At 39.1% G+C, this 144,179-nt stretch overlaps 5 protein-coding genes and 1 pseudogene across 5 annotated transcripts; 4 read left to right on the top strand and 2 right to left on the bottom strand.

Moving 5' to 3' along the window:
- The first annotated feature begins 10,676 nt into the window (after positions 1-10,676).
- Positions 10,677-11,045, top strand: LOC145112824 (uncharacterized). The gene has a single exon (XM_079048952.1). The coding sequence runs from the start codon at positions 10,677-10,679 to the stop codon at positions 11,043-11,045; it is 369 nt and encodes a 122-aa protein (XP_078905078.1).
- Positions 11,046-49,519: 38,474 nt separating this feature from the next.
- LOC145112822 (putative xyloglucan endotransglucosylase/hydrolase protein 23 pseudogene) lies at positions 49,520-94,844 on the bottom strand (annotated as a pseudogene).
- Positions 94,845-103,864: 9,020 nt separating this feature from the next.
- On the top strand, positions 103,865-104,188 carry LOC145112821 (receptor-like protein EIX2). The gene has a single exon (XM_079048951.1). The coding sequence runs from the start codon at positions 103,865-103,867 to the stop codon at positions 104,186-104,188; it is 324 nt and encodes a 107-aa protein (XP_078905077.1).
- Positions 104,189-106,611: 2,423 nt separating this feature from the next.
- LOC145112820 (uncharacterized) lies at positions 106,612-108,006 on the bottom strand. The gene has a single exon (XM_079048950.1). It carries the CDS (start codon positions 108,004-108,006, stop codon positions 106,612-106,614), a length of 1,395 nt encoding a protein of 464 aa, XP_078905076.1.
- A 787-nt stretch (positions 108,007-108,793) lies between these two features.
- On the top strand, positions 108,794-109,276 carry LOC145112819 (calmodulin-binding receptor kinase CaMRLK-like). Its single transcript, XM_079048949.1, has one exon. It carries the CDS (start codon positions 108,794-108,796, stop codon positions 109,274-109,276), a length of 483 nt encoding a protein of 160 aa, XP_078905075.1.
- A 5,038-nt stretch (positions 109,277-114,314) lies between these two features.
- Positions 114,315-116,091, top strand: LOC145112818 (receptor-like protein EIX2). The gene is made up of 2 exons (XM_079048948.1): positions 114,315-115,084; positions 115,152-116,091. The coding sequence occupies exons 1-2, from the start codon at positions 114,315-114,317 to the stop codon at positions 116,089-116,091; spliced, it is 1,710 nt and encodes a 569-aa protein (XP_078905074.1).
- Positions 116,092-144,179: the final 28,088 nt, after the last annotated feature.

The raw sequence follows: 144,179 nt of genomic DNA, 5'->3' as shown, positions 1-144,179 counted from the left end.
ATCCGTGTTTGGCCAAGTTGACTCATCTGAGTTACATGGATTTGAGTGGGATACATTTTGGTGGTAGTCCAATTCCTGAGTTCATAGGATCTCTAACACAACTCAGGAACCTAATGTTGGGGTTGGAAAACTCTTCTATTAAACACTAAAATATAATTACAATAGGAGGAGCAACTCTCACACTCAACTATTACAAAAAACCAACCCTCTCACTAACACTCTCACTCTAAGTGTTATACTATTTGTTTCTCTGTATTTTGGGATGCATACAACTGAAGAATGAAGTCTCTATTTATAGTCTTGGCAGCCACCATTGTGGTTGCATTCATTAATTGTGTTCATCATAGGGTGGGAAGAAAAACTTGTCCCGTAGGTTTCATTTTGTCAACAATGATGGCTACTGTAGCTTTGGAGGCTTTGGAGGCTGGAACACAACAAATCTCCCCCTCCAGTCTCCGTCCAACAATCCTCATCCCAACTATGTCAGCACATAGTCTGTGTTTCTCTTGTGTCACCACCTTTGTCAACATGTCTGCAGGATTGTTGTTGGTGTTGATCTTTAACAACTTCAATTCTCGTCCCTCAATTGCTTCTCTAAGCCAGTGATAACGTATATCAATATGTTTTGTGCGGGAATGGTACATCGAGTTCTTACTCAGGTCCATAGCACTCTGACTATCGCAATAAATGATGTACTCTTCTTGTGGAAAGCCTAATTCTTGAAGAAACCGTTTCATCCATATAAGCTCCTTCCCAGCTTCAACGGCAGCAATATACTCGGCTTCTGTTGTTGACAGTGCGACACACTTCTGTAACTTGGATTGCCACGAGATAGCTCCCCCTGCCAAAGTAAAAATGTAACTTGATGTAGATTCCTACTATCAAGATCTCCTGCCATATCGGCATCTGTATAACCTTCCACGATTGGCTTTGCTCCCCCGTAGCATAAACATAGCTTCGAACTACCCTTTAGGTATCAATGTATCCATTTGACTGCTTCCCAATGTTGTTTTCCCGAATTAGCTAGATATCTACTCACAACACCGACAACATGAGCAATATCTGGTCTTGTACACACCATTGCATAAATAAGACTTCCTATGGCTGAGGAATAGGGGACTGCCTTCATCTCTTCTTTTTCTTTCTCAGAAGATGGACAATTTTTCTTACTCAACTTGAAGTGGTTAGCCAAGGGCGTACCAACAGGCTTGGCATTTTCCATGTTGAACCTTTTGATCACACGTTCAACATACTCTTCCTGTGATAAGAACAATTTTCTTGATTTTCTATCACGGATAATTTTCATGCCCAATATCTGTTGTGCTTGGCCTAAGTCTTTCATATCAAAGAACTTAGACAAATCCTTCTTCAAGTTGTTGATCATCGTTGCATCTTGGCCCACTATCAACATATCATCCACGTAGAGCAAAAGGATGACAAATTTACCATCTGGAAACTTCTTCAGATAGACACAATGGTCTGCAACAGTTCTCTTGTACTAATGATTCATCATAAATGAATCAAATTTCTTGTACCACTGCCTTGGGGCTTGCTTAAGACCATAAAGGCTCTTCTTTAATTTACAGACGAGATGCTCTTTCTTTGGGACTTTAAAGCCATCAGGCTGCTCCATGTATATTTCTTCATCCAAATCACCATGGAGAAAGGCTGTTTTCACATCCATCTGCTCAAGTTCAAGATCTAGACTGGCAACTAATCCGAGTACAACTCGAATAGACATCATCTTCACAACCGGCGAAAAAATTTCATCAAAGTCGATTCCTTCTTTTTGTTGGAAACCTTTGACAACGAGTCTCGCCTTATACTTCATAGTATTTCCCTTGCCGTCTTTCTTCAACTTGAAAACCCACTTGTTTTTCAAGGCTTTCTTTCCTTTGGGAAGTTTTACCAACTCATATGTTTGATTCTTCTGCAAAGAATTCATTTCTTCTTCCATGGCCTTCTGCCAATTTGCTTTGTGAATATGAGACTGAGCTTCTTGTAAGCTCTCTGGCTCCCCCTCACTAGTAAGAAGGATGTAGTTTGAAGTCGGATATCTTCTTGATGGAGCATGGACTCGTTCGGATCGTCGAAATTGAGTTCCTTCATTTGCAACTTCTGGCAGTGGATCTGAATTATCCAGGGGTGGAAGCTCCCCCTGATCAACACCTTCTTGATCTGCATCATCGACTTCTTCATCCACTTCTTCAGCGGAAACATCTTCTTTATTTTCAGATATTATATCTGAAACTTTGGAGCGTTGTTGCTTGTTAACCGGTGCCTTGAAATCATAATACTGGTTTTCATAGAAAACCACATCTCTACTTCGAATAACCTTCTTTAGTTCTGGGTCCCATAGCCTGTAACCGAACTCTTCATCTCCATATCCAATAAAGATGCATGGAGTGGATTTGAGGTCCAACTTCTTCCGCAATTCACTTGATACATGTGCAAACGCCTTGCACCCAAATACTCTCAAGTGAGAATATGATGTCTTTACCCGTCCATATCTTCTTCGGAACTTCAAAATTCAATGGAGCGGAAGGTGACCTATTTATTAGATAGCAAGATGTCAATAAAGCTTCACCCCAGAATGGCTTTGGGAGTTTAGTCATGCTGAGCATGCATCGAACTTTCTCAACAATGGTGCGATTCATCCGTTCTACTACACCATTGTGTTATGGGGTTCGTGGGACAGTCTTTTCATGTCTGATACCATGTTCCGTGCAGTATGTAGAGAACTCACGAGAATAGTACTCGCCTCCATTATCTGATCTGAGACATTTCAACAGCTTGCCTGTTTGTCTTTCCACCATTGCATGAAAAGCTTTGAAGCGGTCCAATACTTGGTCTTCCGTCCTCAGACAGTATGCCCATACCTTTCGTGACACATCGTCAATGAATGTCATAAAATACCGGCTTCCACCAAGAGATTCTACTTCAATGGGCCACATACGTCGGAGTGGACAAGGCTCAGCAACTCAGAGCGATTCTTTCTTGTGGAGCTAAAGGAAACTCTATGTTGTTTCCCAAATAGGCAGTATTCACAGGGATCCAGGGCAACGTCTTTTGCCATTGAAATTGACTCCTTCTTTGCAAGAGTCGTCAATCCCTTTTCGCTCATGTGGCCTAGTCTTCTATGCCACAAGTTTGGTGACTCTTCTTTAACAACATTGAGACTTGGTTGAAGCAGCTTTGCATGGCTTTTATAAAGAGTACCATCAAGTTGTCCCCTTGCAACAACCATAACACCTTTCAACAACTTCCAGGTGCCATTTTTGAATTGATTATCATATCCTTGGACGTCAAGAGCTCCAACTGAGATAAGATTCATTCTCAGCTCTGGGACATGCCGAACATCTTTCAACACCAATGTACATCCAACATTGGTCTTTAAATGCACATTACCAATACTAGCAATGCTTGAGAAACTGGTGTTTCCCATCTTTACGGTACCATGATCTCCGGGTTTATAAGTAGTGAATAAATCCCGGTTTGGAGTCGAATGATATGATGCAGCGCTATCAATCACCCACTCATCATCATGAGTTCCAACATGTAGACATGCTTCCTCCTCGTATGTAACAAGGGCAACGTCTTGTGTTATGGTGACCATGGTTTCACCATTCTCCCTGCTTGGATTCTGGCTTGTCTCGGGCTGCTCTCGTAAGAACCTTCGGCAATCACTCCTTTTGTGGCCGTAATAATTACAATGATTGCAATAGCCTTCGAACCATGTATTTGAAGATTTACCTCGCTCTCGCGATTTCCCTCGATCTCGTGATTTCCCATGATCTTGGGATCTTCCTCTACTTTGACCATGTCTACCTCTACCTCTACCTCGACCTCGGCCTCCAGTTCTGCCCCCGCCTCTTTCTTTGTTTTCTGACACAAGGGCAAAAGACTGGTCTGTACCAGCTTCTTTCCTTCTTGCTTCCTCGTTCATTAGGGCGTCTGTGACCATCTCCATTGTCACTTTACCACCGGGGGCAGAATTGCTAAGAGTCACAACAAGCGTCTCCCAATTATCTGGTAGAGAAATCAAGAGCAATATGGCTTGTTCCTCGTCTTTGAGAACCCAATCAGCAGCACCGAGTTGGTTTATGAGATCCTGAAACTGACTCGTATGCTCGGTTATGGATATACCACTTCGTAACTTGTGGTTTACAAGGCGCCTCATCAACAAGGTCTTATTGCGTGCCGTCTTTTCCTGATACATATTTTCGAGCTTCTCCCAAAGTTTGTACGCGTCTGTCTCTTGAGATACATGATGAAAAACACTGTGGTCGATCCACTGTCGAATTTGTGCCACCGTTTTCCTGTTTATTCTCGTCCAAACTTCGTCTGTCTTCGTGTCGGGTTTGACGCCTTGCTTTTCTATAGACTCTGCTAAATCTTTCAGATTAAGCAAATCTTCCATCCTTGGCTTCCACATGTTGTAATTTGTGGGCATAAGTCGAACCATCGTAATCGTACTTGTAGATTCCATCGAAAATACTTGCAAATTTATTTTACAAATATTTCGAGGAAAAATTAGATAAAACCGAGCTCTCGGTTGGATTCGGAAGCGTCAAAAATGGTGGGGTAGAATTTTTCGGGCTCAAAATATACTTTCTTGAAAAGTTATGTGCTAATTTGTAACTTTTCAGAACTATAGGGGCTAAACTGTAATTTTCGGAACTTACAGGGGCCAATCTGAAACGTTTCTGCGAACCAGGGAACTTTCTGAAACTTTTCAGAACTTCAGGGACCAAAAAAGTTATTTTCCGAACAACAGGGACCGAACTGCTGTTTTACAGAAAAAGAGGGATCTTTCTGCAATTTTCTGGAACTTTAGGGTCTAAAATGCAACTTTTCTGAACTATGGTCAAACGCTGACGTCATCGATGACATCACTCGTCTTCTCCGGCGACTGGTTTTTCGACGATATTTCCGGCAACTTTGACTAATCTTTGACCGGCGTTTTGGAGGTCTTCCCGTGGTCAAAAAATCACGAAAAATATATTTCGAATTCCTTGAAACGAGACCTTTCTAATGGTGTACCCAGAAATCGATTTTGAGACAAAAAAATTTTGACAAAAAAACAGAGAAATTCGTGAAAAAATCCCTGGACACCAAACCAATCTCTGATACCAGTTGTTGGGGTTGGAAAACTCTTCTATTAAACACTAAAATAGAATTACAATAGGAGGAGCAACTCTCACACTCAACTATTACAAAAAACCAACCCTCTTAGTAACACTCTCACTCTAAGTGTTATACTATTTGTTTCTCTGTATTTGGGATGCATACAACTGAAGAATGAAGTCTCTATTTATAGTCTTGGCAGCCACCATTGTGGTTGCCTTCATTAATTGTGTTCATCATAGGGTGGGAAGAAAAACATGTCCCGTAGGTTTCATTTTGTCAACAATGATGACTATTGTAGCTTTGGAGGCTTTGGAGGCTGGAACACAACACCTAATACTTCATTCTGCAGGATTTTCAGGTGTGGTGCCTCATTTTATTGGAAATCTGTTGAATTTGCGTGTTCTTGATCTTGGTGACATGAAACTGCTAGTTGTGGATGATTTCACATGGTTTTCAAATCTTTTATCACTCACGTATCTTGATCTGAGCAGAGTGAGCATTGTTAAAGCTCCAAATTTTGACAAACTATTGCTGTATATGATTCCTTCTTTACTAGAGTTACGCTTGTCTGGTTGTGATCTTTCTAATTCTCATTTCCATGGCACACATCTTGATTCGAATCTTACCCTTTCCACCATTCAAAAACTTGATCTTAGTTCCAATTCATTCCAAGGTGAATTCCCTCTGTTTTTACAAAACTTGACGTCTTTACGAGTTCTTGATCTTTCATCCAATGCCCTCAATTCTTCAATTCCGGTCTTCAAAAAGATTGTCGATCACAAGCTTCGGCGAAATAATTTTAAGGGTATTGAAGATACAAGGGTCTGGAGACTCTGTCAGTTAAAGCGGTTGGAGCTTTCAGAGAATTCTATGGAAGGGGGATTCACGGTGCCAGCAACCAATGGATCCGAATGTGCCCAATTTTCTCTGGAGACAGTGAATCTAAATGACAACAAGTTTGGTGGTGAAATTCCGAAATCACTAGGAAGGCTTACGGCCTTGAGAGAGTTGAATCTTGGATGGAACCAATTAACAGGAACCATCCCGGAAGCACTAGGAAATTTAACAAGTTTACAGGATTTATATCTTGCTTCGAACAAGTTAACAGGTTTGGTTCCTACGTCTATCGGAAACCTGCTGTTGTTACAAAATCTTGATTTATCTTGCAACCTGTTGAAGGGGACGATACCATTATCACTAGGACAACTATCGAATCTAGAATTCATGCATCTCTCTAACAATTGGTTGTCTGCACTTCCATTATCGCTTGGAAACCTCTCAAAACTTCAGCTTCTAGATTTACGCAATAACTTTTTGCGAGGGCCTTTTCCTAGCATTGGAAAACTTTCCGAACTTAGAGTTCTTGGCATATCCGAAAATTCTTTATCTGGTGTAGTCACTGAAGCTCATTTCTCAAATACATCGATGTTAAAACTCCTCGATGTAACCTCAAACTATAGATTGAGCTTCAAGATTTCACCTGATTGGAAGCCTCCTTTTCGGATAGAATCACTTAAGCTTGGATCTTGTAAAATTGAATCAGAATTTCCACGTTGGATTCGAGCACAAACAAGTCTTGACACCCTAATCCTTTCCAATACAAGCATTTCAGGACCACTTCCAGATTGGCTTAGTGACCTCCCTGTCATGACTGTTCTGGATATCTCCCATAACTTTCTCAAAGGTCCATTGACAAACCTTCCATCTAACCAAACAATACCAGTTTGCTCTATAGAGACGTGTTCGTTGTTTCTTCAGAACAACCTCTTTTACGGATCGATTCCAGATTCATTGTGTAATGTTACAAATTTATATTATCTCGATCTTTCTATAAATATGCTATCAGGGACTTTTCCAGATTACCTTGGAAATCTCAGACAGCTGCAAGTTGTGATATTAAGTTCCAACAGGTTCTCGGGTGTCATTCCAAGCTCTCTTGGCAATCTCGGTACTTCGCTACAATGGTTAGCTTTAAATAACAACAGTTTCCATGGTGAACTTCCGAAAACTCTGGCAAATTGCACAAGTTTGGCTTTGCTGGATTTGGGTGAAAACAGATTCTTTGGAAGTATACAAAAATGGATTGGTGAAAATATCAAGGATCTGGAAGTCCTTAGATTACATAAAAACAGCTTCACAGGTCCAATTCCTGTACAGCTGTGTGAATGCTCTGCACTCCAAATCATGGATCTTCGGGAAAACAAATTAACAGGAACCATCCCTCGCTGTTTCCATAACTTAAGTGGAATGATCACCGAAGACGACAACAGGATTATGAATGGAGCCGGATTTGAGCAGAGTTTGATCCAGGTAATGAAAGGAGTTGTGCTCGAGTATACAACGACATTGGAATACGTTGTCAATATTGACCTTTCAAGCAATAAACTGGTGGGGGAAATACCCAAGGAGTTGGTACTTCTTTTGGGATTGCTTGGTCTTAACCTGTCTAACAATCACCTCACAGGTCGTATTCCAGATAGAATTGGTGATATGAATTCGTTAGAGTCGCTTGACCTTTCTATCAACCATCTTTCAGGGATGATCCCACAAAGTCTGTCGGCATTGACGTTTCTTAGCCATCTGAATTTGTCACACAATAACTTATCCGGAAGAATCCCAACAGGAAGCCAGCTCCAGACACTCACTGATCCATCCATATATGCCGGCAATAGTGAGCTTTGTGGTAATCCGTTGCAGATAAGGTGCAGCCATGATGATGTCCAAGAAATTGGAAGGAGTTCTGAGGAAGATGATGATGATGGCGAAGAGAAGATATGGATTTATGGTGCAACATGCGGTTTCACAACCGGGTTTATGGGAATTGTGGGAGTTCTGATGCTTAAGATCAGATGGAGACTCGCTTTGTTCAATTTTTTGGGATATTACATTGGCAAGAAACTGTGAAACTTAAAAGCAAATTACAATGCTTGATGAAACTTTCAGATTCCGTTTCATGTCTTAAACAACAGTTTGAACAAAAAATAAAGTGGAGTAGATCAAGCAACTCAGATCGTCTAAAAGTTCATGGACTGATGGGACCTTATGAAGCACGTAAGTGTTTTTTGTTTTTATTTTGTGGAAATGTTAAATGCTTTAAATGTGGTGTCAAGTTTGCCAAAGTTTTTTTCTTTTTATTCTGTGAAAATGTTAAATGCTTTTTATGTGGTGTCAAGTTTGCGTAAGTTTTTTTGTTTTGTTTGGTGAAAATGTTAAAAGCATATTATGTGGTCTCAAGTTTGCCTAATAAAAAGGTTATGTTTGAGTTAGTTCCGATAAAAAAGAGATTTGGAGAATTTTCTTGACTTTTTTTACTTTTCCCATAGATTTCCTACCGACATCTTTGTGACAACCTTCCAACGAACATCATTTAGTGATAGATTTTCAAACAATTTTTTGACAAATTTTGTCATTAATCAGGCGGTATATAATGCAGATTTAAAAGAAGACATTTAAAATCCAATTTTTTTTTCTAAAAACATGCAGAAAAATCTAATGCAAAAGTTGACATGTCATCACAATTGTGCATCTGAGTTTCCAGAACATTACCCAACAAACTTACAACTAAAACCCAAGTCCGTCCACATAGCTCTCTGCATAAGCCACTATTCATCATTTAGAACTATTATACACTATGAAAAATATGTTGTGTAATGCTTCTGAGTGAAATTAAGAAAAGTAGACCATGTAAAATCTAGGAGTTTTGTTGTTTACCACTGCTTTGTGTAAGCAACTCTTGTATTAAAGAGGTGGTCAATCTCAATCCATCCAAACTTGTATTCACTGAGGTTTCTCTTGTACACTACCATTTGTAGACCTTGTGGGGGTATCTTTCGATGTGTCAACGCTCCACCTTAGAGAATTGAATCAACATCTGCATTAAGATATAAGATTAAACCACTGCAACAGGACTTGAATGTCCCAAAAACAAGCAGGCATGCCGAAGAAGCCAGTTACTAAATTGACACAAAAAAAAAAAAAAAACAAAAACAAAAAAAAAAAATCAGTGGCTTAACTAATAAAATGGTGAAAGTAGGTTGTGTTTTTCTATGTTTAATACGTTCCCAGGTAAACCCAAGAACTTAGCCTGTTATTCGAGCCACAGGAAACTCCTAAAACGCCACAGGGCTTCTTTTTTATTAGATAATCCAAACAAAATCTATGCAGCACCATTTATAGTGTCCTGCTAAACAATAATCCTAAAATAAGTCAAACAGCTAGCAATGCAATCCTATAAAAGATAAAGACAGAATTTAAAACATAATTATCCTATTCTAAATTATTCCTGTTGCGCCTTTGATAGACTTGACCAAACCTACCAGATTGGGTCGTAACAATGTTCTTACCAGGAAAGACTTCAATGGCCGGGCAATGTCGAATTCTGAATTAGGAAAGTTGTTTGCCAGTTTAAATGCTAGAAATATATAGCAGCTTACTTTTATTTTTGATGTATTACAACATTCTACATGATAAAGAAGTTAGTTAATCTGTCAAAATTAGAGTTTTGGTTGGTTTAGGATGCTTTGAGTATTTGATTCCTTTTATATGCCGAAAGATATGTATTAGAAGTAAAATAGGATTCTATGTGCTTTATTTTAAAATACCATGTGTCAAGCAATTTAACACATAACGGAATCATGAAATATGTTTAATACTGAATATTGTTCATCTCCCTCGTCTTCAATTTCTTTATGGTATGAGAGCCTTCGTTGCTCAACAGCAAAACAGCCCACTCCTATCTATCTTTCCTTCTCAAACTTTCTACTCTTCAATAGTTTCTCCTTTTTTTTTTCAAATTCCTAACAGCCTTTAGACAGCATCAATTTTCTTTTCCTCTTCAAGAATCAAGAAGCAAATTACAGTCATAATCAAGTTCAGCATCAAGAAGAAATTACAACCAAAGGCTTCTTCTCATCACCCAAAATAAAGAAGCAAATTCAGCAGTCAATCATCGATCATCAAAATACGTACAAAATTTATTTACTTTTTTTTTACTTGTTAATTTATAGTCTTTATTTTTCACTGTGTTTTGTATAGGGGCCTTTATGTAACTATATTGTATATATATATCCTTGCAATACAATACCCTAAGACGTGGGCTTTTACCACAGTTGACATGGTATCAAGCTAGGGTTTCTAAACCCCTTCATTCTCACGTACGGCACCTCTCCAAGTCCAGAAGTTTTTCTGCTACGAGCTGTTTTATTATTGCCGGCTTCTTCATCTTAACTGCTCTTTTTTTTTTTTTTTTTTTTTTTTTTTTTTTTTTTATGGTCCTGGTACTTCACGTCTGCCTTGGTTTCTGTAAGACTGAAACCTCTGCACAGCTCCTGCCCACTTACGCTTTCATCTGTTGCATGCCCTACATACCATCGTGAATGCCCATTATGCCTACCATACCAGCTTCTTCATCAACCACTGTTACGTCCAAATTGAACCTGGTTTGTTCCCTTACCAATGTTTATAACTAATTCAGTTTTAAACTGAATGTTGATGGTTCACGATACAAGCTGTGGAGGGATATATTCTCTAACATGTGCCATGGAACAATGAGTTATGGTCATTTATCGGGAAAGTCAAAACCCACCGGTAATGATGATGAGGAATGGTTCTCAGTTGATGCACGCATAAAGTCCTGGTTCTACAGCACCTGTGATCCCAGTCTTCTCCAGATTATTTCCAGTGATGATTGTTCTGCCAAAGATCTTTGGGATAGGCTTCAAGAATTTTTTCGCAACAATAAGATGTCCCAAATGTTACAGCTTCAAGATCAGTTTCGTAATACAAAGAAAGGCTCCAACTCCATCACTGCATTCTGCCATACCCTCAAGAACCTTGCAGATGATCTTAAAGATGTTGACTCGCCCATCACCGATATTGAACTTGTGATGCAAATCCTTCGCCAACAACATCGTTGATGTCATCACCATCGTACCACAACATCGTTGATGTCATCACAAACACCAAGCCGTTCCCATCGCTTTTGGAAGCCAAAAACATGTTACTCTTACATGAGTCTCGTGAAGCTTCATCTGACTCACTTCTTGACTCCAATGTGACTTCAAACTCGGCACTTTTCTCGTACATGCTACTCTTACATGAGTCTCGTGAAGCTTCATCTGACTCACTTCTTGACTCCAATGTGACTTCAAACTCGGCACTTTTCTCGTCCTCCAACAATTCCAACAATTCTGGAAAATCTAAAAACCGTTGGTCAAAAAATCGGAACACACAACGGAACTCCAATAAACCTGGATCTCATAGTGGGCAACCTGATTTGCAGCAGAATTTTGCTAGTGTTTTGGGACAGGCTCCGATTCCTGCTCACAGTCCTGGACCAGCAGTCTCCATGCAACAGTTTCAACAGTTGCATCCTTTGCAGCCTCCGCTTCATGCGCATCAGAATTTTCCGTTGCAACAGCCCTTTCTGTCCCCACCCGCAACATGTCCCAACTCCGGCCCCACCGCCCTATGGCTTGCAGATCACGCCCCAGCAGTCCCTCGGTCAGCTCCCTTTTCCGACGATAGCAGGCTTCAGACTTAATACTGTTCGGCAGCCGCATGCCTCGCACCTGCCATCCTCGGTGTATACACAGCTGGCTCTAGCGTCGAGTTCCTCCTTTGGTGGTCATGCTCAATCCACGCCATCACAGTTCACAGATTTAGCCTCCGTATTTCAGTCTATGTCGGTTCAATCGCCATCTGACACCAACTACTACATGGATTCCGGGGTTAGCCCGCACATGTCATTCAATTCAGGTAACATGCTCTCCCTTACTCCGTGCAACTCTAAATCTATTATGGTTGGTAATGGTGTTGTCCTGCCCGTCACTCTGATGGGATGTCAAGTCCACCAAGCAAATTACACCCTTTGTTTGCAAATAAAACGTAATATAATGGTAAAAAGAGGTATCGATCCTCGGGGAAATGGTTGTATTCAATCACCAATGCAATCTAAAAGAACTATTGTAAATAAACTAACTAACTACAATTAAACTAAAAAGGGGGGGTGTTATGATTGCTTGAAAACTAAAAGACTTGAATAACTAAAAACTTGCAATTAAGCAAGATAGTGAGATGCTCAAATGTTGGGAACAATTGGTCAACCAAGGCAATTCAACACAATGAACATTTGTGTGTTTATCATTAGGATTCAACATGAAGCTTATCATTCATCCCAAATTGGTTATAGCAATCATGAAACATGATATGCCAAGATTCCTCTTAGATAGTATGGAGGTTGGGGAAGCCCACAACACACCTTCTTAATCAAGATCAAGGGTTTAATTGAAGCAATTGGACCCAAGAAGTTAATTAGCCTTAAGAAAGAAGGAATCCCCAATTCCTAGAGGATGTCAATGCTTACACATCCATAAAGGAGCTATGATTCATAGACTAGAGATGATTTTTACCATCATAAAGTCCTTGTTCTAAGTTAATTCAATGATTCAATGCAAAACCAAAGAAATAAACTAACAATAGCTCATTCAAGTGCCAAGCTCATGATCAAAGCATTAAACAAGCATAAGAAATATGATCTAGAACCATAAACATAAGATAATTGATAATCTAGCATGAATCCTTCAAAAACCCACAAATATTCAAAGGTTTTAACCAAAGTTAACCAATATAAAGAGTTTAGCCACTCATGGCAATAGAACAACAATCACAAAAGTCTAATTGCATAAAGAAACTACCAAAAATCTTGGAAAGATGAAGAGAAATGAGTCTTGAGCTTCAAAAATCGCCTCCTACAAGTCTCCAATGGTGTAAAATCGAAGTTATGGCTGCTAGGTCTGATCCCCCAAGGTAATGGCAAGCCAAATGACCAAAATGCCCAAAACTGGGCAGTTGCGCGGGTACCCGCGCGACGAAAATTCCACCCGCACAAATGTTGCTGTAATGCTATTGGTCCTTCATTCCACCACTCCACCCTTCCACTACCAAAGATTCCTTTGGTCCCCTCCATATCCATGTGATTCAAATCAACCAATCATCTTTTAGCTTCAAATGTGGATGCTCCAAGCCCAAAATAAAAGTCCAAGATCCATCTTCACAAGCCCATTTCATCCAAGCCTTTATCTTTTTAAGCCCAAATCTTCTTTGGTGGATCCGTCAAGCCCAATAGCGCCTCGAGAGCCCACAAGTCCGTCTTCACTCTAATCCACAATCGCGATAAGCTCCAAAACCCTGCAAAATTCCTCATGCAACATAAACAACACCCGGTACGATCCATACTAAAGAAAAATAAATAAAATACAATGCAATAATGATAAAAAGATCTAAATATCTAAAATAAACTAATAAAAATAAGGAAATAAAATAAGCTATCAAATCACCCCAAGCTTAAACCTAACTTGTCCTCAAGTTAGAGCAAGACTAATATGAGATCGGGATGAGCTAAACTAAAAAGGAAAAAGAAAGGTACCATAGAACTTGGTCAACATCAGTCAACATGGTCAGAATTAGTCCTTCATGGACCCTACGCATCTTCAGAATGTTCCCCGCTTTAGAGCCATAAACCACATTCTCAACCACTTGATGGGCGAATAGATCACGGCTGGATGTAGTCGCGGTGTGCAAGACAAAGGAAACAGAGATGCACCCAGTGGGGGCACTTTAAATCACCAATGCAGATCATAATGCACGAAGGAAAGGCGCCTCTTCACGCACTATGATTCCTACATTTGTCAGGCTAAAGTGTATAATAATGAAATAGGGCTTTGCAGCGCGGCCTCCGGGCAAACATCCGGTTTCAGAAGTTTCTCCCTTGTACTGTCCTTTACAGTTTACCGTCTCATCGTCAAGGCCTTTTCTCACCAAAAATCAAAAATAAAATAAAATAAAATAATAAAAATTCTACTTAACCTAAACTTAAACCTAACAACTTCAATCTTGGACTTCGGTTATTTGGTCTTCAGCCTCTTTGTTGTTTGATATTCAGCTTTTTATTTATTTATTTAATTTTTTTTTTGCATGAATCTTGAACTTGGATTCTTTTTCTTCTTTTTGTGTTGCTCCTTTTTTTTTCTTCATTTCTAAGGAATTTCACCATATAACATAGGATGGAGGCTAACATGAACACCTAATGATCATTGACAATGTGCCAATGTCAACTAAAAAGGGTGGGAAATGACTCAAAAATGGGTGTTACCGAAAAAACTTGGTCCCAAAAGATGTGAATTGGGGGACCCACTTCAAAGTTCATCAAGCACCTCAATGCAAGGTGTGATAAACAAAATCTATTTAACTATCTACTCTAGACCCCTAGAAAAATGATAACCTATCCTAAAAAGGCGGTGAGAATCTAACTAAGTAAGGCTCGAACGAGACTCGGGAGTACTAAGGGGTACTCCCCCCAAAACCAAGATGCGAGTCCTCAATATCTTCAATGTCTTCAAAATACCTTGACGGGCTAATCTTTGCTCGCACACATTGGCTTGACCAACCACATCCCTCCGCACCTAGACCCAATCAAGCTACCTGCATCTGAACCCCACACAAGTGGTCTTAAAATGGTCCGTGAGGCTCAAAACGTGTCCCACTTATCAAATACAAGGAATTCCATATCAAGACCCGGGACCAATCTATGATTCAATACTCATGACTCGGCGCTCTGGTACCTGTAGGGATGAGAAGACAAGAGAGAACAAAAATACATGAACTTAAACTAGGATACATCTAAAAAGCATGAAAATTAGAAAAGAAAGAAACAAAATATGCAATATTTTTGAATTTTTATGCAATTTTTATGAATGACCTAAATGAGTTACTCTAAATGTAACTATATACAACCTAAATGCAATAAAAATAAAATATAAGAATACCTCACCCCAAGCTTAAAATTAAGCATTGTCCTCAATGCTTAGGATGAGAGTAAGGAAGGATCATACCGGGATCAAGGTGGAGGAGGCCCACGAGGGGGGTAACCGTCGTCGGGCCGAAAGTGATACCACAGATCCTCCATGTAGTTGTTGGCGCGGGCTTGCTGCTCCTCGATGCGGCGAATGGCTGCTGTGTTCCGGTTGCCCTGGAGGCGCAGTGAGGCAAGTTGACAGTAGATATCAAGAGGGAATTCGTGCTCGGGATCAGGCTCATTGTGTTGCTGATAGGAGTGGTACTCTTGTTGCGGCTGAAAGTGTGATCCCGAGGGCTGAGCATAAGGTGGTGGCAATTGTCGGATCGGGAGGTCATGATGGTCTTCAGCCTCAAATGGACTACCATCATTGGAATTGTCGACTTGCATTTCATCAACATCATCGTGTAACTCCTCAGGCAAGAACCAAGATTCAGGCTCGCTGGTGGAAAAGGCTGAGATGCTAGGATTAGGCAAGATGTAAACTGGCTCCTTGATATGATTGAGCCAAGAAAAATGGTTATGACGGGTAGGATGAGGCATCAGTAATTCCATCCGGGTGAGGGCTATGCAATCAAGGAGGTAGAGAGGTGGATCATCCACTGGCACATACTCAGACTCGGGAAAGTCACGGCCCACACCCAAACCAATTAGGGTAATGAAACCTCCAATACAAATATCGCCAGTGGTCTTCATGCGAATGCTGTCACATTTATCCAGAAAAAAGGTGGTGAAACCGGGTAAAGACCAACGCCGACGGCTCATGCAATAGAGGAAATAGAGCTTGACTGTGTTTATTTGTCCCGGCTCGTGACGGGCAAAGATGGAAGTTGAGAGGATCCGGTGGGAAATTCTCCAACAAGGATGGATGATGTAAGTATCTTTTTGTCGACTTGGATTGAAGTTTGGAAGACTTGTGATGTGAGTCGAAAACTCTACTTTGGGCAAGCTCTTGAATTGAGTCCACTGATAGCTATAGATGTCGGTGTTGTGGTTATCGTATGTGCCCATGATAGTGTTGAGGGTGTCGTATGTGAGTCGGTGATGTCGACCCTGGAGTTTAAATGTGAGCACCCCTGCCGTGTCATCCCGTGCATAAGTGGAAAGGAACTCTAGTGTGGGTTGTTTGTAAGTGCGCGCGGAAAGAGCGAGGAACTCGTGCCAACCGATGTTGAAGAACAGCTGTTGCAGGCAATTGTCAAGGCCAAGGTACGTCATGGAATCTTGGTGGTAAAATTTGGTGGCTCGAATTGCACGTTTTTGGAGGTTTGACTTGAATTGTTTGATTTGCGCGGTTTTGAGGACAAGGTTACCCTCACGATCGGTATTCTCGGTTGACGCTTTTTTTGTGGATTACGAGGATGAAGCCTCACGGGAAGAACCATGAGTTGCGTGAACGGTTTTGTCCCTTGCCATTGCACCTGTCAATATAATCTAACAAACAACAAAAACTTGGGCAAAATTATCCCTCACACTCGCCTCACACTAATCCAAACAAACTAAATAATAAGAATATAATCTGGGGAAATATTCCAAACTTGCAATTTGGCACAATTCAATGCAATTCAATCAATTCAAAGCAAACTAAGTCCAATTCAAATCAATCTAATACATAGCACAAACTAATTGAAATTAGAAGTTGAATGCAATAAAATTATAGAAATGTACCAAATTCGTGTGTTGAAACCCAAAAAGAAATTCGCTAAAATCGCACCCCAAGCTTGAATTTGACCCGCAAGGTTGAATCTTTTGAATCTCCGGTGAGAAACAAAAATTTTGAAATTTTTGGTCAAAACTAGTGGCGGCGGCCGGCGACGGCGACAGACGGCGGCCGGCGGCGGAGCTAGGTTTTCCGGCGACGAGATTTTCCCGAATTAATAGTAGATCGGCGTGTGGGAGAGTGTTTGGTGAATAATGCCCCAAGAAATTTTGAATTTGTCGGAGATTTGGCTTCAGAGTCGTGATTTGTGCGGTTTTCCGGCGAGCACGGGAATGACGGTGGCGGGGGAGTATTTTCGGTGAAGAAAGGCAGGGTATGGTCGGAATTTTGTGGGGAATGTGGTGGTGGGGGAGCGCCGGCGAAGGGAGCAGTGGGGAGGTGACAGCTGGTGAGTTGCGCTTTTCCCGCGAGGAGATTTGGGCGAGATCGGGGCTACCGGCGGCTGGAGACTGCCGACGAAGGGAAGGCGACGCGATGGCAGGTAGCGTCGACCGGTGGCGTAAGCAGCGGAAGCGGCAACGGTGTTAGCGGAAGGACTCGTCGGTGGAGGTTGAAGCCGGCGACAGTCGGCGATTTGGCGGAGGTGTGAGGGGGGTGTTCGTTGACGGAAGACACAAGGGTGGGGAAAAGGTGTCCGACGGGTTAAGGGGTAATAAGGGTGGGTTAGAAATGGGTCGAAGTCGGGCGGGGCGTGGATCGTATATGGATAGTATGTGCTGGTATAATGGTCGCGCAAGGGAAGTGATAAGTTGGTCTTGGTCGCGCAAGTTATTACGAGGGTGAAGGTTGGTCGCGCAAGTGGTTGCGAGGGTGGATATTCAGGTCACGCAGAGCCTGCGCGGGTGGGTTTCAGTCGCGCGCACATCACAGATTACATCCCATGTGGGGGTAATTTGGACTCGAATTTGCGCGGCTGGGGGCCGGTCGCGCAACGGCTGCGCGGGTACCCGCGCAAAGTGCAAATGTTTGGCATTTTTCAAACTTCACCAAGATCATTGCTAGACTTCAATATGCTTATTTTTGACCAACTTCAAGCCTAAAAACATCCAAAACTTCAAGCGGAGATTATTTATTCACAATGCATTTATTTAACGTCTTTGCCAAGACATAGCGCCGCCTCCGTCAATCTTCGTAATTCGGGTTTTCCAATGTTACTTTGTCGAATTCTCCCGGGTCGAAGCCTTCATAGAACGGTTTCAAGCGGTGCCCATTCACTTTGAATATTTGATTTGTGTCCAAACTCTTTATTTCAACCGCACCGTGATCAAACACTTTTATAACAATAAAAGGTCCGTGCCATCGAGATCGCAACTTCCCCGGGAATAGCTTTAAGCGTGAATGATAAAGAAGAACTTTTTGGCCCGGAATAAAATGATTACGAGTGATGTGTTTGTCGTGAAACGCTTTTGTCTTATCTTTGTAGATGCTTGCATTTTCATAAGACTCGTTCCTCAACTCCTCGATTTCTTGAAGTTGCATTTTTCGGTGCTTTCCACTTTCTTCAAGATTGAAATTGCACTTTTTAACCGCCCAATATGCCTTGTGTTCCAATTCCACCGGTAAATGACAAGACTTTCCATAGACGAGGCGGAATGGAGACATACCAATTGGAGTTTTGTAGGCGGTCCGATACGCCCACAATGGATCTTCTAACTTCAAGCTCCAATCTTTTCGTGTAGTGTTGACCGTCTTCTCAAGAATTTGTTTGACTTCTCGATTTGACACTTCAGCTTGGCCGTTTGTTTGTGGATGATAAGCGGTCGATATCTGGTGTGTGACACCATATCTCTTTGTCATGGCTTCCATTATTTTATTGCAAAAATGAGTGCCCCTATCACTCACCAAAGCTCTTGGTACACCATATCTTGCAAAAATGTTGGACTTCAAGAAGTCAATCACAGTTTTGGAATCATCATGCCTTGTAGCCTTTGCTTCAACCCACTTTGATACGTAATCAACCGCCAAGAGTATATAAGTGTATTCGAAAGAGACGGGGAAAGGGCCCATGAAATCGATTCCCCAAACATCAAAGATTTCGCAAATGAGGATGGGGCTTTGAATCATTTCATGCCTCGTGGATACGGTTCCCGTTCTTTGACATCTATCACAACTTTTGCAAAATAGATATGTATCTCTTGATATTGTTGGCCAATAGAGTCCACATTCGAGCACCTTTCGCATGGTTTTGTTTTGACCAAAATGTCCTCCGCATGCATACTCATGGCAAAACTTCAAGATAGACTCGACCTCATTTTGGTGAACACACCTCCGTATTAGTTGATCCGGACAATGCTTCCAAAGATAAGGGTCGTCCCATACGTAGTATTTGGAATCACTCTTTAACTTGGCCTTTTGGTGCTTGCTAAACGCGTGGGGAATTTCTTTCGTAACCAAGTAATTCACAATATCCGCATACCATGGAATAGTGTTTGAAATGTAGAGTATGTTTTCATCCGGGAATTCATCAAGGATGGGAGAAGAAGAATCACCAATATTCAACCGACTTAAGTGATCCACAACTAGGTTTTCGGCACCGCTTTTGTCTTTTATCTCAAGATCGAATTATTGTAAGAGAAGAATCCACCGAATCAACCGTGGTTTGGCATCTTTCTTGGTCATGAGATACTTCAATGCGGCATGGTCGGAGTATACAATCACTTTTGTTCCGAGAAGGTATTGCCGGAATTTCTCCAAGGCGAATACAATGGCTAGAAGTTCCTTCTCGGTGGTTGAGTAATTGGCTTGAGCATTATCCAAGGTTTTGGAGGCATAGTAGATGACATGTGATGCTTTGCCTTCCTTTTGACCTAAGACCGCTCCAATTGCAAAATTGCTTACATCACACATTATTTCAAAGGGAAGCTCCCAATTTGGAGGTTGGATTATTGGAGCGGATGTGAGCAAGTCTTTGAGTTTGTCAAAGGCTTCTTGGCATGCAACATTGAAGTCGAAGTCAACATCTTTTTGAAGAAGGAGGCACATTGGTCACGTGATCTTCGAGAAATCTTTTATAAATCTTCTATAGAATCCCGAATGGCCCAAGAAAGATCGCACTTCTCTAACACATGTTGGGTAAGGAAGGGTTTGGATGACATCAATTTTGGCTTTATCAACTTCAATTCCGTTTTTGGAGACGATGTGTCCCAAGATGATGCCTTGATTGACCATAAAGTGACACTTCTCAAAGTTTAACACCAACTTTTTCTCAATGCATCTTTTCAAAATCTTTTTAAGATTATCCAAGCACTCGTCAAATGAATTGCCATACACTGTGAAGTCGTCCATGAATACCTCAATTATATTCTCTACATACTCGGAAAAAATGCTCACCATGCATCTTTGGAATGTGGCGGGGGCATTGCATAATCCAAATGGCATCCGCTTGTAGGCAAACGTGCCAAAGGGGCATGTGAAGGTTGTCTTGTCTTGATCTTCGGGGGCAACGGGTATTTGATGAAAACCCGAGTATCCATCGAGGCAACAATAATGGGACTTGCCCGCCAATATCTCGAGCATTTGGTCGATGAAAGGAATAGGAAAGTGATCTTTTCTTCTGCTTGAATTCAACTTTCGATAATCAATGCATACCCTCCATCCATTTTGCACGCGAGTGGGTACCATTATTCCTTTGTTATTCTCAACAACTGTGATTCCTGTTTTCTTGGGAACCACTTGAACCGGACTAACCCACTTTGAGTCGGAAATCGGGTAAATCATATCCGCATCAAGGAGTTTGATTATCTCTTTCTTGACAACTTCCATCATGGGAGGATTTAATCATCTTTGAGCTTCCCTCCTAGGCTTACAATCGTCTTCCATGAGTATCTTGTGAGTGCATACATTAGGGCTTATTCCCTTAATGTCCGTTATTGTCCACCCATGGCCTCTTTATGATCTTTCAAAACTTCAATCAATTGGTTTTCTTCAAAGTCTTTTAATTGAGAAGAGATGATCACTGATAGAGTTTCATCTTGACCTAGATAAGCATATTTCAAATGGCTAGGTAAGACTTTCAATTCAAGTGTGGGTGGGTGGATTATGGAAGGTGGCATCTGTTGGATAAGGTGTCTAAGTCCATAACTATTTCTGGTATGTACTTGACCCGACCTGGCATGGTCCATTTGGGTTGCATGGCACCATGCAATTGGATAAACTAAAATGAGAGAAATAACACTTATGGTTTATTAATATATTATAAGTTCTAATATATTAATAATATTATTTAATTAGTTTGATCAAGAATTAATTTAGAATTAATTAAGTGATCAAAAGATAACTAATTAAATATATGGGTAGATTATGTAAATCTTCCATATCTTATATAGTAAGCTAAGAGGCTCCATGGATTATCAAGTTGGGTTCCACCCATAGGATGCTCCATGGATGCTCCATGGGAGTTACAAACCCATGGGTCATGGAAATGAAGAGTCATGACACATTAGGGTTTACATGGTGTAACCCTAGATGTGTCAACACTATATAAGAAACCCATTCTCCACCAAAATCGGCGACACATAAGAAACAAGAGGGCTAGGCCGATTTTAGAAGTGTGTATTCTCTCTAAAGTCATTCCAAAAGCATTTGGTGTTGTGTGAAGCATTTGAGGCATCACACTTGGGGTGCTAGGCTCACAAGGTTTCAAGGATCATAAGCAACAACAAGGTAAGTTATTCTATCTTTCATGCAAGTTAAAATTTGTTCCCCATGTATGCTAGATAAGAATATAACCTTGGAATTCAACTTTGCATGATAATTAGACAAACATAGATCCAAGGTTATTAGGGTTACATGTACACTTAGGAAGTGTTAGAATGCTCAAAACCCATCAGTGGTATCAGAGCCTAGGTTTGTTTGTTGTTTTTTTTTGTGCAAACTGCTTGAAAAAAATCGTTTTTCTGTTTTCTGCTCGTATGAAAGTTTGCACATTTGTTGCTGGAAATGGACTAGAAACATTACCCTAAACTGTTTTGATGTTTTAAAACTTGTTTTAGATGGTGTAATGTTTATGCTAATCCATTTACAATGGCAATTATCAAAATTACAAGTTTTTTTTAAGTGTAATTTTTGATTCTTGAAAGTGTTCATATTCATGTTCTTGAACTTATGAAGATTAGATGATCATAGGAATTGTTTTTAACCTTCATGGTAGTTTAATTCATGATCATAATGTGTTTTAATGGAGTCCATAACTTGTTCTCAAGTTATGGAAAACCAAAAGTCTCACTTTTATTAAAGCCATTAAAAGAACACAAGAGTTATAAAAATGAAGAGTCTTCATTTTTATTACTCAATTAATTCATAAGTTATAAGAAATGAAAAGTTTTTGAAGTTTACAAAACTTGCCCTCAAGTTTTGGAACAAGTAAAGTCTTGATTAAAACTTTAGTTCCAACCCTTAGAATTTTAAAAGTTAAAATTCAACCCTTATACTTTATAATATTATAAGTTACTAATATATATATATATATATATATATATATATATATATATATATATATATATATATGTATATGTATAACATCAAGTCGTCTTACCGCTAGTACGCCTCATTCACGAAGCCGGTCTATAAGGGGGGTATAAGGTTGTTGCTTATAAAATGGCAACTTAATGGGTGTCCACTCTCACCCACCGCTTCCTTGATCGGTGGAGGGTCGTTAGCCGAACGGGTAGGACAAGAACTTATAAATTCTCATTAAAAGTATGATGAATATTATAAAGTAACTAAATGCTTTTATTAAATTCCCAATTTTAGTTACTTTAGGAAAAATGTGAATAAGGTGCTAATCCATGAAATTACACTTTACACTTTGTTTAGGTCGTTGGTGGAGCGTGTGTGGTTAACCGGCACACTAACTTGGACTTAACAAGGTAGGTAAAGGGTGACTTAAGGTTTATCATAGTATCGGTGGAGCGTGTGTGGTTTACCGGCACATCGATTGAGTGATAAACTTTAAGGGTACCAAGTGATTTGCATGGTTACTTCACACCTCGTTATGTGATCCTCGGTATCCCAGTCACAAAACTTGGAGGGCACACTCGAGATTGAAACATGCCTTTTAAAAAAAAAATTCATTGAATCTCAAAAGAATCTAGGAATTTCTAAGAACCAATTAAAAACCTAATATCTATATTTCGTTTTTCATGGTGGAAATTGGTGAATTGTCATTCACCTACCTTTCAAATATGTTATAGCTTGGATTACGGCATACCTCTTCTAAGTTATAATATATTGTGATTGGATCCTAGCCTTAATATTACATTTGGGTATTTTATTAAGGACTCTCTGAATATCTAAACTCATCTTGTTCTCTTCTTTCAGATGTCTTCAAACAATGCTGCTTCTGGCTCTAATCCTAATGGCTCCTTTACCCTTATGAACTTGTGTGGGAAAGTCATTTTTGATGGATCCAACTTCAATGAATGGATCAGAAACATCAGGATGATTACCCGCTACGAGGACAAAGAATATGTCCTTGACAAGGAGCTTAAGGAGATTGATGAGACCACTGCAACTCCCCAGGAGATCGCTGACTTCCGGGCACATGAAAGGGATGCTACAAAAGTGGCATGCATCATGTTAGCCACCATGACAGCGGAACTCCAAAAGTCCTATGAGGACTTCTACCCTTTTGAAATGCACCAAGATCTGATGGAAAGATACCATCAAAGTGCATGACAAGAGAGGTATGAAATCATATGCTTTATCATAACAACCATGATGAAGGACGAGGAATCCGTCATGAGCCACATGTAGAAAATGCAAAGGTATGTGGATCGGTTGCTGAAGCTTAATGTGAACTTCCCTGAGGAGCTTGCAATAGATATCATTTTGCACTCCTTACCATCGTGCTATGATCAATTCCGCATGACATATCACATGAATAAGGAAGAGGTCACACTCAGCAAACTTCAGGGACTCCTCAAGACCGCAGAAACAGGTCTTAAGGGTAAGTCGGTTGTTTACACTCCTACTCCAAACTCCGCCCCGGTTTTGGCAATCGGGAAAGGTCGAGGGAAGAAGAGGAAGAGCTCTTCGAAGGGTACTAAGGCTAGGACCCTTGATGGCTCTTCTTCAAGTGGAACCAAGAAAGGTTTCGTCACTCCTTCTTCTGACCCTAAAGAGGCTGAATGCTTCTATTGCCATGAAAAGTCACATTGGAAGCGGAACTGCCCAAAGTACCAGCAAGATGTGAAGGATGGAAAGTTAAACCCAACCATGCAGGTATTTACAATATCTTATCTAATAACTCACCCCATTCTAACTCTTGGGTCCTTGATACCGGTTGTGGTATTCATATCTGTTCTGATTTGCAGGGACTAAGAAGAAGTGAGAATGTGGAGCATGGAAGAATAAACTTAATCATGGGGAATAGGAAAGCTTTACCTGTCACCAAGATTGGAGTTTATACTTTATCGCTAAGTAGTGGGTTTAGTTTAGATTTGAATAAATGTTGTTATTCGCCAGAAATGGCAAGAAACATTATTTCCTTTCATGCATTGTATAAACAAGGTTTCACCTTTTCATTTGATAATGAAGTTGGTTCGATTAATGCTTTCTTTAATAATGTTCTTTATTTTAAAGCATTACCTTGTGATGGCGTGTATGAAACTGTATCTGTGGTTGATAACTTAGGAAATAATGTATTGTGTATTGATTCTGTTAATAATAATAACTTGGATAAAGCATCATTATGGCATTGTCGTCTTGGACATATAAGCAAGAAACGCATAGGCCAACTTCAAAAGGATGGAGTCTTGGAGTCATTTGACCTAAAGTCAGATGATAGTTGCGAATCATGCTTACTTGGAAAAATGACAAAGTCACCCTTCACAGGTTCTTGTGAGAGGGGTGAAGGTTTGTTGGATCTTATACACACAGATGTGTGTGGACCCTTCAAACATGCCACATGGGATGCTAATCGTTATTATTTGACTTTTACTGATGATTACAGTAGATATGGATATGTCTACTTAATCAAGCATAAGTCAGAGACTTTTGAAAGGTTTAAAGAATTTAAACAGGAAGTCGAGAATCAATTGGGCAGGAACATTAAGATGCTTCGATCCGATCGAGGTGGTGAGTATCTTAGCTCAGAGTTCCTCGACTATCTTAGGGAATGTGGGATTGTCTCACAATTGACAGCTCCCAGGACACCGTAGTTGAACGGTGTAGCTGAGAGGCGTAATCGAACCTTGTTGGATATGGTTCGTTCCATGATGAGTCGAGCTTCGCTACCAATCTCATTTTGGGGGTATGCCTTAGAGACTACCACCCATATCCTTAGTCTAGTCCCTATAAAGAAAGTTGCCAAAACTCCTCATGAGATGTGGACTGGTAAAGTACCCAAACTAGACCACATCAAGATTTGGGGTTGCGAGACTTTCGTGAGACGCTAGACTCATGATAAGCTCGAACCTCGAAGCGAGAGGTGTATTTTCATCGGCTACCCACAACAATCCTTTGGTTACCTCTTCTACAGACCTAGTGAAAATGTGGTCTTTGTAGCTAGGAGGGCTGTCTTTCGAGAGAGAGAGTTCATAAGCCAAGGAGACAGTGGGAGGCAAGTTGACCTTGAAGAAATTCAAGAGTCAAGTGGTGAAGGAACTTCAAACCCTAACACTCAACTTGAGGAGGAAACTCCTGTTGAGCCAATTGACAAGTCTGTACCTCTAAAGCGTTCCACAAGGGTTAGGAATGCACCTGAGCATTACTATGGATTCCATATTACTGCGGAAGGTGATACACTTATCAGTGATGAGACACTGATAGGTCTGGATGAACCTAACAGTTACGCGGAAGCCATGGCAGGCCCTAAGTCAGCCAAGTGGAAAGAGGCAATGGACAGCGAGATACAGTCCATGTATGACAATCAAGTTTGGAACTTGGTTGAGAATGTACCGGGTCGTAAGACTGTAGGGTGCAGATGGATCTTCAAGAAGAATACCGACATGGATGGTAATGTACACACTTATAAGGCACGACTGGTTGCAAAGGGTTTCTCACAAACTCCGGGAGTTGATTATGATGAGACCTTTTCTCCAGTGGCCAATATTAAGTCTATTAGGGTTCTGTTAGCCATAGCCGCATTTCATGACTATGAAATATGGCAAATAGATGTCAAAACCGCTTTCCTTAATGGAAAGTTGGCTGAGGATGTTTACATGAGTCAGCCAGAGGGTTTTGTCAATACAAAGTACCCTAATAGAGTGTGTAAGCTTGAGAAATCCATTTATGGGTTAAAGCAAGCACCTCGCAGATGGAATCGTTGCTTTGATGAGAAAGTCCAAGATTTTGGCTTTTCTAGGAGTGAAGATGAATCTTGTGTATATGTCAAGGCTAGTGGCAGTATAGTTAGTTTTTTGGTATTGTATGTGGATGACATACTACTCATAGGAAATGACATCCCAACTCTGCAGGAAGTTAAGTCCTGGCTTGGGAAGTGTTTCTCTATGAAGGACCTAGGAGAAGCTGCCTATATTCTAGGGATAAGGATCTTGAGAGACCGGAGTAAAAGACTAATTGGACTTAGTAAGAGTATCTACTTGGATAAGGTGCTGAAGAGATTCGGCATGCAGGACTCCAAGAAAGGAGAGTTACCCATCCAGAGTAACGCCAGACTGAGTAAGACACAAAGCCCTAGTACTGAGGCTGAGATAGCAGAAATGAGTCGAATACCTTATGCTTCGGCTGTAGGATCGATCATGTATGCTATGACGTGTACTCGACCTGATGTAGCCTTTGCTTTGAGCATGGTTAGCGGGTATCAGGGGAACCCTGGCAAGGCACACTGGACTGCGGTAAAGAATATCCTCAAGTACCTACGGAGGACTAAGGACTGGGTCCTTACCCTCGGTGGAAGTGAAGACTTAAGAGTTGTAGGGTATAGTGATGCTAGCTTTCAGACTGATAAGGATAATTTCCGCTCTCAGTCAGGCTGGGTCTTTACCTTAAACGGAGGAGTAATTTCTTGGAAGAGTTCCAAGCAAGAGACAGTGGCTGATTCAACTTGCGAATCAGAGTATATAGCAGCTAGCGAGGCAGCAAAGGAGGCGATATGGCTGAAGAACTTCATTGGAGACCTTGGAGTTGTACCAGCTATTAAAGAGCCAATGGAAATTTTCTGTGATAGTGAAAGTGCAGTTGCCTTAGCCAAGGAACCAAGGGATCACGGGAGATCCAGACACATCGACAGAAAATACCATTTCATCAGACATCGAACAGAAGAAGGACTCCTCGTGGCAAAGAGGGTATCATCGGATGAGAATCCAGCAGATCCCCTCACGAAGGGACTAACTCGGGTTAAGCATCTCCAGCATGCTCGGAGCATAGGGCTGAAGGATGATATTAGATTTAGTAGTTAGATAACCTTGAAATTTGTAAAGTGTAATTGACATTAGATGATGAATAAAAGGTGTTTTATTTATGAGTAAAGTGTTGCTATCTCTTGTCGATCGTTTACTATATTTCTTTTGCATGTTTTGACTTCCAGAATAATTATGTTTGGTATATCATATTATTCGAACCTCCACAGTCGGTCATATGTCGGAAGTAGGTATGAATCAAGACTGTCATGATTGGTTGCAGAGGTCTAAGTTGTTGGACATGGCTACAACACTCATGAGTGCTCATAAGTTCTGAGCATTGGACTCAACCCACGCTCACTGGAATCACTTCATGGAATTTATCTCGAGTGATCGTGAGATGGTAATATCATATAAGTCTTCAAACCTAGAGATATGATTTATTACTTATGAGTTGGTTATGCATTGATTGTACGTTAACGCATTGGTAACTCGATGTTATAAAACGTGCTTTTGTGTATAATTCAATGAGTGGTAGAACAAACATATTAGTCGAAGTTTATCTGTTCCTTCTTCGATTAGGAGCTGATATCTGGGCCCCTCGATGATTTTGTTTTGACCTATGTACCGGGCCCGGTCAGAACTAAGTTGATGTGTTCAATTAAGTTCTTTGTCAAACAAATCGGAAATCGGGAAACAAACTGCTGGACAATAAGTAAGACATTGTTCCATGTATTTGTCCGGCTGATATCTAGAACAGAGGATTATATGATCACTTATCTTAAATGGCGTATCATCATCTTCTCAGTTACGAGAGACCTTGAAAGAGCTACGATTGCCGATCGGTTCCTGAAGTATTACAGTTATAGTTATTAGACTTATCCAAGTGGGAGACTGTTGGATAAGGTGTCTAAGTCCATAACTATTTCTGGTATGTACTTGACCCGACCCGGCATGGTCCATTTGGGTTGCATGGCACCATGCAATTGGATAAACTAAAATGAGAGAAATAACACTTATGGTTTATTAATATATTATAAGTTCTAATATATTAATAATATTATTTAATTAGTTTGATCAAGAATTAATTTAGAATTAATTAAGTGATCAAAAGATAACTAATTAAATATATGGGTAGATTATGTAAATCTTCCATATCTTATATAGTGGGCTAAGAGGTTCCATGGATTATCAAGTTGGGTTCCACCCATAGGATGCTCCATGGATGCTCCATGGGAGTTACAAACCCATGGGTCATGGAAATGAAGAGTCATGACACATTAGGGTTTACATGGTGTAACCCTAGATGTGTCAACACTATATAAGAAACCCATTCTCCACCAAAATCGGCGACACATAAGAAACAAGAGGGCTAGGCCGATTTTAGAAGTGTGTATTCTCTCTAAAGTCATTCCAAAAGCATTTGGTGTTGTGTGAAGCATTTGAGTCATCACACTTGGGGTGCTAGGCTCACAAGGTTTCAAGGATCATAAGCAACAACAAGGTAAGTTATTCTATCTTTCATGCAAGTTAAAATTTGTTCCCCATGTATGCTAGATAGGAATATAACCTTGGAATTCAACTTTGCATGATAATTAGACAAACATAGATCCAAGGTTATTAGGGTTGCATGTATACTTAGGAAGTGTTAGAATGCTCAAAACCCATCAGCATCTTGTTTGGAGAATGAGATAAGACAACTTGAGACACATCCTTTTTTGTTGAGTTGTTAAGTTCTAAAGTCTTCACAATCTCTTCAACTTCGGAGTCCAATGTATACATGTCCAATGTTTTCTTCAAACCTTCAACATCAAAACTCATGTTGAGCACCATCTTCAAAAGATCCCCATGTGATAACTCGAATAATTCTTGGGTGATTGGTTCAATCACATCAACCCGATATAATGGAGAAATGTTGCTAGGGTATCTCATGGCTTCAAAGATGTTGAAATGAATGATCTCTCCATCAAATTCCATTGTGATCTTCCCATTATGGACATCAATAATTGTGTGAGCGGTATTCATGAAAGGTCCTCCAAGAAGGATCATAGATGACTTGGAAGGGGTCTTCTCTTCAAGGTCAATGACATAGAAGTCCTCGGGAAATACTAGTTGATTGACTTGAACTAGTACATCCTCTAACACGCCTCTTGGAAATACACTTGACTTGTCCGCTAATTGAATGATGACTCCGGTTTCTTCCAAAGGATCAACATTGAGAGATTGAAAAACCGAATATGGCATGACATTGATTGAGGCTCCAAGGTCTAACATGGCACTTTCAACATGTAAATCACCAATGGTACAAGGGATAGCAAATATTCCCGGATCCTTGCATTTGGGAGGTAACTTCTTTTGGTTAACCGCAGACACGTTTGCATTGACTTGAATCTTTTCATTCCCTTTGAATTTCCTCTTCTTGGTGCACAAATCCTTGAGAAATTTTGCATAACTTGGAATTTGCTTAATAGCATTCAATAGTGGAATGTTGATTTGGACCTTGCAGAAAGTTTCAAATAATTCAATTTCTTCCTCTATCTTCTTGGAAAAGGCTAACCGGGAAGGGAAAGGTGGTGGTATGACGAATGGCTTGATAGGATTGTTGGAATATTCGGGTTGCTCAATGTTTGGAACAACCGGTTCCTTTGGAGGAACTACAACCTTTGAAGGCTCAACAACAATAACCTCATCTTCTTCTTCTCTTGAAACTCTTTTAGGGTTGCTTTCTCCAAGGGTTTTCCCACTTCTTAAGGTTATTGCACTCACATTGGGGTTCATCTCAGTTTGAGATGGAAGTTTACCCCTTTGTTCCATCTTGTTGAGAGCGGTGGCCAAGTCTCCAATTTGTGCTTGAATGTTGGAGAAAGTGTTCTTGGTCTCTTGTTGAAATTGGGTTTGGCTTTGAGCAAGAGAAGTGACGAGTTCTTGAAGGCTCATTTGATGGTTACCACTTGATTGGCCTTGTTGTGGAGGTTGTTGGTAATTTGGAGGGTTGTAAGAAGTTTGTGGATATGGAGATTTTTGGGATGGATATTGCGGATGTTGGGGTCTCATCAAAATGTTTAGTGGATTTTGCTTTGGTGGGTATGGATTGTTTGGGTTATTCCTCGAATTTGGGTTGAAATTGTTTTGAAATCCCGTGGGTCTTGGTTAACCTTGATATCCGCCCATTGCATTCACATCTTCCGGTTCACTTCCAAGTGTGGGGCATTTATCTGTATAATGCCCCGTCATGGCACAAATACCGCATACCATCAATTGTTGACCACTTCCCACCACCATTTGACTTAGCACATTAGTCAAATCCAAGAGCTCTGATTCCAAGTGTTGAGTGTTGCTAACTTCACCAACCACTTGTGGAGAATTTCTCTTCATTTCATTTCGAGTCCCAAAGTTCTTTTGATTTTGAGAAATGGTTCCAAAAAGTGATCTTATCTCTTGAGGTGTCTTGTTGAAGATGTCACCACCACTTGAAGCATCAATCATCCTTCGATCTTTTTCATTCATACCCTCATAAAATTGTTGAAGAAGTAGTTGTTCGGGTATATTGTGTTGAGGACAACTTGTACATAAGTTGTTGAATCGCTCCCAAAAATCATGAAAAGTCTCATTCTCCCCTTGACGAATCCCCAAAATGTCACTTCTTTGGCTTGAAATTCGGGAGGTGGGATAGAACTTCCTATTGAAGGCTTTGAGTAACTCTTCCCATGTGTGAATAGATCCCGGTGGTAAGTTGAATAACCACTCTCTAGCTTTATCTTCCAAGGTGAGCGGGAAGGCGGTTAGCTTGAAATCATCCAATGTCACATTTTCGGGCAACATGCTAACACATTTCATATGAAAGGACTTCAAATGCCTTTGAGGATCTTCTCTATCCAAACCATGGAACTTGGTGAGTTGATGTATGAAACTTGACTTCAATTCAATCCCTCGGCGGTTTGCGGGATAAACAATACCGAGAGGTGTGTGAGTAACATCCGTCTCCATCATTTGTCGAAGTGTCAACTCTTGAGGGGGGTTGGGTGGATTGGGGTTATTGGGATATTGTTGCAAGTAATTGGGTGGTTGTTGGTAAAGTGGATATGGGTATGGTTGGTGATTGTAGATCGGTGGTGGATAAGGTTGGTAGTTAGGGTATTGGTTGTAGGGGGGTTGTTGTTGTGGGTACATCGGGTTTTGGTACATTGGAGGGTGTTGGTAATTGGGTTGATTTGGGTAATGTACTTGTTGTTGAACTTGAAAAGCATTGGTTTGAGGTTGGTTGTTTTGGTGGAATTGTTGGTTTGGTGGTTGTGGTGGTTGATAATTGGGTTGGTTTTGTGGAGGGGCTTGATTCCAAGGTGGCATATCAATGAGAGGTTCTTGTTGTTGTCTTGGTTGTTGGGGTGGGGTATTGCCATCTTGATTGTTTAGGTTTGGGTTGTGATTGTGAGGTGGAGTGTGATTCATGGCTATGTAGTTTTCAAACGGAATGTCTTCAAAGGAATGACCAACAATTGGAGAGCTCGGCTTGGTGTCGGTATCACTTGAAGTATGAACTTGATCTTCTATGTTGATTAGTGGAGAAGAGGAAGAAGCTTGAACGAGTTGTTGTTGCTTTGCTTGTTTGGCTAACTTTTTCAACCTTTTTGCTTCTTTTTCAATTTCCGGATTGTAGAGTAGTTCACCGGTTCTTGTAGACCTAGGCATAAACAATCCAATAACAATAACCAATTTCCCTGGCAACGGCGCCAAAACTTGATGGGATGTCAAGTCCACCAAGCAAATTACACCCTTTGTTTGCAAATAAAACGTAATATGATGGTAAAAAGGGGTATCGATCCTCGGGGAAATGGTTGTATTCAATCACCAATGCAATCTAAAAGAACTATTGTAAATAAACTAACTAACTACAATTAAACTAAAGGGGGGGGGGGGGTGTTATGATTGCTTGAAAACTAAAAGACTTGAATAACTAAAAACTTGCAATTAAGCAAGATAGTGAGATGCTCAAATGTTGGGAACAATTGGTTAACCAAGGCAATTCAACACAATGAACATTTGTGTGTTTATTATTAGGATTCAACATGAAGCTTATCATTCATCCCAAATTGGTTATAGCAATCATGAAGCATGATATGCCAAGATTCCTCTTAGATAGTATGGAGGTTGGGGAAGCCCACAACACACCTTCTTAATCAAGATCAAGGGTTTAATTGAAGCAATTGGACCCAAGAAGTTAATTAGCCTTAAGAAAGAAGGAATCCCCAATTCCTAGAGGATGTCAATGCTTACACATCCATAAAGGAGCTATGATTCATAGACTAGAGATGATTTTTACCATCATAAAGTCCTTGTTCTAAGTTAATTCAATGATTCAATGCAAAACCAAAGAAATAAACTAACAATAGCTCATTCAAGTGTCAAGCTCATGATCAAAGCATTAAACAAGCATAAGAAATATGATCTAGAACCATAAACATAAGATAATTGATAATCTAGCATGAATCCTTCAAAAACCCACAAATATTCAAAGGTTTTAACTAAAGTTAACAAATATAAAGAGTTTAGCCACTCATGGCAATAGAACAACAATCACAAAAGTCTAATTGCATAAAGAAACTACCAAAAATCTTGGAAAGATGAAGAGAAATGAGTCTTGAGCTTCAAAAATCGCCTCCTACAGGTCTCCAATGGTGTAAAATCAAAGTTATGGCTGCTAGGTCTGATCCCCCAAGGTAATGGCAAGCCAAATGACCAAAATGCCTAAAACTGGGCAGTTGCGCGGGTACCCGCGCGACGAAAATTCCACCCGCGCAAATGTTGCTGTAATGCTATTGGTCCTTCATTCCACCACTCCACCCTTCCACTACCAAAGATTCCTTTGGTACCCTCCATATCCATGTGATTCAAATCAACCAATCATCTTTTAGCTTCAAATGTGGATGCTCCAAGCCCAAAATAAAAGTCCAAGATCCATCTTCACAAGCCCATTTCATCCAAGCCTTTATCTTTTTAAGCCCAAATCTTCTTTGGTGGATCCGTCAAGCCCAATAGCGCCTCGAGAGCCCACAAGTCCGTCTTCACTCTAATCCACAATCGCGATAAGCTCCAAAACCCTGCAAAATTCCTCATGCAACATAAAAAACACCCGGTACGATCCATACTAAAGAAAAATAAATAAAATACAATGCAATAATGATAAAAAGATCTAAAAATCAAAAATAAACTAATAAAAATAAGGAAATAAAATAAGCTATCACACTCATATTGGACATACTTTTTTTCCGCATTCGCACAACCGTCTTGCTTTAAATAATGTACTTATCTCAAACAAAATGGTCAAAAACCTTGTGTCTGTGCGAAAATTCACTACTGATAACTCTGTCTCTGTAACTTTTGACCCTTTTGGTTTCACTGTGAAGGACTTTAAAACAGGTGCTTTCATTCAGCGATGTGATAGTGTAGGTGATCTCTACCTTATACTTCCCTCTACCAATCCTTCTCCTACTGCTACTGGTTGTGTTGCTGTCACTCTTCCTACATGGCATCGGCGTCTTGGTCATCCCGGCTCGTCTGTTCTTCAGTTTTTACATTCTCGTCATTGTATTTCTAGCTCTACTAATAAGCTTCCCATCTGTCATGCTTGTCAGCTTGGGAAACATTTTCGTTTACCTTTTTCAGCTTCTAAAACTAAAACGTCTCGTGTGTTTGAATTAGTGCATTCTGATTTATGGACATCTCCTGTTACTAGTATAAGTGGTTTTAAATATTATGTTCTTTTCTTGGATGATTTCTCTCATTTTTTATGGGTTTTCCCCCTTCGTGCAAACTCTGATGTTTTTTTTTTGTTTTCACAAACTGTCACAATTATGTTTACAATCAATTTCACACAACCATTCAACTGTTTCAATGTGACAACGGTCGTGAATTCAATAACCAAACATTACTAAATAATTTTAACGAAAAAGGAATTAAAATACGTTTTTCTTGTCCTTATACATCTCAACAAAATGGAAAAGCTGAATGAGCCATTCGCACGATCAATAACACCATTCGTACTTTTCTCTTTCAAGCTTCTCTTCCCCCAAAATTTTGGGTTGAAGCTCTTCTTACTGCCACTTATACCCTTAACCTTCTTCCAACAACCATTCTTTCCTTCAGACTCCTTTTGAACTCCTTTTTGGCTCATTTCCCTCCTATGACCACCTCCGTGTCTTTGGATGCCTTTGTTATCCAAACCTTTCTTCTACTGCTCAACATAAACTATCTCCACGTTCTTCCGCTTGCATTTATCTTGGTCCCTCCTCGGATCACAAAGGGTATCGGTGTCTTGACCTTATTACTCAACGAGTCATTATCTCTCGTCATGTCATTTTGGATGAGGATCATTTTCCCTTCACTGACTTTCAGCCCACCACTGACGTCTCTGAATATGACTCTTTTCTCCATGATGACACTCCTACCACTTCCTTCATTCCTCCTGCTGCTCAGATCTTTGTCACTCCATCTATTGCCACTTCCCCACCCTAAGTTCCTCTATACCCACCGCTACTCCGACTCCTACCCCCCTCCCCTACCTCCATCCCATCCCATGGTCACTAGATCTCGCACTGGCTCTTTGAGACCCAAAAAATTCTTTAATCTCTCAGCTACTTCTGACATTTCTCCCATTCCTCGATCTACAGCGCAGGCTCTGTGTGATCCTAACTGGAAATCTGCCATGGATAGTGAGGTGTCTGCTCTCACATCCAACCATACTTGGGATCTTGTTCCTCCTCCTCAACATGCAAACATTGTTGGTTGCCGTTGGCTCTATCGTCACAAGTTTGACAGCAAAGGCAATCTTGATCGCTATAAAGGTCGCCTTGTAGCCCAGGGGTTCTCTCAACAACCTGGCCTTGACTTTGATGACACTTTTAGCCCGGTTGTCAAACCTGCCACCATTCGTACTGTCCTAAGCATTGCTACATCAAAACACTGGCCCATACACTAGTTAGATGTCAAAAATGCTTTTCTACATGGCGGTCTTTCTGAGGAAGTCTTCATGAAACAACCTCCTGGTTATGTTAACCCCTCCTTTCCCAACCACGTGTGTCGCCTTCGTAAAGCGTTGTATGGGCTTAAACAAGCCCCTCGTGCCTGGTACCAGCGGTTTGTTATCTTCATCTCTTCTTTAGGTTTCTCTACCAGTCGCTCTGATTGCTCTCTTTTTACTTATCATTCCGGTAACGATCATATATATCTTCTCTTGTATGTTGATGATATTATTCTTACCGCCTCTTCTACTGCTCTCATCACTCGTGTCATCTCCCATTTATCTTCGGAAATTCCTATGTCTGATCTTGGTCCTCTATCCTTTTTTCTTGGCATTGCTGCCACTCGCTCTGTCAATGGTCTATTTTTATCTCAAAGTTCCTTTGCCAAGGAAATTCTCTCTCGTGCTGACATGGCTTCATGCAATCCTTGTGCTACTCCCTCTGACACCAAGTCTAAACTTTCCCCTGATGGTGATCGTGTCTCTGACCCCACCCTCTATCGGAGTCTTGTTGGTGCTCTCCAGTATCTCACTTTCACTCGCCCTGATATTGCCTATGCGGTTCAACAAATCTGCTTGTTTATGCATGATCCTCGTGAACCGCATCTTATGGCTCTTCAACGTATTCTTACGTATATTCAAGGTATGTTGTCTCACGGTCTTTTTATTCACCCTTCCTCTATTGATCGCTTGGTTTCTTACTCTGATGTTGGCTGGGCTGGTTGTCCTCACACTCGTCGGTCTACTTCTGGCTATTGTGTTTATCTTGATGATAACCTTATATCTTGGTCTTCCAAACGTCAACATGTTGTTTCGCGCTCCTCCGCTGAGGCTGAGTATCGTGGGGTGGCCAATGTCGTTGCCGAAGCTGCCTGGCTTCGAAACCTACTCCTTGAGTTATCTTATCCATTGTCTAAAGCAACGGTTGTGTTTTGCGATAATGTGAGTGTTATGTATTTATCCTCTAATCCTGTACAACATCAACGTACCAATCATGTGGAAATAGACTTGCATTTTGTTAGGGAATGTGTTGCTATTGGTCATGTGCGAGTCTTACATGTGCCATCAGCTCACCAATTTGCGGATATATTCACTAAAGGTCTTCCAACACAGTTATTTTTAGACTTTAGGGACAGTTTAAACATTTGTAAACCCCATGTTCAAACAGAGGGGGTGTGTTAATTTATAGTCTTTATTTTTCACTGTGTTTTGTATATGGGCCTTTATGTAACTATATTGTATACATATATCCTTGCAATACAATACCCTAAGACGTGGGCTTTTACCACAATTAACATTATTGAATCAAAAGAATCCAAGAAATCAATTATTTACTTCTATTAGAGATCAGAAACATAGTTACTACACATCCACTAACAAAAGCGTCGTCATAGAACCGTCGCACCCCCACTTTGGAACCAGAGGTGTCAAATCGGGCAATCGTATTGTACATGTTTTTGTCTAGCACGACACTGTTGGATTAATGTCTAAGTCCATAACTATAATTGGTAAGACTTGACCCGACCCGACATGGTCCATTTGGGTTGCATGGCATCATGCATTTGGATAGACTATAATGAGAGAAATAACACTTAAGGTTGGTTAATATATTATAAGTTCTAATATATTAATAAGGTTATTTAATTAGTATTGATCAAGAATTAATTTGGAATTAATTAAGTGATCAAAAGGAGACTAATTAAATATATGAGTTGATTGTGTAAATCATTCATTCTTATATATGTGGGCTTGTGATCCAAGATTCCTTATGTTGGACTAAGTCCATGGGGTGACCCATGGATACTCCATGGAGGTTAAAATCCATGGAGCATAAGGAATGGGTAAAGTTATGAGTTACATGGTGTAACCCTAATAGCCACCATATAAAAGAATCCCATGGCTCAAGAAATCGGGCACTAATGTGTGAGTGTGAGGGCTAGACGATTTCAAGGAGTGTTCAAGTTTCTCTCAAGTTATTCCAAGTGTATTTGGTGTTGTGTGAACCATTTGAGGTGTCACACTTGGGGCACTAGGCACTCAAGCTTCATGAAGACATTCTACATCAAAGAGGTATGTATTCTATCTTGTTATATTTATTATTTTGTATGCTAGATTAGGATAATACCTTGGATGTTCATAATTGTATGTATAATAGAGAAAACATAGATCCAAGGTATTTAGGGTTGCATGTACACTTAGGAGTGTTAGAATGGTCATAACCCAACAGTGGTATCAGAGCCTAGGCTTGTTTTCTTGTTATACTTGCAAAAGTAGCTGAAAAATCGAGTTGGATGCATATATTCGATTGTTTTGGCTGGAATTGGACTAGGAACATTACCCTAAGATGTTTTTGGACTTATAAACTTGTTTTTGATGTGGTAATGTTCATGCTAATCCAATTTCTAAGATAATTGTCATAATTTCAAGATTTGTATTAGTTTGTATGTTCATGCTAATTTCTTGAAGATTGATGATTTGAATTATCTTATTCTTATGAGGTTCTTAGATTAATAAAAAAGTTCTATGAAATAGTTGTTTTCAATCCATTTTAATCTAAGAGTTGATTCCAAAGTGTGTTTTTGTAACTTGTCCTCAAGTTATATGAAAAGTCACATTTAAGAATCATAAAACTCATAAAAGTTGGCAAAGGTTACAAAAATGAAGAGTCTTGTCCTCATTAAATGGTTTTATGACTCCATAACTTGTCCTCAAGTTATGGAGGTTCAAGAGTCACTTCATTAAATGATAAAATGTGTAATCTTAATTAGTTCCATAAGTTACAAAAATAAAGAAAAGTTACATTCTTTTATTAGTTTAAAGTCTTCCATAACTTGTCCTCAAGTTATGGAACTTGAAGAGTTTTTTTTTTAATTAAAACTACTTTAAACACATAAGTTATGGAATTAATTAGTTTTGAATAGTTTCAAAACTTGCCCTCATGTTTTGGAATTTGAAAAGTTTTCACTTATGAATACTTTAATTCCAAGTTAGCCCTTAGAATTTTAAAAGTTAAAATTCAACCCTTATACTTTATAATATTATAAGTTAATAATATTAAAATATATGTATAAGAGCAAGTCAGTCTTACCGTTAGTAGCCCTCATTCACGAAGTCGGTCTATAAGGGGGGTATAAGGTTACTGCCTATAAAATGGCAGTTTAATGGGTGTCCACTCTCACCCACCGCTTCCTTGACTGGTGGAGGGTCGTTAGCCGAACGGGTAGGACAAGGACTATAATTCTCCCTTCATTAAAAGTATTAATGATAAATACTAAGTAACTAAACACTTATAAATTCCCAATCTTAGTTACTTAGGAAAATGTGAATAAGGTGCTAATCCATGAAATTACACTTTGCACTTTGTTTAAACCGTTAGTGGAGCGTGTGTGGTTAACCGGCACACTAACCTGGACTTAACAAGGTAGGCAAAGGGTAACTTAATATTTATCATAGTATCGGTGGAGCGTGTGTGGTTAACGGGCACACTGATTAAGGGGTAAATATTAAGGGTACCAAGTATATTTGCATGGTTATTCACACCTTGTTTTGTGATCCTCGGCATCCCAGTCACAAAACCTGAAGGGCACACTCGAGATTTAAACATGCCTTTGAACAGTTCAATGAATCTCAAAGATCTAGGACTTTCAAATCCAATTAAAACCTAATAAATTATTTCGTTTTTCATGGTGGAAATTGGTGAATCGTCATTCACCTACCTTCAAATATTTTATAGCTTGGATTACGGCATCCCTCTTCTAAGTTATAAAATAGTTTGTTGGGTCCTAGCCTTAATATTTCATATTGGGTGTCATATTAAGGACTTTAAATCAACTATCTTGAATATCTCCCAAAAAGATGTCTGGTCTAGACATTTATGATCTTCCCAAATCCCTTGAAACAAGCTTTCCTAAATGAAGATGATGTCCCATGGATATCATACTTCTTTCACCTCCTCCAATTATTCTCCCTAACCCACAAGTTCCTAAAAAGTTTAAGGTGACTCAAGCCCTATTGGCAAGGCAAGGTCTAGGTGTGATCACATCTTGGAGATGTAGTCACATATTGACAAGACGGGAGAGTTGGGTCTCAAAGTCTTGAGAAAGTTGGTGGCTCAACTACTTTCTAAGTCACATAGTGAGTTCTTTTGGGAATCCTATGAAACAGACTAAGACAAGACCCTTAATGATCTTATCTATTTGCTAAGATCAACTTCCTAAAACGCTATGGACATTGACAATGATGACATTGGATATCCAGTAAAGCTCTCTCTTCCCAATGGAAATGGATCGGCCATAGTCAACTCGGTTGACCCAATGGTAAAGAGAGAGGCGAAGTCTGAGATAGTCCCATTATCAAGGGTCCAGAGGTAACTATTGCCAAAGGAAGGGGCATTGGTTACGAAGCTGCCAAATTTACCTAAGGATGTTAAAGTCAATAAGTTTGGCTCTACTTCAGGTAAAGTCCATTGTCTAACTCTATTAAGTATATGTTGATTCTGATCGCGAAGATGGATTTCAATCGCATGGTTCGGTGATCAGAATTTTGGGCTATTACTTAAGAGTTATGATATTTATATTGCTTAGGAATAGATAACAACAAGGTTTTCATATGGATTGTAAGGATAAGTTTTTCCGTAAAGTTTTAAAATAAAAGAAAAAGGTTTTGATTTTATTTATTTTAAGTATCCTTACAATGACATTTGTGAAAAGTTGTTGCTTATAAGATTCCATTGATAGCAATATTGGAAAAATGGATTTGATTCTTTCGGTTGTGGTAGTGTCTAATATTACCAAATAAGGAAAGATTCTCATCACCCAAGGTTCAATTGGACCGAAACTTGGAATCATGCAAGTTGTATAGTATGATGAATGAGAACTTTCAGCTTGGAAAATTAAGACTAATTCCTTATGTGAATAAGGAAAGGACTAAGGGATCGAGTACACATTCTTGTGCACTGGTCAAGTCCACCACAAAAGATCAAGAAGACTATTCGTCATGATTTACTTAAGTTCAGTAAATATGGTTATACTTATAAGTTTAAGTATAAGTCTGTAGCATTGGAGAAGTTTCAATGTGACACAGAACGAATAAGAAGAATCAAAGTATGGCAGAAAGATAAAAGTTTCTCAAATCTGAAAAGATGGGAGAGTACTTTAGTATCATGTTTATGATCATCTTAATGATTAAGATACCATATCACAATTGGTCCTCTAAAGTCATCTTAGTGCATTCTTATGACTAAGAAGAGGAGTCATGAATTGTTGAAATGGTTAAATCAAAAAGATGATTCATACTTCGTTCCAAAACAATTCTTAGAGTCATACTCCAAGATTGTAACTTGAGTGACATATCTTAAAGAGGGTTTGTTAACACTAGTCAAATGTAAGAGTAAAAGGTTATCTACTCTTGTACATTTGAAATTGGTAAGTTGTGATGTTTTGGATAAAACAGAGACCAACTTAGGCCAATTGTGTAAAGTGTTAGTCTTGATAAAGAATCCGCACTATCTCTTGAATATTTGACAAGGGAGTCTTATATGTCAAGAGGACAGTGGGAGTCTTAAAGCTCTTGAAAGTTTCAAGACTTAATCAAGAATAAAACCTAAAGTCCTTCACTAGCACACGATTTGAGGTTTATAACCTATCGTGTTGAAATTTTTGTGCCTATTCAAGTTGGCTTTGCATAGGAGTTCTGAGAGTTCTCAATTGGTTGCACAACTACTTAGAAGCAATGGCAGGCACCTGAGCTGCCAAATGGCAAGAATTTAAGATTGCACAAGTTTAATCAATATGAGTTTGGATTTGTCACTAACCTTGTCTTGTGATTATGGTTTTGACAAATTCACATGGATAAGAACACATACACTATTAAATCTAAGTGTCATAAGGTTTCTCTCTGATTCATGAAAATGATGGTGAGGAAACACTTTCACTAAGTAGATTTTAGCTAGATAGCAATTGTGATATTTGCATTCTCAAAGTCGTTAGTGGAGCGTGTGTGGTTTACCGGCACACTAACATGGACTTGTGAGAAGTGGCAAAGGTCTAAACAATTGAGACTATGATTACGTCATCCCTTTTCATAGTTCTAAAATTGTTTAGACACACATGTGAGCTATCTAAGAGAGGTGTATGATTTTGATAAAGTTTTATAAAAACAATCTAGTATCAGAAATCTGAACTTTGGTAAGAAAGTCAGCTGATTTTTGAGTACATGTCAAAGCTAGTGGGAGCATAAGTGTTATGCTAATAATCATCATGTTAGTGGGAGCATGATAATTATGACAAAGGTTGCAAGTTAGCAATGTTAATTATAGAAAACAAAAGTTTCAATTCGTAAGGTTGCAGGGGTTGAAAAAGTTGTTTTGCTATAATTAAGGGAGAGAAAATTATACTTCATTTCAATTCTAAAAGCTTAGATTGAGATTTTAATCGTATTTAATCAAGGATATATATATATGAATTTCATGTTGGAATGGCTCAACATAAGGAAATTCTATATATGGGTCCATTATTTGCGTTCTAAAATTCGATTATGATTACGGCATCCCTTTTTCATAATCTGAATTTTGAGAACTTGGCAAATTGAAATGGAAATATTATAGCAAAAAACTGGTTTAGTCTTTATGTGAGACATCATGAATCGTGTCCCATATGCTTCAGATATAGGATCGATTACATGTGCTATATTCATCCTTTCTAAAATTTTCCAAATGCCTGGGGCATTATGAAGGGAAAAGGTCTAGAATTGGATATGACTAAAATGATTAAGCAATTGTCGAGGACAATCTAAGGTTTACCAAAGATTGGTTGCTCAAGGACAGTTGGAAGTATAATGTTAATTCTGGAAGGACCATATTGACATAATCTGTAAGGAGGCAACTCTTGCTCAGAAGTGATAGTCAAAATGGAATATGGAAATGTTTCAAAGTTAGAAATTATTCAATCTGTGTAAGATTAGGAAACTTAATGAAAGAAGGATGTTTCCAAGGAGCTGATCTCCTTTGAAATGCTCTGTAATGATTGTTGTCAAGTCTTTCTGACTTCGTGCATAATCATTAAGAGGATCAATGCATATAAGTTTAGAATCTAACAGATTTCAGTAAATGACATGAATTTGGAATTCTTGCATTTGCAGTAAGGATTTGGGACTGTGAAAAGAGGATCATTGGAGTGATGTTCAATTGATCTATTTTACGAAGTAAAGATTATAGACAAACATAGTATGCATACTTGGTGTATGGCATGACTAGTGTTTAGAAAACATAGTGTACATGCTTGGAGCATGGGACAACTATTGTTTTAAATTCAAGTATAAAGTTGATAAAACCGAAACAATGAATAATGAGTAATCAGTATGGTGATAAATAAAAGTGTTTATTTATATTCATAGGGTTTGATACCATATTTGATTCATTTATTCTTGTGTTTCACTTTGCATGTTTTGACTTCCAGAATAACTAAGTCGCTCTTCCTGAATGATTAAGTTATTCAAACCATCCACAGTCGGTCATATGTTGGAAGTAGATATGAATCAAGACTGTCATGGGTGGGTTTGTAGAGGTTCAAGTTGGTGGACAAAGTGGTGCTACAACACTCATGAGTGCTCATAAGTTCTGAGTATTGGATTCAACCCACGCTCATTTGAATCACTTCATGGATTTTATCACGAGTGATCATGAGACGATAATATCTTATATTCTTCAAACCTAGAGATATGAGTTGTTACTATGAGTTGGTTATACATTGATTGCACGAAAACGCATTGGTAACTCGATGTTATAAAACGTGCCTTTGTGTATGATTCAACAAGTAGTAGAACAAGCCATATGAGTCGAAGTTTATCCATTCCTTTTACCTTCGGGATAAAAGCGATATCTGTGGTCCCCTCGATGATTTAAAGATGATACATGTGAGTGCTTGGCCAAGCCAGGTCTGATTTGATTTGTTCAATCAGTCAGTCATCATGAATCGGAAATCGGGAAACAACAAATGGACAGAGAGAATGATTTATAATCCATGTCTCAGTCCATATGATATCTAGAATGGAGGAATATATGATCCCTTATCTAATGGACAAGACATTGACAAAGGTCAGAGATCATCGGCAAGGTCAGAGTTCGACGGAAGCTTTTGAGAGCTACGATTGCCAGTCGGTTCTTGAAGTCATACGCAAGAATAGTTTTAGACTTATCTAAGTGGGAGACTGTTGGATTAATGTCTAAGTCCATAACTATAATTGGTAAGACTTGACCCGACCTGGCATGGTCCATTTGGGTTGCATGGCATCATGCATTTGGATAGACTATAATGAGAGAAATAACACTTAAGGTTGGTTAATATATTATAAGTTCTAATATATTAATAAGGTTATTTAATTAGTATTGATCAAGAATTAATTTGGAATTAATTAAGTGATCAAAAGGAGACTAATTAAATATATGGGTTGATTGTGTAAATCATTCATTCTTATATATGTGGGCTTGTGATCCAAGATTCCTTATGTTGGACTAAGTCCATGGGGTGACCCATAGATACTCCATGGAGGTTAAAATCCATGGAGCATAAGGAATGGGTAAAGTTATGAGTTACATGGTGTAACCCTAATAGCCACCATATAAAAGAATCCCATGGCTAAAGAAATCGGGCACTAATGTGTGAGTGTGAGGGCTAGACGATTTCAAGGAGTGTTCAAGTTTCTCTCAAGTTATTCCAAGTGTATTTGGTGTTGTGTGAACCATTTGAGGTGTCACACTTGGGGCACTAGGCACTCAAGCTTCATGAAGACATTCTACATCAAAGAGGTATGTATTCTATCTTGTTATATTTATTATTTTGTATGCTAGATTAGGATAATACCTTGGATGTTCATAATTGTATGTATAATAGAGAAAACATAGATCCAAGGTATTTAGGGTTGCATGTACACTTAGGAGTGTTAGAATGCTCATAACCCAACAGACACGACAAGGTTATATGTAATAGGATGCCATATTTTTATTTACTAACACAAAAATTACCCAATTATAACAGGACAATCAAAACAAAGAATCAAAGATAACATAAAATAACCATTAATTTATTTAATTCATACTTAATCATATAGAACACAATAAACACGACAAGCACATGTTTATATCGTGTCGAAATTTGAACACGAACACAATCCGATGCAGTTTTTTTTTTACATTGGACACCAACAAAAATTTGTTGAAGTTTGAGGGAACACTTAGGTAGTTTAAGGGTTGCTTGTCCAATATGAAATTTTTTTATTCTACCTCAATACTGAATTAATTCTATAAGAGTTAGCCCAAGGTGAGGCCGACCCATATGGGGTTGTTGGCTGTAGATTTGGACCTTGAGGCTGATAAGTGGGAAATATGTTTCATGTATGGTAGATATATATTGGTTGTGAATTTTGATATCGTGAAACCCATAACTGAGAACTACAATCAATTTCTGGTAGACATCCCCAAGCACTTGGACAAGGAACCCTTACGCCTCTTTCCCGAGTTTAACAAAAGAAAACAAGAGAAGAGAAAAGAAAGTCATGAGAGAAAAGAAGAGAAAGGAAAGGAAAACAAAATTTTCTTTTGTGTTCCCGAGTTGGAGAGAAGTGGAAGAAAAATGAATCATTTTGTTCTTTCTTTCCGAATCCTCCCAAATCGGAAGGAAAGTTAGGAGGGAAAGTGATCCTCCCATTTCCCTCCGCTTCCTTCCACTTCCCTCCTTTAATGAAACTCGGGAACACCAATTTCTTTTATTTTCTTCTCATTTCCACCCATTTACTTTCCTTTCTCTCGTTAAGTTGAACTCGGGAACGGGGTGTTAAACTAAAAATCTCTTGTCCATTTTCCAACTTCTACAAAGCGAAACCAATACAATTTTCAATAAAGCTAAAAATCTGAAACAAGTAAAATGCAGAGTTGAACTACAACTTGTTGAAGACAACTACCATCCGAAAATATTCAATTAGACCCAAATACAAAGAATAAGTAACATCTAGGTTTGAGTAAAATTTTGGAATTAACACAAATTAAAAGAAAAACTTTATCATTTTAAATCCCTAGACACATAGAGATCATAAAGCGCATATATAAACAAATAATTGAGTACCAACAACACATGATTTGAGAAAGAAAAATGTTTTATCTTTTCTTTGGATGAGAAACGTAGATAGCTTCAGGGCTGCAATCAGGCAACGCCGACAACTGGAAATTAGTTAACCACCAGGAGTTCCTACTTTTTTTTTTATTGTGACTCCGTTTAGGGTCAACTGGCTACCAGGAATTCGGTCGTCGTCGGGAGCGGTGATGAGTGAGAATGGAGGACCAGTGAAGAGAAGATGGTATTCTGGAATTCTTTTGTTGTGTAATGAAGCAAATTTAGGTCAAAATCAGAGCACACAATTTCAGGCTTAAGTTTCCGCTTGAAAGAAAAAGTAATTTCCTGTTGTTCCACCTTTTGTTTTGTACTTTTGACATGCTTTTAGCTTTTTGCAAATAATGGTCTTTTAATATATATCATATGAGAAATTAAATATCCTCCTACTTTTATTCCTACAAATTCTCTTATCCAATTAAATGATGACATGTGTCATATTAATGCATTAAAATATCATTAAATGAGCATTAAATGATACACATGTCACTATTCAATTGAGTAGGAGGATTTGTAGGGAAAAAATATTAGGATGATATTTAATTTCTCATATCTTATTTATGGTCTTTTAATAAATATCTTATTCTGTTTCAAAAAAAAAGTAATTCTTTTTTTTTCGGAAAAAGCCAAATTTTACCATTTCCCTATCTTGTTTTTTAATATTAGCAAACACATATATCTTTACTATTATATAAAGCAATTTAGACATTTCTTGAAATTTAAGAGGTATAACTCTTTTAACATCATGTACACTCATATTAAGCTTGAATCTAAATGAACGTGCACTATGGTATTACCTTGTACATGTGGAAACTTGAAAGCCCTAATCTCCTCTACACACCCAAGATACACCGTTACCAACACTCGCATCCATCACCCCTATCTCGCCGCCTCTACCCATCGTATCTGATCGTCATCTCCACCATCTGCCTTCATACCAATTTTCGGTAACGATTCCACATGATGATCCATATATATATATATATATATATATATATATATATATATATATATATATATATATATATATATATATATATATATATATATATCTCTTTTCTCTCTCTATATATACCCAAACTCACTCTCCAATCCTACCACCACTCATCGTAACCGACACCACCATCGTCGCTGCCCCTACTTCCTCCACCAACCAGTGCCCAAGGGTTGATGGCATCCCTGTTACAGTCCTCACGGAAAAAGGTAATGCATTTCTTCGAAACCTGATTGTTTTGGCAAAAGTAAACTTTTATGAGTGTAAATGATTTTGATTGTTTCTTTGAAACTATTTTTCAGTCAAATCTGTTTTTGGTTTTTCTAATTTAGGGTTTTGATTTGAATACGATGTCAAAGAAAACACCTTAACAACTAGGTTTTATTTTTTTGGTGATTCTATGTTTCATTCATCAGTTTTTTTACAGATTCAGTGGAAGAAATACAAAAAGTGATAGACATATTGTTCTAACCTTCAAAGATTGTAAGAATTCTTTAACATTTTAAAAAAATGCATATAATGATTGTACACATTTTATCTAAAACTCTTTCCCTTCACGTATCTTCAGGGCGATTTCAGGAATTGCAAATGTCATTCTCTTCACTGTCTCTCTTCGGTTACACTAAACAACACTCAAGATTTGAAGAACTAGAAGCACCATCGAGTATATGTAGAAACCACGGTTCTCTTACAATGTTACCGCCATCTACCAGACTACCACCAACACATCTCACTTACACACGACTCTATAATATGAGGTATTTACGATCTGTGGAACCGCCATCATACTCACTATCTAAACACCCTCACATACACTTACATCTAATCACACACACATCTAATTATCGCTTCATCTCTCTCCCTCTAGGGCTTAATCCGCACAAGAACCAACATCCTCAGATGAAGTCGGCGTCAGAGTTTTATAGGGTTCCGACGAGGTCTGATTAGGATTCCAGCAAAGAAGATTACTCTGGTATGGTATGTGTTTTTAATGCACCTTCTGCCATTTTTTTTATCTTAATAGTCTTCAAATGAAGACATGTTTTGTGGGGTGAAGAAGGAAAGAATAAAATGAAGATAAAAGTAAAAGGATCGTTCATGGATCAGTAGCTGTTGTTTATCCCCAAATTTCAAAACATTGATTAAAATTTTAAATTTTGAATCCCTAATCTTTCAAACATAAATCAATTTAAAAAGTATCCCTTATTCACCCTCATTTTAGAGTTTGAGACGTCCCCATTCTCTCTCAAAAACACTAATCCAAAATCACAGCAATTGGTGTGCAACAAGATGGCACCACCATTCACCGATGAAGTTGCACCTCGGCCCTCCCCAACCTACGTCTTCAACATCGAATCCCCACTTTGTTACCGATTTTCATGTTCCTCTTGTATACATTACGTTATATCTGTTCTTTGGATTTTTTAGTCTTCTCAACAACCATTTGTTGGTTGTCTCAGGTAACCTCCTTAGATCAGTAAGTTTGCTCGAAATCTAACCGGTATAATCATTGTTAATTTAATGCACCTAATATGAAACCTTTTCATTTGAATTTGAGCTCGATATTTGAATTTGAGACTGGGATATAAATTTAGTTTTTGTTTTGTCTTTTGACACAGGTTCTCTTGTTTCTATCATCTCTTTCCTCTTGCCTTGATTTTAAGACTATCTACGTGAAGTTCAGGTATCGAACTCGATTCTGTTAAGAAAGCTTATCAGGGTTTCTAACATCTTTTTGGCACATGTACTCCCTTTTCTCTCTATTTTAAGAGAAACCATATCCCACATCCGTGAACAGAACTCGTATATGTGAAGAATAATACTCAGATTTTTGATCATGATGAGGCAAGATTTTTGGCACATGCATACATATCCATAAATATAATTGGTAATTGGTAATAGATTGTAAGGAAACAAATATGCCATGATTTATATGATGATATCAAACCTTAATGGTCAAGTTTATATTTATTAACACAATCATTAAAAAATGTACATCTATTTTCTCCGTTTTCTGATAAATTTATTTTCCAGCAGACTCTTCATGTGGCTGTTTATAAGAAATCTTCTCCATTGCTTCACCGAGATTTGTCTTTTAATCTCTCTAAATCTTTATGTGTTTAGCTATATGTTTGGGCGTTTTTGTCTATGAATTTGTCAATCTGGATCTGTTTACAAACCCTACAAATGGTTTTGTTCTTGATTTTTTCATTTGTTGTAGATTTTTATGTTGGACAGATATCTATCTGAATGCAAGTCGAGTTATTAGAATGGTTCCTCAATGTTTGGTCAAGTATGTATATTGAGAATTTCATTCTAATGTCCAGATTTTCTATAAATAGTTGGAAATCCATAATACTATTTAACTTTTTTTTTGTAGAGCTTATGTTGTTAAGCACCCAAACCCTTTGTCAATGTGAATAGGTAAATCATTTTAATTATGTTGTTTATTTTTGTTCATTTATGTTTTGAAGAGTTAGCTAATCTTTAAAATCAAAATAAAGGCAACAAAATGAGTGGCGTTTGATAGTTTTTTGATAAAATATGTCATTAGTTGTCTGGTTTCCAATATATAAAAACTTAATAGATTTTCTGTAATTTCTTTTCATAAAGCAACAAGAAGAAGAATATGGTGAAGAAAATTAAGGCATTATGAAGCAGATACCATTGGTTGACTTCTTGAGAATCAAAACAACATACACTACTAGAAAAACAGCCTTTTACGACGCGCAATTTACGACACGTACTGATTAATGATACGCAAAAGTGTGTGCCCTAAAAATAATGTCAGATTTTTAGAAATTTGAAGAATTTAGGATGCGCATTTTTGCATGCCCTAAAATTTATGTCACAACAAAAAAAACACGGAGGGCACTTATTAAAAAAAGCGTGTTGTATAAGCATGTCGTTTTATAAATTTTTTAGGAAACGCGCGTTCTTTTCTCTGTTAATAACAAAGGGGGGAAACGAAATCCCAAAAGTTAAAAACCCCGCCTTGTGTTCTTTTCTCCCTTATTTTCACCAGTCGAAAATCCCTTATCCTTACAGGCCCTATGTTCGATTGACGCAGAAGCAGGTTCGATTCTTCTCTTAGGCTACAGGGAGTGGGCCTCGCTACTGAGGTCGACACCGGTAGTCAAGGGCGCTAAACACCGCCCCTTGGCTTACGCCAAAGAGGTCGCCAACAATAGCTCGCCAACACCATAACGAGAAGAGAGAGAAAGAGATTTAATCTCCCTCTACAATCGCTCTCTAGAACCCTCCTTCCTCCCATCCACGGCGTCTCCATCTTTGGCAAGTCTCCTTCTCCAAAAAACCTTAAAGTTCTCACCATTTTCTCGATTCTAGGGTTCCAATTTGCTTTCTAGAGGAAACCCTTGAGGAAATCTTTTGGAATCTGAGCAGTAATTATAGATCATGTAATTCTTCTGCGCCCATCTTAGCTTTTCCTGCTTTGTGTTATCTAACTCGTCAGATATCCAAGCCTGATTTCCACCAGAAGATGCAGAGCCACCGCATGACGATTTCCCAGAAGAAACGACACAAGCATCGTGTGACATCCCCATTTTCACGGCCAGAAAAGACCGATTTTGTTTATGCTTTATAAAAATCAGAGTATCTCTTTTAATAAAAACGTTGCAGAATTTGTTCCCAGAAAAACATGATAATTATATTGTCATGGCATTTCCGAAGAAATGTGTTTTTATTCATTTTCAAACATTTGGGATGTCATCGTCAATACAGAAACATAAGCATAAACAAAACTTACGTTCATTATCACTAGTGATTTATATCTCCTTAATCCCTCAGTGTAATGTAACTTCATATAGACACATGTGATACAAATAAGCTGGAGTGGGTCAGGTTGGGAAACCTGGTGAGTACATAGGGTTTTCAACCCACAATAATATAATTATTATGTTTAAACATCAAACAATCAACCCAATTACCCATCCCCATTATCTTCTTTACTCTTAAGGATCTACCCTAAGAATTAGCTATTCCTCGTTCATTCATTCCTAACGATCATCCTAAGGAATCGGCACGAAATTCATCGTTGTCAGGGTTTACTCAACAGACACTAAGTCAAATAGTCGCCAGGGTTTAGGCACTAAGTCTCATAGTCACCAGGGTCTTTCAGGATACATCTGGTGAACACGCAGTTCAAAACATCTGGTGAACACGTAGTTCAAAACATCTGGTGAACACTTAGTTCAAAACATATGGTGAACACTTAGTTCAAAAATACTTAGTGAATACGTAGTTCAAAAACACCTACAAGTTACGAGCCTGCCAGTGTTCCACTGGACTGTCTAGAATAGTTTGTGGTCGTCATCTATACTCTGCTAGATGGCTAGATCATCTTAAACATTGAGGCCTCTCATCATTTTATCACACATCAACTATTTCAGCTACCCATGTTTCACCCAACATTTTCGTAGATATAAAATACATATACAGTTTAAATCATTTAAAACATGATAAAATCGTTTCATCCAACATAGACAACAAGTATTCAGACAGTATACACACATAACAAGTAATTTATATAAAATACTTCATATCTATGTGTAAGATGAAAGTAACTATGCACTCACTTGAGAAGGTGGTGACTCGGCACTCGGACTGCACTTCGTTACTCTTAAAACAATTTCCTTCGACAAAACCTAGTATCATTACCACTAGGGTTTAGTCTAATATTCACCGAGACTAATTAATAGTCTAGCTATTATTACTATTATATAAGCATTTAAACAATGCTTATATAACCCATAATAATAGCCCAAATAATTTCCATAAGGTCCTAATAACGTTACTATAATTAATTAGAAGCTATATTAAAAATAGCGTAGGCGTAGCTCACTTACAACGGGTTTTATAGAAAACCGGGCTTCGCTTGGAACAGCGTTTCCGAATAGAAAGACCCTTTTTCTCGGGACTCCGGGAGCCTTGGGGCTTCCTTCGGGTGTTAGGGGTTCACCTAGGCTTTAGGGGGGGTGGGGGGGGGGGGGTTAAAAACCCTAGAGAGAGAAAGTAGTGAGAGAGAGTATGAATTTTGGTGTGAAAATCCGGGCAACTTTGCCCCCTTTTTATAGCCTGCGAGGCCTCGCACTACGCTGGGCATAGTCGAGGTATGTTGGGCGTAGTCTTCGCTTCGTACAACATGCGTCGGATACAAGGTGGGGCGACGTGGCTCCTTTTGGTTCGCAGAAGGCAGCAGTATGCGAGGCGTTCCGAAGCTCGTACGCGGGGCGTATGGAGAACGCTGGGCGTCCGAAGACCTACGCTGGCCGTACCGAAGGCCAGGGTTCGTTCATCCGAAGCGAGGCGTGATCAGCAAGCGACGGCCTAGATCATGCCACGTCATCATTTTCGCATCAGTCTCGCAATTTTCCTTCCCGACTTCTAAAATTCATAACTTTCGCATACGAGCTCCGTTTTCGACGTTCTTTATGTCCACGCGTAGGTGGGAACGTACTCTACAACTTTTGTTTAGACTCCGTCGGCTAATTTTGAATTTATTTTTTAAAAGTTATATTTTTAACAGGCCGGGACAGGATTGGTCCGTTAAAATCTCATAACTTCTTCATCCGACGTCCGTTTTCGTCTGTCTTTTTATCGTTACGCAAAAATTAACGAGATCTTCGATTCTCGTTTAGGTTGTGCCGGCTAAAAACCGCTCGATCTAATATTTGAACTTCGGGCTATACACCGCTAAGCCGAAACTTCGAAAAATCATAACTTCCTCATACGAAGTCAGATTTGGGCGTTCTTTTTATGGATGCTCTCGGTTTAACATATTCTACGACTTTCGTTTAGATTGCTAAGGCTAAAAGTTGCTCTATCGTAAATTCATTATTTACGCTTCCCGGTGTCGCGCCGGTTCCGTTGTGAAACTTCGACGGGTCATAACTTCTTCGTTATAACTCGGATTTCGGCATTCTTTATATCCCCGGAATCCTTGTTTCGACCACTACAACCATATGTAAAGATATTGGGCTTATCTCACACTTTAATTTTGACGCTCATTGTCTCTAAATTGACTAGCCCGGATCTGCGGGCGTTACTCATCGGCCCTAAAGTTTTTGTAGGAAGCCGTAAAGGGAGCTTGAGTCCAATCGGTTTTCACCAACCCACCCCTGGTCGCATAATCGTCAGAATTCCATAAGCTAGAGTGTATTCCCATGGGCTGATGATACTTACATAATGTGTTGAGGGTTCCAAAGGATGAAATAGTTGTGGAAATCAGTAGTTGAGTCGAACCACATATAAAATTGTTGTTCATTGTCGCATTTGCCTTCACTGAGTACATTTGTATGGAGAATGTAGGGATCACCACTCAAGTTACGCAAGAAATCAAAGTCGATCTCATCCCAGTTTGACCCTTTTGAAGACAACTGCAAATACAATTATGCAATTAAGGTAATTTTTTCCAGTTTGACCCTTTTAAGGGTTGTACCTCTTCAAATTCAGAATTTGAGGCTAGATGCTTATTAAGGTATTAGGATATATATATATATATATATATATATATATATATATATATATATATATATATATATATATATATATATATAGTTTTCCCAAATTTACCACTGAGTCCGCCTAATCCAAATATATATAACACCAAAAATTTCATTGGCCCATTTTCCTCTTTGTCTGTTTCAAAACCTTACAAAAACAATCTCAATAAGGTTAAATCAAATCTACAAAAAAAGGTCAAAGATAGAACAACCACCCGACGCTAGTAATTTTTTTATCTTGTATGTGTTCATGTAGTAGTTTTTGGAGTTTGTAGAGTATAACATCCGAATTTTCAGATGGTGTTTTTTCATTCTTTATTTGGTGGTTTTATAGTACATTTGCAGATAGAAGGAAGGGTCAAAACACTGAAAATTAATTGTATCAGAATATGAGAAATTAATGTAGGTGTTACGCGCCTAGTAGGAGCATTGCACGTCTTATGGAATTGGTCTTAGGCCTTATGCCTCGGGATTTAGGCCTATTTAAGTGCATTAAACTCTTGGGTTCACCTTTTTTCAACTCCCATCACCTCTAGATTCTCTCAACAGGCACCTTAGCCTCCCTTTTGATGTTTCAAACCCATTTACTCTCCTAGACCCATTTTGATGCTCTTTTGGTGGTGTTTTGTGCTCAAGAAGGAGGAGAACAAGAAAGATTGTTCATTGAAGCTTTTCAAATGAAGTATTCAGCCCTCACACCACTTCTGACCTTTGTATGTCACAAAGATACTTGATTTATGGTGTTTCATTTTTGGATCTAAGAGTATTTAGAGTTTTGGTCAAGTATTTGGTACTTTTGGTCCCTTCTTGGTTTAATCTTTGGACAACTCCATAATCATTAAGTAATGTATTTCTTCGGATATGATGTTTGTATAGAGTAGAGTGTGCATGCAAGAGCTCTATTTACTCCGTACATGTACAAAAGTGGGATCTTGGACTTTACGGAAACTGGGGCTTCAAATCTAGTGAGATTGGAGCGTTTAAATGTATAAAGTTTCCAAATTTATCCATTAGGACCTCATTTAGATTCAAATCTGAAAGTTGGAAGTTTAGACTTATTGGATTAAGTAGTTTTTAAGCTGTTGGAACAGGGAAAGCGCAGTGCACTTTTTAATTGTTGCGATGTGTTTTTTGGACTTTTGGATACGTGTCTATGTAACAAAGAAAACCCAACTATTTTGTCATGTAGTGGGCTTGGGACGCCCCTGAGAGGGTGTGGCACGCCTATTTGACTAGAGGTTGACTTTTTACAATTGACAGTTAACTTCTTAACTAGTTTGACTTTTGGTCAAATTGATGGGTTTTGAGCTATAGACTAAGGTTTAGTCTTTGTTTGGTTAGGCGGTTTGTGTACCTGAGTCATTGGACTTTGGGTAGTGGATTTCAGCTCTTTAATCATGTGAGTGTTCTCACTATACTAATTAAGACACTATATTTCATAGACTCATAATATACTTGTTGTTTTTATGACTCTTACATGGTTGTTTGTATGAATGTTGGCCGAGGCCCGCTTATATATTAACCAGGTGTAGCACCGGGTTCCTGGTATGTTTTTAAATTATAATTTCATTCATTTTTAGGCAATAACTTAACAAGTTGGAGGGCCCAAACTCGTTGAGTAGGAAATGGATTTGGACGCGGGTTTTGAAGTCTACTTGATGAGTTGGAAGCCTCAACTCGACGATTAGGACTGCCAGAGTGAAACCCTAATTTCAAGGTTTTGCACCCTATTTAAACACATTAATCCCTAAAGGTTGGCCTTATTTACAGCCTCCAAGACCCAAAACCCTAGCCACAAAACCCAAGAGCCTTGTTTGAGCTTGTGAGACCTTTTTGAGAGAAAACTTATGCTTTTAAAGCTTGTGGAAGAAGAGGAAGCTACAGGACTCAAGAAGAAGAGAGTAGATCCATAAAATTCACTCCATTTGCAGCATTTTCGGGTAAGCAAGTCTCAAACTTGCTCAATGATTTCTTAGATCTCTTCATTTCACTTTTATGGGGGTTTTTGGTCTAAAAATGTTAGCTTTTGGGAAATGGACGACCCAAGTGGGTATTCTTCCACATCTAGGACCCTGGAGGTCTATCATGGCATAAAGGTGCAAACGTTATGGCCATTGAAGCGCCACGCAAGCTTTAGGATGACATTTTGGCATGTTAAGCCCCAAAAGGCCGTGCATGGAGATAAAGGCAGAAACTTTACGTGTTTAAATGATGTCTAGGACTTAGATCTCAGTTTGTATCCCTTAGTTCAAAGTATATATGGCTTTTGGATCAAGATCTAGATCTTGAAGAATCAGAGTTTGAGCTAAACCTGTTAAAGGAACCTATTAACGGGTAAAGTTGGAAACTTTACCCTTAAAAGGACATTTTCAGTGTGTAGAAGAAGTGTGGAGTCCAGATCTGAAGGGTAGGAGCTTAATGTATTAAGATGGCTCAACGGACCGAAGAACTCGTTGAGTCCATAGAGGAACTCGACGAGTTGGGTTGAAATGTCCCAATTCTGTAAAGGGAAAACTCGACGAGTTCAAGGATGACTCGACGAGTAGAATGGGAGAGTCTCGATACCATGGAAAGGAAGAACTTGACGAGTTGTGAAAGAAATCGACGAGGTGGATCACGAGTTTAGAGTTTTTGGATTTATGGAACTCGACAAGTTGATGGGTCAACTCGGTGAGTTGAGTCAACCAGGAATGTTGACTTTGACCAGATTGTTGACTTTGACCAGGAGTAAAAAGGTCATTTAACCCTAAGAAGGATTATTGGATTTTGACTAAGAGTTAATGTGATAATGATAGCCGAGGAGTCGTTGGAGTAGCCATTAGAGATTCCTCACCGCAAGATTTCACAGTCAGCTTTGTGAGGTGAGTTTCCTTCAGTAGGAACGAGTCGAAGGCACCAATGTCGTACTGTGTAGAGTATGCATGATGATTAGTATCTATATGTGGGCAAGGCCCGTATCTTATACTTGTTTATGATTAGTAGTTAAGTGTGGGCAGGGCCCGTATCTTAGTATTATCTGAGTATGATTATGAAATGGTAGATTATGGTATACTTGTTGTCCTTATGATACTTGTATGTATGTTTAGTTAGTGGGCTGTGGGCAGGGACCTGTTTCCTCCAGATAGTTGAGCGTGGGCGAGGCCCGTGCCTCCTAGCCATCTGAGTGTGGGCGAGGCCCGTATCTCCTAGATAGCTGAGTGTGGGCGAGGCCCGTATCTTATAGTTAGCCGAGTATGGGCGGGGGCCCGTATCTCCTAGATAGCTGAGTGTGGGTGAGGCTCGTATCTCATAGTTAGCCGAGTGTAGGCGGGGGCCCATATCTCCTTGAGTGTGGGCGAGGCTCGTATCTCCTAGTTGCATGTTATATGTTGTGTGGTAGTTTGGGGAGACTCACTAAGCTTCGTGCTTACAGTTTTCAGTTTTGGTTTCAGGTACTTCCGATAGCAAAGGGAAGAGCTTGGGATGACTGCATTGCACACACCATAACGTTTAGCATGGGATGATTTACTCTGATATTTGGATATGTGATTTTGATAAAGTGTTTTGACATGATCTTTTGAGATACTACCACTTATGTTTTTATGAGATGATTTGGAATACTATGGTTTTATTATAAATAAAAATGAAATTTTTGGACCGTATTTCTGGGATGTTACAAGTTGGTATCAGAGCCTTGGTTTGAGGGATTTGGGCACACTCTCGGGTGTGTCTGAACTCAAACTGAGGACTTGGTATGAAAATTTTAAAAAGAAAATCATTTTTATAAAAAGAACTTTGAAAAATGAAAAGAACTTTGAAAATAGAAAAGGGTGTGGTGCATGCAATCAGCCGAGCTCAAGTAAGTACTCCCAAATTACCCATACAAGTTTATGTTATGATATGCTTATGAGAACTACATGCTAGATTAGGGCTAAGGATCTAGGAAGGATGCCTTATACGCCTGTTATATGCGTATAAGCTTTATGAACTGCATGCTAGTAAAAATTAGTCAGTGATATGATGGCCTGATTAGGATATGCTTGATTATGTTACTCAATGCTCGAATGCTGCTTTCTTTGTGCTTTTAGGAGTTCTAGTTATCTCTAACTAACTAGTAAACGAATATATTAAGTTACATATTGCTAAGACTAAATAATTTCAGAAGGTTAGGTTTAGCTCTATTTCGCAGCTCTTGTTTGAGTCCAACCGTTGTAGAGTAGGACCTCTCATTCGAACAATTATCTAGTCTTAGTGATATTTAGTAGTATTCGCGAGCTAGTTAGGGGGACGTGGCAAGGACTTCTTATGCAACTAATGGTGGAGAGTAGGTTCGTGATTACCCTAGGGCAAGCCTAGGATGAGACTAGAAGAGAGCAGTAGTAGTGAAAGGGACTTGGTGGAGTCAAGGCTGTTCTTGAGGAAAGTACGGATAGATGTGGAAGGTAGTATGGGCCCGTACTACTGAAAGTAGAGGATCCGTACTCGAATCAAGGAAGGCTGAGATGAACCCAAAAAACTTGTAGTATGAGAGATACCTTGAGTTATGATGTGTATACTAATGTTTGTTATGGTGTATTTTCAGTATGGTGACGCTACGCACTAGGCCAGTCGGCAGTTCAGGTGCCGGTGAGGGATCAGGCTCGGGTTCTGGAGCCAGGCAGCTCGGCGAGCAGATGAGAGAGTTCATCTCATGTGGGGTGACACACAAAATTTTAGACCAGACTCTTGTGATCTTCGGTACGGTCAAGGAGGGCATCCTGGAGATACTGGATGAGAGGTTGGGTGCATTTTGCACCGAGATAGCGACCATGCTAGGGGCGCGCACAATGAATTTCAGGGAGTTCTGAGCATGTGGAGTTCCAGACTATCATGGGGCTCCGGACCCCATTGCTAGCATCAGGTGGTTGCTTGATGTTGTCAACGTCTTCCGGACGAGCCGATGTCCCGAGGGGGACAAAGTCCGACTTGCTTCTTGTCTTCTGAAGGACGGAGCACGTGACTGGTGGGAGGAGGTCGGACATGCCATTGGTGATGATGCAGCTCTTGATGCTATTGTTGGATTAATGTCTAAGTCCATAACTATATTTGGTATGTACTTGACCCGACCCGGCATGGTCCATTTGGGTTGCACTTCACCGGCACAATTTATATGGATAGTCTTTTGAGAATAGTATATTTATGATTTATATTAATATATTATAAGTTCTGATATATTAATATGGAATCATATTATTTAATTAGTATTGATCAAGAATTAATTTAGAATTAATTAAGTGATCAAAAAGAACTAATTAAATATGGACTCTTATATATATGGAATGGGCCAAGTTCATTTAGGTTGGGCTAAGCTTTCATGGATGGTCCATGGAGCTTTTAACCCATGGATCCTATGTAAATGAAAGGTCATGGGTATTAGGGTTTACATGGAGGTAACCCTAATCCTCCATAATATATAAAGGGGTCCTTGGCTCACAAAATTGGCACAAGTGTGTGAAAATAAGAGTGGGCTGATTTTAGTGTGCATACATATTCTCTCAAGTTCTTCCAAGGTGTTTTGGTGATTTGTGATTCCATTTGAGGCTTCCACACTATTGGGGCTAAGCTCTTAAATCTTGAAGAAATCAAGCACCAACAAAGAGGTATGTAATTCTACTAGATTTTATATTACATGTACTTTATATTATGCTAGTTAGAACAATACCTTGGAAAATTGATATTTGCATGTATAATAGAGAAAACATAGATCCAATGTATTTAGGGTTGCATGTACACTATAGGATGTTGTAGTATACTAAAACCCAACAGTGGTATCAGAGTCATGAGTTTTTTTTCTATTATATTTGATGCAAATGTATTTTTTTTCAAGTTGAAAAAAAAAGGAAAAAAAACATGAAGTTTGTCATATTTTAAGATAATTACTTGATTTTATGAAAAACTAATTATTTTTAAAATTTGAGTCACTTTACTATATGAGTTGAATTAGGTCAAATTTAGTAAAAAATAAAATGATATGATTATTTGATTAGTTTTAAAAGTTTGATCTAAAGAGTTTTTTGAAACCTCCATAAGTTATGGAACATGAAAAGTTTTTTTGTGTTACCTTGTTTTATGAGTTAATTTAGATTGATGAAAAATATTATTTGTTAAGTTGCTTTCAATCCATATTAATCTAAAAAAAGTTCATAAAAGGTGTTTTTGTAACTTTTCTTCAAGTCACATAAAAGGTCACATTTATGAATCTTAAAACTCATAAAAGTGTCATAGGTTACACAAAAATGAAGAGTTTTTTTTTCATTAAACTATTTTATGACTCCATAACTTGTCCTCAAGTTATGGATGTTTAAGAGTCACTTCTTTAAAAGTGTTATTAAAGAATAAGAGGTTACATAAAAATGAAGAGTCTTCATTTTAATGAACCACTAAACTCATAAGTTATGAAATGAAAGGTTTTGAATAGTTTCAGAACTTGCCCTCATGTTTTGGAATTTGTAAAGTCTCACACACATTAATGCTTTAATTCCAAACTCTACAATTTTAAAAGTTAAAATTCAAACTTTATGGACTTCATTAAATTAGTTAAAGTGTTTAATTAAAAGAGTTAATAATTCCATAAAGACATGGTTTAAGTTTAATTAAATTAAGAGTATAGTTTAATTAATAGATTAAACCACCAAGTATTTTAAATGTTTAAAATACACCCCTATACTATTATTATAATTTTAATTATATAGATATGTATAAGATAAAGTCAATCTTACCGTTAGTAGGCCTCATTCACGAAGCCGGTCTATAAGGGGGTATAAGGTTGTTGCCTATAAAATGGCAGCTTAATGTGTGTCCACTCTCACCCACCGCTTCCTTGACTAGTGGAGGGTCGTTAGCCGAACGGGTAGGACAAGGACTATAATTCTCCCTTCATTAAAAGTATTAATGATAAATGCTAAGTAACTAAACACTTATAAATTCCCAATCTTAGTTACTTAGGAAAATGTGAATTTGGTGCTAACCCATGAAATTACACTTTGCACTTTGTTTAAGTCGGTTAGTGGAGCGTGTGTGGTTAACCGGCACACTAACTCATATTTAACAAGGTAGGAAAAGGGTAACTTAATGTTTATCATAGTATCGATGGAGCGTGTGTGGTTAACCGACACATCGATTGAGGGGTAAACACTTAAGGGTACCAAGTATATTTGCATTGTTATTCACACCTTGTTTTGTGATCCTCGGCATCCCAGTCACAAAACCTGAAGGGCACACTCGAGATTGAAAGATGCCATTGAACAGTTCAATGAATCTCAAAAGAATCTAGGAGTTTAAAAACCAATTAAAACCTAATAATACATTTCGTTTATCTTGGTGGAAATTGGTGAATCGTCATTCACCTACCTTCAAATATTTTATAGCTTGGATTACGGCATCCCTCTTCCAAGTTATAAAAGTATTGTGTTGGGTCCTAGCCTTAATATTTCATATTGGGTGTTATATTAAGGACTTTAAATCAACTATCTTGAATATCTCCCATTGTTGATGTCTGGTTTAGACAACAATGATCTTCCCAAACCAAGCTTTCCTAATGAATATGACTTCCCGAGTTTGGCTCATGGAAGTCATACTTCTCTTCCTCCACCTCCTCCAATTATTCTCCCTAACCCACAAGTTCAAGGTCACTCAAGCCCTATTGGCAAGCAAAGGTCTATGTGTGATCACATCTTGGAGATGTAGTCACATATTGACAAGCCGGGAGAGTTGGGAGTCAAAGTCTAGAGGAAGCTGATGATCAATCACCTTCTAAGTCAGATAGTGAGTTCCTTTGGGACTCCTATGAAACAGACTATGACAAGACCCTTAATGATCATAATTATCTATTTGCTAAGATCAACTTCCTAAAACTTTATGGACATTGACAATGATGACATTGGATATCCAGTAAAGCTCTCTCTTCCCAATGGAAAGGGATCGGCCATAGTCAACTCGGTTGACCAAATGGTAAACAGAAAGGCTAAGTCTGAGATAGTCCTATTATCAAGAGCGCATAGGTATCTATTGCCAAAGGAAGGGGCATTGGTTGCGAAGCTGCCAAATTTACCTAAGGATGTTAAAGTCAATAAGTTTGACTCTACTTCAAGTAAAGTCCATTGTCTAACTCTGTTAAGCTCCTATTTGGAGATTCTATTACATAATGTGACTGGGTCACATGGTGATGTTACAAGAATCAAAGAAAAGAGAGAAAGCTTAAAGGAAGTATATGCTGCTTCTGATCGCGAAGATGGATTTCGATCGCATCAGAATTTTGAAGCTGTTACTTAGGAGTTATGACACATTGCTTAGGAATAGATAACAACAAGGTTTTCATATGGATGGTAAGGATAAGTTTTTCCGCAAAGTTTTAAAATAAAAGGAATTTTTTGATTTTATTTATTTTAAGTATCCTTACAATGGCATTTGTGAAAATTGTTGTTTGTATGATTCCATTGCTAGCAAAATTGGAAAGTGAATTTGATTCTTTCATTTGTGGTAATGTCTAAATTTACCAAATAAGGAAAGATTCTCATCACCCAAGTTTGAGTTGGATAGAAACTTGGAATCATGCAACTTGTATAGCATGATGAATGAGAGCTTTCAAGCATTGGAAAAATTAACACTAACTACTGGTTCTCATGGATGTGTGAGTCAAGTAAAGGACTAAGGGATCGAGTACACATTCTTGTGCACTAGTTAAGTCCACCACAAAAGATCGATAAGGCTATTCGTCATAATTTACTATAGCTCAGTAAATATGGTTATACTTACAAGCTTAAGTGTAATTCTGAGACATTGGAAAAGGTTCCAATGTATGGCAGAGCGAATAAGAAGAATCAACTTAGGCAGAAAGATAAAAGTTTCTCAAATCTGAAAAGATGGGAGAGTACTTTAGTATCATGTTTTAAGACCATCTTAATGATTTTGAGACCTTATCACAATTCATCCTCTAAGTGTATTCTGATAGTTAAGAAGAGGAGTTATGAATTGTTGAAGTGGTTAAATCAAGAAGACGATTCATACTTCGTTCCAAAAACAATTCTTAGAGTTATACTCTAAGATTGTAACTTGAGTGACATGTCTTAAAGAAGGTTTAAAACACTTGTCAAATGTAAGAGTAAAAGTTTTCTACTCTTGTACATTTGAAATTGGTAAGTTGTGATGTTTTGGATAAAACAAAGACCAACTAAGGCCAATTGTGTGAAATATTTGTCTTGATAAAGAATCCGCACTATATCTTGAATATTTGACAAGATAGTCTTATATGTCAAGAGGACAGTCGGAGTCTTAAAGATCCTGAAAAGAATTTCAAGATCTAATCAAGAATAAAAACATGTAGTTTAACACTAGCACACGACGTGAGGTTTATAACCTATCGTATTGACATACTTTCTTTCTGTGCCCATTACAGTTAAAGTTGGCTTCGCATATGAGTTCTTAGAGTTCTCAATTGGTTGCATAAGAACTTGGAAGCAATGGTAGGCCCTTGAGCTGCCAGATGGCAAGAAATTAAGATTGAGTTCAGTCCATATGAGTTTGGATTTGTCATTATCTTTGTCTTGTGACTATGGCTTTGACAATTCACATGGATAAGAACACATACACCATAAAATCTAAGGGTCATAAGGTTTCTCTCCGATTCATGAAAATGATGGTAAGGAAACACTTCCACCAAGTAGATTTGAAGCAGTGGCAAAGGTCTAAACAATCGAGACTATGATTACGACATCCCTTTTCATAGTTCTTAAAATTGTTTAGACACACCTGTGAGCTATCTAAGATAAGGTGTATGATATTGATAAAGTTTTATCAAAGCAATCTAGTATCAGAAATCTGAACTTTGGTAAGAAAGTCAATAAAGTATTGTTTTTCTAGAAGTTTAGCTGATTTCTGAGTACATGTCAAAGCTAGTGGGAGCATAAGTGTTATGCTAATAATCATCGTGTTAGTGGGAGCATGATAATGATGATAAAGGTTGCAAGTTAGCAATGTTAATTATAGAAAACAAAAGGTTTCAATTGGGAAAAAGTTGTTTTGCTATAATTAAGGGAGAGGAAATTATACTTCATCTCAAATCTAAAAGTTTAGATTGAGGTTTTAAATCATATTTAGTCAAGGATATATATATGAATTTCATGTTGGAATGGCTCAACATAAGGAAATTCTATATATGGGTCCATTATTTGGGTTCTAAAATTCGATTATGATTACGGCATCCCTTTTCATAATCTGAATTATGAGAACTTGGCAAATTGAAATGGAAATATTATAGCAAAAGACTGGTTTAGTCTTTATGTGAGACATCATGAATCGTGTCCCATATGCTTCGGATATAGGATCGATTACAAGTGCTATATTCATCCTTTCTAAAATTTTCCAAATGTCTGGGGCATTAAGAAGGGAAAAGGTCTAGAATTGGATATGACTAAAATGATTAAGCAATTGTCGAGGACAATATGAGGTTTACCAAAGATTGGTTGCTTAGGGACAGTTGGAAGTATAGTGCTAATTTTGAAAGGACCATATTGACATATTCTGAAAAGAGGCATCTCTTATTCAGAAGTGATAATCAAAATGAGAATATAGAATTGTCTTCATAGATGGAAGTTATCTGTGTAAGATTAGAAAAATTAATGCAAGAAGCATGTCCAAAGCAATGTACTTTGAATATTAGACTTAGTTTCCATGGAGTTGATCTCCATTCGAATACCTTATAATGACTGTTGACAAGTCTTTGTGACTTTGTACATATTCATTACAGGAGGGTCAGTGCATATAAGTTTAAAAACTAAACAGATTTCGATAAATGATACGAATTTGAAATTCTCACATTTTTCGATAAGGATTTGGGAGTGTGAAATTAGAATCATTGAAATTATGTTCAATTGGTTTATTTCACAAAGTAAGGATCATAGACAAACATAGAGTGCATACTTGGTGTATGGCAAAGCTATTGTTTAAGAAAAACATAGTGTACATGCTTGGAGCATGGGACAACTAGTGTTTTTAATTCAAGTATAAAGTTGTTAAAACCGAAACAATGAATAATGAGTCGGTCATATGTTGGAAGTAGATATGAATCAAGACTGTCATGGGTTGGTTTGTAGAGATCCAAGTTGGTGGACAAAGTGGTGCTACAACACTCATGAGTGCTCATAAGTTCTGAGTATTGGATTCAACCCGCGCTAATTTGAATCACTTCATGGATTTTATCACGAGTGATCATGAGACGATAATATCTTATATTCTTCAAACCTAGAGATATGAGTTGTTACTATGAGTTGGTTATACATTGATTGCATGAAAACGCATTGGCAACTCGATGTTATAAAGCGTGCCTTTGTGTATGATTCAACAAGTAGTAGAACAAGCCATATGAGTTGAAGTTTATCCATTCCTTTTACCTTCGGGATAAAAGCGATATCTGTGGGCCCCTCGATGATTTAGCGATGACACATGTGAGTGCTTGGCCAAGCCAGGACTGATTTGATTTGTTCAATTAGTCAGTCATCATAAATCGAAAATCGGGAAACAACAAATGGACAGAGAGAATGATTATAATCCATGTCTCAGTCCATATGATATCTATAATGGAGGAATATATGATCCCTTATCTAATGGACAAGTCATTGACAAGGTCAGAGTTCGACATCGGCTTTAAGAGCTACGATTGCCAGTTAGGTTTTGAAGTCATACTCAATAATAGTTTTAGACTTATCCAAGTGGGAGACTGTTGGATTAATGTCTAAGTCCATAACTATATTTGGTATGTACTTGACCCGACCCGGCATGGTCCATTTGGGTTGCACTTCACCGGCACAATTTATATGGATAGTCTTTTGAGAATAGTATATTTATGATTTATATTAATATATTATAAGTTCTAATATATTAATATGGAATCATATTATTTAATTAGTATTGATCAAGAATTAATTTAGAATTAATTAAGTGATCAAAAAGAACTAATTAAATATGGACTCTTATATATATAGAATGGGCCAAGTTCATTTAGGTTGGGCTAAGCTTTCATGGATGGTCCATGGAGCTTTTAACCCATGGATCCTATGTAAATGAAAGGTCATGGGTATTAGGGTTTACATGGATGTAACCCTAATCCTCCATAATATATAAAGGGGTCCTTGGCTCACAAAATTGGCACAAGTGTGTGAAAATAAGAGTGGGCCGATTTTAGTGTGCATACATATTCTCTCAAGTTCTTCCAAGGTGTTTTGGTGATTTGTGATTCCATTTGAGGCTTCTACACTATTGGGGCTAAGATCTTAAAGCTTGAAGAAATCAAGCACCAACAAAGAGGTATGTAATTCTACTAGATTTTATATTACATGTACTTTATATTATGCTAGTTAGAACAATACCTTGGAAAATTGATATTTGCATGTATAATAGAGAAAACATAGATCCAAGGTATTTAGGGTTGCATGTACACCATAGGATGTTGTAGTATACTAAAACCCAACAGCTATGACTTGGAGTGACTTTTCGACAAGGTTCAGGGCTGAGTTTCCACCTGTGATTGAGGTGCAACAGCTTGCTAGGAGTTCCATGATCTCCAACAGACTACAGAGACGGTGACGGAGATCACAGCTAGGTTTAGGGAGAGGGCGCTTGTCGTTCTGCATTATGTGGCGGACGAGGAGATCAATAAGGTCCGATATCATGAGATGTTGCGGAGTGATATCCTCCAGTTTGTGAGCAGATCCAGTTGCAAGACGCTGGTGGATATGATTGCTAGGGATTGTGAGAGGGAGATTGATTTAGAGATGGAGAGGAAGAGGAAACTAGATGATGCGTCTGGTGTGGAGGGTTCGGGCAAGAAGCCCAAGGGAGATTCCCGAGGGAAGGGTCAGCATGGCCGAGGCCTCTGTGGCAAGTGTGGCAGGACGCATGATGGGACGTGCAGGGCAAGTAGTTCGGGCTACTTTAAGTGCAGCCGAACTGGTCATGTTAGCAGGGATTGTACTGCTACCACCACCACCGTTGCAGTATCTGATCTGATTTGCTTCCAGTGCAATCAGAGGGGCTACAAGAAGGCTTAATGTCCAAGTTTAGCAGCATCAACAGGACGAGTGGTGGCACCCGCTCCTACTACATTGAGGATTACCGACGGCCTCTAGGCCCAGGCGGATGTGCCAGTGGCGAAAAGCAGAGCCTTCCAGTTGACAGCAGAGGAGGAACGTGCAGCACCCGACGTGGTGACAGGTATGTATCTTCTCCTTATCTCTTCACTTATATTGATTATTTCTTATGTTTTTGTGTTTCATTATAGGATCGTTCCTTGTGAATGGTATATCTGCTCTGGTATTGTTTGATTCAGGATCTACCCGATCATTTGTGTCGCTCGCGCTCAGCATGCGATTTGTAGGGGCTCCGGGGAAGCTGGATTTCCCACTTGATGTGGAGATAGCAGATGATAGGACCGTTAGGGTCGCGAGAGTTCATTGGGGATGTACACTGTAGTTGTTTGATGAGCAGTTTTAACTGGATTTAGTCCCTATTCCCCTGCGAGGGAATAAGGTTATAGTTGGTATGGACTCGGTGAGCCCTAATGAGATAGTGATCAACTGTGAGCAGCAGCTAGTGAGAGTTCCGACTCCTAGTGGGGGAGGGTTCGTGATTCAAGGCGAGAGGCCACAGGGTGGACAGAGTCTATGTTCAACCACGAGAGCAAGGTGCTACCTACAACAGGGTTACGCATGTTATTGTTGGGTTATGAGCATTCTAACACTCCTAAGTGTACATGCAACCCTAAATACCTTGGATCTATGTTTTCTCTATTAAACATACAATTATGAACATCCAAGGTATTATCCTAATCTAGCATACAAAATAATAAATATAACAAGATAGAATACATACCTCTTTGATGTAGAATGTCTTCATGAAGCTTGAGTGCCTAGTGCCCCAAGTGTGACACCTCAAATGGTTCACACAACACCAAATACACTTGGAATAACTTGAGATAAACTTGAACACTCCTTGAAATCGTCTAGCCCTCACACTCACACATTAGTGCACGATTTCTTGAGCCATGGAATTCTTTTATATGGTGGCTATTAGGGTTACACCATGTAACTCATAACTTTACCCATTCCTTATGCTCCATGGATTTTAACCTCCATGGAGTATCCATGGGTCACCCCATGGACTTAGTCCAACATAAGGAATCTTGGATCACAAGCCCACATATATAAGAATGAATGATTTACACAATCAACCCATATATTTAATTAGTCTCCTTTTGATCACTTAATTAATTCCAAATTAATTCTTGATCAATACTAATTAAATAACCTTATTAATATATTAGAACTTATAATATATTAACCAACCTTAAGTGTTATTTCTCTCATTATAGTCTATCCAAATGCATGATGCCATGCAACCCAAATGGACCATGTCGGGTCGGGTCAAGTCTTACCAATTATAGTTATGGACTTAGACATTAATCCAACAGTCTCCCACTTGGATAAGTCTAAAACTATTCTTGCGTATGACTTCAAGAACCGACTGGCAATCGTAGCTCTCAAAAGCTTCCGTCGAACTCTGACCTTGCCGATGATCTCTGACCTTTGTCAATGTCTTGTCCATTAGATAAGGGATCATATATTCCTCCATTCTAGATATCATATGGACTGAGACATGGATTATAAATCATTCTCTCTGTCCATTTGTTGTTTCCCGATTTCCGATTCATGATGACTGACTGATTGAACAAATCAAATCAGACCTGGCTTGGCCAAGCACTCACATGTATCATCTTTAAATCATCGAGGGGCCCATAGATATCGCTTTTATCCCGAAGGTAAAAGGAATGGATAAGCTTCGACTCATATGGCTTGTTCTACTACTTGTTGAATCATACACAAAGGCACGTTTTATAACATCGAGTTACCAATGCGTTTTCGTGCAATCAATGTATAACCAACTCATAGTAACAACTCATATCTCTAGGATTGAAGAATATAAGATATTACCGTCTCATGATCACTCGTGATAAAATCCATGAAGTGATTCAAATGAGCGTGGGTTTAATCCAATACTCAGAACTTATGAGCACTCATGAGTGTTGTAGCACCACTTTGTCGACCAACTTGGACCTCTACAAACCAACCCATGACAGTCTTGATTCATATCTACTTCCAACATATGACCGACTGTGGATGGTTTGAATAACTTAATCATTCAGGAAGAGCGACTTAGTTATTCTGGAAGTCAAAACATGCAAAGTGAAACACAAGAATAAATGAATCAAATATGGTATCAAACCCTATGAATATAAATAAACACTTTTATTTATCACCATACTGATTACTCATTATTCATTGTTTCGGTTTTATCAACTTTATACTTGAATTTAAAACAATAGTTGTCCCATGCTCCAAGCATGTACACTATGTTTTCTAAACACTAGTCATGTCATACACCAAGTATGCATACTATGTTTGTCTATGATCTTTACTTTGTAAAATAGATCCATTGAACATCACTACAATGATCCTCTTTTCACAGTCCCAAATCCTTACTACAAATGCAAGAATTCTAAATTCATGGCATTTACTGAAATATGTTAGATTCTAAACTTATATGCATTGATCCTCTTAATGATTATGCACGAAGTCAGAAAGACTTGACAACAATCATTACAGAGCATTTCAAAGGAGATCAGCTCCTTGGAAACATCCTTCTTTCATTAAGTTTCCTAATCTTACACAGATTGAATAATTTCTAACTTTGAAACATTTCCATATTCCATTTTGACTATCACTTCTGAACAAGAGTTGCCTCCTTACAGATTATGTCAATATGGTCCTTCCAGAATTAACATTATACTTCCAACTGTCCTTGAGCAACCAATCTTTGGTAAACCTTAGATTGTCCTCGACAATTGCTTAATCATTTTAGTCATATCCAATTCTAGACCTTTTCCCTTCATAATGCCCCAGGCATTTGGAAAATTTTAGAAAGGATGAATATAACACATGTAATCGATCCTATATCCGAAGCATATGGGACACGATTCATGATGTCTCACATAAAGACTAAACCAGTCTTTTGCTATAATATTTCCATTTCAATTTGCCAAGTTCTCAAAATTCAGATTATGAAAAGAGATGCCGTAATCATAATCGAATTTTAGAACGCAAATAATGGACCCATATATAGAATTTCCTTATGTTGAGCCATTCCAACATGAAATTCATATATATATCCTTGATTAAATACGATTAAAATCTCAATCTAAGCTTTTAGAATTGAAATGAAGTATAAATTCCTCTCCCTTAATTATAGCAAAACAACTTTTTCAACCCCTGCAACCTCACGAATTGAAACTTTTGTTTTCTATAATTAACATTGCTAACTTGCAACCTTTGTCATAATTATCATGCTCCCACTAACATGATGATTATTAGCATAACACTTATGCTCCCACTAGCTTTGACATGTACTCAGAAATCAGCTGACTTTCTTACCAAAGTTCAGATTTCTGATACTAGATTGTTTTGATAAAACTTTATCAAAATCATACACCTCTCTTAGATAGCTCACATGTGTGTCTAAACAATTTTAGAACTATGAAAAGGGATGCCGTAATCATAGTCTCAATTGTTTAGACCTTTTCCACTTCTCACAAGTCCATGTTAGTGTGCCGGTAAACCACACACGCTCCACTAACGACTTTGAGAATGCAAATATCACAACTGCTATCTAGCTAAAATCTACTTAGTGAAAGTGTTTCCTCACTATCATTTTCATGAATCGGAGAGAAACCTTATGACACTTAGATTTAATAGTGTATGTGTTCTTATCCATGTGAATTTGTCAAAACCATAATCACAAGACAAGGTTAGTGACAAATCCAAACTCATATTGATTAAACTTGTGCAATCTTAAATTCTTGACATTTGGCAGCTCAGGTGCCTGCCATTGCTTCCAAGTAGTTGTGCAACCAATTGAGAACTCTAAGAACTCCTATGCAAAGCCAACTTGAATAGGCACAAAAATTTCAACACGATAGGTTATAAACCTCAAGTCGTGTGCTAGTGAAGGACTTTAGGTTTTATTCTTGATTAAGTCTTGAAACTTTCAAGAGCTTTAAGACTCCCACTGTCCTCTTGACATATAAGACTCCCTTGTCAAATATTCAAGAGATAGTGCGGATTCTTTATCAAGACTAACACTTTACACAATTGGCCTAAGTTGGTCTCTGTTTTATCCAAAACATCACAACTTACCAATTTCAAATGTACAAGAGTAGATAACCTTTTACTCTTACATTTGACTAGTGTTAACAAACCCTCTTTAAGATATGTCACTCAAGTTACAATCTTGGAGTATGACTCTAAGAATTGTTTTGGAACGAAGTATGACTCATCTTTTTGATTTAACCATTTCAACAATTCATGACTCCTCTTCTTAGTCATAAGAATGCACTAAGATGACTTTAGAGGACCAATTGTGATATGGTATCTTAATCATTAAGATGATCATAAACATGATACTAAAGTACTCTCCCATCTTTTTAGATTTGAGAAACTTTTATCTTTCTGTCATACTTTGATTCTTCTTATTCGTTCTGTCTCACATTGAAACTTCTCCAATGCTACAGACTTATACTTAAACTTATAAGTATAACCATATTTACTGAACTTAAGTAAATCATGACGAATAGTCTTCTTGATCTTTTGTGGTGGACTTGACCAGTGCACAAGAATGTGTACTCGATCCCTTAGTCCTTTCCTTATTCACATAAGGAATTAGTCTTAATTTTCCAAGCTGAAAGTTCTCATTCATCATACTATACAACTTGCATGATTCCAAGTTTCGGTCCAATTGAACCTTGGGTGATGAGAATCTTTCCTTATTTGGTAATATTAGACACTACCACAACCGAAAGAATCAAATCCATTTTTCCAATATTGCTATCAATGGAATCTTATAAGCAACAACTTTTCACAAATGCCATTGTAAGGATACTTAAAATAAATCAAATCAAAACCTTTTTCTTTTATTTTAAAACTTTGCGGAAAAACTTATCCTTACAATCCATATGAAAACCTTGTTGTTATCTATTCCTAAGCAATATAAATATCATAACTCTTAAGTAATAGCCCAAAATTCTGATCACCGAACCATGCGATTGAAATCCATCTTCGCGATCATAATCAACATGTACTTAATAGAGTTAGACAATGGACTTTACCTGAAGTAGATCCAAACTTATTGACTTTAACATCCTTAGGTAAATTTGGCAGCTTCGTAACCAATGCCCCTTCCTTTGGCAATAGTTACCTCTGGACCCTTGATAATGGGACTATCTCAGACTTCGCCTCTCTCTTTACCATTGGGTCAACCGAGTTGACTATGGCCGATCCCTTTCCATTGGGAAGAGAGAGCTTTATTGGATATCCAATGTCATCATTGTCAATGTCCATAGCGTTTTAGGAAGTTGGTCTTAGCAAATAGATAAGATCATTAAGGGTCTTGTCTTAGTCTGTTTCACAGGATTCCCAAAAGAACTCACTATGTGACTTAGAAAGTAGTTGAGCCACCAACTTTCTCAAGACTTTGACACCCAACTCTCCCGGCTTGTCAATATGTGACTACATCTCCAAGATGTGATCACACCTAGACCTTGCCTTGCCAATAGGGCTTGAGTGACCTTAAACTTTTTAGGAACTTGTGGGTTAGGGAGAATAATTGGAGGAGGTGAAAGAAGTATGATATCCATGGGACATCATCTTCATTTAGGAAAGCTTGTTTCAAGAGATTTGGGAAGATCATAAATGTCTAGACCAGACATCTTTTTGGGAGATATTCAAGATAGTTGATTTAAAGTCCTTAATATGACACCCAATATGAAATATTAAGGCTAGGACCCAACAAACTATTTTATAACTTAGAAGAGGGATGCCGTAATCCAAGCTATAAAATATTTGAAGGTAGGTGAATGACGATTCACCAATTTCCACCATGAAAAACGAAATAATTTATTAGGTTTTAATTGGATTTGAAAGTCCTAGATCTTTGAGATTCATTGAACTGTTCAAAGGCATGTTTCAATCTCGAGTGTGCCCTTCAGGTTTTGTGACTGGGATGCCGAGGATCACAAAACAAGGTGTGAATAACCATGCAAATATACTTGGCACCCTTAATATTTACCCCTTAATCAGTGTGCCGGTTAACCACACACGCTCCACCGATACTATGATAAATATTAAGTTACCCTTTGCCTACCTTGTTAAGTCCAGGTTAGTGTGCCGGTTAACCACACACGCTCCACTAACGGTTTAAACAAAGTGCAAAGTGTAATTTCATGGATTAGCACCTTATTCACATTTTCCTAAGTAACTAAGATTGGGAATTTATAAGTGTTTAGTTACTTAGTATTTATCATTAAAACTACTTTAAACACATAAGTTATGGTGGCTATTAGGGTTACACCATGTAACTTTTTCATTAAAACTTTTTCAAATTCCAAAACTTGAGGGCAAGTTTTATATGGTGGCTATTAGGGTTACACCATGTAACTCATAACTTTACCCATTCCTTATGCTCCACGGATTTTAACCTCCATGGAGTATCCATGGGTCACCCCATGGACTTAGTCCAACATAAGGAATCTTGGATCACAAGCCCACATATATAAGAATGAATGATTTACACAATCAACCCATATATTTAATTAGTCTCCTTTTGATCACTTAATTAATTCCAAATTAATTCTTGATCAATACTAATTAAATAACCTTATTAATATATTAGAACTTATAATATATTAACCAACCTTAAGTGTTATTTCTCTCATTATAGTCTATCCAAATGCATGATGCCATGCAACCCAAATGGACCATGCCGGGTCGGGTCAAGTCTTACCAATTATAGTTATGGACTTAGACATTAAGGCAACAGTTATGTCTCCTATGTTATGGATACGCGGAAGAAGGGTAAGGTGACAGTGGATGATGTAACGATCGTGCGAGAGTACCCGGATGTATTCCCGGAGGATTTGCCTAGGTTACCTCCGAAGAGACAGGTTGAGTTCAAGATCGACCTAGTCCTTGGTGCGACTCTGATAGCTGAGGCACCATACCGGTTGGCTCCTCCCGAGATGCAGGAGTTGTCCACACAGTTGCAGAAGTTGTTAGACAAGAGATTTATCAGACCGAGCAGTTCACCATGGGGAGCCCCGATCCTGTTTGTGAAGAAGAAGGACGGGTCGCATCGGATGTGCATAGACTACCGGGAGCTATCCCCTCCCGAGGATTGATGACTTGTCTGACCAGCTTCAGGGTGCATCTTGGTTCTCCAAGATTGATCTACGATCGGGTTATCACCAGATGTGAGTCAAGGACGACGACGTGCCGAAGACAGCCTTTCAGACTCGCTATGGTCACTGTGAGTTCGTGGTGATGCCGTTTGGAGTCACCAATGCTCTTTCCGTGTTCATGGACCTCATGAACCGCGTGTGCAGACCGATGTTGGACCGGTCTATGATAGTATTTATCGATGAAATCTTGGTTTACTCCAAGACTCAAGAGCAGCATGAGGACCACCTGAGGGAGGTGCTGGAGACATTGACGAGGGAGAGACTTTTCTCAAAGTTCCCCAAATGTTAGTTCTGGTTGCGCGAGGTGCAGTTGCTGGAGCACCTTGTCAACCAGAAGGGTATTCTGGTCGACCCGGCCAAGATTGAGGCTGTGATGTAGTGGGAGGCTCTGAGGTCTCCATCTGAGATTCAGAGTTTTATTGGTCTAGCGGGTTACTATCAGAGATTCATACAGGATTTCTCCAAGATCGTTGTTCATCTGACCCGACTAAGCAAGAAGTCGGTGACATTCCGTTGGGGGCCTAAGCAGCAGGGAGCCTTCGAGACTCTCAGACAGTGGTTATGTGAGGCACCGATTCTAACTTTTCCAGAGGGCGTCGACGACTTTGTAGTTTACTGTGATGCTTCGATCATGGGCATAGGTGCGATATTAATGTAGCGGAGTCACGTGATAGCTTACGCTTCAAGGCAGTTGAAGTCTCACGAGGTGAACTATTCGACGCATGATTTAGAGCTGGGGGCTGTGGTTTTCGCCCTCAATATTTGGCGGAATTACCTCTATGGGGTTCGTTGTACCATTGACATGGACCACAAGAGTTTGAGGTACCTTATGGATCAGCCGAATCTGAACATGAGGCAGCGTCGGTTGTAACGCCCGTAGATTCGGGCTAGTCAATTTAGAGATAATAGGGGTCGAAAACGACTTTTCCACAAAATATTATTTAGAATAAATAATCTTAACCAAGTTGTAGAATATGTCTCAAGGGTTCCGTACATATAAAGAACGCCGAAATTCGAGTTATAACGAAGAAGTTATGGCCCGTCGAAGTTTTCCGGCAAAACCGACACGACACCGGGAGACGTAAATAGTGAATCTTTGATAAAAGACTTTTTAGCGTTAGTGATCTTAAGAAAAGTTGTAGTATACGTTAAACCGAGAGCATCCATAAAAAGAACGCCCAAATCTGACTTCGTATGAGGAAGTTATGAATTTTCTAAGATTTGACATAGTAGTGCACGACCGATACTCGAATTTTAGTTCGAGCGGTTTTTGGCCTACGCGACCAATATGAGAGTTGAAGATCTCATTAATAGGAACTCAAAGATAAAAAGACAGACGAAAACGGCGTCCGTATGTAGAAGTTATGAATTTTACGCGGACATTTAACACTATAATCTCCTCCTACTATTAAATTTAAGATCGGTCGAGAATTAGCCGACGGAGTCTAAATGAAAGTAGTATCTTGTTTTTAACTACGCGTGGATGTAAAGAACGTCGAAAATAGAGCTCGTATGCGGAAGTTACGGGGTTTAGAAGTTGGCAGGGTGCTGTGCGAAAACGGGTGACATGGTTGAATATGGGCCAAGGCTTTCTCCCCAAGGTAAGCCACCAGAGGGTGACACCTGGCCATGGACTCGACGAGTAGGACCTCCTACTCGACGAGTAGAGCAGGATTCCAGCCTATAAATAGAGGTGTCGGGTTCCCTCATTCTTCACACCATCCCAACTTCACTTTCTCTCTCTATACTCTCTCTAGCATCCCTTAAGCCCCCTATAGTCTAGGTAAACCCCCGTAGCACCCGAAGGAAGCCCCAAGGCTCCTGAAGCCCCAAGAAAAGAGCCTTTCGGCTCCGGAATGCTGCTCCAGCGAAGCTCGATTTTGCGAAAAACCCGCTGTAAGTAAGCTACGCCTACCCTATCGTTAACCACTCGTGGTACGGGGAATATGGTTAAAAGGGCCGCATAGGGTTGTTGGATTTCAGAAGTGCTATATGCCAAAAGGGTCCTGCCCTCCGGTGTTTTATGCCTGGCCCCTGTCTGTATATAGTGGTTGAGAAATATTGTTTCATGCTTATATAATAGTAATAATAGCAAGACTATTAATTAGTCTCGGTGAATATTAGACTAAACTCTAGTGGTAATAATACTAGGTTTTATCCGAGGGAAATTGTTTTAACAGTAACGAAGTGTTGTCCGAGTACCGAGTCATCACCTTATCAGGTGAGTGCGTAGTTACTTTCATCTTACACATAGATATGAAGTATTTTATATAAACTACGTGCTATGTGTGCATATTATCTGTATACTTGCTATCTATGCTGGATGAACGATTTTAGACAAGTTTTATATGATTTAAATTGTATATGTATTTATATCTACATAATATGTTGGGTAAAACATGGGTAGATGAAATATGAGTTGGACGATAAGTTGAGAGGTAATATAGACCATGAGGTAAGGGTGAGAGGTGGACGATGTGAGAAGCCTTTTTTCCAAATGCTGGCCCCGTCATCTAGCAGAGTATGGATGACAACCACAGACTATTCTAGACAGTCCAGTAGAACACTAGCAGGCTCGCAACCTGTAGGTGTTGTGAACGATGTGTTCACCGGTGTACTCTAAAAACCCATTGACCTGTATTGCGAGTGGACTCTCGAAAACGATACTGTCAATAAGCGTAATAACCATGGCAGATGCGCCTAAAGGACTCTACCGGCAGAAGCACTTAATAGAGAACCTCAGAACCCCGGCAGATGCGCCTAAAGTACTATACCGGCAGATGCGCCCCATAAAGAATGTCACAATTCTGGAAGCTGCGCCTAAGTGATAATATTAGCAGCTGTGCTTGACAGATGTGTCATTAGCAACAATGGATTTCGTGCCTATTCCTTAGGATAATCCTTAGGAATGAATGAACGAGGATTAACTGATTCTTAGGGTAGATCCTTAAGAGTAAATAAGATAATGGGGATGGGTAATTGGGTTGATTGATTGTTTGATGATTAAACATAATGATTATATTATTGTGGGTTGAAAACCCTATGTACTCACCAGGTTTCCCAACCTGACCCACTCAAGCTTATTTGAATCACAGGTGCCGATACGAAGTTACATTACACTGAGAGATTAAAGAGGTGTAGATCACTAGTGTAAATGAATGTATGTTCTGTTTATGCTTATGTTTCTATATTGGCAATGACATCCCAAATGTTTTAAAATGAATAAAAATACATTTCTTCAGAAATGCTTTGGTAACGTATTTATCATGTTTTACTGGGAACAAATTCCGCAACATTTTTATTAAAAGAAATACTCTGATTTTTATAAAGCATAAACAAAATCGGTCTTTTCTGGCGGTGAAAATGGGGATGTCACATTTGGTATCAGAGCATTAGTTTAATTGAACTAGGAATACAGATTTATTTCTAGACTTAAACTTAGAATGCTAAGTGATGATCGTGAGGAGTGTGTCTAATAAATTTAGGTAATACACCTGAATAGACACAAGCACTATCTTATTTAGGAAAATGCCTAACATTCTTTTATGTGCTAAATGATTTATGATATGGATTATATGATCAGATATATGGTCTGTTGCCAACCGGATCTGGAAACTTTATGTGTTCAGACTTCTAAACGTTTAATTACGGTATTAGAACTGGCATGTAACTTTTCGGAGTAATAAGGAGATTTACACGTCAATCGTAAATAAAATATTTCCAATCTTAATTCTCGTCGTTTCGCACCGAATGTCTGATTTAGTGTAAGAACGAAATGGCAAGAACCCAAAGTGGAAACGCGAATGGAAATAGAAATCAACCGCCTCAACCACCAGTGATTGAGCAAATATCTGTTGCAGTAGCCACTCCTGAGCCAATCACGATGGTCAGAGTGCAAGCGTTGATCCAGATGATGTTGGATTGTCAAATGGAGGAAACAAGGTGTTTACTTCAACAAAATTGAGAGGAACTTACGGTGCCTGTTGAACAGCCCGAATTGAATGACGGGTAGTCTGAGGAAGGGAACTACAGCAGGACCGTTGGTCAAACTGAACAGCCAATGGTTAGAAGAAATATCCAAGATGGAGGAAATGACGGACATGGATGCAAGTACAAGGATTTCATGGCATCCGAACCACCGTGTTTATCTAGAAGTCCAACACCGGTTGAAGTTATGGACTGGGTCTCCGAGATGGAGACAATGTTTGAGAGTTACGAGTGTAGCAACAGACAGAAAACCGCTCTCGCGGTTCCTCTGTTAAAGTCTGGAGTACTGAGCTGGTGGAAGCTACTAGTTAACACGATGCCCAAGGGAGAAGCAAGCAAGATGTCTTGGGAAGATTTTCTGGTGCAACTGAAAATGAAGTACTGCTCTGAGCAGGATCTTCTGGAGATCAACAATGAATTCCAGAATCTGAAGAAGGGAATGATGAGTGTCACCGAGTATGCTGCAAGTTTTATGGAGAAGGTGAAGCTTGTTCCCTACCTAGTTCCAACTGAGCTCTCCAAGGTCAACAAGTTTGGCCAGGGATTACCAGTAGACTTTGGTCCAATGGTCAAGCAAACAACCACTTTGAAAGCCGTCATCTGGGCAGCTAGGAATGTTGAGACCCAGATTAAGGAAAAGGGTCTGGAGAGAGCTGAAGTTGGCGAGAAAAGGAAGTATTAAGGATCTTCAAAATCCAACAAAGAAAGGAAATTTTCAAAGTCTGAAGGAGGAGGAGGAGGTAAAGCTAAGTGGTGCGAGAAGTGCAAAAAGAAACACTCTGGAAAATGCGGTGAGGAAGTGACTTGTTTCAAGTGTGGGAAGCATGGGCATTATGCCAACGAGTGTACATTCAACATAAAGGTATGTTACAGATGTAAAGAGGAAGGGAACTTCAAGCAAGACTTCCTAAAGAGGGAAGGGGCTACAAAGCCAAATGTGCCGCCAAAGCCGAATGCAAGAACATTCCAGATGATCCTTGATGAAGATGCAAGGAAACAGGAGTGAGGACTTGATATCTGAAGAATGAGTGATGCAGTAGCCATGTGGATAGTATCGTAAGGTATAGCCTATTAGAGGCATAGTCTAGGGTGAACTTGAACACCCATGTAATCGTTTCAAGGAATAATATAAAACCTTCGTGTTACTATCTGATGTGTTAAGCAGTTGTGTGATTTTCTTTTATGGTGACTTGGAAAACTGTGAGACAATACTTGGGACGATTATGAGTAGGTGTGAATGGTAGTAGAGGCCTATACTACAGGAAGCACAGGACACACACTTGGATCAGGGAAAGTCACAAGGTTACCAAGAAGCTAGTAATTGATATCGTTTTATTCAAATATGTCGTTACCATCGTTTCGGTAATGAATAAGAAGATAATTGTTATTCCGACCCTAGTGGTCATATCAAATTGAGTCCGACTACGATGAGTATGTTATGTGGTTCAGAGAACCATGTTTGATGTAACATCTGACTTAAGCCAGAAGATTGAAATACAAGATAATCAAAGCGATCGGTAGAGGTATCGCTATATTTGCTTGTAGCTAGAAATGCTACCTTTTAAGATGTGATTAGAACATGAAGGAAGGTATAGTCTGTTCTGGAATTTGACTCTAAAAGACCTGAGTCCAAGCAATGCATCATCCGATGAGAGGTCATTAGAACATGACCCATCGGTCTATTATGATAATCGAAGGAAGAAACTTATCTCAAGTTTGTTAAAAAAGGAGTCACCGATAAAGATCGAGATCATGATTGGAAGTCTAACATGAGATAGAGAGCGGGTCCAAGATCGGGCACCGCCTGCAGTCAGGAAGTCTTAGAGTTAGATACTCGTTCGAAGAAACATCAAAGTTACGGTTATTACTTAGGATGAAGAGATGACGTATGGAGTCATCATGTGAGCCCTGTTTCGTTGATGATTCCGGGACGTAATCATCCTAATGGGGAGATAATTGTAACGCCCGTAGATCTGGGCTAGTCAATTTAGAGATAATAGGGGTCGAAAACGACTTTTTGACAAAAGATTATTTAGAATAAATAATCTTAACCAAGTTGTAGAATATGTCTCAAGGGTTCCGTACATATAAAGAACGCCGAAATCCGAGTTATAACGAAGAAGTTATGGTCCGTCGAAATTTTACGGCAAAACCGGCACGGCACCAGGAGACGTAAATAGTGAATCTTTTATTAAGGACTTTTTAGCCTTAGTGATCTTAACAAAATTTGTGTTATACGTTAAACCGAGAGCGTCCATAAAAAGAACGCCCAAATCTGACTTCGTATGAGGAAGTTATGAATTTTCTAAGATTTGGCATAGCAGTGCACAACCTGAAACTCGAATTTTAGTTCGAGCGGTTTTTGGCCTACGCGACCTAAACGAGAGTTGAATATTCCATTAATAGGAACTCAAAGATAAAAAGACAGACGAAAACAGAGTCTGTATGTAGAAGTTATGAATTTTACGGGGACATTTAACAGTATAATCTCCTCCTACTACCAAATTGAAGATTGGTCGAGAATTAGCCGACGGAGTCTAAATGAAAGTAGTAGATCTTGTTTTTACCTACGCGTGGATATAAAGAACGTCAAAAACGGAGCGCGTATGCGAAAGTTACGGGGTTTAGAAGTCGGCAGGGTGCTGTGCGAAAACGGGTGACATGGCTGAATATGGGCCAAGGCTTTCTCCCCAAGGCAAGCCACCAGAGGGTGACACCTGGCCATGGACTCGACGAGTAGGACCTCCTACTCAACGAGTAGAGCAGGATTCCAATCTATAAATAAAGGTGTCGGGTTCCCTCATTCTTCACACCATCCCAACTTCACTTTCTTTCTCTATACTCTCTCTCTCTCTCTCTCTATAGCCTCCCTTAAGCCCCCTATAGTCTAGGTAAACCCCCATAGCACCCGAAGGAAGCCCCAAGGCTCCCGAAGCCCCGAGAAAAGAGCCTTTCGGCTCGGGAATGCTGCTCCAGCGAAGCCCGGTTTTGTGAAAAACCCGCTGCGGTAAGTGAGCTACCCCTACCCTATCGTTAGTATATCTTATGTTTTAATATAGTAATGTTATTAGGACCTTATAATAAGTATTTGGGATATTATTATGAGTTATATAAGTGTCGTTATAATATCGTTTAACCACTCGCGGTAAGGAGAATCTGGTTTAAAGGGTCACATAGGGTTGTTGGATTTCAGAAGTGCTATATGCCAAAATGGTCCTGCCCTCCAGTGTTTTATGTCTGGCTCCTATTTGTATATAGTGGTTGAGAAATATTGTTTCATGCTTATATAATAGTAATAATAGCAAGACTATTAATTAGTCTCGGTGAATATTAGACTAAACTCTAGTGGTAATGATATTAGGTTTTGTCCGAGGGAAATTGTTTTACCAGTAACGAAGTGCTGTCCGAGTACCAAGTCATCACCTTATCAGGTGAGTGTGTAGTTACTTTCATCTTACACATAGATATGAAGTATTTTATATAAACTACGTGCTATGTGTGCATATTATCTATATACTTGCTATCTATGCTGGATGAACAATTTTATACAAGTTTTATATGATTTAAACTGTACATGTATTTATATCTACATAATATGTTGGGTAAAACATGGGTAGATGAAATATGAGTTGGATGATAAGTTGAGAGGTAATATAGACCATGAGGTAAGGGTGAGAGGTGGACGATGTGAGAATCCTTTTTTTTGAAATGTTGGCCCCGTCATCTAGCAGAGTATGGATGACAAGCACAGACTATTCTAGACAGTCCGGTGGAACACTAGCAGGCTACCAACCTGTAGGTGTTATGAACGATGTATTTACCGGTGTACTCTAAAAACCCATTGACTTGTATTGCGAGTGAACTCTCGAAAACGATACTGTCAATAAGCGAGATAACCCTGGCAGATGCGCCTAAAGGACTCTACCGGCAGAAGCACTTAATAGAGAACCTCATAACCCCGGCAGATGCGCCTAAAGGACTATACCGACAGATGCGCCCCATAAAGTATGTCACAATTCTGGCAGCTGCGCCTAAGTGATAATATTAGCAGCTGTGCTTGACAGATGTGTCATTAGCAACGATGGATTTCGTGCCTATTCCTTAGGATAATCCTTAGGAATGAATGAACGAGGATTAACTGATTCTTATGGTAGATCCTTAAGAGTAAATAAGATAATGGGGATGGGTAATTGGGTTGATTGATTGTTTGATGATTAAACATAATGATTATATTATTGTGGGTTGAAAACCCTATGTACTCACCAGGTTTCCCAACCTAACCCACTCAAGCTTATTTGAATCACAGGTGCTGATACGAAGTTACATTACACTGAGAGATTAAAGAGGTGTAGATCACTAGTGTAAATGAATGTATGTTTTGTTTATGCTTATGTTTCTGTATTGGCAATGACATCCCAAATGTTTTAAAATGAATAAAAATACATTTCTTCAGAAATGCTTTGATAACGTATTTATCATGTTTTACTGGGAACAAATTCCGCAACATTTTTATTAAAAGAAGTACTCTGATTTTTATAAAGCATAAACAAAATCGGTCTTTTCTGGCCGTGAAAATGGGGATGTCACATTGGTGGTTAGATGTGGTGAAGGATTACGACTATGAGATCCTTTACCACCTGGGCAAGGCCAATGTGGTGGCCGATGCTCTGAGCCACAAGGCAGTGGCAGCTCCGATTCGATATATATGTCTGAGAATGATAGTGATTACTCTATTGCTAGAGCAGATCCGGGAGGTGCAGGTCGAGGGCCTGAAGGAGGAGCGTCGGAAGTGCGAGCGGATCATAGGCCAGGTGTCCTCATTTGATTATGACAGTCGTGGGTTGTTGACCCTACATTGGAGGTTTTGGGTTTCCGTATTCGGGTGGAGTACGACAGGTTCTGATGGACGAGTCCCACAAGTCGAGGTTCTCCGTCCCTCTCGGGGCGACAAAGATGTATCGGGGTCTTCACCCTAATTACTAATGGCCACACATGAAGCGGTACGTAGCATAGTATGTGGAGTGGTGCTTGACCTGCAGGAAGGTCAAGGCCGAGCACTAGTGACCACACGACAAGATGCAACCGTTAGACATTCCTGTGTGGAAATGGGAAGATATCACTGGTTATTTCGTCACCAAGCTTCCCAGGACCGCACGTGGAGTAGATTCGATATGGGTCATCGTGGATCGTTTGACCAAGAGTGCTCACTTCATCCCGATTCAGGAGAGTATATCGGCTGAGAAGCTAGCCGAGATCTACGTTCGCAAGGTGGTGGCACGTCATGGAGTGCCCGTTTCGGTGGTGTCAGACCGATATGTCCACTTCAGCACCTCTTTCCACCCTCAGACAGATGGAAAGAGCGAGAGGACAATTCAGACTCTCGAGGACATGCTACGCGCATGTGTTTTGGATTTCTGTGGCATTTGGGATACGTATCTTCCGTTAGCGGAATTTTTCATATAACAACAGTTACCACGCCAGCATAGACCAACCTCCCTTCGAGATGCTCTACAGGAGGAAATTTAGGACCCCAATCTGTTGGGGTGAGATCAGCCAGAGAGTCATGGGAAGTACTGAGGTGGTACTCAAGACCACTGAGAGGATCTAGTAGGCTCCAGACTTCTCAGAGCCGGCAGAAAAGCTATGCCGACAAGCGCCGTTTAGACTTGGAGTTTCCGGTGGACGATATGGTTCTCCTGAAGGTGTCACCTTGGAAAGGTTTCATCCAGTTCAAGGAGTGGGGCAAGTTGGGCCCCAGGTACATCGGTTCTTTCAGGGTTATAGCCCGGGTGGGCAAGGTGGTGTATCGATTAGATCTTCCAGCAGAGCTCAACCAGATCCATAACACTTTTCATGTTTCCCAGCTGTGGAAGTGCTTAGTGAATGACTCAACGATTGTGCCTTTAAAGGATATTCAGGTGACGACAGCCTGAACTACATCGAGAGGCCTATGGCGATTCTGGATCACAATACCAAAACCTTGAAGAGAAAGGTTATTTAGTTAGTGAAGGTATATTGGCAACACCGTAACGGCTCAGAGTGGACTTGGGAGCCAGAGGAGGAGATGAGGGAGCACTACCCAGAGTTATTCGAGGCAACCGAATTCAAGGACGAAGTCTAAGACAAGTGGGGGAGAATTGTAACACCGGGTTCCTGGTATGTTTTTGAATTATAATTTTATTAATTTTTAGGTAGGAACTTGACAAGTTGGAGGCCCTAAACTCATCGATTAGGAAATCAATTTGGACACGGGTTTTGAAGTCTACTCGACGAGTTGGAAACCTCAACTCGACGAGTAGGACAGCCAGAGTGAAACCCTAATTTCAGGGTTTTGCACCCTATTTAAACACATTAATCCCTAAAGGTTGGCCTCATTTACAGCCTCCAAGTCCCAAAACCCTAGCCACGAAACCCTAGAGCCTTTTTCGAGCTTTTGAGACCTTTTTGAGAGAAAATTGTGCTTTTGAAGCTTGTGGAAGAAGAGGAAGCTAGAGGACTCAAGAAGAAAGTAGATCCATAAACTTCACTCCATTTGCAGCATTTTCGGGTAAGCAAGTCTCAAACTTGCTCAATGATTTCTTAGATCTCTTCATTTCACTTTTATAGGGGGTTTTTGGTCTAAGAATGTTAGCTTTAGAGAAATGGACGACCCAAGTGGGTATTCTTCCAGATCTAGGACCTTGGAGGGCTATCATGGCATAGAGGTGCAAACTTTATGGCCATTGAAGCCCCATGCAAGCTTTAGGATGACATTTTGGCTTGTTAAGCCCCAAAAGGTCATGCATGGAGATAAACACAGAAACTTTACGTGTTCAAATGATGTCTAGGGACTAGATCTCAGTTTGTATACCTTAGTTCGAAGTATATATGGCTTTTGGATCAAGATGTAGATCTTGAACAATTAGAGTTTGAGCTAAACCCATTAAAGGAAGCTATTAACGGGTAAAGTTGGAAACTTTACCCTTAAAAGGAGATTTTCAGTGTGTGGAAGAAGTGTGGAGTCCAGATCTGAAGGATATGAGCTTAATCTATTAAGATGGCTCATCGGAATGAAGAACTCGTCGAGTCCATAGAGGAACTCGACGAGTTGGGTTGAAATGTCCCAATTCTATAAAAGGAAAACTCGACGAGTTCAAGGATGACTCGACGAGTAGAATGGGAAAGTCCTAATACCATGGATAGGAGGAACTCGGAGAGTTGTGAAAGAACTCGACGAGTTAGATCGCGAGTTCAGAGTTTTTGGATTTATGGAACTCGACGAGTTGATGGATCAAATCGGCGAGTTGAGTCAACCCACAATGTTGACTTTGACCAGACTGTTGACTTTGAGCAGGGGTAAAATGATCATTTTACCCTAAGAAGGATTATTGGATTTTGACTAAGAGTTAATGTGATAATGATAGTCGAGGAGTCGTTGGAGCAGCCGTTAGAGATTCCTCACCGCGAGATTTCACAGTCAGCTTTGCGATGTGAGTTTCCTTCAGTAGGAATGGGTGGAAGGCACCAATGTCGTATTGTGTAGAGTATGTATGATGATTAGTAGCTAAGTGTGGGCAGGGCCCATATCTTAGACTTTTTTATGATTAGTAGTTAAGTGTGGGCAGGGCTCGTATCTTAGTATTATCTGAGTATGATTATGAATTGGTAGATTATGGTATACTTGTTGTCTGCATGATACTTGTATGTATGTTTAGTTAGCGAGGTGTGGTAGGAGGCCCGTATCCTCCAGATAACGGAGCGTGGGCGAGGCCCATACCTCCGAGTGCGGGCGAGGCCCGTATCTCCTAGATAGCCGAGTGTGGGTGAGGCATGTATCTCATAGTTACCCGAGTGTGGGCGGTGGCCCGTATCTCCTTGAGTGTGGGCGAGGCCCGTATCTCCTAGTTGTATGTTATATGTTGCGTGTATGGTATGTGGTAGTTTAGGGAGACTCAGTAAGCTTCGTGTTTACAGTTTTCAGTTTTGGTTTCAGGTACTTCCTGTAGCAAAGGAAAGAGCTCGGGATGATTGCATTGTACACACCACAACGTTTAGTCTGGGATGATTTACTCTGATATTTGGATATGTGTTTTGACATGATGTTTTGAGATATTACCAGTTATGTTTTTATGAGATGATTTGGAATACTATGGTTTTCAGTTTTGGTTTCGTGTTTACAGTTTTCAGTTTTGGTTTCACGTACAGTGTTTTGACATGATGTTTTGAGATATTACCAGTTAGTTTTTCATGAGATGATTTGGAATACTATGGTTTTATTATAAATAAAAACGAAATTTTTGGACCGTATTTCTGGGATGTTACACCAGGTGAGACCCATGGGTAAGTCATGTTTATATGTTTATTCGGTGAGACCCTTGTGTTGGACTTGTTTATATGTTTATTGGGAAAGGCTCAATTATATGTTTCTTAGGTGAGGCTCGTTATGGAATGTGGTAATTTGGGAAACTAACTAAGGTTTATCTTTTATAGTTGTAAATTAATGTGATTTAGGTATTTTAACAGGTCGTGGGGAGGTGAAGGTGTCACACCTCCAAACCAAGGATGGCGGAAACGTCCGGGGGCGGGAATGACTTCATGTATAGTATCACAACAACGAGTATAATAGTGCTCATAGTAAATACAACCATCATAATTATAATTGAAAAAGTTACACCGTAGTATGAGTTTACATGTTTCAAAATCAATTACACTATGATCACCAAAAATGATTTGTTTGACGATTTAACGTCCCATCCTCAAAAGCTATTGATTTCCTGTTTCATTGATTTCCTGAGAATACAAGTAATTTCGAAAAAGTGTCAACAATTAAGTTGATGAGCTCATAAACTTTTGGATATAGAGTTTGAAAACCTTTGTATACACAAGAAAAATCCAATATTTTCCTTATAAAATGTTAAGTAGTCTTAAATCCCAAGACCGAATGTATGAGTGCGTTCCGAAATTTTAATGATGTATGCAATTTCAAATAGATAAAAACCCTTTTTAGAATAGAATTCCCTGTAAACTTTAAGTGTTGTTAACTCCCTGTGTGAGTAGTTATAACCATACTACGACTAGATGACCTGTTACAACATTTGTCAGACGTTTAGAATTTGTTGTGACATTTGTCACCCGTAGACATGCAGGTCCCGCTATAGCTAGCAGCAAGGTGTGGGGTGTCAATCCCAATATAGATCTATACACAATTATCACGTTCTCCCTACAAGAGACTATGGTTGTAACTTACAGGAATTTTAACCCGTACTCTAAGAGTACAATGAAGACGTGTCTCACAATTTACGATAACGAGTTTACGTGTAGTATGTTTAGCAATGCATAACTATGCTTCTTATGTTTCATCTTGTATGTTGGTAATATTAAATGACCTTTACAATTCAAGGAGTAATTTCTGTTATTTAGATGTAACTTAACAGGAAACACATGTACAAATATGAAGTCATCAAAGACAAACACTTTGCTCAACATGTTACAAAGTGTTATGAAAGTTGTAAGCTGTAATTAGTTTTTAACCTTTCTGCACTGTTTTAGAAAAATCATAGAAAAATCATACGAAGTCAAAAACTGAATCCGTAAGCTCTGAGAGTTTAGAAATTTTGTCTAGTTTATCCACAATTTTTATTATGATTTTTAGAAGTCTCTAACTTGTGTGAAAATGCTCGTATTCACAGACTGATCCGAATTCGTTTCAGAATTGATAGACAGTTTTATAAAAATCACCATTAATTGTAGAAAAATCGTATGGAGATGTGCAAGTAGTCATTAGAAAGGTATAAACCTTAACTACGTGCATACAATACGGTTTTGAAAGATATTAAGTTTAAGATGGTCAAAACAGTCCGTGAATAGGACTCAACTTTTCTGTGGAAAGCTAAAGTATGAGTTTGAGTTATATTAAGGTGTGTTAACTTGTATTCCCCCCCTAAAACTTGAAGAAAACATAAAAATGTAGGGGTATGAACTCACCTTGAGTGATTTCCTTAGATGAATGCTGAAGATAAAGGGTTCCTAAGTCAAGATCACTTGGTAGTAGCTTGGAGAGTTAATGATCTAAGAACAATTATGGTGACCTTTGTTATGAGAGATTCATAATCTGAGTGAATGAGTGAAAAATGTTCAATGTTTGATGAGAATACTTACTGAATGAGGGTGAAAAGCTCAAAGGCAGCCTTGGAGTCTCGAGTTCTTAGAGAGGGAAATGAGAGAGAAGTGTTTGTTTCTTGGTGAGAGAGTGAGTAAAGTGGAAGGAGAGATGGGGGTTTCCAACTTTCGATCAAGTTACCAGCTGGAGGAGAGGTGTGAGAGGACAGGTAGTTGACTAGCTATGGGTGAATAGTGACTGGGGGTTGTCCTAAGTGGGTATGGGGGACAGCTTGTGTGACATCCCCATTTTCACGGCCAGAAAAGACCGATTTTGTTTATGCTTTGTTTGAAAATCAGAGTAACATTTTAAATAAAAGTGTTGCGGAATTTGTCCCAAAACAAAATATGATAAAGATTTATCAAAAGCATTTCCATAGAAATGTATTTCATTAAAAAGACTTGGGATGTCATGTTCGATACAGATCATAAGCATAAACAGTACAACATAAGCCTTACTACATTATTTCGTATTTACAAGCCTATAATCCCTTATCTCTCATCCAAACATCTATGCTCATGCGCCACTACCTGTAATACAAGAAACTAAGTGGGTTAGGCTTGGCAGACTGGTGAGCACATAGGGTTTTCAACCCACAATAAATAAGTTTATTAACTTTATCAAACCAAACAAACCCGATTACCTGTTCCCGTTATACTCACTTTACGTCCCTAAAACATCTAACACAAGGGACCTAGTCTAAGGACTTTCATCGGGGTGACAACACATGCTTTGGGGATTCCTCAGCAATTCATGTCAAATAAGGCAACCATGTGGGGGATGGAGTGCTGCTGGTAAACACACAGTTCAAATAAACACCTACAGGTTGCGAGCCTGCTAGCGTTCCACTAGACTATCTAGAATAGTCTGTGGTCGTCATCTATACTCCGGTAGATGACTGTATCATCAATAACATCTATAACGAGGCATCTCATTATTTTATTTTGTCACACAGCAACTATTACATCTACCCATGTTTTACCCAACACATTATGTAGATATAAAATACATATACAGTTTAAAACATGTATAAAATCGTTCATCCAGCATAGATAGCAAGTATACAGATAATATGCACACACAGCACGTAATTTATATAAAATACTTCATATCTATGTGTAAGCTGAAAGTAACTATGCACTCACTTGAAAGGTGGTGACTCTGCACTTGAACAGCGCTTCGTTATCTCAAAATAATTTTCCCTCGACAAAACCTAGTATCAATACCACTAGGGTTTAGTCTAACGTTAACCGCGACTAATTAATAGTCTAGCTATTATTATTATTATATAAGCGTTAAACAACACTCTATATAACTCATAATAATAGCCCAAATAATTATTTTAAGGTTTTAATAATGTTACTATAATTAATTAGATGCTATATTAAAAATTGCGTAGGCGTAGCTCACTTACAGCGGGTTTTCTTAAAAACCGGGCTTTCCTCAGAGCAGCGTTTCCAAACCGAAAGACCCTTTTTTCTCGGGACTCCGGGAGCCCCAGGGCTTCCCTCGGGTGCTAGGGGTTCATCTAGGCTTTAGGGGGGCTTAAGATAGGCTAGAGAGAGAAAGAAACTAGAGAGAGAAGTGAGAAAGGTGCAAGAAATGAGGCTGCCTCGGCCTCCTTTTATAGCTGCGAGAGTCCTCGCTATGCGAGGCGTAGAACCGAAGTATGCAGCACGTACATCCGAAGCCGTACCTACGTGTCGATGATCTGCTGGGGCGACGTGGGCGAAGCTGGACCGAGGAGGGGTTCGCGTACGCGGCGCGTTTCAAGCTCGGACGCTGGGCGTATGCGAGGGCTACGTGTCGCGATCCGAAGCGAGTTCCTTGATCAGCATCAGACGGCTGGGACTCGGCCACGTCATCATCATTGCATCAGGCTTCGCAAATCCGAGTACCAACTTTAAAAATTCGTATCTTTCGCATACGAGTTCTATTTTCGACGTTCTTTATAGCCACGCGTAGGAGGGAACGTACTCTACAACTTTCGTTTAGACTCCGTCGGCTAATTTTGATTCTATTTTAAAAGTTATATTTTTAACAGGCCTTTACACGATTGGTCCGTTAAAAACTCATAACTTATTCATCTGACGTCCGTTTTTGTTTGTCTTTTTATCGTTACGCTAATATTAACGAGATCTTCGATTCTCGTTTAGGTTGTGTCGGCTAAAACCGCTCGATCTAATATTCGAACTTCGGGTTGTACAATGCTAAGCCGAAACTTCGAAAAATCATAACTTCCTCATACGAAGTCAGATTTGAGCGTTCTTTTTATGGACGCTCTCGATTTAACGTATTCTACGACTTTCTTCTAGATCGCTAAGGCTAAAACTCACTCTATCGTAAATTCACTATTTACGCTTCCCGGTATCATGTCGGTTCCGTCGCGAAACTTCGACGGGTCATAACTTCTTCGTTATAACTCGGATTTCGGCGTTCTTTATATCTCCGGAATCCTTGTTTCGACCACTACTACTTTATGTAGAGATATGGGGCTTATTTCACACTTTAATTTTGATGCTTATTTTTATTCTTTATTACTTCAAAAAGAGTTACAATAATTGACCTAGACTATTACATCGTCTAAAAATGCTTAGCCCCGAAACCCGGGCGTTACAGCTTGTGTCATACTTCATGGAAAGAGCAACAATCTATCTCATTATCTTACCCACTAGATATTGTTCTTAAGTTGAGATTTCCCCCAAAATGTGATAAAAATATGAATATATATGGTCTTATATGTCAAAATATAAGTTTGGGTGAAAGTCCCACGCGAAAATCATGAAAAACGAGCTTAAAACGCAAAAGTGGTCGAAAACTGGGAGAAGGAAGCAAACCTGCGAGGGTTCCGGAGTCAAAATCACACTTCTGGAGACAAAAGTAGGAATTCTGAAGTCGCTTCTATTATTCTGGAGCGGGCCGACAGCTTCCGGAGCAGATCAGGGGCTTCTGAAGTGCGAGGCTGTCCGGGGCGAAGTCCTCCTGTCGTGCGAGATGGTTCGAAGCAATGTATTCCGGAGTTACTTTCCGGAGGGAAGAAGTTCCGAAGCTGAGATGTGAAATTGTCCGGTTCCGGACCAAGAGGGTTCCGGACTACGAGGGTTCCGGACCAAGAGGAGTTCGGACCAAGAGGGTCCTTTTGGGGTTTTCTCCTTCGGTTTTGGGCTGTTTTCGACTGAGGAAGGTACATAGAGAGATTTGGGAGAGATTTCACATACTTGGAGATATTTGGGAGAGATTTCACATACTTGGAGAGATTTGGGAGGGATTTCACATACTTGGAGAGATTTGGGAGAGATTTCACATACTTGGAGAGATTTGGGAGATATTTCACATACTTGGAGAGATTTGGGAGAGATTTCATATACTTGGAGAGATTTGGGAGAGATTTCACATACTTGGAGAGATTTGGGAGAGATTTCACATACTTGGAGAGATTTAGATACAATAGGATAGATTGAGAGAGACTTTATCGGGTGTCACACCCCCAAACCGGGACGGCGGAAACGTTCGGGGGTGGTTGACGTCATGCGTAGTATCACAACAATTGTATCATAGCAATCATAGTAAACACAACCAAACATTAAATACATATATGAAAAAGGTTTACATTATCTTAGTACATAGATTTGTTCAAGACAAAAGTAAAATTGAAAGACGTGACTCTAACGCGCCGACTTCTCCACAATCCTGGAAGTACCTGTCTACTAAATCCCTGAGAATACAAGCGGTTTTGAAAGAATATCAGCATAAAGCTGGTGAGTTCATAAGCATTTAGTTTTGGTGGAAAATGTTTCTTTAATTCTTTTGAAAAGTGTTCCTCAAGAAAATCCTATATTTTCTTATGAAAAGTATGTTTGAAAAACCCATTCCTTCCATGAATTCCAGATTCATACAAGGTATGCGCAATCCAAGGTGTCGTGGAAGGAATATGAATATCCGTTAGTTACTTGTTAAACAATCCGTTTATGAAAGCCGAGTCATCCCGGGAAAATCCTATATTTTCCCTAAAAGTTGATGGTTAGTTATCCGTTTTAAACTGAGGTGCACAAGTATCTACCATACTTATATCGATGAACGTAGTCTTCTTTTAAAAGCCCTCGTTACTCCCAGTGAGGTATATTAGCCCTATTATATAAATAAAACTAATAAAAGAAAACGGGTTGAACTTGATTCATTATTACAAAAGTAAATCCATGTTATCTAGGTTGTGAGTGTCATGACCATAACTGACTGGATATGGCCCGCAACGGCCGATATCCTTAATGACTTTGTCACCCGTAGACCCGCCAGTCCGACTGTAGCTAGCAGTAAGGTGCGGGATTGTCAGTCCCGTATAGATCTATACACAACAGTCACCCTCTCCCTCCAAGAGACTCTGGTCAGAAGTGCTAGTCCTACACTCTGTTTCTTGTGGTGAGTGTTACCAAGGACGTGCCTCAAACTTAGACTAAAAGATTTACAATTAATAATATAGGAAATTCTTTTATGATTAATATAAATCCTTTATAAAACGATACCTTTTACTACATAATTCATAAGTTCATAACTGTATCCACGAGTTGATTTCTAAATCGTTTGGTAAAATTGTTTTCCGTGTTAAAAGCATACTGAAAATATAATTATCTTAACAAAATAATATATTTTGAGCACAAGTTTCCTTGTACTTTTGCTTGTATCCCCCCCCCCTAAAAACATGAAAAACTCAAAAAAAGCGTAGGGGTATGAACTCACCTCGGGTAAGTGGTTTGATTGAAGGATCGATATGGAAAGATGGATGTTCAAGTGAAGCCTTGAACATGATTTGATCCTAATTAACACGTAATGACACATAAAGGAGTCAAATGAAGGTATTTCCTTACTAAAAATGATGGAGACCCACTCTAAGGACTTGGGACAACTCACACTAAGTGCTAGGACATTAAAGGATTGCATGAGGGAGGTGTATGTCCACCTTAAAGGTGTGTACGACCATGGGTGTGCGACCGTACACTCATGATGGAAGGTGCTTTTGAGGTGTTTTCAAGGTCCATACTTGCATCCATGAAGTGTTCTAGGTCCATACTAAGTTGTAGTACAAGTTTAGGGTCTTAAAAATGAGTTTGTGGTCCTTAGGTGTGTGTGTGGTCGCACACGGGAGTGTACTGCCGCAAAAGGGTGTGTGCGGCCGTACACAGGTGTGTGCGATCGTACACCCCACACAAAGATGTCAAAATGCCAAATCTAGGGTGTAGCAAGGCTAGTTTCATGTCTAACTCGAATACGGAAGTCCAACTCTCACTTTGGAGGGTCTTTTAGGAGTGTCCGGCCCACCTTATGAAGGTGTGCGGCCGCACTCCTTCAAGGAATGAAGAACATGATGATTCAAGGCTTAGATCAATAGGTCATTCATGTATGATAAGCTAGGTGATGGAAAACTCACGTTTTTGAGGACTTGGGAGGGTTTGCGGTTGAAGACTCTTGAGAGAAAAGGAGTAGTGTGCTGCCAAGGAGTGAAAGGAATGAAGGGAAGGGGTCTACCCTTTATATAGGATGGGTGTGTGGCCATGAGGGGTGTGTACGGCCGTACACCCATGTGTGCGGCCGCACACTCCTCCAAGAGGGGTGTATGGTCCGGATTCGACACTATACGACTTGTTGACTCATTCCTAACCTCAACCTTGACTGAAACCAAGCTTAGAACATTTAAATGGACCCTTAAACCATGCTAGAAGTTAATAGAAACGAGTTTAACGTTGATTGAATTGGCTAAGTGTACCAGATAAAAGTTTCGGGTTGTCACATCATCTCCCCGTTAAACGGAATTTCGTCCCGAAATTCAAGAATAAAGATACAACTCGCAGACTTGGAAAGGATGGGGGTACTTTTGTTTCCTTGGATTCTCGTGCTCCCAAGTGAATTCAGGTTCCCGCTTGGCATTCCAGCGGACCTTTACTATCGGGATGTGATGTTAATTCGTTCGCTTGACTTCTCGATTCGTGTGTCCACATGAAGCGTAGACTCTTGTCTAGCTCGATATCGTCGAGGGGAACCACAAGTGTCTCATCGGACGGACACTTCTTTGGTTCGACATGAGGAATACGGGATGAACGCTGCTAAGCGCTCAAGGTAACAAGAGTTTGTATGCTACGGGACCTGATCCTAGCAAGGATCACGGACGGTCCAACGTATTCTTGGATTTAGCTTTCTACGCTTTCCGAAGCGTATCAGGCTTTTCCAAGGCGAGACTTTTAAAAGGACAGGGTCATCAACTTGGAATTCCAAGGGTTTTTGTTTCTTAGATGATTTCAGGACTCGTGAGAGTACTGTCGTGGACTTGACTCTTGACTAGTTGCGTGTCGCCCACCTCGGCCCAGCACAGAGGGGATCTATACTTACGACCATAGAGGGCTTCGAACGACACAACCTTGATGCTGGAAAGGTCGCCGTTGTTGCAATAAAGTTCCACTAAAGGTAGATGAGTGTCCCACGACGTATCTACAATTGTCTGGATTATCCTCTTACTTTATCCATTACTCTGTGGGAGATACCCTTCGCATGAATACCTTCGGGTTTCGAAGAGAGAGGAATTTTCGAAGTTCGCATCTAATTTGTCGTTACAAGTGACAGGAGTTTTGCGATTGAACGATATAAGACAAAAGGGCTTGGTATAACATAGACTCAGTCGGACTAAGCGGGACGACGTTGTAGAGTCGCGCGTTAAGTTAGTTTGGAAGGATCGTTTTGTTAGGACATTGATGCCCCTGGGTGAATGTCTATGGTGTTTTCTGTGTTTGACTCGAAGTTAACAGGTACTACTAACACGAGGGTTCTAATGTTTTGAAACTATGAACTTTCCTGAAATGGTTCTTACTAGATCTCTCTATGATCATTTGGTGTACACAAGCCATGTATAATTACAACTGACCCTAGCGTATTCACTAAGCTATCATAATTTGATCATTAGGGCTTTAAACCTTATAAGGATTTCGTGGCTTAATCCGGACGAGAAAGTAATCACAATTATGAGCAATTATTGGGGTTTTCGAAAACGTACCAAAACAAGGCAGGGTCCTTCGATTCTTCCTCCTTCTCTGAGGTCAGACTCCTCCTATTTCCTCATTGTTCTTCTCTGTTGGTCAGTCTCTTTTGAAATGTCCTACACTTCCACAGAGGTAACAGGTTGGACTTGTCCCAACATTGGTAGTCGGAGTGATGAACTTGACTAGGGTCCTACAACCGCGGGAGGTGTGTCCCTTCCTGTTGCATCTGGTGCAATGCAGCACTCAGCAGACTTCGTGATGACGGTAGTTGCATTTGCTGCAGTGTGGGAGATTTCCACAGTAGGGTATGGTTGGTGTTGGAACAGCACGGATGACTGGGGTACTGATTGTCCCAATTCGTTGCCTCTCAGTAGGTCTTTGGGTCGAACAACTCCTTTTGAACTTTCGTTTCAGGATGCTAGGTTGGAGATCAGGTGTGTCCTTTCTAGTAGGCACTTCTTGTTGAGATTGGTTAACACCAAGATTCGGATTGCCATTAACACTTCCACCCATATTTGTGTTGTTAGCGTTAAGAACAGCTAAGACGGCTGCCACCGCTGCTATGACAGTAGCTTGGAATGTAGCCGAGTCCATCTGGAGGATTGACGTCTTACCTGTGGGTTGGTTACGTTTCTTCGGAGGCATGATTCTGCTATATGTCAAGAAAATAAGCTTGTGAGCAACAATGGTTGCCTCTGGATGTATCCTAAATGTTTATCTATGCATTAAGATTTCCCGTTTTTGCTATCTGACTCTCATTGATTCGACCCACATCCCCATGATGTGGTCCTAGCAAGAATAGGAAACGATTTGAACGCAATAAAGTTTACATACAATAAACTTACGAATTCCTTGTAGTTTAGCTCATTGCGCTGGCTGGATAACTCTCACATTTTCGTCGGCTCTAAACGATATGGAGATTTAGCTATAAGGGTAGTTTCGGGGATCAAGTCGATACGGTATTCAATTTGGCACGCGGAAGAAATCCCTGGAATGTCTTTGGGGAAGTCATCAGGAAAGTTGCAGACTTCGGGGATGCTCTCGAGGTCTTTACCTTTTTGCGTCTCATCAACCACATGAGTCAGGAATGCATGGCATCCCTTTTCGCAGATACTTCTGGGCTTTGGCGCAGGAAATGATACGAAGGTTCGAACAAATTTTATCACTATAACCAGTGAGGGCTTCGTCAGGGGGAAAGATTGAGACGAGTCGCCCTTTCGAATGCAAAAGACATCGGCACGATTCAGTGCTCAACCATCTCATGCCGATTATGACATCGAAGATTTTCATGGAGACTGATATGAAATGGATGGGGAAAAGGAATGATCCTCTAAGTAACTCCTATGGTACATGTTTTGAGGACAAAATAGTGATAGGACCTTGATAAAGTTGCTTAATTTTCATGCTATCGATCTAAGGTATACTTTTGACAAAGATAATCTTTAACTGAAATATGATTGTTGTCATCGTAACTGAAACTGAGATTACACATATTTCGGAATCATTGACCTAAAAATAGGTCTAAGTCATTCTAACAGGGAAAGAGTCCTAGCTACATGAAGGACAAAGATGTTTACAGAAAGGAGCTACTTAGAACATAAATATGGAACTTATTCCTTACACCAAAAAGGAAGGATGAGTAGAGTATTCTCCTATCGGCGATGGGCACTCCTCGGACGGATCCTTAAGTTAGCCAGCTAACACACCATGTCAAGCAGGCGGTTCTCGTATACTATCTGGCGTGCTCGGAGCTCTATGACCTCAACTCGAGTGGTAGCTAGCTCTTGTTGCAGAGCTTCATTGTCCTTCATGGTTCTCCCATGAGCAACTTCAATATTGTGAATGCGGTTTGTGTTGGCATCCGAGTCTGCCTCAAGCTCCATAGTTCGCTGAATGGCCGCCACGTTTAGTTCAACGTTGCGGGCCACTCGGCGGACTATGATTGGAAGGGCTCTGTCTGCGGAGCCTCCCTCGTTCACATCGTAGAAGCGGCGATCCCCATCGTACGGGCGGGGTTGGCCTTGTTCGTGACTCCATCTATCCAGACTTCCGACCCACATATGCGTTGGGCCTTCGAACTCAAGTCGGGGGTTAGGATTTGGTATCGGGGCTACTTGAGGAAGATTCTCGACTTCGGGTTCTGAGTCAGTCTCTTCAGGAAATGGTTCGGCGAAGTCATCGTCCAAAGGAATCTCATGGTTCTCTTCTGGCGCTGGCTCGATCCATCCATCATCTCCTTGGTTGGGAAAGTACCGGTCGCCAGGGAGATGGAATCCGGCCATGCTATCTACGCAAGATAAGGGGTTTGGTAGGCATCGAATCTAATAATACATCCAATGTATTATGGTTACATGATTGATTCTCGGGGGATGGGTTCTTGGGTATGTTTCTGGTTCGGTCGTTATAGCACCCTAAGATACTCCTATAGTATTTTAACCGTTATGTTTGATTCTAGAACTTTTCTGGTACCTAGGTAAATCTAGGCTTGCTGTAACACCACAATCACTCCCAAGCACATGTTGGTCATGTCTCGAATGAATATAGTTGATCAGGCTATATTGACCCTAGACATGATTACATAACTGCCTAGGTTTAACTGCGATGTCCAACATCAAAATACTTTTGTTTTGTTCTACTCATGACACTGGTTCGGGTACTTAGGTATATTGGTATACTTTTATAAAAATACTTATATTATTGAAAGTATGCTTTTAGTTTAGAGTACTTAGGCCCCTTAATGTTCATAGTTGTATACCATGTATGGTTCGGTATACCTAGTTTACTATAAATAAGAGCTCTGATACCAATCTGTCACACCCCCAAACCGGGACGGCGGAAATGTTCGGGGGTGGTTGACGTCATGCATAGTATCACAACAGTTGTATCATAGCAAGCATAGTAAACACAACCAAACATTGAATACATATATGAAAAAGGTTTACATTATCTTAGTACATAGATTTGTTCAAGACAAAAGTAAAATCGAAAGACGTGAGTCTAACACGCTGACTTCTCTACAATCCTAGAAGTACTTGTCTACTAAATCCCTGAGAATACAAGCAGTTTTGAAAGAATATCAGCATAAAGCTAGTGAGTTCATAAGCATTTAGTTTTGGTGGAAAATGTTTCTTTAATTCTTTTGAAAAGTGTTCCTCAAGAAAATCCTATATTTTCTTATGAAAAGTGTGTTTTAAAAACCCATTCCTTCCATGAATTCCAGATTCATACAAGGTATGCGCAATCCAAGGTGTCGTGGAAGGAATATGAATATCCGTTAGTTACTTGTTAAACAATCCGTTTATGAAAGCCGAGTAATCCCGGGAAAATCCTATATTTTCCCTAAAAGTTGATGGTTGGTTATCCGTTTTAAACTGAGGTGCACAAGTATCTACCATACTTATATCGATGAACGTAGTCTTCTTTTAAAAGCCCTCGTTACTCCCAGTGAGGTATATTAGCCCTATTATATAAATAAAACTAATAAAAGAAAACGGGTTGAACTTGATTCATTATTACAAAAGTAAATCCATGTTATCTAGGTTGTGAGTGTCATGACCATAACTGACTGGATATGGCCCGCAACGGCCGATATCCTTAATGACTTTGTCACCCGTAGACCTGCCAGTCCGACTGTAGCTAGCAGTAAGGTGCGGGATTATCAGTCCCATATAGATCTATACACAACAGTCACGCTCTCCCTACAAGAGACTCTGGTCACAAGTGCTAGTCCTACACTTTGTTTCTTGTGGTGAGTGTTACCAAGGACATGTCTCAAACTTAGACTAACAAATTTACAAGTAATAATATAGAAAATCCTTTTATGATTAATATAAATCCTTTATAAAACGATACCTTTTACTACAAAATTCATAAGTTCATAACTGTATCCACGAGTTGATTTCTAAATCATTTGGTAAAACTGTTTTCCGTGTTAAAAGCATACTAAAAATATAATTATCTTAACAAAATAATATATTTTGAGTACAAGTTTCCTTATACTTTTGCTTGTATTCCCTCCCCCCCCCCCCCTAAAAACATGAAAAACTCAGAAAAACATAGGGGTATGAACTCACCTCGGGTAAGTGGTTTGATTGAAGGATCGATACGAAAAGATGGATGTTCAAGTGAAGCCTTGAATACGATTTGATCCTAATTAACATGTAATGACACATAAACGAGTCAAATGAAGGTATTTCCTTACTAAAAATGATGGAGACCCACTCTAAGGATTTGGGACAACTCACACTAAGTGCTAGGACCTTAAAGGATTGCATGAGGGAGGTGTATGGCCACATTAAAGGTGTGTACGGCCATGGGTATGCGGCCGTACACTCATGATGGAAGGTGCTTTTGAGGTGTTTTCAAGGTCCATACTTGCATCCATGAAGTGTTCTAGGTCCATACTAAGTTGTAGTACAAGTTTAGGGTCTTAAAAACGAGTTTGTGGTCCTTGGGTGTGTGTGTGGTCGCACACGGGAGTGTGCTGCCGCACACAAGGAGTGTGCTGTCGCACAAGGGTGTGTGCGGTCGTACAACCCACACAAAGATGTCCAAAATGTCAAATCTATGGTGTAGCAAGGCTTGTTTCATGTCTAACTCGAATATGGAAGTCCAACTCTCACTTTGGAGGGTCTTTTAGGAGTGTGTGGCCCACCTTATGAAGGTGTGCGGCCGCACTCCTTCAAGGAATGAAGAAGATGATGATTCAAGGCTTAGATCAATAGGTCATTCATGTATGATAAGCTAGGTGATGGAAAACTCACGTTTTTGAGGCCTTGGGAGGGTTTGCGGTTGAAGACTCTTGAGAGAAAAGGAGTAGTGTGCTGCCAAGGAGTGAAAGGAATGAAGGGAAGGGGTCTACCCTTTATATAGGATGGGTGTGTGGCCATGAGGGGTGTGTACGGCCGTACACCCATGTGTGCGGCCGCACACTCCTCCAAGAGGGGTGTATGGTCCGGATTCGACACTATACGACTTGTTGACTCATTCCTAACCTCAACCTTGACTGAAACCAAGCTTAGAACACTTAAATGGACCCTTAAACCGTGCTAGAAGTTAACAGAAACGAGTTTAACATTGATTGAATTGGCTAAGTGTACCAGATAAAAGTTTCGGGTTGTCACATCGGGGGCCTTGATTAATGTTTTTCTTCGTAGATCAAAGGTCGTAGGCTTAGTTACATCCCATTTTGAGTGTTATACGCCCTCGAAGGGTACGTAATAGTGTTTTATAGAGTTGTTACTTCCCTGAAACTAATTAGGGTTTAGAATTTTGAACATTTGAAACTTTCAAGTGTTACTTTGCATTAGGATTTATAGTTTTACATTTTTTAAACATAAAGAAATCCCTAACATATAACACTAGTTGAGTTGACCAGATTGACTTGTTGACCTTGACTTGACCCGAAGCTTGCCGGTTGTCACAGAAGGTGTGTCTACAGATACATCAACAGTTTTATAATATTAGATTCAACAAATATACATCAGTTTGCAATGTAAGTTATTATAATTTAATATGGTGTAATAACATTTTAGATATAATTAATTTTACTAACATTATATATATATATATATATATATATATATATATATATATATATATATATATATATATATATATATATATACAAAGGTAAGTTCAATTGAGAAAAAATAAAAGGTTGAGAATGGGGGAATCATTCTCAGCCAATCAATTTTATATATGTAAATTTTATATATGTAAAGCACATTTAGATTAAGTCATTAAGGATACACTGTTCTTCTGGATCGTTCATCTGTTGTTCTTCAACTGTATCTGTTATTCATTCATCTGGATCGTTCCTCTGTTCTTCATCAACATCATATGTTCTTCATCAAAATCATATGTTCTTCATCAACGTCATCTGTTCTTCATCAACGTCACCTGTTCTTCATAAAAAAACATCAAAAATCATCGTTTATTCATCAAAATGTTGTGATTCATCATCGAAAACATTTATTCGTACTATTAAGTATAATTCGTGATTCAATCTTGTCCAGTTTCGTTGATGTCAAACAAAATCGTTAAACATAATCGATATTTATCGATGTCACATCATTTTGTGATCACCAGTCATTGAAACTTCATCAATCGAACCTTCACCAATATCAAACAACAGATAGCAATCGAAAGTGCATCAACATAACCATATATTTGAAGAATTTTTTTAAAATTGCTTTTTAGGTTTGAAAAACTTTGTTTTTCATACATTTTTTTCACAATTTTTGATCTAAACCTACTGATTATTGATCGATTTTGATAGGATTTGATTTGTGTTGTAATTATTGGCTTCAATTGTTAATTTTTTAGCAAAATTATATAAGTTAATTTATTTGCACGCCTACTGTTCGATGAAATGCATAAACTAAATATATCATGTAAAATATTCACAAGTGAATATGTCTTTATACGAGAATCAATGTATGTCTTTTAAAAACACAGAGGAACTATCTAATTCGTATGTGAATAACATATAGAAATTATATTCACATGTGAATAGATGTAATATTGACAAATGAAGACAGGTAATATTCATAACTGATAACATATTTTTTCGAAAAAATAAAATAAAATAAAAATACATCGTTTTGAGGTCCTAACAAATTTGTAATTCATATGTGAATAACATATAGGAATTATATCCACATGTGAACATATGTAATATTCACAAATGAATATATATAATAATCAAATGTGAATATATATGTATTATTCACAAATGAATAAAATTGTCAATAAAACTAAGAACTACAAAATATATAAAATTAAAGATAAAGAGAGTATTTGATAAGAATATATATTTATTCACATGCAACTAATATTTTTAGGTTAATAAAATAATCATATAAGCATATTTTTTTTATTAATGTTATATTCGTTTGTGAAAAAATGATAATTTTTATTCGGCAAATTAAAAAAAATAGAAAAACGTCATTTTGAGGCCTTAAACAGTCTCGAATGGCCGAAAAACATCGTACGTCACTGCGAAGCTGTGTGTTTTGTAAATCACACCATTTTACATCCAATATGAGAATTTCGTTCAATTCCGAGACTAAACTTCATTGCAACAATTTTTTTTGATGATGTCACTAAATTTTCATTCCTACTAGTGATGACATCATCATGATATATTATTTATTTATATATGAATAAAGTTTAGAAATCATTACGACATATTTACTGATGATGTTCCTAACTACAGTCCCACGAGTAAAAACATGATTATAATATGTTATTTTTATTTATGTTAATAAACAATACATGGTGATTTATTTATATTATGAATACAACCTTTATATATAAAATAAATAATACATTATAAGAATTGGTTTGTGAATAGTTTTTTGTATATTGTAACAAATAATACAATAGGGTGGATCGTCAATGCTCGAAAATGGAAAACTCGATCGCTTTCTTGTTACAAATGGTGTGGTGGATACAATTTTTACTAATATGATGGGTCTGGTTCTTCCTCGGATGTGGCATATCATAGCCCAATTGTTTTTAAAAATGAATCAATTGACTATGGGCCAACGCCTTTTAAACTCTTTCACTCTTGGTTCATGGTTGAAGGATTTAATGATACGGTGGTAGATGCATGGCCAAATTTCATGCAAGGAGAAAATTCTAACAAGTTTATTATTTTCAAAAACAAATTAAAATATGTGAAAGAGAGGTTGAAAGTGTGGCATAAGAATGTAGTCATTCATAATTGTGGTAAACAAGAGACTTCTTGTATAAACTTGATGATATTGATAGGCTGTTGGATGTAAGGCCTGGTTATTCTGATCTGGTTGTTGGTACGATTGATATACTCAAGAAGTTAGCTGATTTGGACAAAATTGAAGGTATGGATGCTGCTCAAAAAAGAGGTAGATGTCCTTTGTCTTTTGACTTTATAAAGAATCAAGAATATAAGCGGATTTGATAAATGAGATAGGTCGAACTTCATTTGTAATCAACATGGAGGTATAGGGTGCACACTCGGTGTGATAATTGTGAACTTGGGCATACAGGGGGGTCCGGGGGCAGTGCCCCTGTGGTTCCAAGGGGTTGCAACAAGGTATATTATATGTTTCTGATTTAGAAATGGCTTGACTTCTAAATTGAAATTTTTTGGATTATCCAAAATTGATTTTGTGATACCCAGGCTATAGGGTCGAAATCATAGATTTTGAAAGTGATTGCAATCACGATCCAAGAAATATCCAAGTATATTGATATTCTCTAGACCCAAGTTCTAACAAGAGAGAGGGAGGGGGGAGAGAGAGAGAGAGAGAGAGATCCCTTCTCTTGTTTTTTTTTTTAAATTATAAAATAGATAAAAATGATAAATTAAAAAAAATAAAGAAAAATGAAAAATAAATATATCGGGGGTATTTTAGTTTTTTTAGTTTTCCGAGAGACCAAAACTACAAGCAAACTAACTCAAAAGGACCACCGATCCAAAAAAAAGTTGTGATTTGGACCAAACCCCCCGAAAAAATACATACCACATGAACCGTTTTTTTTAGTTTTCTCTATGTATAATTTATTTGTTTGTTGAAGTTTTGGAATAACAAAAGTTTGCTTTGCCTAATCAACATGAAAATATGGTCTTTGAAATAATATAGCATTTAATTGAAATGGTGAAAGAGGACGGGCAAAGAGAACTCGATAAGAATTACGATCTTTTGTGTTCTAAATTGCTATTTTAACGGATGGTTGGCTTTCATTTGTGTTTAATTGTAACTAGACAGTAAATTAAATACTATATCTCAAAATTGGAAATTGTTAGGTTGTTGTATAATACTGTGGTTGTTGTTTAACAGTGCATTTTTGTTTATTGGTGCATTGTTGTTTAATATTGTGTTTTTGTTAGAAGGACGTTTTTGTTTATCAATGATAATTTGTTTAATGATTTGTATTTTTTATTTGTGTATTTCGGTATTTATTGGTGCGTTTTCTCAACTTTTTGGTGCGATATTTTAATAGTGCGCTTTTTCACTTTTTGGTGCGATATTTTAATAGTGTGGTTTCTCATTTTTTTGGTGTGATAGTTTAATAGTGCGGTTGCTCATTTTTTGGTTCGGTTTCAAGTTTTCCCCAGATATTTAAAAGTGCAGTTTGCACCATTTTCTAGTGCGGTGGGGGAACCGAACCAACGAATAATGATATTTTTTGATGCAGTATTTGTCGGTGCATGCAGTTCGTTACCCGCACCAATTAATATTATTAACCGTCTTATTACCTCACGTCTGTACTAGTGACACTTATAACACTGATATCTCGAGGAAAACGACCCCACCGGCCCACCATTTGCAAATAGCTATTAGCGAGCCAGACTTGTATTGTTACACTCTATGAATTGAATTAATTAATAATTATGACCGGATGGTTACATTACAACATGCTTGAATATATTCGGATCTGCTGGACCGCTACTGTTTTTGTCCGCCTGTGTAAAGATATTTTAGAAAAGATGTTTCTTTACGTGGTAACATGTAATAGATCCATGATGTGTAAAGTGTACTTTTATTAAGATAAGGGTTAGTGGATGCTTTAGGCAAAAACAGAATTTGAATATTACGTGTTCTGTGCATGGAAATGGCATATATCTATAAATCATATGACCTCATCATTGGTGTCATCGTGAAGACACAGCAATCATGAGTAAGCTATGGATGGGTGGGTTCTTTCTCTTCTTCAGTTTTGCAACCACGAACCTCACTTCTGGTTGCTTTGAACACGAGAAGGCAGCTCTTCTTCGATTCAAACACAGCCTGTCGGACCCTTCTGGTCGACTATCATCTTGGAATGGAAACAACTGTTGCAACTGGCAAGGCGTTGGCTGCAATTATGCAACCCGATATGTTATAAGGCTTGAGCTCGGAACCGATTCTTCTGACGAGAAGTTGGAGGGAAATGAGTTGAATTCGTCCTTGGCCGAGTTGAGTCATCTGAGTTACATTGATTTCAGTGGGAATTGCTAACAATTATCTTGAATACGTGTGGATTTCATTAATAATACAAGTATATATACAAGCTGTGATACATTGGATATGTACGATATCTTCACTAACTAATATCCCAGAATACTAGGAAACATAATTTTGCTGTGATAATAATATAATCTCGGCTAATATACCCCCGCAGTCATATCGGGAGGAGCACGGACGTTGAGGCTGTTTTTGAAGTCATCAAATAGCACGAGAGGTAGACCTTTGGTGAAAATATCGGTGACCTAATAGCGTGAGGGAATGTGAAAAACACAGATTTAACCACGAACAACTTTTTCCCGAACAAAGTGGATGTCAAGCTCAATGTGTTTTGTTCTTTGATGTTGAACAGGATTGCAGGATAGGTATACTGCACTAACATTGTCACGGTAGACGAATGTGGCTTTATTTTGAGGCAAATGAAGTTCTAATAGTAGATTCCGTAGCCTAACATGTTTCGGATACTACATTTGTAACGCCTCTATACTCCGCCTCGGCATTGGATCGGAAAGAGTTGGTTGTCGCTTTGATGACCAAGAGACGAGATTGTTTCCCATGTAGATAGCATATCCTAATGTCGATCGTCTTGTGTCCGGGCACCTTGCCCAATCAGCGTCTGTGTATGCGATAATGGAGTGTGTGGGTGACCAGGTGATGTGCAAGCCGTGATGGAGTGTGCTCTTTATGTAGCGCAATATCCTTTTAAGAGCGTTGAAGTGAGTTGTTCGAGGAGCATGCATGTGTATAAAAATTTGTTGAACGGCATAACAGATATCCGGACGAGTGAACGTAAGGTATTGTAGCGCACCGGCTAGTTGACGGTAATGAGTGCCTCCATCGGATAGAAGAGTGTTGTCATTGTTACTTAACTTGGATTTTGTGTCAACTGGTGTGGATTATGGATGACAGGAACTCATGCCGGCTCTTTCTAGGATTTCGGTGGTATATTTGTGCTGCGAAAGATGAATGGAATTGTTGCTTCGTGTGACTGAAATGCCAAGAAAGTAGCTTAGAGGACCAAGATCTTTCATTGAAAATTCATTGGCTAATAGGTGCATGAATTTTTGGCGTAAGTGAGGTGAGGATGTCACGAGCAAGATGTCATCTACGTATAGAAGTAGGAAGGTTGTATGTGATCCGTTCTTGTAAATGAACATAGAATGATCACATTTGATGTGTTTGAATCCCAAAGTGAACACGTAATCAGCAAATCGTTGGTACCAAGCCCGGGGCGCTTGTTTGAGGCCATATAAAGATTTCTTGAGTAAGCAAACATGGTCCGAATAGGATGGATCTCGAAACCCTGGGGGTTGGTGCATGTACACAGTTTCATGTAGGTTCCCGTGCAAAAACGCGTTTTTCACGTCAAGTTTGTGAATTTGCCATGCATTTGAGAGAGCAATGGAAAGAACTGTGAGTATTGTTGTTGGCTTCACCACAGGACTAAATGTATCCCTACAGTCAATTCCTTCCTTTTGAGACCTGCCATCACAAACCAAACGAGCTTTGTATTGCTCTAAAGAACCATCAGACTTAGTTTTGTGGCGATAAATCCACATACTCCGTACCACATTCATATTCGGATTTTGTGGGACTAACTTCCACGTATTATTGTCAATAAGGGCCTGAAATTCATCGTTCATGGTTGTATTCCAATCCGGATTTTTGAGAGCTTCGAAAAGAGTTTTAGGTAAAGGTGAAATAGACGAAGTTGCATGAAGAATGAAAGGTTGTTTTGGTTTAGAGATGTCGGACAAAAATGTGGAGCCTGGTTGGAACGACGTGAATAAGTAAACTGGATGGGGGGTTTTGGAAATGACGTGTGAGTAGTAGTTGGCGAGGATTCAGAAGAAGAAGACCATAAGGAAGGATGAGGATCTGAGGCAATTTGGGATTGAGGGGAAGTAGGTGATGGTGAAAATGGCAATTTTGAGAATGAGAATATTGTTTCGTCAAAAATGACGTGGCGAGATAGGATGATGGTACGGGTTTGGATGTCATAACATTTATACCCGAGATGGTTGGATGGATAACCCAAGAAAACACGGGGTGATGACCGTTTGTTTAACTTGTGTATAGTAGTAGGACAGGTGAGGGGATAGCAAAGACATCCGAAAGTGCGTAAATGAGAATATGTGGGTTGAAGATTGTATAGAAGGTGAGTAGGTCTGAGTTTATGTAAGAGATTACTTGGAAGAATGTTGAGAAGATAAGTGGCATGTTGAAGGGCATGGTGCCAAAAGCGTAATGGCACCGTGGAGTGAGCAAGAAGAGTTCGCAACACATTATTTATTAAGCGGATTTTTCTTTCCGCTTTGCCATTTTGCGGAGATGTGTGTGGACAAGAGAATCGAAATTGGATGCCATTTTGAGAACAAAATTGATGAAATTTATGATTGTTATATTCGCGGCCATTATCACACTGTATTGTTTTTATTGTAAAATGAAATTGGGTTTTGATGAGTGTGAAAAAATTGAACGAAAGTGGAATAAACTTGAGATTTGTGTGCAAGTGGGTATGTCCACAAGAAATTAGTTTTGTCATCTAAAAATAAGAGATAATATCGATGACCACTAGAACTTAGCACAGGTGATGTCCACAGATCCGTGTGAATTATACCAAACACAAAAGAACAAATAGGAGATAAAGTTTGAGAACTAGAACTAAATTTCAAAGTAGACTGTAAAGAAGATAAAATATCAGATCCCGGATGTCCAAGCCGATGGTGCCATAATTCCTTGGTTATTGCAGCAAAAGTTGTGGTTGTTGTAACTTGGGATGATGAATGAAGTGTGAAAGGATAAAGATCGCCAGAGCTATTGCATCGAAGAATTGGTGTCCGCGTCTGGAAATCCTTCACATCAAAACCGAAAGGGTCAAATTCCACAGAAAGATTATTGTCAGTGGTGAACCGACGAACAGATAAAATATTTTTGATAACATGAGGAGCATGAAGAACATTTTTGAGAATTAAAGGAGGGAAAGGGTAAGGTAAAGTTTGATGTCTGGTACCTTGGATTGGAATAGTGGAACCATTATCGACAATTATATTCCGAAAAGGGCCATTATTTTGATAAGAAGTGAAGTTACCTGAATTATTCGTCATGTGGGAAGTAGCTCCTGTGTCGGCATACCAATTTGTGTCTGGTGGGTGGAGCGACATCGTGTGGAAAGCCTGCTCCAAATAAGTTGGCATGTAGCTGGAGTCAGAGGTAGCATAGCCCTGCTGGGGTCGGCTTCCAAGAAGACCAGGTCCATTAGATGGAGGTCTGGTGTTGCCAAGTTGTTGTGTGGGATACAGACACTGGGGATAGGCCCACGGTGAGTAGTTTTGGAATGCCCAAGGAGGTGGTGTAGACCATGGTTGATAGGAGCGTGTACTAGAACCATAAGTATGTTGAGGTTGATGCGAACCGTTGTTGAAGCCTCGTCCCCTGTTGTTGCTCGATCTACCCCGACCATGACCTCCTCTGCCACAACCTTGTCCACGAAAAGAGGTAAAATCAGGTTGTTGTTGATTGAATCGGTTGTTGTTGTTGTTTCTGGGGTTCGCAGGTGTTGTGGATGTTGTTAAACCGGTTGCGGTGGCGCTGATGTTAGGTGAAGTTGCGGCTGTGGCAGCTTGATGAGCATTGCGAGATTCTTCCATGATTAATTTTGATCGGACTTCATAGAAATCAGGAAGATGAGTGATTTGTTGTGTGAGTATGGCAACGCCAGCGTAACTTTCATTAAGACCGGAAATTAATTGTAAAACGAGCCTTTGATTTGACACCGGGTTGCCCACGTTGGCCAGCTGATCCGCCACCATCTTCATAGCTTGGCAGTAGGAGGAGATGTTGGGATGATGATCAAGACGGGTGGAGACGAACTTGCTGTCAAGATAGACAGCCCTTGAACTTTGATTATCTTGAAAAATATTTTCGAGAGCTTGCCAAGCCTGTAAGGCAGTAGTGTTAGGTTTCAGGATGGTGTGGAGAAGATCGTTGGAGATGGTACTATAGATCCACTGAAAAACAATAGCATCTAGACGAGACCATATTGTAGATTCAGAGGTTGCTGTGGCCTTTTCTGCCTCGGTGGCAGTTGAGGAAGAGGGGGCGGATGGCGGTGGCTTGACTTGAGGGTCGATGTGATTTTCAACCTAGAAAGCACGTCAGTTTATTTTTAACAACTCAGCCCATGAAGTGTATTGACCGTTTTCCATTTCAAGAGTGAATGGAATGAAGTTTCTTATGTTTGTAACAGTGATGGTTGGGTGATTTTTGGGATCCATGGAGGAAGAAGATCAGATAGAAGAAAGAAAGAAGAAGAAGATCGGCGGCTGAGAAGGGTTTTCAGAGGGTTATGGGCTCTGATACCATGCTAACAATTATCTTGAATACGTGTGGATTTCATTAATAATACAAGTATATATACAAGCTGTGATACATTGGATATGTACGATATCTTCACTAACTAATATCCCAGAATACTAGGAAACATAATCTTGCTGTGATAATAATATAATCTCGGCTAATAGGAATTATTTTGGCGGCAACCCCATTCCTGAGTTCATCGGATCGCTGACAAAACTCAGGTATCTGAATCTTTCTTCCATGGGCTTTTCTGGCAACGTTCCTCATTCTATTGGAAATCTATCGAATTTGCGGGTACTTGATCTGAGTAATATGGAACTAGTTGTTGATGATTTCACATGGTTCTGGAGCCTTTTGTCACTCAAATCTCTTGATCTGAGTGAATTGAGCATTGTTAAAGCTCCAAATTTACACAAAGTGCTGTTGTGTATGATTTCTTCTTTACGAGAGTTGAGCTTGTCAGGTTGCAAGCTTTCTAATTCTCATTTCGATCGCATGCATCTTGAATTGAATCTTACACATTCCATCATTCAAAAACTTGATCTTCATTCCAACTTGTTCCACAGAGAGTTCCCTCTGTTTTTACGAAACTTGAGCTCCTTACAAGTTCTTGATCTTTCATTCAACGAACTGAATTCTTCGATTCCGTTCATGAACAACGTTCAAGATACAGGGATCTGTCAGTTGAAGCGGTTGGATCTTTCGCACAATTCTCACTACTAACAAAACACGCCTTTTCCGAGGGACAATTTCCTCGGAAATTCCTAGGAAACCGCTGTTTCCGAGGAAATACCAAGGAAAAGTTGTGCGTAGGTAAAACCCTCCTAGGAAACTTTTTGTGAGGGATTTCCGAGGAAATTTTCGAGGCATTTCCGAGGAAATATGTTTTGTCGGTAGTTCTGAGGAATTTCCAAGGCTATATTTTTCCGAGAAGTTTCCTAGGAAATATATTTCCGAGGAATTTCTTAGGAAATATTTTTCCGATAAATTTTCTAGGATATACATTTCCGAGAAATTTCCAAGGAAATGTATTTCCAAGGAAATGTATTTCCAAGGAATTTCTTAGGAAATATATTTCCGAGACATTTCCTTGTACACTACTTTTTTGAGGAATTTCCTAGGAAGTATTTATTCTGACAGTATTCGCAACAGTTTTTTAGTGACACTTTTATAATGGATTTTCCTAAGCATTTCCGAGGAAACATGAATTAAAAAAAAAAATAAATAAATAAACACAATAAACCAGATTTTTTTTCTGCCCAAAATGTTGAAAAAAATCTAATTCAAATGACCAAATTATGTTTGAAGTTTATATACAAACACAATAAACATATATCTAAAATATTATCCATTACAAAACAACTTCTAAACAAAGGTTTAAAAACAAACATAATATAAATGTCTATACATAAAATAATATAATTGTTTTAAACGGTAATAGTGTTTACAACAATAATCTAAGGATAATTAGGTGGATTGCAAGCTTGTTGCATAGATCAATCTTGATGTTGTATAAGTTACATAACATCTCCACCAAGAAGTCCATTACTCTTCAAAACCAAAAGAGTTGAAATTTATTTGTCATTATGACATCAATTACTCATTCGATATTTGTAAAGTAACAAGAAATTTATTTACCATTAGAACTTGAGGTCCTCCATGCCATAACTTGATCACTACCGGAACCTGGGTCTTCAATGGATCTACAATTAACCAAATATTAAACAACTAACTTTAATAAACAGTGTGTATACAGGCAGTTGATTTGCTACAAATAACTTTAATAAACAGTGGTGATCAGATCACTTGAGATTAATAACTCCAAAATTAAGTTGTTCCTTGGGGTGGCATGTTGTTTAAAAGAATTAGATAATGGCACTTTAGTCATTTTGCATGACTATATATTTAAAATTCATTTCAGAATGATCTAATGTATTTAAGCTAACCGTGTTAACCTCATGTACCAACAGAAAAACAAAACCCCCTAATAAGAGCCAAAAAGAGGTTCCTATTTGGCCAAAAGCAAAGAAAAATTAGAACCACATGGACCATTTCTGCAGTTTACTCAGATAACAAAATAAAAATCTTCTTAATATTTATTAATACTTTCACAAGTATATGATTATGTTAAAAAAAAACAGAAAAGGTTGGACCTACATTATCAATGTTTATGTTCTTTAATTGACAAAAAACTAGTGTTCATTGTCTACATCTCAACATCAATTCCAATTGCTCTCATATAATAATACTTGTAATTTTTAAGATATTTGTTTTGCTCACCAAACTCTGTCCTATTCCCCCTCTTTACATCCATATTCTTCAAACAATCTCTCTGATATACAACTAGCTTTAACCAAATATTAAACAACTAACTATAATAAACAATGTGTACCAGAGCATTCCTTGCTTGGTAGCTGCAACATAAATGGTAGCTTAAGTGATTCACAACCAAATCATTCCTTGAATGAATTTTCACTACCCATCAGGCATCCAAACTGCTTCAGGCAGTTGATTTGCTATGGGGTTAGAGGTTCTCCATTTCACCTACAATGAGACTAAAAGACAAACCGAAATAAATTAAACTCTTAATTTCCCCCAAATAACATTTTCATACTTCTTAGAGACAATAATATAAATAATAATTGAGCTTAAACATCTTACACCGCATCAACAGCAAAAGAAAAAACAGAGTCAAAGACCACAACAAATGTTAATGATTATCTCATCAGTGTTTACTAATCGATTGTTCAAACATACAGTAAGCATTTATATTTATGAATCATATGACTCTATTCAGGCAGATAATTTGATACTTGAGATAGAGAGAGAATGATCAAACCTAGCGTTGGGAGGCAGTAATGACGCTGACAAGGGAGGCGACAAGGGCGTTGACGGACAGAGGCAGTGACACGCAGGACGACGAAGTCACATAAGAAGAGACTGGAGAACGGAGTCGCTGGCCGGACGTTGACTGACCGGTGGTGAAGGGTTGCAGATCGACTACTGCACCGCCTTCAATAGTGAGTTGTGGTGTGGCGTTGAGGGTCGGTTAGGTCAACGAGATAGAGAGAGAGAGAGAGAGAGAGAGAGAGAGAGCAAGATGAGAGAAATCAGAGAGGATGCGTGTTTACCTTACTCCAGTGTGAGTGATCAGCGTGACTGAGAGACGGAGAGAAGGAGTGAGAGATCGGATTGCAAAATGGCGGCATAGATTTCCGGGGTAAACCTAAAACCAGGAAGAGAAGCATTTTGCGGGAACTCAAAATGGTTGAATTTTTTAGAATGCGATTTTAGGATTTAAATTTTTCAAAATTTTTAGGGCGTTTCCTAGGAAGGTCCTCGGAAATACCGAGAAAATAAAGAGGAAATCGAAACATTTGTTTGTGAATATCTTTACAAACATTTATATAATATTATCATTAACTTTAATTAAGATTATTATAACAAATATTATTTTGAATATTATCAAGGAAATCAAACACATTTTTTTCGTTTATTCAAATAACACCATCATTAGGATTATTTTTAGTATGTATGTATATGTATTAATAACAATGTTGTTAATAATAATAATAATAATAATAATTTCATATCTAAATATGTGTTGAAAGATGTAGATTACCGTATAAAATAGTTGGAAAAATAATAAATAATATTCAGCTTTCTCGGAAATACGTAGGAACTTCTGAGCGACTTCCTAGAAAAATAATTTTCTTTTCATTTTTTGGGTTCAAACGCCAGTTTTTTAGTTTTTTTTCTTTGTTATACATAAATTAATTTTAGCTTACCAAGTTATATTTATTATCCACATACATACACAAAAATAAATATATAATAAAAATGAGTGTTTTGACTAATAGATTATGAAAGTGCAAAGGCGTGTATGTATATATATCACATTTAACTGAGTAAGATAAAAGCATTTAATGTATAACAAAGTTGTATAAAATATGGTACGAAAAAAGCAACATTTAAACCCCGTAAAAACAAAAAACAAGTTTTAGTCCTAGGAAATCCCTTGGAAATACCTACGTATTTCCAAAGGATTAGTGACAAATTTTATATTGTGTAGGAAATCCATCGGTATTTCCTATGCATTTCCAAACGATTTCCTATAAACATAATTCGTTTATCATTTTTTTATGTTCAAACATCATTTTTTTGTTCTATATTTTGTTCAAGTTTATTATACACGAATTATTTTTATTTCAACAAGTTCTACACGATATATATACATACATACATGCGTGTACATCATCAGAACCCATTACTCAAAAAATTTGTTTACCATTTTAAATCTATATGTATGTGTATGTGTATAATATGTATAACTTGGTAAGATAAAAGATAAGTTATAACAAAGTTGTACAAAATATGAAATGAAAAAAAAAACAACGTTTGAACTTTGAAAAAATAAAAAATGGGTTTTGGTCCTAGGAAATCCCTCGGAAATACATACGCAATTCCAATGGATTAGTGACCAAATTTATATTGTGTAGGAAATCCGTCGGTACTTCCAACATATTTCCAAGAGATTTCCTAGGAACATAATTCATTTTTCAATTTTTGATGTTCAAATGACGTTTTTTTCGTTCTATATTTTGTTCGACTTTATTATACATGAATTACTTTTATTTGATCAAGTTATACACGATATATACATTCATACATGCGTGCACACCATCAGAACCCATTACATAAAACATTTGTTTATCATTGTAAATTTATATGTATGTGTATAGATGTGTGGTTGTGTATGTGTATAACATGTATAAATTTGAATGATAAAAGTATTTAATGTATAACAAAGCTGTACAAAATTATGGAACGAAAAAAAAAATGTTTAAACCCTTAAAAAACAAAAAAAAAAAACGAGTTTTGGTCCTAGGAAATCCCTAGAAAATACCTACATATTTCCAAGGGATTACTGAGAAATTTTGTATTGTGTAGGAAATCCCTCGGCATTTCATATGCATTTCCAAGTGATTTCCTAGGAACATAATATGGTTTTCATTTTTTTATGTTCAAACGTCGTTATTTTCGTTCTGTATTTTTTTCAACTTCATTATACATGAATTACTTTTATTTAACAAGTTGTATACGTTACATGCATACATACATAGATGTACACCATCACAACCCATTACTCAAAAACATTCGTTTAGCATCATAAATCTATATGTATGTGTATGTGTATAATATGTATAACTTGATAAGATAAAAGTATTTAATGTATAACAAAGTTGTAAAAAATATGAAACGAAAAAGAACAATGTTGGAACCTTGAAAAAAAATAAAAAACAGGTTTTGGTCCTAGGAAATCTCTTGGAAGTACCTATGCATTTCCAATGGATTAGTGACAAATTTTGTATTGTGTATGAAATCCCTTGGTATTTTCTACATATTTTCATTATATATTTTGTTCAATATTGTAGACCGAACGTTTAATATTAAAATGGTAATAAAAAACCTACCAAGGAGTTACCTAAGAACGTTTAATATATATTTATTTCCTAGGAATAGTGTAGGAACTTCTGAAGGACTTCCTAGGAACTTTAAAATGGTAATAAAAAAAACCTACCAAGGAGTTACCTAAGAACGTTTAATGTGTATTTATTTCCTAGGAATAGCGTAGGAACTTCTGAGGGACTTCCTACGAACTTTAAATATATATTTATTTCCTAGGAAAAGTGTAGGAACATCCGATGGTCTTTCTATTGGAAAGCTGCTGTTGTTACGGCAACTAGATTTAAGTTGGAATATGTTGAACGGGACAATACCATTTTCACTAGGACAACTATCGAATCTAAATTTCTTGTTTCTCTCCTTCAATTGGTTGTCTGCACTCCCATTATCGCTAGGAAACCTCACAAGAACCCGGGTGCTTGATATATCCAATAACCATTTACAAGGGCCTCTTCCTACCATTGGAGGACTTTCCAAACTTGATTCTCTTGATATATCCAACAATTATTTATCAGGTATAGTCACTGAAGCCCATTTCACAAACACATCAATGTTAACATCCTTGGATGCAACCTCAAACTACAGGTTGAGCTTCAAGATTTCCCCGAATTGGAAGCCTCCTTTCCAAATAGGATACCTTCGACTTGGATCCTGCAAAATTAACTCAGTGTTTCCACCATGGATTCGAACACAAACAAGACTTAATGTTCTAAACCTTTCAAATACTAGCATGTCTGGATCTCTTCCAGATTGGCTTGGCGATTGGCTTGTCCAGATTCCTCTCACATTCCTGGCTCTCTCCAATAACTTTCTTAACGGTCCATTGACAAACCTTGTATCCAACCACAGCCCAAATTATTCTGCAATATTACGAGATTTGCTTCTTAAGAACAACCTCTTCAACGGATCAATTCCAGAATCGTTACATATAATGGTTCTCGATCTTTCTAGGAATATGCTTTCTGGGACTCTTCCAGAGTGCTTCAGAATTCTCCAAAACCTGAAGGTTCTGATAGTAAGTTCCAACCGGCTCTCAGGTGTCATTCCAACCGGGTTGGCTCTCAGGTGTCATTCCAACCACTCTCGGCAATCTTGGGTCATTATTACGATGGTTGGCTCTAAACAACAATAGTTTCCATGGCGAGCTTCCAAAAACTCTAGCAAATTGCACAAGGTTAGCTTTGTTGGATTTGGGTGAAAACCGATTCTTTGGAAACATACCAAAATGGATTCGTGAAAATATTACGTTTCTGAATATCCTTAGGCTACATAAAAACAGCTTCACAGGTCCAGTTCCTGTAGAGTTGTGTGAATGCTCTGAACTCCAAATCATGGATCTTGGAGAGAACAAATTAACAGGAACCATCCCTCGCTGTTTCCAAAACTTCAGTGCAATGACCGGAGGGAACACGGGTTTAATAACCTCAGATAACTACAATCTTTTTACAACCTCATTTGAGCAGAGTTTGAGCCTGGTAATGAAAGGAGTTGTGCTCGACTATACAGAGACCGTGAGATATGTTGTCAACTTAGACCTTTCGAGCAATAAACTGGTGGGGGAAATACCCACGGAGTTGGTACTTATTTCAGGATTGCTTGGTCTTAACTTGTCTAACAATCACCTCACAGGTCGTATTCCGGATAGAATTGGTGATATGAATTTGTTAGAGTCTCTTGATCTTTCTATAAACCATCTATCAGGGATGATCCCACAAAGTCTGTCGGCATTGACATTTCTTAGCCATCTGAATTTGTCACACAATAACTTATCCGGAAGAATCCCAACAGGAAGTCAGCTCCAGACACTCACTGATCCATCCATATATGCTGCCAATAATGAGCTTTGTGGTAGTCCGTTGCCAATCAAGTGCAGCCGCGATGATGTCCCAGAAACTGGAAGAAGTGCTGAGGAAGATGAAGACGATGATGGCGATGAGAAGATATGGATTTATGGTGCAACATGCGGTTTCACAACCGGGTTTATGGGAATTGTCGCAATTCTGGTGCTTAACAACAGATGGAGACTAGCTTTCTTCAAGTTTGTGGGATTTTACATCGGCAGGAAACTGTGAAACTTAAAAGCAAATTACAATGCTTGATCAAACTTTCAGATTTAGTTTCATGTCTTAAACGAAGGCTTGAACACAAATTAAAGTGGAGTAGATAGAGCAACTCGTCTAAAAGTTCATGGACCGATGGCACCTTATGTAGCAAGCAAGTTTTTTTGTTTTTATTTGGGAAATCTTCATAAAAGTCTCAATATTTACGTAAAAGTTACACTTTAGTCCCAAGATTTTTTTTTTAACAAAAAAGTCCTGAAAACCGGCAAAAATTTGCAGTTTAACCCTTTTTGACCGGTTGAAACCGGTACCAAATTAATTTGGGACTATTTCGTAAACTAACCAAAAATATTGAGACTTTTCTGTAAACAAAAAATATTAGGACTTTTCTGTAAACAAAAATATTAGACTTTTCTACAAAAAAAACCCTTATTATTATTATTATTATTATTATTATTATTATTATTATTATTATTATTAAAAATATAAATAAGTAGTAGGAGGGATACAATGGGAAAACGTGTATTAAATACACTCTTGTTTTCCATATTTCTTTCTTTTCCACAACGATTATGGCATCTTCAAAACCTAAAAAAGAAATATATATTGCTAAGAATCGTAAGCTAAGAAATATATATATATATATATATATATATATATATATATATATATATATATATATATATATATATATATATATATATATATATATATATCATAAGCTAACAAATATACTAATCCGTTCTAAAAAATATTATTGTTAAGAATCGTATTATACCTTCAGAATATGTAAAATATATTCTGCAAGAAACAAATTTTGGTTTGCATCTTAATTTTAAATTCAAAATCAATTACCTAGGCATTGATCCATGAAATGGTTGATAAGAACTAATTCGGTCCAATTGCAACTCTTAACCAATTATCGAACACTTGGTATGCATTACTAGCCAATTTTGAATCAAATCCAGGGGACAACTATAACTCACAACCCAAGATGAACTTCATTATTAAAACAGAAAATATGTCAAAATGAACCAATTATTGTCTACTTAATCACAATATTTCAAATTAATAAACATTAAGAATGAACAATAGAATGAATGAACCCTTCGCAAACCACGAGTGATAACATATGTTGAATGAGTCATTACAATACATTGAAAACACAATATATTTTAAATCCACCAAATCAACAAACATATTATTTGCACCAAATAGTAAATTAATATAAAAAATAATGTAGAAAAGTAATATTTTATATTGAATTGAAGTTAATTACCTTCATTAATCCACATGCCTGCAACCAAAACCTCCGTGAACGAGACTCCAAATTTAAAATACATATCAAATTTTTTCACTCAAAATAGAACTAGTTTAATTTGGATTTCATTTTTGTTTTACTACTTAAAAAAAATATGCAGAGCAAGATGCACAACACCATTGAAGAAAAGAACGAATTTTCGTTTTCCCATTGTATCCCTCCTACAACTATCAACTTGATCTTCTACGTCTACGTTCACCTAGTACTTATTTATATTTTTAATAATAATAATAATAATAATAATAATAATAATAATAATAATAATAATAATAAGAGTTTTGTTTGTAGAAAAGTCATAATATTTTTGTTTACAGAAAAGTCCTAATATTTTTTGTTCATAGAAAAATCCCAATATTTTGGGTTGTTTACGAAATACTCTCAAATTAATTTGGTGCCGGTTTTAGCCGGTTAAAAAGGGTCAAACTGTAAATTTTTGCCGGTTTTCAGGACTTTTTTGTTCAAAAAAAAAATCTTAGGACTAAAGTGTAACTTTTCTGTAAATATTGGGACTTTTCTGAAGATTTCCTTTTTTATTTTGTGGAAATGTTAAATGTTTTTTATGTGGTGTCACTCGTTTCAAGTTTGCCTAAGTTTTTTTCCTTTTTTTTTTTTGGGAAAATGTTAAATGCTTTTTATGTGGTTTCAAGTTTGCCTAAGTTTTTTTTGTTTTTATTTTGTGGAAATGTTAAATGCTTTTTATGTGGTGTCAAGTTTGCCAAATAAAAAGGTTATGTTTGAGTTTAGTTCCGATATAAAAGACATTTGGCTCATTTTCTTGACTTTTTTTTTTTTTTTTTACTTTTCCCATAGATTTCCTACAGACATGTTTGTAACAACTTTCCGACGAGCATCATTTAGTGATAGATTTTTGAAACAATTTTTTTGACAAATTCTGTCATTTATCAGGACTTAAATAATGCATATTTAAAATAAAACATTTAAAACCCAAATTGAAAAATAAAAATAAAACTAAAAATAAATAAAAAAAATCTTAATAAAGTCGACATGTTTGTAACAATATCATTTAGTGATAGATTTTTGAAACAATTTTTTGACAAATTTCGTCATTAATCAGGCCATAAATAATGCAGATTCAAAAGAAATCATTTAAAATCCTTTTTTTTTTTTTTTAAAAAAAAAACATGCCGAAAAATCTAATACAAAAGTTGACTTGTCACAGTACAAGAAATACGAGTATTAGCAGTGACAACCGCTATTAGCGGTGACAACCAAGATTCGCGTTGGTTGTCGCCTCTAATACTCTTCGACCACGATCCGTGTGAAAGTCCAACAGCTTGAACGTCGTTTCGCACATCATCAATAGCGGAGACACCAATCGAGCCGACGGTGTCGCTGCTAATACTCTAAACAGATGGCGCCAAACTTCCCTCCACTCACGCATCGCCACTATTAAGATTATGTCGCCGCTAATACTCTGGGGTCGCCGCTAATACTCTAGACGAATAATATCCCCAGTTTCTTTCGTCTTCTGTTATGTGTTCCCTTCCCATCTCAACACTGATTCTCAGGACGAATAATCTCTAACATCGATTTCGATTTCGCCGGAAATAACCCCAACCCCACCCATCACCGGTGACAGGTAACGATGTGTCGTTTTTTTGTTTTCTTTTACTTTTCTCTTTTCCCCACTAAAAACTCAAATTTGTACTGATTCCTTACCAGAATTTCCAGCTTTAGTGTCGGAATTTGGAGCTCCTACCGGAAAAAATTTGGAACATCACTTATTTGCCGAAATTCTTGCCAGAATTGTGGAACCCTGGGCCGAAATCTTCGAAATTACACCACCACAAGTTCCTTTTCATCTTTTCACTTTAATTTTGTATGTAGAATGTTTATATTGTGTATATATTATATGTATTTGTATGTGTATGAAGTATGTATGTGTATTTGTATCTGTAGTATTTGTGTATGTGTATGACTTTTGAAATTGTATATGTAATTTGTATGTATGGAAAAAAGGAAAAAAAGTAGGTTGTTATAATGGAGAAAAAGTATGATGCTATAATGAATATGTAATATGTGTAGGAGGCATGTTTAAATGTATGTGTATGTATAATATGTGTATTTATGTATGTAATACCAATCGCCAAGGAGTATTTAGTAGTCCTGCAGTCGACAACAATACGTAAGTGGTTAATTTGTATTTTTCTATAAATGTTTATATCGTCAAGGGGTATTTAGTAATCTAATTTTTATGGTGTTTATCATTTTTTGAATATTGGGTGTTCGACGCGGACAAATCAGAGGCATTGGGCGTAAACCTCCAACAGTTGTGTCTATGTACGATCAGGAACAACCATTGCACCTGGTTGTGCAAAGGTGCTCTCTTTGTGTAAATGTGCTACTTGGTTATAACTAAAGGTTCTCTTAGTGAGAAGGTGTTTCTATCATGGTTATGACATCACAGGTGCATGGCTGGTAGTCATGCACATCTCTCAAGGATGAAGGCTCTGAAACTCATGGAGACGTGTGATTAGTTGACACCTTTCAAGTGCATATGGACTGGGCTTAGCCCATTAGGATTTTAAACATGATCCCTAGTTTATAAATATAGATCAAAATTAGTTGTTTATTTTTATTTTTTGTATCTTGAATTTAACGAGTAGGCCGAATCTCTACTGAATTGTACTTGTAATCTCTGTTTGATAACTCGTGAATAAGAATACTCCCTCCCACCTGTAGATGTAGGTGACATAAATAAATGTGTGTTAAATGTGACTTGAGCATTTGGAGCATTCACATGGAGCATTTGAGTTCAATGGAACACTTGAGATTCATGGAGCAAGTGACAAAGGAATAGATCATCTGAGAATGGAATGGATCTTCTGAAAAAGGAATGGATCTGCTGACAAAGGACAAGATATACCAAAGTGAAAAGAGATGCCACAAAGTTAATTGATATGCCACCAAGTGACATGCAATGCCACTAAGTGACATGATATGCCACCAAGTGACATGATATAACACCAAGTAACTTGATATGCCACAAAGTGATGTGATATGCTACCAAGTGATAGGATATGCCACCAAGTGACAGGATATGCCATTCATGATTAGGATGTGTCATTATGGAGATCATATGCGAACTTGGAGTCTAGATGCGCCATTTGAGAAGGAGGGGTGCCAACTTGTAAGAGGATGCGCCATCCCTTGATCAAGATGTGCCATCTTGATGCAAGGATGCACCACTTGGTTCCTTGATATACCAAGGTATCCTTTGATGAGTCGTATGCTAGGAAGTCCTATATAATGCTCAAGATTATCCAAAGATGCCATGAAATTGAATAGGATCAAGGAATACACCATGATGTGCCGCCATAATAGATGAAGAGCCATTAGTGTTCATGATGCACCGCATGTGCATTATGATGTGCCACTATGGCTCATGATGCTCCATCATGTGTGTGTGTTGATGCTCATGGGTTGTATGACATGAATTAATGTTCCAAAAGATGTTGCATAGCAGATTGTGATTAGTTGACACCTTTCATGGCCCAATTGGCTTGTCCCATTAGGGTTTTAGGTCTGATCCCTCAAGTATAATAGGGATGCATGTTAAGTCATTTGAAGTGTATTAAATTATAGAATGATAGGAAAAACTTTGACAAATTGTAATTGTAACCTCTGTTTGAGAACTCTAAAATAAATAATACTCCCCTCCTACCCGAGGACGTAGGTCACCTTCACCGAACCACGTATATAATGTATCTTGTGTGCTTTTGGTTTACTAGTTATCTATTTTACTTCCTAGCATCGTGTGTGTATGGTTTTATGAGTTATCTTCTTCACTTCGTAACAAGTGGTATCAGAGCTTGGCAAGTGGCATCAAATGTGTTTTGATTTTTAACAAGTATTGTACGATTCATAACAAGTGGTATAGTTATAGTTTGGTCTATGTTGATTAAAGATGTTGACCCATAATTTTTATTTGGAGAAATTAAGTTGTTCAAGTGACTCCAATTTATGGAAGGTAGAGATGAGGGCACTCTTGGTTTAACAAGGTTGTGCAACAACATTTGAAGGTGAAACGAAACTGCTAAAGGACATGGCTGACACAGTGAAGGTGGATATTCTAGTAAAAGTGCATAGTGCCATCTTGTCAAGTTTGGCATACGAAGTACTGTGAGAGGTTGTGGATCAACAGGTACTCATGACATACCCCACCAAAAACTCTCAAATTCTCTTCCCGATCATACTCAACTTCTTGTATTTGGTTGCCTTTGCTACCAACATATCTATCCATAACATAAATTATCACATAGATTCACACATTGCATTTTCCTTTGTTACCCTACTAACCATCATGAATTTCGATGGCCCAACCTTCACTGCAACAAAATCATCATCTCAAGACACGTCAATTTTTACGAAAACATATTCCCTTACGCCTCTATGACTCTAATTTGTAACATCCTAAAAATACAGACCAAAAATTTCATTTTAATTCATCAAGAAAACCAGAGTTATCAAACATCATATAAAAATCATAAGTCCTGTATCTAAAAATATCATAAATATCTGTCAAATATATCAGAGTATAAACATCTCAGGCTAAACAAATGGTGTGTGCACTGCAATCATCCTGAGCTCTTCCCCTTTCTATCGGAAGTACTTGAAACCAAAACTAAAAACTGTAAGCACGAAGCTTACTGAGTCTCCCCAAACTACCACATACCATACAGATAACATGCAACTAGGAGATACGGGCTCCACCCACACTCAATGAGATACGGGCCCCGCCCACACTCAACTACTATGAGATAAGGGCCCCGCCCACACTCAACTAATATAAGATACGGTCCCCGCCCACACTCAGCAACTATGAGATACAGGCCCCACCCACACTCAACTATTATGAGATACGGGCCCTGCCCACACTCAGCTGCTCATAAAAATACATACAAGTATCACACAGACAACAAATATAACTAAGCATATAAATCTGTACCATATCAGCTATCTATGAGACACGGGCCTCGTCCACACTTAGCTACTAATCACATCACATATATGGGCCGGCCTTGGTGCCGTAGACCCATTTCTACTGAAGGAAACTCACCTCAATGTCGTGTGAATAGATGAAGTGTCTCTGCTCCGCAACCGGCTCTACTCACACCCTATACTGAACAATCATCTTAGATAGCATCCCATACTCAAAACCCCTTCACGGGTAAACCTTGGTCAAATTCAAGGTCAAGGTCAAACTCAACATCAACCCTGAGTTGACTAAACTCGTTGAGTTATCCTTTTGACTCGCCGAGTTTCCATGCTACTCTCAAGCGGGATAAAACGAGTCAACTCCTCGAGTCCTCCCCCAGACTCCCCGAGTTCTTTCCTTTATAGAATCATGACAAATCGAACCAACTCGTCGAGTTCCTTTATGCCATGAAAGCCCTCCATGCTTCCAAATCTGATGGTATATTCACTTGGGACGTCCATTTACCAAAGGTCATGCTTCTTTGACCAAAAACCCAATAATATGATAATAAGAAGATCTAAGAAGTTACTAAGCGAGTTTGAGACTAGCTTACCAGAAACTGATGAGAATGAAATGGAGTCCCTAGATCTACTAGCTTCTCCTTGAATCTCTAAGCTTCTCCTTCCTTCACAAGCTTCAACACACACCAAAAATTCACTAAAAAATGGCTCACAAGCTCACAAATGCATTAGGGTTTCTGGATCTAGGGTTTGGGACTTGGAGGCTATAAATGAGGCTGGAATGAGGGGATTAATATGCTTAAATAGGGTGCAAAACCCCGAAATTAGGGTTTCACTCTGGTAGTCCTACTCGTAGAGCTGAGGCTTCCAACTCGTCGAGGAGACTTCAAAACATGCGTCCAAATTCATTCCCTACTCAAAGAGTTTGGGGCCTCTAACTCGTCGAGTTTCTACATAAAGATGAATAAAATTATAATTTAAATACATACCAGGAACCCGGTGTTACAATTCTCCCCCACTTGTCTTAGACTTCGTCCTCGAAGTCTGCTGCCTCGAATAACTCTGGGTAGTGCTCCCTCATCTCTTCCTCTGGCTCCTACATCCACTCCGAGCCCTTACGGTGTTGCCACTGCACCTTCACTAACTGAACAACCTTATTCCACAAGGTTTTCGTCTTGCGATCTAGAATCGCCACAGGCCTCTCAATGTAGTTCAGGCTGTCATCCACCTGGATATCCTCTAACGGCACAACTGCAGAGTCATCCACCAAGCGTTTCCTGTAACGCCTGATGCCTGGTATGTATTTTAATAAGAATTATTCACTTTTGCAAAGGGACTCGACGAGTTGGAGGCCCCAAACTCATCGAGTAGGAATGAGATTCTTTTTGGACGCGGGACTTGAAGTCTACTTGACGAGTTGAGAAGCCTCAACTCGACGAGTAGAGCTGCCAGAGTGAAAGCCTAAATTTTAGGGTTTGCACCCTATTTAACGACCTTAACACTTCATTTTGGCAAAGGAGTGATTCTTTAGTTTTTCCTTAAAGGAGTGGAAGCTAGAAGTGCTTGGTGGAAGGAAGAAGCTTTGGATCCAGAGGTAGAACTTCATTTCTAGTTCACTTGAGGTATAAAGTCTATACCTTGACTATTCATTTACTAGATCTCTTCATGGAGTAGTTTAGGGCTTTAAGGAGCATAATTTCAAACCATTCATGGATGCAAGCATGTTTTGGAGCCATGACTTCAAATCTGGAGCCTTTGAGGGACTCTATGGCATAAAGGTGCCAACTTTATGGCCATGGGAGTCCCATGCAACTTGTGAACCACTTTTTAGGGCTTTTTGAGGTAAATAACCCATGCATGGACGTAAAGTTAGAAACTTTACGTGAGATATCGATCCTAGGGAACCAGATCTATGATTTGAATGAAGTAAGCCCGACTAGAAAATGACTGTATGGATTTAGACTATGGGGGACTCGACGAGTTGTTCATACAACTCGGTGAGTTGGGTCGTGGTCCCCCAAACTTATCTGTTACTAAGCAAACTCGTTGAGTCTAGAAGATGACTCGGCGAGTTGGCCATGGTTTGGCTTATGAAGATTGAGGAACTCGGCGAGTGCAAGGAGGGACTCGACGAGTTGTGGGTAAAAGGTTCCGATTATGCTTTGAGGATGAACTCGACGACTGCATGAAAGAACTCGACAAGTAGGATCGAGATTTCAGGGTTTGATGGATTATGGAACTCGACGAGTTGTTGGACCAACTCGGCGAGTTGAGTCAACCAGGATGTTGACTTTGACCAGGGTGTTGACTTTGACTTTGACCATTGACCAGAGTTAACCATTAGAGTGGTTATGTGTGTAAAAGGGGTAATTAAAGGAGAAAATTATGTGTAGGAGTTTGAGAAGAGTTGATCCAGGAGCCGAGGACAGTCCAGCTACTTCACATCATTGAGGTGAGTTACATTCCAGTAGGAGTGGGTCTAAGGCACCAATGTCGGCCCACGAGTATGTGATTATAGATAAGATGATTGTCTTTCTGATAATCGTATGGTATGCTACTATTTTTATGCCTTATGTGCTATTATGTTATGATATTATGTGATAGTATTAGGAAGGGTGAAATAGTCCCCGGTTACCGGTTGAAAGAGACTGAAGGGGTAGGCCAGCCCCCAGATATGCTAGGCAGTATCCGGTTGAAAGAGACCGAAGGGGTAGGCCAGCACCCATATGTGCTAGGTGGTTACTAGTTGAAAGAGACCAAAGATGTAGGCTAGCATCCAGATATGCTAGGCAGTATCCGGTTGAAAGAGACCGAAGGAGTAGGCTAGCACACATATATGATAGGCGGTTACCGGTTGAAATAGACCGAAGCGGTAGGTCGAGCACCCAGATATGCCTGACAGTATGTTATTGTATGGCATGTGGTATGATGGGGGAACTCACTAAGCTTCATGCTTATGGTTTACAGTTTTGGTTTCAGGTACCTCTTCTTCGATGGGAAAGGAGCCGGCGTGACTGCAGCACATCACACACACGATTTTCCGCATATGAGTTTCTTGGGATTTCTACTATGACATTGTTACTATTTTATGACATGCTTTTGAGACACATGATCTATGGTTTTTATGAAATGAAATAATTGATGATGTTTTCTTTAAATTGTTTTATGAATCGCTATATCCAAAATGAAATTTTTGGTCATGGTTTTTGGGATGTTACAAGTTGCTATTAGAGCCTTGGTTTGAGGGATTCAGACACACCTTCAGGGTGTCTGGACTCACATCTAGGGTTTGAAAGATTTTTCAAGAAAATATTTCATCTAAAATTTAAAAATAAAGAGTTTTGAGAAAGAACAACGTGTATGATGCATGCAATCGGCCGAGCTCAAGTAAGTTTTCCCCAAGATACCCATACATGTTTGTTATGATATATGATATGATTATGAGAACTGCATGCTAGATTAGGACTAAGGATCTGGGAAGATGCCTTATGTACCTGTATATGTGCTTAATGAATTACATGCTAGAACTGATTAGTTAGTGATATGATGGCCTAAATAGGATATGCTTGGTTTGGTTACTCAAAGCCCGAATGTTGCTTGCTTTGTGCTTTAGGGGTTCTAGTTATCTTTAATTAACTAGTAAACGAATACGTTAAGTTACATATTATGCAGACTAAATAATTTCAGAAGGTTAGGTCTAGCCCTATTTCGCAGCTCTCGTCTGAGTCTAACCGTTGTAGGGTAGGACCTCTCATTCGAAGAGTTATCTGGTCTTAGTAATATTTAATGGTATTCGCGAGCTAGTTAGGGAGAGATAGCAAGAACTTCTTATGCAGCTGATGGCGTAGAGTAGCTCGGAGATTACCCTAGGGTAAGCCTAGGATGAGATTAGCATGAAGAGCGATAGAAGTAGAAGGGACTTGGCGAAGTCATGGCAATCCTTGAGGAAAGTACAGATAGATGTGGAAGGTAGTATGGGCCCGTACTACTGAAAGTAGAGGATACGTACTCGAGTCAAGGAGGGTTGAGATAGAACCAGGGAACTTGTAGTGTGTGAGACATCTCGAGGTTATGTATGACCCTGACGATTGTATGCTTTGTTTCAGAATGGTGGTGACACGTCACGGAGCGGGAGGTTCAGGGTTTGGGTCAGGATCAGGATCGTGTTCGAGTTTGGGTTCCGAGCTAGTTGATGATGGATTGAGAGCGTTATTACATCCAAGAATATGAGAGGCATCCTTGAGGAAACCCAGATGATTTTCGGGTCGATCAAGGAGGGGATCATTGAGCTGATGTAGGATCGTCTCAGGGCGCTCAGGAGTGACATGGCATCTGGCCAAACAGGGACATGCACACTCTCCTTCAAGGATTTCAAAGGATGTGGTGTGTCAGACTTTCAATGGGTGAAGGACGCCATTGTGGCCAGGAGATGGATTGCAGACATCGAGTATGCACAGTTGACGAGCTTTTTCCTTAAGGAGTCGAAGGTCCAGTATGATGTAGGATGTTTGAGAGACAGAGCTAGGGATTAGTGGGAGGCAGTTCGTGATTCGCTGGGAGCCCCAGCCATTGAGGCTATGACCTGGTCGGACTTTGTGACCAGATTTAGGGATGAGTTTGCCTCGATTGTGGAGCTTCAGCAGCTGGCCAGGGAGTTTCTGAATATGAGGCAGACTACTGAGTCGGTAACGGAGATTACCGCCAAGTTCAGGGAGAGGGCCTTACTGATGCCTCCGTACGCGGGGGATGAGGAGATGCGGAAGACCCGGTACCATGACATGCTGAGAGCTGACATTCGGAAACATGTCAGCTACTCGGCATGCCCGACCTTGGATGAAATGATTGAGAGGGCGACAGAGAGGGAGATTGATATAGAGCACATCAAGAAGAGGAAGGCGGAGACTGGGCAGGCGACTGAGGTTTCTGGGAGGAAACCCAATGGATTCGACTCAAGGTCGAAGGTCCAGCAGGGCCGGGGCCGCTGTGCGAAATGCGGTAAGTCGCATGAGGAAGTTTGCAGATTAGGGGCATCGGGCTGCTATAAGTGCAGCAAGACTGGGCACTTTGGTAGGGATTGTACTGCCCCTACCTCCACCTTCCAGAAATCAAACCTGATTTGCTTTCATTGCAATCAGAAGGGCCATAAAAAGGCCAACTGCCCGAGATTGACAGCAGCGGCGCCAGCTCCAGCAACGTTGCGGATTACGGATGGCCTACGGGGCAAGACAGACGCTCCAGTGGTAAGGAGCCGAGCCTTCCAGCTGACCGCTAGAGATGCACAAAAAAACCGGTTTGGCCCATAGGATCCGATCCGATCCGGAAACCGGATTTGGTCAAAACCGGTTTTGACCGAACCGGTTCGGATTAAACCGGTGACCGGATTCGAACCGGATCATCGCTTCGGAGAGGTATTCGGATTGGACCCCGGATCATGAACCGGATTTGAGGGAAACCGGATCCGAAACCGGTTTGAAACCGGATTTTTTTGTTACCGTTAAAAAACGGGAAAATTCGAAATTTTTGAGTTTTTTTTTTCTAGCCGTTGGAACCCCTAAAAAACGGCTACTTTGACTTTTCTTGACTTTTTGGCCCTTCCAAACACCTATAAATACCTTTCATTTGTTACATTTCAATTTTACACAAAAAATCTACTACTTATTTTCATAATACTCCAAAACATGAGCTCGAGAAATTCAACCGCGGGTCAAGATTCGGATGCAACGGTGGTTCAAATCATACCAACCACTCGAAGTAAAGAAGTGTGGGAACATTACGATTTGTGTTTGTTGTCGAACGGGAAGGAAAAAGCGAGATGAAAGAAGTGCGGAATGTTTTTGGGAAAAGATGGCAATAGCACGTTGAGGAGTCATACAACAAAAACTTGTCCGACTGTAAAAGGTCAAAGCTATCCGGATCAACCAAATATTACTCCCGACGGGTCGATCTTTATTTACAACAATGATGACCTTCGTGAAAGCTTTTGCAAGTTCGTGATTCAAGAGGGCTTGCCTTTCAACCACTTCGACAACCCCCGATTAACAAGGATTTTGCGGGAAAAAATGCAACCACAATACCGGCAAGTAAGTCGCACTTCTCTTAGACGTGATGCTTTAAAGTATTGGGATATAGCCAAAAAAGATATGCAATTGGGATTTATAAATATAAAAACCGGTGTTTCTTTAACCTATGATGTTTGGTCCTCCACCGGAAGTTGTCCCAAAAGCTATCTTTGTGTCACGGCACATTGGATAGATCCCTCTACTTGGGTAATGAACAAACGAGTTATTGCTTTTGAACTTTTTGCGCATCCTCACACGGGGGCACGATTATTTGCAATTTTAGTAAGCGTTATAGAGACTTATAATTTACGCGACAAAATCTTCTCTATTTCGTTTGACAATGCAAGTAACAATACCGCCGCGGCAAAAAGATTAATTGCAAAATATAAACCTATTTTGGATGGCTCGTTTTTTCATACTAGATGTGTTTGTCACATTATTAATCTTGCGGTACAAGATGGTTTAAAAATGATAGATTCAACGATTGAAAAATTCAAAACTGTGTTAACTAGAGTTTTTGGAAAAAATAAAGCTACAATGGAAAAATATCGAAAGTTTGCCATTTCCATTAACGTAACTCCATATAGTCCTCATTGGGATGTTGACACTAGATGGAGTTCAACATGCATGATGTTTGAAAGTTTGACACGTCAAAGAATCTCTTTGCAATTATTTTACGACACAATTTCAAAAGGAAAAAACCCGGTTTCGGATTATGATTGGGATTTGATGGAAGAGTTTGTGGAAATGTTAAAAGTTTTTAAACAATCAACCACTTTTTTATCGGGCGTGTATTACCCTACAAGTCCGTTGTTACTAAATGAATTATGGTTGATGTCCGCACAATTGGAACGTTTTGAACAAAGAAGTGAAATATTTGTTTTGGTTACGAGACCGATGAGACAAAAACTAGTCAAATATTTCAAAGAAATGCCACCACTTTTTACTTGCGCCGCGGCATTAAACCCATGTATCAATGTTACGGGTGTAGAGGCTTTGATTACCAAAATTTCTATGTCTTTAAATTTGCACAAAGATAACTCAAACTACATTCGTAACCAAATAAACACTTTTAATAATACTTTTACTAATTTGTTTGAAATTTATGCTACAAAATATGGCAATATGTCAAACACTTTTGCAAGTGTAACCGACTCTACTAGCGGTGCATCGGGTAGTGGTGGGGGTCGAACGGATTTTCATATCGACCTCTATAACTACCTTTTGGAGGAGCAAAACAAAAGAGCATGCACATTAACGCCTAGTAGCGAACTTGGAATTTATATGGGTTCAAACTTTTTAAAATTCATGAGTGCACCACAATTTAAAATTTTGGATCTTTTGGCTTGGTGGAGAGAAAAGGAAGCACAATTTCCTATTCTCTCCGTCATGGCCCGTGATTTACTAACTGTCCAAGCTTCCACGGTAGCTTCGAAATCCGCTTTTTCTTTTAGTGGTAGAGTATTATCAAAGTTGAGGACGAATCTTACCCCGATTGCGGTAGAGGTTTGTGTTTGCTTGAAGGATTACTTGGATTCTGTGGAACGTATACAACACTTGGCATCACTAGAAGGCCCACTACCACAAAATGTTGAACCGGAGATCATGGATGAAGAATATGCTCAAGGCTTATCAACACCTACGGAAGACGAAGACGATGACGGTGAAGACGAAGACGAAGATGAAGAATATGGTATTGATGAGACCCCTAGTTATTTGCGTGGCGGTTGAAGAATAATTAAATGAAGGCGACACGAAGTGGAAGACCACAAAAACTATTTATATTTGGCTAAATGTTATAACGCCACTCTATTATTATTATTATTATTAGTTAAATAGTTTAAAAAGTCTTTCTAATTCGATGTTTGATGTATGTTTTAACTATTTTAATGAACCTATGTTGCATTTTGTGTTATACATGAGGTCCAAAAAATGTTTATTTAAAAAAAAAAAATTTCCAAAATCGGATCAGATTTCGGATCGGATCGGGTACGGATCGGATTAAACCGATTCGGATTCAGGGCTCGGAAAACCGGTCAAATCCGGTTTAAAACCGGTTCGGATTAAGGTCGAATTCGGATTCCTTGTGACATCATCAAACCGGATCGGATCCGGATCCGGATCGGATCGGATCGGATCGGATCTTTGTGCATCTCTACTGACCGCCGAGGAGGCGCGTGCCACAAAAGATGTGGTGGCGGGTATTTTTTCTTCTCCCTAACTCTTATTACATGTCGGTTATGATATTTATGTGCTATGGTTATGTGTTTTGTTTAGGATCGTTCCATGTTAACAACATCCCACTTCTGGTGTTATTTGACTCAGGGGCTACCCGATCATTTGTCTCTCTTTCTCTTAGCAAGAGGTTTTCTAAGTCTTCAGGCATGTTAGATTGTCCTTTATAGGTCGAGACTGCCGACGACCGATTTGTCCAAGCATAAGAGGTTTTCAGAGACTGCGTTTTGAGGATGTATGACGAGCGATACCTCGTGGATTTGGTTCAAATTCCTTTGAAAGGGAACAAGGTTATCATAGGCATGGACTGGTTAAGCCCTAATGGGGCGATGATCGATTACGAGCAGTAGTTGGTTCGGGTCAGGACCCCGGGTGAGGGAGAGTTAGTAATTCAGGGAGAGAGGCCGCAGCGTGGGCCACCTTTGTGTTCAGCAGTGAGGGATAAGCGCTACCTTCAGCAGCGTTGCGCAGGTTATGTCGCCTATGTTTTTGGATACCCGGGAGGCGGGCAAGGCGACTGTGAGCGATGTTTCAGTTGTGCGAGAGTACCCATATGTGTTCCCAGAGGAGTTTCCTGGGATACCTCCGGAAAGACAGGTGGAGTTCCGATTGAACTCGTTCCTGGTGCGGCACCGATAGCCAAGGCACCATATCGGTTGGCTCCTCCCGAGATGTAGGAGTTGTCTACACAGCTGCAGGAGATGTTAGACAAAGGATATATCAGGCCGAGCAGTTCGCCTTGGGGAGCCCCAATTCTATTTGTGAAGAAGAAGGACAGGTCCCACCGGATGTGCATAGACTATCGGGAACTAAACAAGGTAACGGTGATGAACCGTTACCCACTCCCGAGGATTGATGACCTCTTCGATCAGCTTCAAAGGGCATCTTGGTTTTCCAAGATCGATTTACGTTCAGGATATCATCAGATGAGAGTCGGAGACGAGGATGTATACAAGACTACTTTTCAGACTCGCTACGCTCATTACGAGTTCTTGTTGATGTCCTTCGGGCTCACCAATGCTCATGTCGCGTTCATGGACCTCATGAAGCGTGTATGCAGACTGATGTTGGATCGGTATGTGATTGTCTTTATTGATGACATCATGGTTTACTCCAAGACGGAGGAGCAGCATGAGGAGCACTTACGAGAGGTGTTGGATACCCTAAGGAGGGAGAGCTTGTACGCCAAGTTCTCCAAGTGTGAGTTTCGGTTTCACGAGGTGTAGTTTCTGGGGCACCTAGTCAACTAGAACGGGATTTTAGTCGACCCGACCAAAGTGGAGGCCGTGATGAGATGGGAGGTTACAAAATCACCATCTGAGATTCGGAGTTTCATCGGGTTAGCAGGCTATTACCAGACATACAGGATTTCTCCAAGATAGCAGTACCCTTGACCCGGCTGACGAAGAAGGTTCTTGTATTTTGCTGGGGGCCTGAGCAACAAACAATGTTCTAGACATTGAGACAGAGGTTGTGCGAGGCCTCGATCTTAGCACTACCAGAAGTCGTGGAGGATTTTGTAGTATATTGTGATGTGTCCATTTCGAGTTTGGGCTCAGTTTTGATGTAGAGGGGACACGTCATCGCCTACGCTTCGAGGTAGCTGAAGCCTCACGAGGCGAACTACCCGACGTACGATCTGGAGTTGGGGTGGTTATTTTCGCCCTCAATATTTGGCGACACTAACTCTATGGGGTCCGTTGTACCATTTACACGGATCATAAGAGCTTGAGGTACCTCATGGATCAGACGAATCTGAACATGAGGCAGCGTCAGTGGTTAGATTTGGTAAAGGACAACAACTGTGAAATCCTTTATCACCCGAGAAAGGCCAATGTTGTGTCCGATGTACTTAGCCGCAAGGCAGCCCCGATTAGAGACATATGTCTAAGGATAAAAGTAGTGACTCCGCTTCTGGAGCAGATCCGAGAGGCCCAGCAGGAGGCTATGAAGGAGGAACATCGGAAGAGCGAGCGTATTGTGGGTCAGGTTTCCTCCTTCGACTATGATAGCCATGGGTTGTTGACACTCCATCATAGAGTGTGGGTTCCGTATCATGGAGGTGTGCGCCAGGTTTTGATGGAGGAGGCGTACAAATCCAGGTTTTCTATCCATCCCGGGGCGACGAAGATGTACATAGATCTTCGTCCTGATTAATGGTGGACATGCATGAAGCGGGATTTAGCCTGGTACGTTGAGAGGTGCTTGACATGTAGGAAGGTCAAGACCGAGTACCAGAGGCCTCACGGCAAGACGCAGCCGTTGGATATCCTTATGTGGAAATGGGAAGATATTATTATGGATTTTAGCACCAAGCTTCCTAGGACCGCACGGGAGGTGGATTCGATTTGGGTCATCGTGGATCGGTTGACCAAGAGTGCTCATTTCATCCCAATTCAGGAGAGCATTTCGGCTGAGAAGCTGGCCAACATCTACATCAGAGAGGTAGTAGCTCGACACAGAGTGCCAGTTCCCATGATTTCTGACCGAGACGTGTGATTCACTTCCAGATTCTGGAAGAAATTTAATGACGAGTTGGGTACTCGACTGCATTTTAGCACAACTTTTCACCCTCAGACGGATGGTCAGAGTGAGCGGACCGTCCAGACCTTGGAGGACATGCTGCGGGCATGTGTTCTAAACTTTTGTGGTAGCTGGGATACCTCCCTTCCCTTGGCAGAGTTTTCCTACAATAATAGCTACCACACGAGTATCGACAGCCCTCCTTTCGCGATGTTATATGGGAGGAAGTGCAGAACCCCGATATGTTGGGGTGTGGTTGGACAGAGGCTCATGGGGAGTACCGAAGTGGTACTCAAGACGACAGAGAGGATCCAACAGGTCCGGAGCAGGCTTCAGACTACTCAGAGTCGGCAAAAGAGCTATGCCAACAGACGCCGATCAGACCTGGAGTTCCAGGTCAGGGATATGGTTCTCCTGAAGGTGTCACCTTGGAAAGGTGTCATCTGGTTCAGTAAGCGGGGCAAGTTAGGCTCCAGGTACATTGGTCCTTTCAGGGTTGCATCCCGGGTGGGCAAGGTGGCGTATAGGCTGGATCTGCCAGCCGAGCTTAGTCAGATCAACAGTACCTTTCATGTCTCCCAGCTGCAGAAGTGCCTGGTAGATGACTCTGCAGTGGTACCTCTAGAGGATATTCAGGTGGATGACATCCTGAACTACATCGAGAAGCAGGTAGCCATCCTCGACAGGAAGAAGAAGGATCTGAGGAACAAGAACATCGAGTTAGTGAACGTGCAATCGTAGCACCGCAAGGGCTCGGAATGGACTTAGGAGCCGAAGGACAAGATGAAGGAGCACTACCCCGAGCTATTCCTAGACGCAACAGACTTCGAGGATGAAGTCTAAAATAAGTGGGGGAGATATTTAACGTCTGGTTCCTGGTATGTATTTTAATAATAATTATTCACTTTTGCAAAGGGACTCGACGAGTTGGAGGCCCCAAACTCGTCGAGTAAGAATGGGATTCTTTTTGGACGCGGTACTTGAAGTCGACTCGACGAGTTGAGAAGCCTCGACTCGACGAGTAGAGCTAACAGAGTGAAACCCTAATTTTAGGGTTTGCACCCTATTGAAGAACCTTAACACTTCATTATGGCCTCCCTCATTGCCTCCCTCAGTCAAGCAAAAACCTTAATTCGTGATCTTGAGCTTTGTGAGTGTGTGTGAGTGAAAAATGAGTGATTCTTTTGTTTTTCCTTGAAGGAGTGGAAGCTAGAAGTGCTTGGTGGAAGGAAGAAGCTTTGGATCCAGAGGTAGAACTTCATTTCCGGTTCACTTGAGGTATAAAGTCTATACCTTGACTATTTATTTACTAGATCTCTTCATGGAGTAGTTTACGGATTTAAGGAGCATAATTTGGAACCATTCATGGATGCAAGCATGTTTTGGAGCCATGACTTCAGATATGGAGCCTTTGAGGGACTCCATGGCATAAAGGTGACAACTTTATGGCCATGGGAGTCCCATGCAACTTGTGAACCGCTTTTTAGGGCTTTTGAGCTAAATAACCCATGAATGGACGTAAAGTTAGAAACTTTACGTGAGATATCGACCCTAGGGAACCAGATCTATGATTTGAATGCAGTAAGCCGAACTAGAAACGACTGTATGGATTTAGACTATGGGGGACTCGACGAGTTGTTCATACAACTCGGCGAGTTGGGTCGTGGTCCCCGAACCTTTTCTATTACTAAGCAAACTCGTTGAGTCTAGAAGATGATTCAACGAGTTGACCATGGTTTGGGTTATGAAGATTGAGGAACTCGGCGAGTGCAAGGAGAGACTCGGCGAGTTGTGGGTAAAAGGTTCTGATTATGCTTTGAGGATGAACTTGATGAGTTCATGAAAGGAATCGATGAGTAGAATCGAGATTTTAGGGTTTTATGGATTATGGAACTCGACGAGTTTTTGGACCAACTCGACGAGTTGAGTCAACCAGGATGTTGACTTTGACCAGGATGTTAACTTTGACTTTGACCATTGACCAGAGTTGAACCTTAGAGTGATTATGTGTATGAAATCGGGTAATTAAAGGAGATAATTATGTGTAGGAGTTTGAGAAGAGTTGATCCAGGAGCCGAGGACATTTCATCTACTTCACGTCATTGAGGTGATTTACCTTCCAGTAGGAGTAAGTCTAAGGCACCAATGTCGGCTCACTAGTAGGTGATTATAGATAAGATGATTGTCTTTGTGATAATCGTCTGATATGCTACTATCTGTTATACCTTATGTGCTAGTATGTTATGATATTATGTGATAGTAGTAGGAGGGGTGAAATAGTCCCCGGTTACAAGTTGAAAGAGACCGAAGGGGTAGGCCAGCACCCAGATATGCTAGGCAGTATTCGGTTGAAAGAGACCGAAGGGGTAGACCAACACCCAGATATGCTAGGCGGTTACCGGTTGAAAGAGACCGAAGGGGTGGGCCAACAGCCAGATATGCTAGGCAGTATCTGGTTGAAAGATACCGAAGGGGTAGGCCAGCACCCAGATATGCTAGGCGGTTACCGGTTGAAAGAGACCGAAGGGGTAGGTCGGGCACCCAGATATGCCTGATAGTATGTTATTGTATGGTATGTGTTATGATGGGGGAACTCACTAAGCTTCGTGCTTACGGTTTATAGTTTTGGTTTCAGGTACCTCTTCTTCCAAGGGAAAGGAGTCGGCGTGACTGCAGCACACACACGATTTTCTGCATATGAGTTTCTTGGGATTTGTACTCTAACATTGTTACTATTTTATGACATGCTTTTGAGACACATGATCTATGGTTTTTATGAAATGAAATAGTTGATGATGTTTTCTATAAATTGTTTTATGAATCGCCATATCAAAAATGAAATTTTATGTCATGATTTTTGGGATGTTACACTTCCATAGTTGGGAGACATGAAAATTACTGTGGATCTGGCTGAGCTTTGTTGGAAGATCCAAACAATAGGCCACACGGCCAACCCGGCCTGTAACTTTGAAAGGGACGATGTACCTGGAGCCCAACTTGCCCCAATTCCTGAACCAAGTGACACCTTTCCAAGGTAACACCTTCAGGAGAACCATGTCGCCCACCTGAAACTCCAAGTATGCCCGTCGCTTGTCGGCATAGCTTTTCTGCCGACTCTGAGCAGTTTGAAGCCTTCTCCGGACCTACTGAATCTTCTGAGTGGTCTTGAGTACTACCTCAGTACTCCCCATGACTCTCTGACCGATCTCGCCCCAACAAATTGGAGTCCATCATTTCCTCCTGTAGAGCATCTCGAAGGGAGGTCGATCTATGATAGCGTGGTAGTTGTTGTTATACGGAAATTCCGCTAACGGAAGATACGTATCCTAACTGCCTCCAAAATCAAATACATGATGCACGCATCATGTCCTCAAGAGTCTGAATTGTCCTCTCACTTTGCCCGTCGGTCTGAAGGTGGAAAGCGGTACTAAATTGAAGACGAGTACCAATCTCGTCATGAAACCGCTTCCAAAATCTGGAAGTAAGGCGAACATCTCGGTCTGACACAACTGAAACTGGCACTCCATGACGTGCCACCACCTTACATACGTAGATCTCAGCTAACTTCCCGAATCGAAGCCGCCAGCACCTTGCGGCTAAGATCATCGGCCACCACATTGGCCTTCCCCGTATGATAAATGATCTTACAATTATGATCCTTTACCACATCTAACCACCGACGCTGCCTCATGTTCAGATTTGGATGATCTATGAGGTACCTCAAACTCTTGTGGTTCATGTAAATGGTACAACAAACCACATAGAGGTAGTGTCGCCAAATCTTGAGGGCGTAAACTATAGCCCCCAACTCCAAATCGTGTGTCGGGTAGGTCGCCTTATGAGGCTTCAGCTGCCTCAAAGCGTAAGCTATCACATGACCCCGCTGCATCAGTAACGTACCCATACCCGTGATTGAAGTGCCATAGTAAACCACGAAACCATCGATGCCCTCTATCAACATCAGAATCGGTGCCTTGCATAACCGTTGTCTGAGAGTCTCGAAGGTTGTCTGCTGCTCAGGCTCCCAGCGGAATGTCACCGACTTCTTGGTCAGTCCGGTCAAGGGAACAACAATATTAGAGAAATCCTATATGAATCTCCGATAATAACCCACTAGACCAAGAAAACTTCAAATCTCGGATGGAGACCTCGGAACCTCCCACTGCATCACGACCTCAATCTTAGCCGGATCGACCAGAATGCCCTTCTGGTTGACAAGGTGCCCCAGAAACTGCACCTCTCGCAACCAGAACTCACACTTGGAGAACTTTGCGACACGTTTCTCCCTCCTCAGTGTTTTCAGCACCTCCCTCAGGTGCTCCTCATGCTGCTCTTGAGTCTTGGAATAAACTAATGTATCATCTGTGAAGACTATCACAGACCGGTCCAACATCGGTCTGCACACGCAATTCATGAGATCCATGAACGCGGTAGGAGCATTGGTGAGCCCAAACGGCATCACGAAGAACTCATTGTGACCATAGCGAGTCCGAAAGGCTGTCTTCGGCACGTTGTCGTCCCTGACTCGCATCTGGTGATAACTATTGGATTTGGTGTCTAAGCCCATAACTATAACTGATATGTACTTGACCTGATTGTAGCATGGTTCTTTTGGGTTGCCTTCACCAGTGCAATTTGATAGGATGGAATTTGAGAATAAGGTTATTTATGGTTTATTAATATATTACAAGCATAATATATTAATATGATATTATTTAATTAGTATTGATCAAGAATTAATTTGGAATTAATTTTGTGGTCAAAAGAGACTAATTAAATATATGGGGATTGATTATTTAAATCAATGATTCTTGTAGTGTGGGCTAATGATCCATGATTATTTAGATGGGCTAAACCAATAAGTTAATCCATGGATAGTCCATGGAGGTTAAACCCATGGAGCATAAGAATGTTGAAAGTCATGGAGCATTAGGGTTTACAAAGTGTAACCCTAGCATGTGAAACACTATAAATAGAACCCTCCATGAGCCAAAATCGATTACACCTTCTCCTTGAGATAAGTTGCTTATTCTCTTAAGTCATCCTTTTGCATATTGGTGTTTATGAACCATTAGAGGCATCACACTTGAGGTGCTCAAGTTTTCAAAGGTCAAGAACTACTAGTCCTTCAAAAGGTATGTCATCTATCTAGATGTTTTATTCATTTGACAATTTGTATGCTAGTTAGGACAATGCTTTGGAAAAATTGAAAATATACATGTATAATAGAGAAAACATAGATCCGAAGCATTTAGGGTTGCATGTGCACCATAGACTCGACGACTACATGAATAGACTCGACGAGTCCACTCTGTAACAGATCCATTCGCCGAGTCCAGTTCATGTACTCGACGAGTTGAAGGCACTCTTTGCAGAATTTCGAGTTTCTTGGCCTGGTTTGGATTGGGAACACTACCACAAACTGTTTTGGATCATTGGAAATGTTTTTATGATACAATAGTTCTTGTACTCATCCAACCACAAGATAATTTTCAAAGTTTTAAAATAATTGTTATTTTTATATGACCAACAGAATTACTTTCAAATTGTTGACTAGAAATTATATTGATTATGAGTTTAGTTAGATCATAGATTATGTGATAAATTTAGTTGTTAGAAAATGATCTAAATGAATTTTAATGACATCCATAACTTGTCCTCAAGTCATGGAAAATGAAAGGTCTCATACATTAAAATCCAATTAAACTCATAAGTTATGAACGTGAAGAGTTTTGACAAGTTTCAAAACTTGCCCTCAAGTTTTGGAATTTGTAAAGTCACATTAATGAAACTTTAATTCCAAACCCTAGAGTTTTAAAAGTTAAAATTCAACCCTTATACTTTATAATATTATAAGTTTAATAATATATATATATATATATATATATATATATATATATATATATATATAAGACAATTCGGTCTTACCGTTAGTAGACCTCATTCACGAAGCCGGTCTATAAGGGGAGTATAAGGTTACTGCCTATAAAATGGTAGTTTAATGGGTGTCCACTCTCACCCACCGCTTCCTTGACTGGTGGAGGGTCGTTAGCCGAACGGGTAGGATAGGACATTAATTCTCCCTCATTACAAGTATAATGATTAAAATATAAAGTAACTAAACTTTTATTAAAATTCCCAATCTTAGTTACTTTCGGAAGAATGTGAAAAGGTGCTAATCCATGAAATTACACTTTGCACCTTGTTAAGCCGTTAGTGGAGCGTGTGTAGTTAACCAGCACACTAATCTGGGACTGACAATGTGTGGAAAAGGGTTACTTGATGTTAATCATAGATCAATGGAGCGTGTGTGGTTAACCAGCACATTGATTAGGTGATTGTAGCATTGGGTGTACCAAGTTAATTTGCATGGTTATTCACACTTTTTTTGTGATCCTCGACGTCCCTGTCACAAACTTGAAGGGCACGATCGAGATTTAAACATGCCATTGAAAAGTTCAATGAATCTCAAAGATCTAGGAATTTCAAACCAATTAAAACTTGTCACACCCCCAAACCAAGGATGGCGGAAATGTCCGGGGGTGGAGGACTTCATGTATAGTATCATAACAACAATTGTAATAGTAATTCAAGCAAACACAACCAACATATATATAATTGAAAAAGTTACATCATTGTATGAATTACATGTTTACGAATCAATTACAATATGTTGACAAAATATGAAATAGTAGACGCCTTAGCGTCCCATCCTCAAAAGCACTTGGTTACATGTTTAATGATTTCCTGAGAATACAAGTTGTTTGAAAAAGTGTCAACACAAAGGTTGGTGAGTTCATAAGCTTTTGTTTGGTATTATTAAAAGCCTTTCGTTTGTAAAAGTAGTATTTGTTTTAGAAAAATCCAATATTTTCCTTAAAATGTATATGTAGTCTTAAATCCAAAGACCGAAATGTATAAGTAACTTTTCTTACTTATAATAAATAATGTAAGTTTAAATCGACATAAACTCGTTTAATTTTAATGAAGTTCCCGTAAATTACAATATTTATTAATACTTTATGTGAGTTTATTAAAGCCTTTTCTTGTAAAAGTAGTGTTCGTTCCAGAAAATCCAATATTTTCCTTAATGTGTAAATGTAGTCTTAAAACCCAAAGACCAAAATGTACAAGTAGTGTTCGTTCCTTATAGTAAAACAATGCAAGTTTAAATCGACATAAACTCGTTTGATTTTAGTGAAATCCCCGTAAATTCTATGTTTGTTTATGTTTAATGTGAGTTTATGAAAGCCTTTTCTTGTAAAAGTAGTGTTCGTTCCAGAAAATCCAATATTTTCCTTAATGTGTAAATGTAGTCTTAAAACCCAAAGACCGAAATGTACAAGTAGTGTTCGTTCCTTATAGTAAAACAATGCAAGTTTAAATCGACATAAACTCGTTTGATTTTAGTGAAATCCCTGTAAATTCTATGTTTGTTAATACCACATGTGACTTATTATAACCATGCTATGACCTAGTTGGCCTGAAACGACATTCTTCAGGCGTCGGAAATGTTATGACATTTGTCACCCCAGACCTGTCGGTCTAGCTGTTGCATGCAGCTAAGGTGTGGGTTTGTCAGACCCAATATAGATCTATACACAAGTATCACGCTCTCCCTCGAGGAGACTCTGGTTATAATACAAGACTTATTTGTAAATTGAATCGAATGTCTCACAGAAGTCATTAACGAATTTACGTGTAGTGTAATGAAAACTTGGTACCGTATGGCCGTACCTTGCTTAATGAAAATATCCTTTGTATAAATGTACCCTTTTTAAATGTATGTGTTATGTAATGTTTCATAAAGTCATTAACGGAATTACGTGTTATGAAAACTTGGTACCGTATGGCCGTACCTTGCTTAATGAAAATATCCTTTGTATAAATGTACCCTTTTTAAATGTATGTATTATGTAATGTATTATAAACTATACCTATTATAGTTTATCAACCAAGGGTAGTACGTAGTAATGTATGCAAACTATATTCAAAATAGTTTATTAAATGTTTGAATGTATCGGTTGTACTTTGATTATAATCACTTGTTATTCTTTATATTTTATATGTCCAAATCCATTTGTAAACTGATGTGTGTCTAAATATTAAGATAAAATGTCATATATTGCAATAACATATAATCACATAAAGATATACACCTTGCTCAACATGTTACAAAGTGAAATGAAATTGACAGCAACTTTTTGTTGTATACAGTTTCTGTTACTGTTCTTAGAAAATTTATAGAAAAATCATCAAAGCTCTAAATCCAAATCCGCAAATTCTGAGAGTTTGAAATATGAGTCTAGTTTGTTCGTAAATTTTATCATGATTTTTAGTGATTTCTAACAGAGGTGAAAATGTTCATAATCACATACTGGTCCGGGTTTGCCTCTGAAATGATAGGCAGTTTTGTAAAAATCACCATAAATTGTAGAAAAATCATATGGAGATGTGCAAGTAGCCATTTTAAAGCTAAGAGTTTGAACTACTTGCACCTGGAACAGTTTTGAAAACTAAAATATTTAAGTTGACCAAAACAGTCCGTGATCGAAGTTCATCTTTTCTGATGTAATCTGATAGAAAAAGTTTAATTGTGTTCTTGATGATTTTACTTGTATTCCCCCCTTAAAACTTAAGAAAAACATGTAAATGTAGGGGTATGAACTCACCTTATGTGATTTCAGTAGATGAAAGTGAGATAGAGGAAGTGTTCAACCCAAGAACACTAAGAAGATGTCTTGATGATTCGAGAATCTAACACCGAATAAGATGGAATTTGTGTAAGATATCAATGATTTGAGTAGAATGGAGTTTAATAATTATGTGAATGATGAAGATACTTACTAATTGAAGAAAGAAATCCCTGGAGAAAGCCTTGAAGTTCTTGAAGTTGAGAGAAAAGATGAGAGAATTTTGGAGAGTGTTCTTGGTTGCTAAGTGTAGAATGAAAGGGCTTTTAAGGAGAATGAGGAGAGAGGACCAATCCTCCAGCTCTTAGAACGTGGGAAGAGCTGGAGATAGGGTGTAAAGGTCCCCCAAGGAGACAAGAGGTAGTGGGAAAGAGTGGCTGATCATAGAGTGAGGTGGTGGTGGCTTGCTTTTGTCATAAAATAAGGAAAAGCAAATATTCCCTCAATAATTAGTCCAACCACCAATTCTTTTAATACATTTTTATAAAAACCCTGGAGATTTATATATTTTGGGGCCTTAGTTTATAAAATAAAGTTTTGGGTGAAAATCTCACGTTAAAATAATGAAAAACGGAGTTAAAACGAAGTCGTAGTCGAAAAACCGGTAAAAAGGGGCCGTCTGCGAGACCTCTCACATGGGCTGTCTGAGAGGCTTCTCATGCGAGGCTTCTGTCCTGAGAGGCTTCTAATGAGAGGCTTTGGTCCTGAGAGGCTTCGGTCCTGAGAGGCTTCGGTCCTGAGAGGCTTCGGTCCTGAGAGGCTTCTCATGAGAGTTTTCGCTTCTAATAGGAGGGTTTTGGTTCCTTAAGGTTATTTTACTCGTTTTTACCCCGTTTCAAGTGGTTTTTGACCCGGTTAAGGGTCGGGATGGCCCGAATGATTACAAAAAGTTAAAGTAACTTTTGAGAGAGATTTGGGAGAGATTTCAAATAGAAAGAGATAGAGTGAAAACGATTTAGAGAGGTTTCGTTTGTGATTAATTTGAGTGTCCGGCTTCACAACGCAAGGTTCGTAAACCCCGTTAAACCGTGTTTTAGTGTCGTACACACTCCCGATGAGTGTGCAATAATGTTTTATCTTTTTGGTTCAATGTTTACTTAGGAAATTCAACACACGAACTTTCCAAATGATGTTTCTCTCATTAAGATATTGCATTGTACAGTAATTACATAGTGTAAACCCTAATATACAAGGGTTAATTGAGTCGATTGGTTTTGACTTGTTGACTTTGTTTGACTTTGACTTGACTCAAGTTTGACGGTTGTCACATCATCCCCCCGTTAGAAGGAATTTCGTCCCGAAATTTGCATTTGACCGGGACATCAAGAGTTTGGGAAAAGATGTGGGTATTTTTGTTTCATTTGATCTTCGCGTTCCCAGGTGAACTCAGGCCCTCGTTTAGCGTTCCAACGGACCTTCACGATGGGAATACGACTTTGTTTCGTTCGTTTGACTTCCCGATCCATGATTTCGACTGGTTCCTCCATGAAGTGGAGATTTTCATTAACTTCGATTTCGTCGAGTGGTATTACGAGTGTCTCATCAGACAAACACTTCTTTAGGTTCGACACGTGAAATGTGTGATGTACTTTGTCGAGTTCCTGTGGTAATCGAAGTTTGTATGCTACTGGCCCAATCCTAGCAAGGATTTCGAATGGCCCGATGTACCTTGGATTTAGTTTCCCGCGTTTGCCGAATCGTATCATTCCTTTCCAAGGGGAAACTTTTAGTAGTACACGATCACCCACCTGGAATTCCAAGGGTTTGCGTCGTTTGTCTATGTAACTCTTTTGCCGATCGCGAGACGCTTTCAGTCTTTCTCGAATTTGAACGATCTTTTCTATGGTTTCCCTTATGATTTCAGGGCCAGTGAGGGTGCTATTAGAGACTTGCCCTCTAGCTAGCTGTGTATCCCCCACCTCAGCCCAACACAGGGGTGATCTGCATTTGCGACCGCAAAGAGCTTCGAATGGAGCGACTTTGATGCTAGTATGATAGCTGTTATTGTAGGAGAATTTGATAAGCGGTAGATGGGTATCCCATGCTTTACCGAAGTCTATCACACAAGCTCTTAACATGTCTTCCAACGTTTGAATGGTTCGTTCGCTCTGTCCGTCGGTTTTGTGGGTGGTAGGCTGTACTCATGTCAAGCCTAGTTCCCAAGGATTTTTGTAGAGACTGCCAAAACCGTGAGGTAAATCTACTATCTCTATCGGAGATAATGGATATCGGCACACCATGGAGTCGTACAATCTCTTTGATGTACGTTCTAGTCAGCTTCTCCATCTTGTTGGTTTCTTTTATCGGTAG

The sequence above is a fragment of the Lactuca virosa genome, chromosome 5 (genome assembly GCF_052849685.1).
Source record: "Lactuca virosa cultivar CGN04683 chromosome 5, Lactuca_virosa_CGN04683_v6, whole genome shotgun sequence".
In the NCBI taxonomy this organism is placed as follows: Eukaryota; Viridiplantae; Streptophyta; class Magnoliopsida; order Asterales; family Asteraceae; genus Lactuca; species Lactuca virosa.
This window is presented reverse-complemented; position numbering and strand designations above follow the sequence as displayed.

Excerpts from the sequence above, each read along its gene's own strand:
- LOC145112818 (XM_079048948.1), top strand. The coding sequence starts at position 114,315 with ATGTTGAACGGGACAATACCATTTTCACTAGGACAACTATCGAATCTA. Across the intron at positions 115,085-115,151 it reads CCAACCGGGTTGGCTCTCAG|TTTCCATGGCGAGCTTCCAA; the intron begins GTGTCATTCCAA and ends AAACAACAATAG.
- LOC145112824 (XM_079048952.1), top strand. The coding sequence starts at position 10,677 with ATGAGTTATGGTCATTTATCGGGAAAGTCAAAACCCACCGGTAATGAT.
- LOC145112821 (XM_079048951.1), top strand. The coding sequence starts at position 103,865 with ATGAGTAAGCTATGGATGGGTGGGTTCTTTCTCTTCTTCAGTTTTGCA.
- LOC145112820 (XM_079048950.1), bottom strand. The coding sequence starts at position 108,006 with ATGGTGGCGGATCAGCTGGCCAACGTGGGCAACCCGGTGTCAAATCAA.
- LOC145112819 (XM_079048949.1), top strand. The coding sequence starts at position 108,794 with ATGGGCTTTTCTGGCAACGTTCCTCATTCTATTGGAAATCTATCGAAT.